Genomic DNA, 134786 nt, shown 5'->3' with positions numbered 1-134786 from the left:
CATTGTAGACTTCAGGAAGTCCAGGGGCGGCACGCACACCCCCATCCACATTAACGGGACGGAGGTGGAACGTGTTTCTAGCTTCAGGTTCCTGGGAGTCAACATCTCCGATGACCTCTCTTGGACCCACAATACCTCAACTCTGATCAAGAAGGCTCACCAGCGTCTCTTCTTCCTGAGGAGACTGAAGAAGGTCCATCTGTCTCCTCAGATCCTGGTGAACTTCTACCGCTGCACCATCGAGAGCATCCTTACCAACTGCATCACAGTATGGTATGGCAACTGCTCTGTCTCCGACCGGAAGGCATTGCAGAGGGTGGTGAAAATTGCCCAACGCATCACCGGTTCCTCGCTCCCCTCCATTGAGTCTGTCCAAAGCAAGCGTTATCTGCGGAGGGCGCTCAGCATCGCCAAGGACTGCTCTCACCCCAACCATGGACTGTTTACCCTCCTACCATCCGGGAGGCGCTACAGGTCTCTCCGTTGCCGAACCAGCAGGTCCAGGAACAGCTTCTTCCCGGCGGCTGTCACTCTACTCAACAACGTACCTCGGTGACTGCCAATCACCCCCCCACCCCCCGGACACTTATTATCACTTATTATTATTTATTTAAATCATTTGCTATGTCGCTCTTCCAGGGAGATGCTAAATGCATTTCGTTGTCTCTGTACTGTACACTGACAATGACAATTAAAATTGAATCTGAATCTGAATCTGAATATTGAATGGCGGTGCAGGCTCGAAGGGCCGAATGGCCTACTCCTGCACCTAATTTCTATGTTTCTATGTATTAAACAAAAAAACCTTACAGACCACAGATCAGTGCAGCATAGGAACAGGCCCTTTGGCCCACTATGTCTGTGCTGATTAGGATGCCAATTTAAAATGTACATATGCCTGCATGGGATTTATATCCTTGAAAAGGATATAAGAGGAAGACGACTGAATTTTATTGCCTTCCCTCACAGTGGGAAACATTGATTCCGCTGTGGGGGATGTTCATGTTAAATTATATCGTGTATTGTGTGCTTTTTATTCATATGGCTGTATGGTAATTCAAATCTCACTGTACCATGTGATAATAAATCTCTCTCTCTCTCTCTGAAGTCCCTGCCATTTCACATTTCCGTCTAAATGCCTCGAGCATTGCTATTGTATCCACTTTCACTGCTTTTCCCGGCAGCATGCTTCATGCACCTGCTATGTGTAACAAAATAAATGCCTTTTAATTCTCCTCTAACCTTTCCCCCTCTCACCTTCAAGCTATGCCCTCAAGTACTTGGCTTTTCCACCCTGGAATAAATAAACTCTGACACTTTCTACCCCTCAGCCTCTGTCCAGAGAAAACAATCCAAGTTTGTCCAACCTCTCCTTATCGCAAATACTCTCTAATCCAGGCAACTGAACCATCCTACCAACAACTGGAGAGCAGTCCTGAACTACTATCTACCTCATTGGTGACCCTAGATCAATCTTTGATAGAAATTTACTGGCTTTATCTTGCACTAAATTTTATTCCCTTTATCATGTATCTGTATACTGTGGATTGCTCGATTGTAATCATGTATTGGAATTCTCTGCCTCAGAGGGCGGCTGTTTCTCTGGATGCTTTTAAGAGAGGGTTAGATAGAGCTTTTTGGGATAGCAGAGATAAGGGCTATGGAGAGAAGGCAGGAACGGGGTACTGATTGTGGATGATCTGCCATGATTACATTGAATTGCGCTGCCGGCTCGAAGGGCCGAATGGCCTACTCCTGCACCTATTGTCTATTGTCGTTCCGCTGACTGGTTAGCACACAACATAAGCTTTTCATTGCACCTCAGCACACATGACAATAAACTAAATTAAACTATAATCACAGTGTTGCACCCACGCCAAAGCCTTCAGATCCTTCCAATGATATGAGCAGACTGCACTCAAATACTCCAAATATTGCCCAATCAGTTTTATACAAAGTGACTTCCCGACTTTTATACTCAACACTTGACCAATAAATAAAGGCACGCCATCACATTCTTTACCACCCCATCCACTCGTGTTACCATTTTCAGGAGGGCATAGACTTGCACCCAAAGATCTCTCTGTACATTAGTGCTCCTACGGAATCAGCCTTGCATTTTGCTTTAAGTTTTGCTTTAAAAAATACTGACCCTAATAAAACATCATGTCTAAATTGTTGGATAAATCATTGAAAATTTGAATAAAACCGCATTAATTAAAAAAATTAAAAATACTGATGCTGGAATCGGAATCAAAATATTCACGTTACTAAAAGTAGTGACACAGGGGAAATAGGCCTTTAAAAATAAACTGCCAACTAATTGCAGGCCAACAGAGAATTCAAGAGACACGGGAACTGTAGACGCAAAACACCAAGTGCTGGAGGCACTCAGCCAGTCAGGCAACATTTGTGAGGAAGTGAACAGGTGATATTTTAGATCTGGAGACCTCCTCCGACTGATTGTAATAGGGGGAGAAAGCTGGAAAGGAGAGATGGTGACGAGACAAAGTCTGGCCAGTGATGGACACAAAAAGCTGGAGTAACTCAGCGGATCAGGCAATCCATTCCTTTTCCCCAAAGATGCTGCCTGACCCACTGAGCTACACAATCTTTTTGTGTCTATCTTCCATGTGTATCAACATCTGCAGTTCCTTCTTACAGACGTGATTGATGGATACAGGTCAGGTTGGCTTGATTTGCAGATGGGTGGAGTCAATCACGAGAATGTGTTTACCTAGACCTAGAGAATAAGTGGAATGTGTTTGTTGCTACCTTAAGTTCAATTCAATTCAACTTTAATGTAATTGCACAAATACTGAGTATGGGTACAACGAAATGCAGTTTTGCGTCAGTCCGTAGTAGTGCAATATAGAAATTTAAAAAAAAAAAAAGAGGATACAGAATAATAAAAAATACAGAAAAATACAGAATAATTAAACAATGGGGACGGAGGCACGAGTTCAGCAATGCGACGGTATGATTGTAGAAGCTGTTCCTCATCCTACTGGTACGAGACCTGAGGCTCCTGTACCGCCTCCCTGATGGGAGGAGGGCAAACAGTCCATGGTTGGGGTGGGAGGGGTCTTTAATGATCTTCCCAGCTCGTTTCAGACACCGTTTTCGGTGGAGGGCATCCATGGCAGGGAGCGGGGCACCGATGATGTGCTGCGCGGTTTTCACCACCCGTTGTAGTGCCTTCCTGTCCGCAACAGTGCAGCTGCTGTACCATACATATGGCAAGTACATATATTTTTTAAATAAAATCCTGCCATTAATTATCTATCACTAATTGCCACTGTGAATAGTCAGCCACTCGGGAAAACCAGAATAATAAGGAAGAAAGGAAAAGACAAATATGTTGGAGTTGCATGAAGGATGGGAAAAGAATGTGAGACTGGACCCATCGAATGAATAGCTTGTTTCATTTCTATAAGTACTAACTAAGTAGCAATATGTGATGGGCAGGAGGACCACGTTTGACTGGGAAATCCTGCTATCAGATCATAAAATAAATGAGTCTTGCCACAGTAATTACACTAAGTGGCATTGCATTCAGTTTATTATTTACAACCTAATTGATTCTCTACGTTTAACCAAGAGTGATGAATTTAGGCAGCTGCATGAATTCAAGTCCAAGGTCTCTCAGAGGCACGGGCCCCGAGAGAAAATATTGCTGACATTTAAAATATTACATACAAAACACAATAATTGTTACAAATTTTATTGGCAATGTTGAGACTTTGAATGAGTCATACACGGATGTGAAGTCTTTGTTTTGCATGACAAGCAGGCAGTCTGGAAGAATAGGACTCAAGTCACATTGAGAATTTATGGGAGACACAAAAGGCAGTGCTGGTGCTTTACATATACAGAAATTAATCTCACAGATGAATGGTGACATAATTTTAGTTTTAGTTTGGAGATACAAAGCGGAAACAGGTCCGCTGGCCAACCGAGTCCACCCCGACCAGCAAACACCACGTACACAAAACTATCCGACACACTAGGAACAATTGACAATTTTTTTAACCAAAGCCAATTAACCTACTAGCCTGTATGTCTTTAGAGTGTGGGAGGTAACCCATTGTAGAGAACATGCCAACTCCGTACAGACAAGCACCCATAATCATGATCAAACCCGGGGTCCTGGCGCTGTAAGGCAGCAACACAACCGCTGGTCCATGGTGCTGCCCCCAACGTCTATCTACTGGTTATCTTTTTTGGGGAAGGCCGAGAGCAGACAGGTCAGTGTGGGAATGGGGAGCAGAGTTGAAGTATCAAGTAGCCATTGTGAACAGAGAACAGGTAGTCTTCAATATGGTCCTGATACTGAACATCTTTGTCTTCACAGATGCTGCTGGGCCTGCTGAGTTCTTCCAGCAGTTTACCTTTTAAATACCTCCCACAACTATCTCAACTACACTTCTTCCCACCCTGCTTCCTGCTAAGACTCGTCCCTCTACTCCCAATCCCTCCGTCTACGCCGCATCTGTGCCCAAGATGAGGTGTTCCATACCAGGACATGCGAGATGTCCTAATTCTTTAGGGGGCGGGGGTTCCCCTCTTCCATCATAGATGAGGCCTTCACACGCGTCTCCTCAGTACCCCGCAGCTCTGCCCTTGCTCCCCCTCTTCCTAGTCGCAACAGGGACAGTCCCCCTAGTCCTTACCTTTCACCCCATCAGCCGTCGCATACAACACGTAACTCTCCGACATTTTCGCCACCTCCAACGGGATCCCACCACTAGATACCCAACTCTACACCCATTTCCGCCTTCCGCAGAGACCATTCTATCCGCAACTCCCTGGGTAACTCATCCCTTCCCACTCAAACCCCAGGTACCTTCCCCTGCAACCACAGGAGATGTAACACCTAACCCAATATCTCCTCCTTCGACTCTGTCCAGAGACCCCGACAGTCCTTTCAGGTTAGGCAGAGGTTCACTTGCACCTCTTCCAACCTCATCTACTATATGCGTCGCTCAAGATGTGGACTCTTATACATTGGTGAGACCAAACGTAGACTGGACGATCATTTCGCTGAACACCGTCACTCAGTCCGTCTGGACCTACCTGATCTCCCAGTTGCTAAATACTTTAACTCTCTTTCCCTTTCCCACACTGACCTTTCTGTCCTGGGCCTCCTCTAATGTCAGAGTGAGAAACAGCATCTCATATTTCACTTGGGCAGCTTACAACCCAGTGGTATGAATATTGATTTCTCCAACTTCAAGTATCCCCTGCATTCCCTCTCTCTCTCCATCCCTCTCCCACCCAAGTCGCACCAGGTTCTCGTTCTCGCCTAACAAACAGCTAACCCTCACCTGTTTCTTTATCATCATTACTTTTTAGCTTTCATCTTTTTTGCATCCAATTCATCATCTCTCCTTTGCCTTTCCCATGACTTTTACTCTGAAGAAGGCTCTGGACCCGAAACGTTACCTATTTCTTTTCTCCAGGGATGCTGCCTGTCCTGCTGATTCTTACTCCAGCTTTTTGTGTCTAGCAGGGAATAAAATACAGGTTCAGTGATTTTAATTACATAGTTTACTTCAACATTTTGGATGTAGACAAATAATGTTGTAGAATTACATATTTACAAAGGCAGTGCACCTCCACTGACAAGACTCCTTTAAATATTCAAATGTGTGTGGGTGGTTTGAAGAGTTCTGAGCATACCCCGGACACATTTAATAACAATATTAAGTAACTGTTCCCTGATATACAAGCACCCCAAATATTGACAGCACAAATATATATTTAGCTCAGTGTTAAGCGATTGCATGGCCTTTCAATTCATTCCTTAATAATAATAATAATAATTTTTATTTATAGGCGCCTTTCAAGAGTCTCAAGGACACCTTACAAAAATTGAGCATGTAGAGGAAAAACATGTAAGGGGAATGAAATAAATAGTAGAGACATGACTAGTACACAAAGTAAAGACAGAATTCAATACAAAACACAGTATGAGGCAATTAATGCACAGATGAAAAGGGACGGGGACGTGGGGCTAAGGATAGGCAGAGGTGAAGAGATGGGTCTTGAGGCGGGACTGGAAGATGGTGAGGGACACGGAATTGCGGATCAGTTGGGGGAGGGAGTTCCAGAGCCTGGGAGCTGCCCTGGAGAAGGCTCTGTCCCCAAAACTGCGGAGGTTGGACTTGTGGATGGAGAGGAGACCGGCTGATGTGGATCTGAGGGACCGTGAGGGTTGGTAGGGGGAGAGGAGGTCAGTGAGATATGGGGGGGCCAGATGGTGGAGGGCTTTGTAGGTGAGGACCAGGATTTTGTAGGTGATCCGGTGGGAGATGGGAAGCCAGTGAAGTTGTTTGAGGACTGGAGTGATGTGATGCCAGGATTTGGTGTGGGTGATGAGTCGGGCGGCTGCGTTCTGGACCAGTTGGAGTCGGTTGATGTAGGTGGAGCTGATGCCAAGGAGAAGTGAGTTGCAATAGTCCAGTCGGGAGGAGATGAAGGCATGGATGAGTCTTTCAGCAGCGGGCGGTGTGAGAGAGGGTCTGAGTTTGGCGATGTTGCGGAGATGAAAGAAGGAGGTTTTAATGACATGGCGGATGTGAGGCTCAAGGGAGAGGGTGGAATCAAAGATCACGCCAAGGTTGCGGGCCTGGGGAGATGGGGAGACAGTGGTGCCGTCGATGGTGAGAGTGGGGTTATTGATTTTGCTGAGTGTGGCTTTGGAGCCTATGAGGAGGAATTCTGTCTTATCGCTGTTGAGTTTGAGGAAATTATGTTGCATCCAGGTTTTTATAGCTGACAAACAGGAGTTGATATGGGAGAGGGGGGGGGGGTTGTGGGGGGATTTGGTGCCAAGGTAAATCTGGGTGTCATCAGTGTAACAGTGGATGTCCAGATTGAAGTGGCGGAGTATCTGACCAAGGGGGAGGATGTAGATGATGAAGAGGAGGGGGCCGAGTACGGAGCCTTGGGGAACGCCTTGAGTGACTGCGGCTGTAGCAGATGTGTGGTTGTGGAGAGAGATGAAGTGGGATCTGTTGGAAAGGTAGGAACGGAGCCAGCTGAGTGCAGACCCTTCAATGCCGAGGTATTTGAGTCTGGTGAGCAGGATGTTATGGTTCACTGTATCGAAGGCTGCGCTCAGGTCGAGGAGGATGAGGATGTTGAGGGAACCAGTGTCAGCAGAGGTGAGGAGGTCGTTGAGGACTTTGAGGAGAGCAGTTTCTGTGCTATGGATGGGGCGAAAGCCAGATTGGAGGGGTTCAAGTAGGTTATACGCAAGGAGGTGGGAATGAAGTTGCGACGCAACGATACGCTCCAGGGTTTTTGAAAGAAAGGGGAGGTTTGAGATTGGGCGGTAGTTAATGAGAGAGGAGGGATCAAGACCAGGTTTCTTTAAGATTGGTGTAACGGCAGCAGTTTTGAAAGCGGAGGGGACAATTCCTTGGGACAATGAGGAGTTGAAGAGATTAGTGAGGTAGGGGCAGAGAACGGGGAGGCAGGACTTCAACAGGGGAGTGGGGAGAGGGTCGAGGGAGCAGGTAGTGGGTTTGGAAGAGCTGATGAGTTTGGAGATTTCAATAGGGGTGACCAGGTCAAACTGGGAGAGGAAGCAGTGTGGAGGAGGGGTAAGGAGGTCAGTGGAGATGTTGAAAGGAGGGGCCTTGGTAGGTGGTGGAGTAGATGCTGGGGAGTCGGGTACAGGGGATAAAGATTGATAGATGGTGCTGATTTTATCAGCGAAAAAGTGGAGGAATGAGTTGCAGAGATCTGGAGTAGAGGTAGGGAGAGTGTTGGCTCGAGGCTTGAGGAGGGTGCCCACTGTGGAGAAGAGGGTTCTGTGGTTTAGGCAGGGATTCCTTGATCTCATCCTGTAAGTTCCAATGTGGGCCGATTAATAAACCTTCATCTATTGTTATGCCATGCGTGATTCACAACAGTGTAAAACCAGATTGAAATCCAGCACTGAGTGTGCGACAATGTCATGGATGTTAATTGTGAACACGCTTTTTTAAAAGACTGTTTCTTGTTTACATTAATATCTGCATCAACCTAACCCTTGATTAAAATTGACAGAGAATCCCCAACCAAAAGCCAAATTCTTGCACAATTAAAAGCAGAAAAGATTTATGTAAAAAAAGAGTAAACACAATCTATTTCTATTATTGGTAATGCTTTAGTGACTACTCATTCTTTATTGGTGGTTTTTGAATTTCAATTAATCATGGTTACTGTTGCTTATTAAATTCCCATTTCCATCCATCATCATAATGATTTACTGTATTTTTTTGTCACATAAAAATATGTAGATCAACAATAAAATCCTTCCAGTTGTTACAGAATTCACAGTGAATTTGACGACAGGTGGTAATCTTTTTATTTTACTTCGGAGTCACGTGAGTGACTACGTGAAGAACCCCGCCAGGACGCATGCGTGTCATATCGCTACACGCATTGCAACGAGTCACAGCAGGGGGAACGACGTTCCCCTTAGCGGCAGAATTTGAAAGCCGGGAACAGCAGGTAAGGAGACTGCGTTCCTTCCACTTACCTTACAGGTGGAGGCATGGACCAGATCCACGAAGGCTGCGAAAAAGCTGGCGGGGGAGAACCGCGGAGTTGCGGGCAGCCAGCAGCAGCAGCCAACGGCACGCCAATCTCCCGTAATGGGAACAGCTATGCCCGACTTCGTTCCCGCACCGGCCACGGCCGGGCGGTAGAGCGAAGCAAAAAACTAACAGAGTCGTTGACTCCGATGAGTCCGACTCTGAATAGCCGCGAGCGGCCAGTACCCGTGAGCATTGGGGCCGGTTGGAGCGGCTTCAGGAGCAGCCGCGAGCGGCCAGTGCCTGTGAGCATTGGAGCCGGTTGGAGCGGCTGGGAGCGGGGAACTAGAGCAGCCGCGAGCGGCCAGTGCCCGTGAGCATTGGAGCCGGTTGGAACGGCTGCAGGAACTGGAGCAGCCACGAGCGGCCAGTGGCCGTGAGCATTGGGGCCGGTTGGAGCGGCTTCAGGAGCAGCCGCGAGCGGCCAGTGCCCGAGAGCATTGGAGCCGGTTAAAGCGGCTGCAGGAACTGGAGCAGCCTCGAGTGGCCAGTGCCCGAGAGCATTGGAGCCAGTTGGAGCGGCTGTTGGAGCAAATACTCCAAAGTGACAGGCTCCGGGAGATGGAGATTAGTCACAGTGGGCAGCTAGTAAGTCCTACAGCAGTACCTCTTGTAGGGCTGCATAGTGTTTCTCCCTCATCAGAGGGGAGTACAGGGGGTCAATTCTGGGCTGACCCTGAAGAGGGATGTGCAGAACATGGGGTTGGATGGCTGCCCTAGTGCGCATGGGGTGCAAGAAAACCTATTGGATATAGTGTCCCAGTTTATTCAACCCGACCAAACTGGCCAATACCTGGAACCTAAAATGGCTGCAAGTATCGACTACTTGTCATTCAACCAGCTATAAAGACAGGCATTATTGGACACCATAGCAAGACACTTACCACCAGGGAACTGCAAATCACTGAATGTTCCCAGTGTCAACCAGTGTATTTGAAAACATGTCGGAGCCTCAATCAGAGCCAGGGACTTGAAACTACAGAAAGTTCTGAAAGTCCTAACGCGGGAATTACGGTTTTCGCCCGCACAATAAACGAAAAAGACATGACACAAGATCACCAGGATGCACTGGCTTTATTTTGCAACTACCAATATGAGTAAAACAGCATTAGGAAGAGTGTCATCCAACCGGCTTTAGACCCTAATTTGCAGGCCTATGCAAACCTGGAACCTCCAAACCACCAATATTACTATTTGGAGGCAACTTATCAAAACAGGCAAAAGAACTTGACGAAGAGGGTAAAACCCTGGGGCTCATTAAAGCAACGTCTAAAAACTACTTCGGCCAGAAACAGCACCCCTACGCACCACCAGTTGGCCAAGACAAACTGGTGAAAGCACAAAGGCCAGGAACACGCAACATCGGTCTTTTTTAGGCCATGGCCCAGACCGGCCTTCCTGGGAAATGCGCTAACCCTCAACACCGACCCAACTACAGATCCAGACACCGGCGCCTCAACGTCCACGGAGGATGCCGAAAAAGTAACAAACCTACCAATAGTAACCATGGAGGTGGGTGGGTCTGGTTCCTTACGAGGTTGGTGGGAGATTACAATTCTATCTGGATGCATGGAATAAATTAACTACCGATACTTATATTTTCAGAAGTATAGGGTTATACCATAGAATTTATACAAAAACATAACCCTCCAGTTCAGCATGTACCGAACCGAATGTTCGTGCTTACAGGCAAAGAAAAATCAAAAGCGCATGCTGAACTACAGTGGCCTTATAAAAAGGAGTAATGGAGGAAACCCAACACAAATCACAGGAATTCGTGTCCAAAATCTTTATCATAAATGGTGGTTGCCGCATCATCATAGATTTTACTAATTTGAATACTTTCGTACTATATATTCATTACTAGATGGAAACTTTTGTTACTGCTATGCAATTGATTTCCCAAGGTTACTACATGGCAAGCATCGATTTAAAAGATGCTTACTATACAGTACCCATTAGAGGTGACCACAGATGTTATTTAACACAATGGATCATCTGGGGTTCACCCTTAACTCAGTTCACATGTCAGTGACTTTGCCGAAAGAAAAGGTTACAGCCTTAATGGAGGCTTGCAGCAAAATCATTGACATCACAAAACCATCCATCAGACTGGTAGCAAGAATATTTGGTAATAGTGGCTGCGTTTCCAGCCACACAAATTGGACCTTTACATTATCAAAAATTACAGAGGGCAAAATACGAGCACTCAAAAATTATGGTGGTCATTTTGACAGACCAATGAAGCTACCAACAAAGGCCATAATGGAACTAAAATGGTGGAAAGATAACATTAGGCATTGTTCCAATCCAAACATTATCAGCAACCCGTCAATGGTACTACAAACTGATGCCAGTGCACTTGGTTGGGGTGCTACCAATTCCATCTCCAGCTGTGGGGGAGATGGAATGCACAGGAGGCATCATTATTACAAACACTGGGCATAAACTACCTGGGAATGTTAAGTGCATTCCATGGCTTTAAGTCATATTGTTCTGGGTTATATCACCAGCATGTTAGACTACAAATTGACAACACCACCGTGGTAGCATATATCAACCATATGGGTGGAAACAAATCAACATCAATTTGGCAATAGTGTATCCAGCGAGATTTTGGATATCAGCTACCTACTTACCAGGTAAACTAAATTTAGTGGCAGACACTAGGTCACGCAAATTCAATGAAAACACTGAATGGATGTTGGATAAAAATGTATTTGTTGAAATTACAGCACGGTATGGAACACCAGATATCGACCTATTCGCATCCAGGCTCACACCAGTTATCGAATTATGTTCATGGGAACCAGAACCTGGGGCAGCGGCAACAGATACATTTTCGCTGCATTGGGGGATATTGTTTATTTATGCATTCCCTCCTTTCTGCCTCATCAGTCGGGTATTAAGGAAAATACAGCAAGACTCCGCATCTGGTATTTTGATAGTATCCGATTGGCCTACTCAACCATGGGTCCCGGTGATACTCGACGGTATTAGAACCATGCATCACCATCCATCATAGACCTAATTTACTGGTTCATCCCGCAACAAGGGGTAGTTACCCATGTCATAATTATATAAACCTATTAATTTGTAGAGTTTGAAAGCACCTCTACTACACCTGGGACTGACGGACCGAACAGTGGATATTATTTCAGCGGCCCACAGACAGTCCACCAAAAAACAGTACTTGGTGTCATCAAGAAATGGGGAAAGTACTGTCACAACAACATCACCCACAGATCTATGAACATCCCGTCTGTTCTGGAATTCCTGGCAAGCCTCCATTACGATGAGAGGCTCAGTCATAGTGCCATCAACTGTGCCAGAGGTGCTCTGTCAACATACCTGTGGCAAGGAACAGAGCGGCATTCTGTTGGGACACACCCTGGTAACCAAACTCATGAGGGGCATTTTTAATGTTAATCCCCCAAGAACCAGGTACAGGTGCACAACCTTTTATCCGAAAGCCGGGTAACTGCCGGGATCGAGGCGCAAACTCGCGACCTTGGGGCCACGAGCCGAGCACTCCACCACTGAGCCACATGTTAAAATCTACGCTAAATCCGACCAGACACTGCTCGGATTTCGGGATTTTTCGGTTTTCCGAACGGAAGGTTTTTAGCGTAGATTTTAACATGTGGCTCAGTGGTGGAGTGCTCGGCTCGTGGCCCCAAGGTCGCGAGTTTGCGCCTCGATCCCGGCAGTTACCCGGTCAGGGCCGGCCTTTAGCCGATAGGACCTATTTCTCCCAATTGGGCCCCGCGCCTAAGGGGGCCCCGCGCTAGAGTAATCAAATCAATTGGAGCAAAGATCTTATAGCGCGCAAGATGGTCCACTCCTGCGAAATACAATGAACTGACGCGTAGTCCGCACCGGAGCGTAACCTCCGTTATTTCAGTAACCCCGACCCGACTTCAGTTATGCCTCTCGCAGCGTTGCGGGGGAACAGTTTAGGTGTTGTTAAATGTTTTAAATGTTTTTTATCACTTCCTTTTTAAACGGCACATGCCTTGTACTTTTTAAACGGCACATACTGCAGATGCTGATTAAACCGAAGACAGACACAAAAGGCTGGAGTAAATCAGCGGATCAGGCTGCATCTCTGATGAGGAATAGGGTGATTTCACGAAAGGTCACTGGAGCGTAGATCTGCACCCACGTGACCGAAAATTTTAACTGGAGTACATGCGTCACTTCCGGTACATGTTAGTGAATGGGAAAACACGCACATTCACACCCGTTAAAAACATCGAAAACGGCCCGTTTTTGAGCTGCAATTAACTGTGCCAGTCGGGGTGACCGTGAGGAACAGCTACCTAAATTTACAGTCCAAAAAAAAGATAGAAACTAAGGTAAATTCAAGAGGGAGCTGAAGGTGTCAAAACGGCGGAAGTGCTAGCGGACATTTGCCGTGGAGATTTAAAGATCGAAAATATCGGGAATTATCGCGTTTGCTCGCTGCATTTCATCAAAAGTAAGGCATTATTGACTTTTTATCTTTATTCATTTGTTATATGACAAGTATTAAAAGTTAAAAATCCGTCAGTAAAATTGCAAAATCGCCCATGGTTCTCAGGTGGGTTTTAACATGCAAAATGAAAACGCTTCTGAAGCTCCATTTACCATTTAAATAATCGTAAACTATCAATGCGTTTGGAAATAAATTGATAAATGGGATAATTGTCAGCTGTTAGTTGGACAAAAGCAGGACATTTTATTATTTGCCAAAATATATTTCTCAATGTTTCTTGTTTAAAGCCTGCACATTCACCCAAACTACTTATTTATTTATTTATCATCTAATAACAGACAAGCATGCAGCATGGAATGATGTCAACAATCCTGATTGGGCACCCACTGTGAGCAGGATAGACAATGTGCACAAGAACGCCATCAACTTGCAGAGCTATAGATGCTTGAGCTGCAACCAAATCTGCTTTAATACTCTCTTCTTGTTGCACGTGCATGGCGTTCCCATTCCTTAGCTTGCATCTCAATAAAATTTATTTCAAAACGCATTGATAGTTTACGATTATTTAAATGGTAAATGGAGCTTCAGAAGCGTTTTCATTTTGCATGTTAAAACCCACCTGAGAACCATGGACGATTTTGCAATTTTACTGACGGATTTTTAACTTTTAATACTTTTCATATAACAAATGAATAAAGATAAAAAGTCAATAATGCCACTTTTGATGAAATGCAGCGAGCAAACGCGATAATTCACGATATTTTCGATCTTTAAATCTCCACGGCAAATGTCCGCTACCAACTTCCGCTGTTTTGACACCTTCAGCTCCCTCTTGAATTTACCTTAGTTTCTATCTTTTTTTTGGACTGTAAATTTAGGTAGCTGTGCCTCACGGTCACTGCGACTGGCACAGTTAATTGCAGCTCAAAAACGGGCCGTTTTCGATGTTTTTAACGGGTGCGAAAGTGCGTGTTTTCCCATTCACTAACATGTACCGGAAGTGAAGCATGTACTCCAGTTAAAATTTTCGGTCATGTGGGTGCGGATCTACGCTCCAGTGACCTTTCGTGAAATCACCCTATACGTGATAATAGAAGGAAATAGGTGATATTTCGGGTCGACTTTTTCCAATAGCTGCCATGAGGGGAGAAGCGCCGGCACCAAGAGCGAGCGAAAACGTGGACAGACGGACGAAAGCAACGTTCATAGAGCGGCGTTGGTAGACATTTCGGGTCGAGACCCTTCTTCAGACTGATAGTCAAGGGAAAGGGAAACGGGAGATATCGGCATACCTTCCATTCACTTGTCCTTAGCTCTTGCTCCTCTTTCCCCTGAGTCAGTCAGAAGAGGGGTCTCGACCCGAAATGTCACCTACAAAGATCTTTGGTCACCTATTCCGACCTATGATCGTTGCTTTTGTCTGTTCTGTCCGTGCGTTCGTTCGCTCTTAGTGCCGGCGTTTCTCCCCTCAGACTCCGCCAAACAAACACACACACAGCATGTCCGGCAGATCGCTGCGGGCCGAGAGAGAGTAGAGAGGTAGAGGGGTAGAAAGGGGTAGATGGGGAGGGGGGTGTGAGGGGGAATGGAGAAGGGGGAGGTGCCCTCACGCTCCCGAGGCAGCTCTCCCGTCCCTCTAGTCGCCGTGCTTCACGCACACAGCCCCGGCTCCCGCCCTCCCCCCTCTCCAGGAAGACGCGGTAAACAATACACGGAGGGCCGGGCCGCGGGTTGCAGCAACGTTTACAAACCTCGGACTCAGCTCACGCCCGGACCCAGGCATCCGTTCCCGCCGCTGGACCTCTCCCTCCCTCCCTTCCTTCCCTTCCCTCCCTTCCCTTCTTCTCTCCCATCTCTCCTTCTCCCCTCAGACTCCGCCAAACAAACACACACACACAGCATGTCCGGCAGATCCTTCCTCTCTCTTTTCCCTTCTCTCCCCTCCCTTTGCCGAAACCCTTCCTCAGACTGATAGGGGGGACTGATAGGGCAGTCTGAGGAAGGGTTTCGGCCCGAAGCGTTACCTATTTCCTTCGCTCCATAGATGCTGCTGCACCCGCGGCGTTTCTCCAGCATTTTTGTGAATCCGTAGACCTAGTTCAGTGAGCGTCCACCAAGGGTCACCCGGAGAGGTGACCGCAGAACCTCTCCGGGCGACCCTCGGTGGACGCTCACTGTACTAGGTCTAGGGATTCCTACTCTCCCGGCAATATACCCTCCCTTTTTTCCAGGACCGAAAATGTCCGATTTTCAGAGCTTTTCGGTTTCCGGAATTTCGGATAAAAGGTTATGCACCTGTATTCCCAAATATGGGATGAGAGCATTGTACTGACCATGTTAATAAACTGGTCTCCCGCTACAGCTCTGTCCCTACAGAAACTGACTATGAAAACAGTCATGCAGATGGCCTTGGTCACGGCACAAAGGGTCCAGTCGCAACAGAAACTAAGGCTGGACATGACTATTTCCTCTGGAAATTTAACTTTTCACATCAATGAATTAGTCAAACAGAACAGACAGGGGTCAGCAGGCCTAAAAACAGAATTCAGGGCCTACCCGACAGATGATCGTCTCTGTATTGTAACACACTTACTATTATATATGGAGTATACTAAGATTATCAGAGGCAAAGAAATGTCACTTTTAATCAGCTACAAACAGCCACTCAAAAAAGTGACAGTCCAGACCATCTCTAGATGGCTAAAACAGGTCCTAATAAAGGCTGGAGTAGACACTAGCATTTTAAAATCTCACTCCACCAGGGCTGCAGCTACATCGGCAGCTATGAAGTTGGATGTTCCTATGGACCAAATCCTCAAGACAGCAGGATGGTCAACGGAGAAAACTTTCCAACGATTTTATAACAAACCAGTCATTGAACCTGGAACATTTGCAGAAACAATTTTAAGTTCTGTAATATAATTTTACCCCATAAATAGGGACTATAATTTGGTGTTAATATATTTATCGTTGGGTTTTCAATATCGTATTGATGTCTAATGATGTTAACACTATTCTCCCCATAATCAAGGCAGATGTGATGCATGGACTCGTTTCCACGGCATGAAATCACAGAGCTTTAAAATCTTCACGTAGTCACTTACGTGACTCCGAAGTAAAATAGTAAGATTAAATGAGAACTTACCAGTTTGAAGTTTGATCGTTATTTTATGAGGAGTAACGTTGAGGGATTACGTGCCCTCCGCTCCCACCCTTCATCATATACTCAACTGGTGTCTCTTCTCTAATCTTACTATGTTTAGTCATTACAGTTATCTGTGATTTCACACCGTTGCTTTGAAGAATGACACGCATGCGTCCTGGCGGGGTTCTTCACGTAATCCCTCAACGTTACTCCTCATAAAATAAAGATCAAACTTCAAACTGGTAAGTTCTCGTTTAATCTTTTTATTTCTTGCCTTTTTTGGGGCATTTTTTGAGTATTCTAGTCCATGCTATAGCTCAAGCAAACAAGATTCTTCACAGAACAATGTAACATAAGATGGTTGTTGAACTCACTATATCAGTCAATCATTTGTAGGTGGGGCAGAATTTGTTGCAGAGCATTTCAAATTCAAGCCTTTTTACTCAGCTTTGATATGTTTATTTCCAAAGTCTATTTAAAGTTAAATATAAAACAACTGCAATACTTGTTGGATGGAAAGGATTTGTCGAGATTTCAGGTTTAGACCCTGCATCAGAAATGAGAGTGGAGAGGGAAGATAAAGAGGTATTGGGGGGGACTGATCAAGAATCTGTCAATCACTGCTCTAAAAATACCCAGTGACTTGGCCTCCACAGCAGTCGGTGGCAATTAATTTTCAGATTCACCACCTCTGACTAAAGAAATTGCTTCTCATCTCCATTCTGAAGGTACATCTGTTTATACCGGTTCTAGACCCTCTCATTACTGGAAACATATTTTCCACGTCCACTCTTTCAAGGCTTTCTTTATCCGGTAGGTTTAAACAAGATTCCCCCCTCATCCACCTACATGATGGCCTCAGACAGTGTTGTTCACATAGATATCAATTGGAGAGTACCACCAATTCAAGAGTCCCAACCCAAAAATTCCACCCATCCTTTTTCTCCAGAGATGCAGCCTGACCCATTGATTTACTCCAGCAATTTGTGTATAACTTTGAAGTTGGATTTATCATTTAGAGCACCATCTGGTGGAAATGACTAACAATTTATAAACAGTTAAAAAAAAAAACCCCCCCGCAGTCCAGAATTCTTAATTTTAAAAAAATCAATTGGTGGCTGGAAAGTCTCTCCCTCCAACCCCCCCCCCCAATTTTTTTGTTTTCCAAAATAAATGTTATGCAAAATGCACAAGTTACAAAATGTTAAAAGTAATTTCATTTTATTGGATGTACTGGTTACATTTCTACAATTGTTTTAACATTTGCTGACTATGGGCAGGAACATGCCTAACCGAAACAGGAAAGAACAATGGCCTACTCCTGCACCTATTATCTATGTATCTATGTAACAGTGATATAAGAATAAAATATGTCAAACGTCCTATTTTTGTTTAATGTTGCTCTGAAGAATTAGACTCTTCATAAATTAATGTGAGGATTACAAACTCTTTTCCTCTTCCTCATTAGTAGAATGTATTTGTGTAATATTCAACAAAACATGAATCTTACCTATCGGGATGCATCGCAGCATGGTTTGGGAACAGTTCCATCCAAGACCGCAAGAAATCGCAGAGAATTCTGGACGCAGCCCAGACTATCACACAAACCAACCTCCAGGGCCGGCCTTAAGCCAATTGGACCAATTGCTCCCAATTGGGCCCCGCGCCTAAAGGGGCCCCGAGCTAATTTTCTGTATTTCGTACGGAATTAATACAAATACGGAAATACGAATTCGCGTTGTTGAATATGGATTTTTTTAAAAAACTACCATGGATAATCATTACGAGTCACACGCTGCACTGGTCACGAGGCGAAAATGATTTGTTAACTTCCACTGTTAGTAGTTATTAACAGCCAGTCATTAACACCAAAGATTATAGAGCAGAGCAAGATAGACCACTCCTCCGAAATCCAATGGACTGACGTGTAGTACGTAACGGAACGTCATGGCCACCATTTGTTTATGCCAAACGCGACATCTTTGGTAGCGGGGACGGACTCCAGTTATACAATCTGCTCTTACATCAGGTCGCAGGGAAAACCAGATATACTAAAGGCTCCTCTAGTATCTTTGGGGGAAGAGGACGTTTCCTCCACTCCTGAGTTGATCCAGGACTGATTCTCGGTCCCCCCGATACCAGATGAAGGCGGTCGGCGGGAGAGCCTCAAGCGTCTGCCCACTGTCGGCGCTCCCGAGGCAGCGGGCAATGCTCCTCTAGTATCTTTGGTGTAATCCGTTCCAAAGATCGATCCGCTCTATCATCTTTGGTGTAATCAGTGTTGTAGGGAACAGTGTTTTATAGGGTACACAAAATTGCTGGGGAAACTCAGCGGGTGCAGCAGCATCTATGGAGCGAAGGAAATAGGCGACGTTTCGGGCCGAAACCCTTCTTCAGACTGGGAGTGTCGATGTGAGGTCCTGTTGGTGCCGGCGCATCGCGACCAGGGTGGATCTCAGTGCCCGGTTGGAGAATTGCTGGGTATGCCGGTGGATAGCCAGTCAGTACCGATGGTCCGGTTGGGGTCCGAACTGGGAGGTAGGGAACTGGAGCTGGAAGCCGTGGGGTATGAGATGATGGCGCAGGCAGGACCCGAGGAAGCAAATGTGGCTGTGGTATCGAGTCTGGGTAAGGGTATGGTCGTATAGTTGGAGGGCAGGGGGGATCACAGAAGGTGTGCAGTTAGAGAGGAGGTTGTGAAACTGTCTCCGGAGAGAGGAGGAGAACTTCTTCAAAGTAGGCATACCTTGAAGAGATATCGCAGTGGAGTAGACAAAGTGTTCAAAAGGGAACTGCAGATGCTGGAATATCGAAGGTACACAAAATTGCTGGGGAAACTCAGCGGGTGCAGCAGCATCTATGGAGCGAAGGAAATAGGCGACGTTTCGGGCCGAAACCCTTTGTTTTATAGCATCGATCACTTCACATATTTAGTTAATATTATTGTCAATTTTATTAATATTATTGTAAATTGCAGCTCAATAAAATGGCGTCATGTCATACCCATGTCATACTACGCTTTTTTCAGAGTGGCGCATCTTGCTCTGCTCTATAATCTTTGATTAACACGTAGTTATACAATGTGTCATCAATACATCGATCCACATTCCTCAGTAAATGTAATTGTGTTTTGACCAAGTATTAATGACGCCGCGTTCCTTTGAATAAAATTCACGGGACTCATATTTCATATTATATGCTAAATAATAGGGCTGACAGACCTTGGCTGGGATCCTGGGGTTCACCAAAATTGTTCCCAATTGGGCCCCGCACTGGACCTCCTAAGGCCGGCCCTGCCAACCTCCCTTCCATTGACTCCATTTACACCTCACGCTGCCTTGGCAAGGCCACCAGTATAATCAAGGACGACTTTCACCCCAGTTGTTCCCTCTTCACCCCCCTCACATCAGGCTGAAATGTGAAAACACTCACCTCCAGATTCAGGGGGATTCTTCCCAGCTGTTATCAGATGACTGAAGCAACCTACCAACAGCTAGAGAGCAGTCCTGAGCTACTATCTACCTCAATGGAGATCATCAGACTATCCTGAATTGAATTTTGCCTTGCACTATTCCCTTTTACCATGTATCTGTACACTGCAGATAGAAACATAGATGACTCGATTATAATCCTGTATCATCTTTCCGCTGACTGGCTAGCATGCAACAAAAGCTTTACCTTGGTGCACATAACAATAAACTAAATTAAAAAAAACGAAACTATACTTCATATACCGTGTCATTTTGACGGTATGTTACAATTGGAAGTACAACAAAGGCACACAAAACACCAGAGTAATCAAATTTCAGGTTTTCTGCAGATTCTCTACGTCTGTATAAAGAAAAATACATGAGAACACAAAATTTCACTATGGAGATAGTAAATGAAGTCTTGCAAGAATTGCAACAGGTTGTCTTTCATTTACTAACAGTAACAGTGAAGATCAGCTCTGCATTCAACCTTTATGCCAAGAGAGCAAAGGCAGCCACTGGGAACAGCACATATGAAGGATTTCTATCGTACCTGTAACATGCTTAAAACAATATACTTGGATTCGGACAGTGTTTGTCAACAGAAGTTAGTGAGTTTTTAGACAAAACGCTGGCTAAAAATAGAACGATTAAATATGTTAAACGATATAGGATTGACATTTCCCTTCAAGAGAAACCCCCCCCCCCATATCCTGAACAAAAAAAAAAGCACATTTATAACCACTGCTTATCTCAGTTAATTCAATTAAGTAAAATAATCCATAGAATCCAATCCTTTTCCTTTCAGAGATCATGCATCTCTTGAAGCTATTTCATATTTCAATGGATGAAAATTATTTTGTGCTAATACATAGTGGTATTCTCTGCCTCAGTGGGCGGTGGAGGCTGGTTCTCTGGATGCTTTCAAGAGAGAGCTAGATAGGGCTCTTAAAGATAGCGGAGTCAGGGGATATGGGGAGAAGGCAGGAACGGAGTACTGATTGGGGATGATCAGCCATGATCACATTGAATGGCCGAAGGGCCGAATGGCCTACTCCTGCACCCATTGTCTATTGCCTGGTTGTATCAGGAAATAACAATTTCAGAGCATGGAACAGTAGACAAGCATCTGATTCATTACATAGATTTTCAAAGTGAGTTGGAATAAATAAGGAACCCAGGGAGAAACCTTCAAAAATAAGGAACTAGAATTATACACGTTCCCTTTCAAAGATCCAGCTCTGGAATAATGCTTCAAATACAGCACTTGTTCATTAGTCCTGCAAGATGCAACTCCTTACACACACACATCCAAGTACCATGTAAGTGTGATGTAGACTTCTGCCACCACTAACCTATTAGGCATTGAATTAAAGACCCCTACCATCTGTTGGTTAAAAGAATAGTAAGATTAAACGAGAACTTACCAGTTTGAAGTTTGATCTTTATTTTATGAGGAGGAACGTTGAGGGACTACGTGAAGAACCCCGCCTACGGCGCATGCGTGTCATTCTTCAAAGCAGCGGTGTGAGGTCACAGATAGAAAATAATGACCTAAGATAGTAAGATTATTAAAGAGATACCAGTTTAAGATATGACCATATAAGGGTGGGAGCGGAGGGCACGTAGTCCCTCAACGTTCCTCCTCATAAAATAAAGATCAAACTTCAAACTGGTAAGTTCTCGTTTAATCTTACTATTTTACTTCGGAGTCACGTGAGTGACTTCGTGAAGACTTCAAAGCTCTGTGACCTCATGCCGTGGAACGAGTCCAATTTTCACAACTGCCTTGGTAGTTTGGGAGAAATTGTTACTGGTATTTAAAAAAAAAACACAATGATACCAACATTTTTAAGCAAAAATTGTAAATAATATTGATTAAATCAATTTATAAACCTTATAAGCTTCAGGTGTAAATTAAATAGAACTCAAAATTTTTCCCCGAAAACGTTTCTTCTTTCCTAACTGGTTTGTTGTAATATGTGCGAAACGTTTTCTCTGATGACCATCCTGCAGTTCTGAGGATATTGTCCATCGGTACCTGCAGGCGATTAGCTGCTGATGTAGATGCAGCCCTGGTGGAGTGAGATTTGAATACATTAGTGTCCACTCCTGCCTGAACTAAGCAATATCTCAGCCACCGTGAAATGGTCTGAGTCGAGACTTTATGGTATGGCTTCTTATGGCTAATTAAAAGAGCCTTTTCATTGCCTCTGATAGCCTTCGTTCTGTCCATATATAACATGATGAGTTTTACTACACAGAGACGTTCATCCTGTGGATAGGCTATGAACTCTATCACCTGACCCGCTGATCCTGGTCTATTGTGCTTAATAAGGCCCTGGATCATGAAAATCAGCCTTCCTGTCGCCTCCGTCAAGTTATCCAATCTTAACTTCTGTAATGACTGGACCCTTTGCGCTGTGACCAGCGCCATAAGCATAACCATTTTCATAGTTAGATAGTTTAGCGGTAATGCCGTAGCCGGTGACCAATTCCGTAACATTTTTTAGGACTACGCTTACATCCCAGATTTGGCTATATCTAGCCCTTGGTGGGTTAGTGTTAAAGATGCCTCGTAGCAGTTTTATTACTAGAGGATGTGAGCCGACACCCTGTCTTTCTGTGCCTTCCCATAAATAACTGGACAAGGCACTCTCTGTGCTGCTGTGATCATGTCCACAGTTCTATCAGATAAACCCATATGCCGAAATGGTTCCTTCAGAGTCTACAACCCAATAAATTTAGATAATTATGGCAAGGATGGCTGTCCCCAGTCACCGGATGCACCAGCAACTGAGGACTATGTTTTAAAGTAATATATGGTGTAAGCACCAAATCCTGCAGCACCGAGAACCATGGTTGGGTAGGCCAATCAGGTACTATGAGAATCCCAGATGCCGAGTCTAGCTGAATTTTCCGTAGTACCCGATTGATGAGGCAGAAAGGAGGAAATGCATAAATGAACCATTTCCCCCCAGTGCAAAGAGAATGCATCTGTAGCTTCTGCCTCAGGATCTGGTTCCCATGATATATACCTAGGTAACTGATGATTTAACCTGGATGCAAAAAGATCAATATCCGGCCTTCCGTACTTTGCTGTGATATCAGCAAATATCTTTCTGTCTAACATCCATTCCGTATTTTCATTAAATTTTCGTGACCTGGCGTCTGCCACTGAATTAAGTATCCCTGGTAGATACGTAGCCGATAACCAAATATTCCTTTGGATACACCATTCCCAAATATGGTTTGCCAATTCATCACAGGATATTGATATATTTCCACCCATATGATTTATATATGCCACCACCGTGGTATTGTCTATCTGCAATCTAACATGCTGGTTAATCATTCCCGAGCAATAAGATTTTAAACCATAAAAAGCACTCAACATTTCTAAGTAATTTATACCCTTTGTGGTAAGTAGGTTAGTTTCCTGTATATTCCATCTCCCTCCAGAGCTCGAGATGGTATCCGTTGCTCCCCAACCCAGTGCACTGGCATCTGTTTGTAATACCACAGATGGGTTTGGAATAACTATTGGGTTGGAGCTATATATAACATTTTGTTCCCACCATTGTAGTTCTTTTATAGCTCTAATTGTTAGCTCCCCGTAAATTTTGGTAATGCAATCGTCCAAATTGAATGGCAGGAAACGTGGCTATAATTTTCCCAATAATCCTGGCTACCCGTCTAATGGATGGTTTAACGGTATTAATAAGCTCTGTGCAATCCTTTTGGAACTCAGTGGCTTTCCCTATAGGTAAAGTCACTAACATATCAAGTGTGTTAATAGTGAACCCCAAGTAATCAATATTAGTTGCAGGTGTTAATCTTGACTTAATTGGATGGATAATGAATCCCAGCTGTTCCATCAATTTTCTTGTGGCAACCACTGCTCTACTAGCCAATTCATAAGTTTTCCCCACAATCAAGATATCCATTTTAAAATGAGCATATTGTACAAACTTATTAAGTGTTGATAAATCAATAATTATCCGGCAACCCCCATCTTTCTTATGTCTAATGAATATATTTGAGACAAATTCCTGTTGTTCATGTTTGGTTTTTTCAATTACTCCTTTCGTGAACAACCTTTGTATTTCAATTTTTGCTTTAGCTCTGTCTAATTTGGTAAGCATATAAGTTCTGTCCGGTGTATGTTGTACTGGAGGTTCTTGTATGTGTATAAACTCTATAAGATATCCCTTAATACTGCTAAGGATATACCTATCCACAGTTAACTTACACCATGCTTCCAAATGAAATTGCAACCTCCCTCCAAGTTCTGTGCTCCTTATTAATTTTTGAGGCACAGACCCACCTACCTCCATGGTTATCGGTGGTGTTACTTTCTTGGTCTTAACCGAGGTTGCGGAGGGCCTTGAGGTTGAAAGTGGGGTAAATGTTGAAGTGGAGGCTTCCGCATTTTCCATTGTGGGCGTCCCGGGCCAACCCCTAAAAAAGGACGCTGTTGCTGGTTTCCTCTGGCCTCTCTCCAATTTTTCGTACTATACATACTAGTACTTGCTTTTTTAGTCGTCCCATAAGGATGATACCGTTTTCCGACATATCCTTTGGTCGCTTTTATTAGGCCCAACGTTTTGGCCTCTTCCTCCAAATCTTTGACCTGTTTTGATAGGTCACCCCCAAACAACAAATTTTGAGGTTTTATGGCTTTCTGTTTGCACAGGATTGCAAATTTTGGGTCTAACGTTGGCTGAATAGCCCCTTTCCTGATGTTGTTCAGTTCAAATTGAACATTGCAAAACAGTGCTAAATCGTCTTTCATGTCATTGGACATATCCACATTTTCCAGCGTACGGGCCAAAGCTGTTATACCCGCCGAGAGTCCTTTACTAGCATTCTGTATTTTTATATCCAGACTCCGAATATCCTGCCCCATGTGTCTCCAAATGCTTCGGTTCACCTTGGGTACATTCAGAGCCGCACAATTTCGCGGAGGTAAATGTCTTGCCCATACCTCAGCTAAGGTATCAGTTTTGAGGTGATGGGTCGTCATATAATCAATGCTGGCCGCCATCCTGGCCTCTAGGTCTTTTCCAGTTTCTTCTTGCTGGAAATATGTGTGCACCATGTCCAGCAACTGTGTTCCCTCATCCTCCATATGGGAACGTGGCTCTGACTCTTGTTCAGAGTCCGAGTCAGGCAGCCCTTGAACACCCTCTTCAGATGAGGATGATATGTCCAGCAGCCTTTTCTGGCCATGCTCTGAGGGACTTACACCTGTATGTGTGCGGCTTTTATCCAATTTCTGGAGCCTGACACTATGGAGATGTTCCTCCCACAACCGCTCCAGCCGACTTTCGTGCTCTCCCGCACTAGTCGCTCGCGGGTGTTTCTTTTTAGCCCACCGCTCCTGCCGACTTTCGTGCCCTCGGGCACTAGTCGCACGCGGTTTAAATCGCAACTCGTCGCCATGCCTACCGGCTCTGGTTGCTCCCGGCCGCTGCAAACGCCGTTTTTCGCCGTCCCGGTACTCCTCCAAACAGATAGATGACGGCCCCACATGCTGCAGCCACTCGTACTGTTTTCCGAGCTCTGCAGATGCGATCGCTGCCGGCTGCTCTATGCCCTGCAGCTGGTCATCATCACTGCTATACAAGTAAGTATTTACCGGCGATTTTTCGGGCTCACTTTCCCAGCGGTTCGTTTTGCGGTTCGCCTTCCCGCCCGGTCTAGAATTAGTTTTTCCCGGCGCGGGGTTTGAATCTGGCACAGCTGGCTCAACGCAAACTGCCTGTGCCGTCGGCTGCTGCTGCGGGTCCCCGGCACCTTTACCGCCGACATCCTGCAGCTTCTTCACAGCCTTTCTGCGTCCTCTATCCATTCCTAAAAAACGGTGAAAATGCAGAATCACTTACCTGCCGTCGACCGGCTTGTTAACTCTCCCGTTCAAGGGGACGTTCTCCCCAGGTCCGACACGTTCAATGCGTGTATGCGATATGACACGCATGCGCCGTAGGCGGGGTTCTTCACGAAGTCACTCACGTGACTCCGAAGTAAAATCTCTACAAGTTCTACGTATTATTTATTTAATAAATTATATTAAAACTGTACCCCACGCCCCTCATTTTACCCTCCTAAATTAATCCTTATCATATCTTCAATTAAGCATATTCAATTACTTCTATTACTTGGCCTCCTCGATTTCAAAGACAATTATTTTTCATTATCCAATCTTAGCTCGAGGCTACAATTTTCTAGTTGTGCAATCATCTTCATAAATCTCTTCCTCACTTCCTCCAGCACAGTCAGATCTTTCCTCCAATGCAATGATCAGAGCTGTAAGAAATACTTAGCCTATGGAATAAATTCAAGTGTGTAGAAAGGAACTGCAGATGCTGGTCTATTCCGAAGTTATACAAAATGCTGGAGTGACTTGGCTCAGACAGCATCTGTGGAGAAAAAGGAGGGTGGCGATTCGGGTCAGGATCCTTCCTCGAACAAAATCTAGTGTTAGGTAAAACATAACCTGTCAGTTTCTATATTGTTTGCCATCATAGATGTAGTTAACCCACTTGTAGACCTGTCTTGCTATCTTTAAAGGTCTTTGCATATACACTTCAAGGTTTCTATGCCCCTTCATATCCTTCCATTTATTATTTATTCCCTTGTTTTGTTGCACATTTATAAATGGATTATCCCCATTTCATTGGATTAAATGTCGTTTGTGTTTTTCTGTCCAGCTGCCCAAGCCATCTATTCCTGCCTAAAACGTAACTTTCCTCATCACTCTCACCAGTTAGCCATATTTTGTATCACGTGCAAACTCTTATGAAGCCCCCCCCCCCCGATAAAGTCATATGTCCAAGTTAGTTAACATAAAGCAAAGGCTGCGTGTTCGGAGCCCTGTAGCATTCTAACGGTAATAGTCTTTCGAGTCAGAAAGAAACCCCATGTACTTTGCATTCTGCTGCTGTGCCAATTTTTAACCCATTTTGCCATTGTCCCTTGGATCTCACAGGCGTTGTATTTGATTAGTCTGTCGCACGAGACCATGTGAAAAGACTTGCTAAAATCCAATGAGTAATTCAAATGACTTTCCCACAACAACTTGATTTCCCAGGAATCTAAAGTACATCTTCCTATTCCATTTTTTCCAGAAGTGCATCATCTACACTGCTTTTTATTTTCTCTATCTGGCACGCACCTAGTTCATACGTTCTAGGAACAGAATGAGGCTACTCGGCCCATCAAGTCTATTCCGCCATTCAATCATGGCTTATCTATCTTTCCCTCTCAACCCCATTCTCTTGCCTTCATTCCATAACCCCGGCCACCCTTGCTAATCAAGAATCTCTGAATGCACTGTCTGGAACTGAAGTGAGACCATTACATGAATGTCTCTTCCAGAAAACGTTCAAACTTGTCAATGAACCATGACACATTTTTCTGTACTCAACCTCCACAGCTCAGAGTTTAAGCTCTTTTAACTGCATCTGCCAGGACAATGACTATTGCACAGATCATGTCATACCCCCATTTAATAAATTGGCAGGCAAGCAGGGCACTGAGTTGGGCTATAACCAATTCATGTCAACCTTATAGCCACTCTTAACCAGGGATCCAAGTTGACAGCATCACCTTTCAAATTAATGACATACATCTCATTTATAGATACACAGGGAAATTGGGCCATTCTCATACGATTACATTTTGTGCAAAAGTGAGCATATTGCACAATGCCTTTGCTTGCAGCAAGTTGGCAAGACATTTTAATGGAGACACAAGAAACAACAGACGCTGGAATCTTGAGTGAAACACAAAGTGCTGGGGTAACACAGCAGGTCAGGCATCATCACTGGAGGACTTGGGACAGTCATCTATCCATGCCCTCCAGAATGCCGCCTGACCCGCTGAGTTACTTTGTGTTTTACTCAAGTCATTTAATACATGCATCTCATGTATTTAAAGCCTGAACCTTTCATGTTAGCATAGATCACATGCACCCTAACTCTGGCAAAACATGTACCTGCTCAGAATACATAACATAATGAAAGCCCTGCATGAATTTAAATATTGTGGAAATTGTGGGTTCTGCACCACTCTAATGGGACAGTTCATTTGACCCTCTCCCCAACCCCAAGCCCCCATCTCAATCATTCCCAGAGCTCAGCCATAGCCATTTCTGCAGCAAATACCGTGAACTGAACCAAACACATGCCCGGACTGGAGTAACAAACTACAGTAACTAGGTGTGTATACATGCATATTGAAAAATAAACAATTATAAAGGCAGGATTTACCAGCATGATTTAAACTGTTATCCAAAATAAATGTTATTCTACTTCAAGCTGCATCTACCTTCCCTCCAGTAATGAATTTACACTTATCTGCAAATTAGTGCAATTATGTAAAAACAATATTTCTATCATCTTGTGTAAGAAGGAACTGCAGATGCTGGTTTAAACTGTAGACACAAAACGCTGGAGTAACTCAGCAGGACAGGCAGCATTTCTGGAGAGAAGGAATGGGTGACGTTTCGGGTTGAGACCCTTCTTCAGATTGGTTAGGGATAAGGGTTACGAGAGATATAGACGGTGATGTGGAGAGATAAAGAACAATGAATGAAAGATATGCAAAGACTCCACCCCCTACTCCGATTTAGCCGTCTAGGCCCCATCTGCACCCATATTAGAACATCCTAGATGTCCTCATTCTTTAGGGAACTGGGGTTCCCCTCTCCCATCATAGATAAGGCCCTCACTCGTGTCTCCTTGGTACCCCGCAGCTCTGACCTTGCTTCCCTTCCCCCGTCACGACAGAGTCCGCCTAGTCCTTACCTTCCACCCCATCAGTCGTCACATACAACACATAATCCTCTGAAATTTCCGCCACCTCCAACGGGATCCCACCACTAGCCATTTTCCCATCTCCACCTTCAGCAGAGACCGTTCCCTCCACAACCCCCTGGTTAACTCATCCCTTCCCACCCAAACCACCCCCTCCCCAGGTACATTCCCCTGCAACCACAGAAGATGCAACACCTGTCACTATACCTCCACCCTCGACTCTGTCCAAACAGTCCTTTTAGGTTAGGCAGAGGTTCACTTGCACCTCCTGCAACTTCATCTACTGTATTAGTTGTTCAAGATGTGGACTCTTGTACATCAGCGAGACCAAACGCAGACTGGGCGATCGTCTCGCGGAACACCTTCGCTCAGCCCACGCGAACCAACCTGATCTCTCGGTTGTGGACACTTTAATTGTCCTTCCCATTCCTACAAACCTTTCTGTCGTAGGTCTCCTCTATTGTCAGTGAGGCTAAACGCAAATTGGAAGAACAGCATATTTTCTTTCGCTTGGGCAGCTTGCAGCCGTGGTATGAATATTGATTTCTCTCACTTCAGGTAGCCCCGGCATCCCTCCCCCACCCTTCGCACTCTCATTTTCACCCTCCAAACAGCTTACAATAGTGTTTCCTTCATCATCGTAACTTTTTTGCATATCTTTCATTCATTGCGCTTTATCTCTCCACATCACATCTATATCTCTCGTTTCTCTTCCCCATACCAGTCTGAAGAAGGTTCTCGACCCGAAATGTCACCCATTCCTTCTCTCCAGAGATGCTGCCTATTCCACTGAGTTACTCCAGCTTTTATTTCCATCATCTTGTTGGTCTGTCCATAACTTGGGCCCAGTATTTTTTTTTCATTTAAGTTCATTCAGCATTTAGGTATGGTCTTTAAGTATAATAGCTGAAATTAAATTGTTCATTTTCATCAATAAATTAGAGAACTGCTATTTTAAAATTTGCAGACGATAAAACATGCAACGGCAGTCAAAAGAATTTAAATCGAAGTTATAGACAGATTCATAACAAAACAAAAATTTGCAAGAATCTAATTGCAGCTAAAAAAAAGCACAAATTTTACAGAATCCTCCCCTATAGAGGAGAAAGACAGACATGTTCCAACTCCATATTGTCCACATGGATGCAAATTAAAGTAATATACTATTCTTTGTTATTAACACACATCAGACCAAGTTTACACATCAAGTTCTTGTCAGAACAAAACTTTAATTTACAAACTTGTTTAAAATACATTGGTTCAGGAATTTTAAAGGTGGATAGCTTGCCTCAAAGACTTAAAATAATTACACATCAGTTAATTCTTTAAAAAAAAAAGATTTCTGTGGAAGGAAGTGCACAAAACCAATCGATTCCAATCTCATGAGATACCAATCACTGAGTCCTACAATAATATTTTATATCAAGATTCATTTTTTTGAGCTAAAATTACGTATGTATAATTAAAAATACTTCATCAACAGAGATCTCTCTCTAAACATGAAAATGTACAAGTAGTTTTACTGCCAAAGTGAAAAATAAACAGCATGAAGGTTGTACTCATGACAAGCTGTGATATTTAATGTATGAATGGATCAATTTAAAGCTCTTGTGGTATTATTGATGGAATAATTAACTCTAATACAACAAAAATATTATAAGTTTTGCCATCCCATTGAAGTCACAATGAATGATTGGGGTCACCCTATCCGTTCAGATTTAGGGCTCAAATGCTGTACGAATATACTATTTGGAATGTTACTTGTATTTGATGATGAAATGAAGATCTAAATTTGTTTAAAATGTATTGATGTTTTTTCCCCTTTGAGAAGGATTTGGAACTATAAACACATCGGATAAAAGTATAAATATCAACAACTCACTTTCAATGAACTAATTCATTCTGAAGATTAATAACAGCACAGCACCACCATAAAACAAGTTCAATTCTCAACTGATTTACCTGCGTTTGACTGTTTAAGCCAATTGAATAGAACAATTACAATTTAAGATTTCTACATTGCTACTGATGTGGAATTTCCTTTTAAATACAAGGATAATTTCACCCTAGATGCCATTGAAATATTTTGTGAACACTGTATTGCAAGATAAACAATAACCAGATTTTTTAAAAACTCTAGCGTTGAAACCATTTTACACCCATACCACTCAGAAAATGAATGTGTTTAGGCACAGATATGCAAATAATTCTCAGTTACCCGTGTATGCCAAAGCCCATGGTAAGAGTATGCAAAAGACTCGCACACTACAAAGATGAACGCAGTCACAAAGAAAATTGGGTTGGCAAGAGAAGAATGAGAAAATAAGCACTGTTGCATTCAATTTGAAAGAGCATCACTAAATCTTGGCAGATTATCCTTGAGCCTGGCTTCCTTCCTATGCTTTCAATGGGTCTAAATAAAAGACAGCAGGACAGCATTTACAAATGTTAAATGGCACACAATATATACATATTGTATGTGCAGCCATGTTTGCTTATTCTGCCAAATATGTCAAAAATTTGTGCAAAGAGAATACTCATTCTGTAGTAAAATGTCTGTTAAAAATGTCAAGAGTTGATAAAATATCCCAGCCGAGGTCAGTGCTGTTTGCTGTTGGTTTCTTCTTCAGATGTGCCAGCTGTCCCATTATGGTTGTTAGTTAAACCTGATCCAAGACCATATAAATGTCCACAGTACTTTGTATCATCAATGTTGTCTTCAAAAAATAACTGAAAAATAAAGTACAAGCAATTAGGATGCGCATGTAACAACCACCAATACAAGGGATTTATAATGAAGTACTGTACGTCTCCACTGGGTTGGTATTGCTCAGGAACAATGGCATTGTGCAAACCACCTTGCAGAACTCATTAGCCTTGCCCCAGAAAGCAAGGTCAGCTAATAGGCTTAACATTATACCAAATCAGCACACTGCTTTTAACTTGCAAGGGGTATCAGAAGGTAGACGTAAAAAGTTGGAGTAACTCAGCGGGATAGGCAGCGTCTCTGGAGAGAACGTTTCGGGTCAAGACCCCTCTTCAGAAATCAGGTATCCGAAATTAGGTCAAACCTTGGGTATACTAGTATAGTTTAGTTTAGAGATACAGCGCGAAAACAGGCCCTTCGGCCCACAGAGTCCACGTCGACCAACGCTATCCTACACGTACAAGGACACTTTACAATTATGCTTTGCCAATCAGCTTACAAACCTGTACATCTTTGGAGTGGGGGAGGAATAAGGAGATCCCAGAGAAAACCCACACAGGTCACGGGGAGAACGTACAAACCGTGTACAGACAAGCACCTGTAGTCAGGATCAAAACCGGGTCTCTGGCGCTGTGCGGCAGCAACTTTACTGCTGTGCCACCGTAGAGCCCTAGAATTATCAGGTCTCTCACTTAGATCCAAATTAAATATTTAGCAGAACAACTTGATGATCTTAAAAAACAAAATAACATGCACTGTAACTCCTGAGTTTCGTTGAAATCAGTCCAATTTGTTTGTCCAAACACATTTGCTAAATTGCTGAGATCAAACTATTAACAAGAGTTCCAAATAAACACAACAGCTAATAGACATGACCCTTGAAGTCAGTGCTTGTTCAATCATCATTTATAAAAAAGAATCTGTCCCAACATAGTTACATATAGATGGTTTTACATCGTGCCCTCCATAATGTTTGGGCCAAAGACCCATCATTTATTTATTTGCCTCTGTACTCCATAATTTTGAGATTTGTAATAGGAAAAAAAATCACATGCGGTTAAAGTATACATTGGCAGATTTTATTAAAGGCCATTTTTTATACATTTTGGCTTCACTATGTAGAAATTAAAGCCGTGTTTATACATAGTCCCCCCATTTCAGGGCACCATAATGTTTTGGGCACGTGGCTTCACAGGCATTTGTAATTGCTCAGGTGTGTTTAAATGCCTCCTTAATGCAGGTATAAGAGAGCTCTCAGCACCTAGTCTTTCCACCAGTCTTCCCATCACCGTTGGAGACTTTTATTGCTGTTTATCAAAATGAGGACCAAAGTTGTGCCAATGACAGTCAAAGAAGCCATTATGAGATTGAGACACAAGAATAAATGTGTTGGAGACATCAGCCAAACCTTAGGCTTACCAAAAACTGTTTGGGACATCATTAAGAAGAGAGCACTGGTGAGCTTACTAATCGCTAAAGGACTGGGAGGCCAAGGAAGACCTCCACCACTGATGACAGAAGAATTTTCCCAAAAATAAAGAAAAATCCCCAAACACCTATCCGACAGATCAGAAACACTCTTCAGGAGTCAGGTGTGGATTTGTGGTTGACCACTGCCCACAGAAGACTTCAGGAACAGAGATACAGAGGCTGCACTGCAGGATGCAAACCACTGGTTAGCTGCAAAAATGGATGGCCAGGTAACAGTTTGCCAAGTACTTAAAAGAGCAACCACAGTTCTGGAAAAATATCTCGTGGACGGATGAGACGAAGATTAACTTATATCAGAGTGATGGCAAGAGCAAAGTATGGAGGAGAGAAGGAACTGCCCAAGATCCAAAACATACCACCTCATCTGTGAAACACGGTGGTGGGGGTGTTATGGCCTGGGCATGAATGACTGCTGAAGGTACTGGCTCACTTATCTTTATTGATGATACAACTGCTGATGGTAGTAGCACAATCATTCTGAAATGTATAGACACATCCTATCAGCTCAAGTTCAAACAAATGCCTCAAAACTCATTGGCTGACAGCTCACTCTATAGCAAGACAATGATCCCAAATTGTACTTCCGGTGGTGCTGGTGCCAGCAGCCTCCACCTTCAGCCCGGTATCTTTTTGTTTTTTGTTTTTTTAGTTATGTTAAAGTGTGTTTTTTATGTTTTTTTAAATGTCTTTATGTGGGGGAAGAGGGCACGGTAAGGGGGATACCGTCCTTCAGTCGCTTCCTGGAGAGGACGCGACTATTATTCGAGTCGCGTCCTCACCCCCCCAGCGGCCTACCTACTGGATTGGCACGGCCTTTCCTGCTGGGATCGATCAGAGCTCCAGCAGCGGCGGGACAGCGCTGAAACATCGCGGGGCTGGCGATGCCGTCTGGAGCCCGGAGTGCTGGACCTGCTGCACCGACATCATGGAGCTGTGGTTCGCGGAGCTCCCAACGCGGGCGGCGCTGATCAACAACGCGGGGTCCTGCGACTCCGCCCGGCTCGGCCTGCGGACTCGGGAGCTGAGGACTCCGGCTGCGGGAGGCGGCTGATCAGGATGTCCGGGCCGCTGAGGAGGATGTTCACCGTCGGGGATCGGCGTCGGCATTCCACCAGCCCGGCATGAGGGCCTGAACATCGGGCTGCCCGGTGCGGCGACTGCGGGTACTCGGAAGGCCCAGACCACGGATGAACATCTGGGAAGATCGGAGGGGAGGCTGGCTGGACTATGGTGCCTTCCTCACCTTGGTGCCACTGTGTTATGTTGTGTCGTGGACTTTCTGTGTTTGTGCTTTTCTTTTTTTAATTCAATTTTATTTTTAATATGTTTTATTATTTATTATTTATTTATTTTTATGATACTGCCTGTAAGGAAAATTCATTTTGTTGTCTCTAATTGAGACAATGACAATAAATTTGAATACAATACAATAAAACATACTGCAAAAGCAACAAAGGAATTTTTCAAAGCTAAAAAATTGTCAATTCTTGAGTGGCCAAGTCAATCACCTGATCTGAACACAATTAAGCATGCCTCTTATATGCTGAAGAGAAAACTGAAGGGGACTAGCCCCCAAATCAAGCATAAGCAAAAGATGGCAGAGCATCACCAGAGAAGACACCCAGCAACTGGTGATGTCCAGGAATCACAGACTTCAAGCAGTCATTGCATGCAAAGGATATGCAACAAAATACCAAACATGGCTACTTTCAGTCACATTACATTGCTGTGTCCCAAACATTATGGTGCCCTGAAGTGGGGGGACTATGTATAAACACTGCTGTAATTTCTACATGGTGAAATGGCCTTTATTAAAATCTGGCAATATGCACTTTAACCACATGTGATATTTTTAATTTTACAAATCTCAAATTGTGGAAGCAAATAAATAAATGATGGGTCTTTGTCCCAAACATTATGGAGGGCATTGTATATGATCCTGGTAGTCCCAATTCCCTTTCATCTATCCATATTTAGTTTTGCTGTCAGATCCTATTGCACTCCCTTTTGAATACCACAATGAAACCTGCCTTCAAAACTAGCATGACATTGGTAGCGTAGAAGATTGTTCATATTTCATTTTGGTAACTAGGTGAGGGGGAAGAATAAAAAAGGAAAAAAAAAAAATCACACTGAAACCTTCTGAATAATGAAGGGCAAAATACACAAATCTACTCTCTCACTATCTAAGAGAACATTAAGGATGTGCGCTTGATATTGGATACAATATTCGGGAATTCTAGCCACGAAATTGGAAAAAACAGAAAAAATATTTTAAAAGTGGGGACATTTTTTTAAATCTTAAATCTTCAACCTGTGGATATTTTTTCTTGACATGTAGAAGTTTGAACAATCTTTACAGAAGATTCTCATAATGGAAGTCCATTCATACCTCCCTCATTCTGAAGAAAGCCATGCCCGTCAGAAGGGAGTCTGAGCCTGCCTGGTGCTGTCGTCCAATTCGCTCCAGCTCAAGCTGTTCAGCAACTTCTTGGAGACCACCCTGTGGAGAAATCCATTATAAAATGGCTGCAGAATTCAGACTGAATGCCTCAGAAGCAATTCAACAACTTTGGCTTAGAAAACAGTTCACACAGGTGGAAACAGATGTTATCAGTCAACCTGAACCATCCACCAATAACTAGAGAGCAGTCCTGAGCTACTCTCTACATCATTGGAAACCCTCGGACTATCTTTGATCGGACTTATCTTGCACAAACTGTTTTTCCCTTTGTCATGTATATCTGTACCCCCGTGGACTGGCTCGATTTAATGGCATCTATTGTCTTATCCGCTGACTGGTGTGCACACAACAAATGCTTTCACTAACCACCTCTGTATACATGACAATAAACTAAACGAAACAGTCCTACAAATGATTTTGTTCAAAAGGAACTGCAGATGCTGAATATCGAAGGTACACAAAATTGCTGGGGAAACTCAGCGTGTGCAGCAGCAATTATAGGAGCGAAGGAAATAGGCGACGTTTCGGGCCGAAACCCTTCTTCAGACGGGTTTCGGCCCGAAACGTCGCCTCTTTCCTTCGCTCCATCGATGCTGCCTGCACCAGCTGAGTTTCCCCAGCAATTTTTGTGTACCTACAATTATTTTCCTGGCCTGGTGCAACAAACTAGGAGGCGGGGGAAGATCTTTGCAATAGTAACTGACTCATGATTTTAATGTAAAAATGGGAAGAGCATTCTTGCACCTGAAAATACGCGAAACCACTGCGAAATCTATCGCTATGCACAACGAGATTGGTCTTAAACAGGATTGGTCTGAAACAAGATTGGTCTTAAACGGTCTTATTGTATGTGGCAAATCTTTAACAATTTAGAAATCTTAAGAAATGGTCAAGAAATTTAGCTGATGGAAATAACATCAGCCAAATTATCCATCTCATTGTGACATACAAACATGTACAATATAGACACTAATCTTATTTTGAAAACCTACACATGCTTAATGACTAGATCCCCGAGAATTGTTGAATGTAACAGCCAACACAACCAGAAAACATGCAATTTATGTGCAGCTTCAAACGAATACCTTCATGAATTGGAGATTTAAGAGACTGCAGTTGTTGGAATCTTAAACAAAAAAAAAAAAAAAGCTGCTGGAGGAACAAGCAGCTTCTGTGGAGTGAAATGGACATGTGACATTTTGGGTCAGGACCCTTCAGACATAGACCATCCATTTCCCACCACCAGTGCTGCTTGACCAGCTGAGTACCTCCAGTTGTTTGATCTTTACCTTCAGGTTTTTGCAGCTCTTCATCAGATACTTCACATCATAGATTGCTGGAAAGAACAAATGGAGGATGTCAAAGAATTCTTGCTCCTCTTCAGGTAGTCGGGAGTGGGTTAGAAGTTTAATCAAGTAGCCAAAGTCATAACCACTGCAGCAAACACAATTTTTAGATGTAATGAAACAATCAGAACATAATTCAAATTTAATAACAGTCCTTTTCCTTACAACAAGGACAGGGATACTGAGTTGGATGATCAGCCATGATCATATTGAATGGCGGTGCAGGCTCGAAGGGCCGAATGGCCTACTCCTGCACCTAATTTCTATGTTTCTATGTAACAAAATGAAAAGTTTAAAAATTTTATACATATTTGTTCACAAAACAATCATAATAATTATCTTTATGTTATCGTTCAATGAAGTTGATTGAAAGACGCCGAATGAAAACAGGCTCTTCAGCGCACACCGACCACCTGCTTACACTAGTTCCCACGTTCGCACCCACTCCCTACACTGGCAGTAATTTACAGAGGCCAATTAACCTGTAAACCTGCACGTTTGGGATGTAGGAGAAAAATAAGGCATCCAGAGGAAATCGACTGTCACAGGGAGAACGGCAAACTCCACAGACACAGCATCCACGGTCTGGATCGAATTTGGGTCTCTGGTGCTGTGAGGCAGCAGCTCCAACAGCTTTGACATTGGGTCGCCCTCAGAGATCTGCGATGCAAGGTTCACTTTACTGGCTCCTCGACATTTTCTCCAAAAGCAATGCATAAACCCATAGCCGAAGAGAGGGTCATGGCTACTATTGCTTTTCTTCAAATATCAAATAACAAGTTAGAAAAGCAGGATGCATTCAAGGAGCAACCAATCTTGACTCAGTGCTTCAAACAAAGCAATTTGTGTCCCTATTTGGCCTGATAGTTGCTATCTTAGCCTGCTACGTAGCCTCAGACCCATTCCAATCTACAAGGTAACAGTAGCTTGCTGACTGGCCATGGTTGATGCAGTTATTTTAAAAAGGTTTCATAATAAAAGATATTCAATCATCAAAATAGATAAGAATTTAAAACTAAGAACAAAAATTAATAGTGTAAAGTGCAAATAAATTATTGAAAGCACTAAAGTAAAATGTCAAGCAGTTTACTTCTTTCAGGAGGACAATTGACTTCACAAACAAATGAAAGGGGTGGTAAGAGTGTGGGTGCGGATGACTATTCTTACGCTAGCCTTTCCTGATGGAAAGCAGAGGCCTCATCAGTGGTGGAGATGGATCAAAGGCGTATCCGGACCCTCGCAAATGATGCACGTTCCACCATAAGCTCAAAAAAAAGAGCTGGCAGGCAAATATGCTGGCATCGCCAAACAGGAGTCAAGGCACAAACACCTGATAGCTGACAAGACCCAGACAATTCAAGCCATCATGATATAGGAAGCACAGGAGAAAGTGCAACAAGAATTTGCAAGTGAGCAACAGGAACTGCAACGGCACATGGCCTGCAAGTTCATTATTGGACCGAGTTTTAATTAGCTTAGCTCAGATGGGGGCAGCATAGGGAATGCTGCAATTGGCTGAATCAAATTGTAGATTCCCAGACAGAGAGACAAGTTCTACACAGATTCTGTTTTAACTGCATGGCGCCCAACCCAGGCAACTATTTGTGAGCTAGCCACAGACGCAGATCTACAAACTTATATTACAACTGCTATTCCTACAGCCCTTATCATGTATCTGTACGCTGTAAATGGTTCGATTGTAATCATGTATTGTCTTTCTGCTGACTGGATAGCATGCAACAAAAGCTTTTCACTGTACCTCGGAACACGTGACAATACACTAAACTGGTGTTTCCAAACAGTTATCAATATATGACATTAGGATGTCATGGAGTCTCAATGCATAAACTGCTTGCTTTGATATGAAAATTGTCTTTTTCTTATGAATCGATCGAAGGAATTTAGTATATTTATGAAAACTTTTATACAAGCACAAACAAAAAGGCATAACTGTGTAAAAGCAAACATGGGGTTAACTTCTAATCATTTTTCTTATCCTCATAAAATATAGCAAAGTTTCAAGCCAGATTAAGTGTGGTGAATTATCTTAAATTATATTATATTAATTATATTAAAGGCACAACACGATGGGGGGGTCACATGTTGAATTCTAGCTGAGCATTGTCAGAAGATAGACTGGGGGGGGGGGGGGCACCGAAAGAGTGAAATAATCACTCCAATATACAAATCCAATATCCCATCTTAACTTTAATTATTAACACCAACCTGTGAAACGAAAGCCACTTAACATTATCGCAAAGCACAACCCCAGATGTCATAAGCAGCTCTGCAAAGTAAGAGGTTTCAATGCCTTCTTCTTCATGTTTTTTGAATTGGAGCCCAGAAGTTCTCAGCAAATCTATCGAGTCTTGAGAGTACATATCCTCCCTTTAAAACAAAAGGGTGTTTTTAAATTGTGTTCTTTCCCTCCTATTGCGAGCATGTAAAATTATCATTGGCATTTGATGTAACAAATCGGCAAAGCTCAATGGAAATGCAAGTTTGTTCCCCAAATAAAATAACTTACCCCTTTAAGGTCACAAGATTAAAGAAAAAAAAATCATTAACAAAAGTAATGCATTATAGACAAGAATTTTGAAGCTGGATCACTTTGAAACAAATGAAACGCAATCCAGTTAAAGTCCACATGGGTACTCGCAATGATTCAGAAGTTGACCTGGTCTATAAGTAATTACACAGATCAACATGGCACCACGTAAGTTACATCTGTCACATGTTAATTAGCCTCAACTATGGCAGTGCTCAGATGCTGCAATTCAATTACCAAGGGGAAGGGAGGATTGAAATATTGCTTCTGACCATTACCCCAGGATTGCAAGAATCTCTGGGATGGGACAAAAGAAGTAATGTCGCAGTAGCTTGTTGGATATTGGCCACGGAGAGCCTGCAGCAATAAAATCAATCCCCAGCAAAATGCTAAGCTTTCATGAGTGGGAGGTAAAGGTAGAAAATGCTGAGTTGGCAAAGTCAATGGCACTCACGTGAGGTTGAATTTAAAGTTGAACTGCCAGGTGGAGGTCCCAGGAGGATATTGGTTTTTCTCATTCATGAATGTCAAGCCTAGCTGGATGATTTTAAGCAAGTCCACGTTACATCGTAGGAGTTGATACTGGTAATCTACAGTGCTACGAAATTCTCCAATGGGTCTTACCACAACACCAGGAAACTCTGTGTCCTATGAAAACAAAACAAAAACAACATATTGAACCAAATACAAATTAGACCAAATACTGGAAATCTGAGGAAAAACAGAATGCCAAAAACACTTAGGTCGTAGCACATGTGGAAAGAGAAACAGAGTCAACATTTCAGGATATGCCCCTTCTGTGGTTTGGTGCTTAAGCAGTAAAGATGATCCAGAAAGGAGCATCAGCAGTGAACAGCATGGATAATGCTCAAACAATAAGAAAATGATTGTCAGCTACTCAGGAAGGCAAAAAAGTTAACTAGAAATGTCAGTTCCCTAAAGATGCTTAGAGTGTACGAAGGAACTGCAGATGTTGTTTTACACTGAACATAAGACACAAAACGCTGAAGTAACTCAGCAGGTCAGGCAGCATCTCCGGAGAAAAGGAATAGATGGCATTTCAGGTCGAGATCCTTCTTCAGACTCCAAATGTCACTAATTCCTTTTCTCCAGAGATGCAGCCTGAGCCACTGAGTTACTCCAGCACTTTATGTTTATTTTCCCTAAAGATGCTACCTATCCTGTTTAGCAGTTCCAGTGTTTTCTGTTTGTTTAAATTTCTCGCATCTACTGGCTGTGCACCTCGGACCCCTTCACTCTCGCCACAGAAAGACACTCAATTTTGCTCCAATTCTTCTACTTATATAAATGGTTCCACTTTGTTATTTTCTTAGTTAGTCTTTTGGCAGTGATTTTGTTGATTTAAAGCCTGCTACAACGATTTGAGCAAACATTTGAGACTAACAATGCAATTTAGAACTGTTGGAAATGCCATCTTTCAAGTGAAATGGGTCCCAGTCCACAATCTCATAAAATAATCCAGAGGGACCTTTCCCACTGTTCTGAACAAAATGTATTCCTCAGCCAATACCTGAAATTGAAAGATACAGCATGGAAACAGGCCCTTCTGTGCGAGTTCACATTGATCATCCATCATCGATTCACACAAATTCCACATTATCCCACTTTCTCATCCACTCTCTAAGGGCAATCTACCGAGGCTAATTAACCCACAAACACACAAGTCTTTGGGATGTGGGAGGAAACCCATGTGGTCAGAGAGAACGTGCAAACTCCACAGATAGCAGCTGAGGTCAGGGTCGAACTTTGAGGTGACCTCTACCAGCTGTGCCACTGTTTCATTCCCTAGGATTCTAAATTGGTTTCCTTTATACCCCATTTCCAGAAGGATATCAACAGTGAACTACATTCACATGGTTCAAAAAAACTTACCATAGCTATATAGTTGTATTTCTGAATAATTAGACGAATACGTCTCATCTCTTCTTCCAGGTTATTTGCCCATACCTCACGGATTATCTGACTGTGGTCTTCTTCTGCAGCTGGCATTTTGAATAGATTGCCAAAATGGGCTAACGTGGTCTGTAAAAAAAAGATGCAGTTTGAAACCAAACTCCAAATTTCCCTTTACATTTTTAAGATATTCTGGAACAATAGTTAATTAAAAAAAACAAACCACATAGCATATAGCGTGCTAGAGGACTCAATATTTTTACATGGCACCCTGCTTTAAACTTTTTCCCCACTTCAGATCGCTATTGTCTGTGGTTATTGTTATATTAACATTTAAAAGGCACCTTTCACAATTTCTGGACATCCCAAAGTGCTTTTCAGATAATTAAATAGTGTTGGAACACAGGGCAGATTTATAGTGTGGGAAATACAAGTCGGATTTACCAAATAACAGTGTAATGATCAGAGTAAATCTACAATATTTACTAGGAGACTGTCTTTATTAATCAACCAAAGGTCAACCCAATCCAGTACAATACACCATGTTACTGTGAAACTACTATTTAAATAGTTGTCTTTCCAAAGCCTTTTTGGTGATAGTTCATTCTCTTGGTGATAGAATTTTGCTTCATCACTTCCCTCATGCTATCCTTTCGAGCCCACAACCATCCTCCAGGTGATAGATATTTTGCTTCTGTCAGCGAAAAATGCAAAATCAATATTGGTTAGACATCAGAATTAACCCTTTTCCCTCCTCACTCTTATTGTCCATTGGGATCCTAAAGTCCTCCGAGAGAACAGGTGGTTTACTGAAGGCAAGACGTCGTCCAGAAACACGCCACTTCTGATAATGCATCACTTCCTGCACTAAACGCAAGTCCTGATTTATATGTGATTATACACACACACACACATACAAAGCTTGAATGAAGGCAAATGCATATTCCAGACTCAGACACGAAAGGGCCGCCCACGGGGCCACAGTTGATACAAAGTGTTCAAGAAACGGCTTGCATGTGCGTGGTCTAAAAGATGTTCCAAGATCTTCAATTGTATACAAAATAATGACCCATGCAAGCAAGGAGACATTTTAGCGCAGAACTAATCAAGTCCAGTAATTATGATTCCTGTTCCAATCATGTATTTTCTAAAGCAAATTTCTTGGTGGATCATCATGCATGTAAGCAAGCAAACAGTGATGCTGCAGGGTCTTTCCTTAAAACACAATGTTGCCATCCAGGATGTTAAGCTGATGCACGGTTAAGGGCAGGATCCGGAACAGCAGCAACATTAGGCCCAAATATAAAAGCAGTTGCTTCCAATGAATGAGCAGGGTTGCTGGCGAGCGAGCGTCCGGCCCATCCGCGCTGCCCACGGAGATAGGTGGGAATGTTTACGACGCCGGTCCATCGGCCGGTCCGCTCGGATCCGTCCTCGGGAGAACAATGCAGCGTGTTCCCTCCCCCCCCCGCTGGAAACAATGTAACCCCCACACGTCGCTTACCGGCTGATTCTCAGAGCGGGTGGAAGGGGCGCCGGCAGATTCTCTCGCTCATTCCCCGCGACTCCGGCAGCGTCCCGGTAATCAGCGGCGGCCACTACGCGCATGCGCGGGAAGGGCGGGGCCACGCCAGAGTAAACACGTCAATCATTCAGCAAAACACAAAGTGCTGGAGCAACTCAGAGACAAGGAGCAGCAGAAAAGTAGTAGGGAGGAACTGCAGATGCTGGTTTACACCGAAGAGAGACACAAACATGCTGGAGTAACTCAGTGGGACAGGCAGCATCTCTGAAGAGCAGGAATGGGTGACGTTTCGCGTCGAGACCCGAAACGTTGCCTATTTCCTTCGCTCCATAGATGCTGCTGCACCCGCTGAGTTTCTCCAGCATTTTTGTGTACCTTCTTCAGACTTGTCAGGGAAAAGGGAATCGAGGGGTATAGACAATGATGTGGAGAGATAAAGAACAATGAATGAAAGATATGCAAAAAAGTAACGGTGATAAAGGAACCTTAAATTCTCTAATTTTCTGCTGCTCCATGTTTGTTGGGTGAAAATAAGGAGCAACAGAAAAGTAGTAGGAAGGAACTGCAGATGCTGGTTTGATTGATTGATAGACTTTATTAATCCCCTTATTCAGGGGAAATTCTGATGTCCTTGCAGCACACTAATAAAAATACAACACAGTATTCATGAAGAAATTCAACACCAAAACATAAAAACATCCCCCCACAGTGATTCCCACTGTGGGGGAAGGCACAAAGTCCAGTCCCCATCCTCTTGTCCACCCATAGTCGGGCCTATTGAGGCCTCCACAGTCGCCGCCACGACGCCCGATGTTCTCGCCGGGTGATGGTACTCCGGCATCGGGAGAACCCCCAGCGGCTTGGGGTGCCAGGAACGGCCGCCTTCCCACCGGAGCCTGCGGCTTCCAAGCCAACAGACCACGCCAGACGGAGCTCCGCTCACTGGTGATCTCGGCGAGATGTAAGTTCAACGTCGCAGCTGGCCGCTCCGCAGAACCGCGGCTCCACGATGTTTTCCTCGGCGGTACCAAGCATACTGGAGTCCCAGCGCGGCGACCCAGGAAAGGCATCGCCCGCTCCACGACAGCGCTCCAGCGCTGCGCCGCCGCCAAAGCCGATGTTCTGCGCCGCCGCCAACGCCGACGTTCTGGCCAGGTCCCCTCAGGGAAACGTCGCTCCAGGACTCGCTGGTAGGCCGCGAGGACAGGTCGAAGACGCTGCTCGGAGGAAGGCAACCCCTCCAACCAGGTAGGGACTTAGAAAAGCAGTTTCTCCCTTCCCCCCCACCACCACCCACACATAAAAGATTTAGACCCCCTGACTGTACACTTAACAAACTAAAAATAATAAAAAAGAAGGGAAAAAAACGGACAGCTGCAGGACAGGCAGCCGTTCAAGACAGCGCCTCCTCCGTTTGCATCGAAGATAAGACACAAAAATGCTAGAGTAACAGGCAACATCTCTGGAGAAAAGTAGGATACCTTGAGGATGTATTTGGCAGTGGAGCTCTGAATTCACATTTCAGTCTTCTCTCTTTATACCCTTTTGACTCATTTTCATCCCTAGCAATTGCCCACCCATCTAGGAAACAATCCCCCCTCCCATCCTCACCTATATCCACTATCACTTGGAAGGCTTTGTCCTGCCCCACCTCTTTCCCAACTTTCTCCCCTCTACTACAATCAATCTGAAACAGGGTCCCGACCCAAAACATCACCTATCCATGTCCTCCAGTGATGCTGCTCTACCCGCTGACATATTCCAGCATTTTTAGTCAAGCATTGTGCTTGACTAACTAAGTAGGTCAGGCAGCATCTCTGACCAAGGATGTTTCGGGTCGTGACCCTTTTTCAGAAAATCATTCAGCAATGACAGTTCAGGTTAATCAAAATGATAGGTGGTAGACAAAAGTGCTGGAGAAACTCAACGGGTGCGGCAGCATCTATGGAGCGAAGGAAATAGGCAACGTTAAAATAATCAGTCTGAAGAAGGGTTTCGGCCCGAAACGTCACCTATTTCCTTCGCTCCATAGATGCTGCTGCACCCGCTGAGTTTCTCCAGCATTTTGTGTTCCTAACGTTAAAATAACATTGTTTTTAGTATTACCATTCAATATTACTCCATCTTGATAATTTGAACCATCAGTACAACAAATATGTAGCATAATTTTCACTGATAAAATAACATCTCTGTTGTAAGCCTCAATAAAACTGCTCTGCTTCAATTCCACCAATATAGATTCAGAGACTCCAACATTAGCTTCTCTTCCCGAAGGCATGTTCCTTGTGCTATGGTTTGAGGCACACCTGGAATTTGGATCATATGATATTTTGCAAATATGATTGCATTTGTATTATAACAGTTGGAATTGTCTTTGCTTGTGCCAAGAGACAGGTGACCACTCATGAGCAGTTGAGTAAGAGAGAATGAAAGCACAACAATGGGATCCTGAAATTAGCAGGAGGAGATACTGAAATAGGTAGAACTTTTATATCACCAATAGCTAATGACACTGATAATAGACAATAGGTGCATGAGTAGGCCATTTGGCCCTTCGAGCCAGCACCGCCATTCAATGTGATCATGGCTGATCATCCCCAATCAGTACCCCGTTTCTGCCTTCTCCCCATATCCCCTGACACCACTATTTTTAAGAGCCCTATCTAGTTCTCTCTTGAAAGCATCCACCGCCCTCTGAGGCAGAGAATTCCACAGACTCGCCACTCTCTGTGAGAAAAAGTGTTTCCTCGTCTCCGTTCCAAAAGGCTTACGCCTTATTCTTAAACTGTGGCCCCTGGTTCTGGACTCCCCCAACATCGGGAACATGTTTCCTTCCTCTAGTGTGTCCAAGCCCTTAACAATCTTATATTTGTTATATTGTACTGATTATTATGGTTTTGGATTTATCTTATAATCAAAAGCAGTACAATGCAATAATTGCAGCTGTTGATAATGGATAGAATACCCTGCTAGTTTTTCAATGATTAATTATACTCCTTTAATCTGCTAATATTAAAACAGAAACATTTAGAACCCCTCCCCCCCTCCTAAAACACTCAGATCCACCATTTATAACACTTTCAATAATAACAATCTTTCTCTTTATCTCCTTAGTGTTGACTAAAGCTTTGTGTATGCAAAAAATTCTGAACTAAAGCATTAGTCAATTTAAAACAATATAGAAAGTCAAAAAATTGTACATACAGAATTCACACATGTTGAAATCTTGAGCAAAAAACAGCGCTGGAGGGACTCAGCAGGCCAGGCAGCATCTGTGGAGGAAAAAGAACAGACAACGTTTCGGGTCACCACCTGGCCTGCTGAGTCCTCCAGTACTTTGTATTTTGCATTGTACAAACACTATTAATTTGATATGAATGTATACATAAAGTGAATTCATTATTATGGATCCAGAACAAAAGTTTGACTATTTTCAAACAATTATCGGTTCGGCGTAAGTTTATTTCTTCCTCATTTGACCCTCCTATATCACTGTACATCTAAAATCTCTACACCCTCTGTCTCAATAATCACCACCAAATCCACAAAACACACGTAACTGTAACCCTTCAGGCTGTCTTTACCCTGTAAAATTCTATCTCTTCCAAACTCATTCTGAATATCCTCCTTAACAAATTCCAAGTTTATAAAGCTTTGATTAGGTCACATTTGGAGTATTGTGTGCAGTTCCGGTCACCCCATTGCAGCAAGGATGTGGAGATTTTGGAGGCACGTAAAAGAGGTTTACCATTATGCTTCCTAGATTAGAGGAAATCATAAATTAATACCAATATCAGCTACAGGGAGAGGGTGGATAAACTAGGATTGTTTTATTTGCAGCGGGATAGACTGAGGGGCGACCTGATAGGAGTTATAATATTATAGAGGCAAATTCGGTAGACAGTGAAAATATGTTTTCCTATAGAGGAAATGAGAAATACCATTGGGCATATATTTAAAGCGATAGGGGGAATGTTTAAAGGAGTCAAGTCTTTCATTGTCATATGTACTGAAAATGGAACTATTAAATTCTCACTTGCCGCAGCATAACAGGTTTGTAAAAAACAGTACTCAGAACACAATAAACAAAAAAAAGTTCAATAAATTACAAAAAACATATTAGTGCAAAATGCCTGAATGCTTTTGTTTGTAGTTTTCAAAAGCCTGATGGATGTTGAGGAGCTGTTCCTGAACCTGAACTGGTTTTCAGACTTCTCTACCTTCCTGGCCAGGGTGATGTGAGTCCTTGATGATGATGGCTGACTTTTTGAGGCAGCACCTCCTATAGATCCCTTCCATGGTGGAGAGGTCAGTACCTGTGATGGACCAGGCATTGTCCACTACTTTTTGCAATCTCCTTAATTCTTAGGCAGTCGTGTTCTTATTGTCCAATGCAAAGTGGCGAGCCAGCGAGATCACCTCTCCCGTTGATCTCCTGTGGTAGTAGGCAAATTGTAGAGTGTTCTCAGGTTCTTGCTGAGGTAGGAGTTGATATGTGCCATAACCAACCTCTCAAAGCACTTCGTCACCACAGGCTTTAGTGCCACCGTTCAGTCACTGAGGCATGTCACCTTACTCTTCTTGGGCGCTGGTATTATTGATATCCTTCTAAAATAAGTGAAGTTTGTATTTAATCTATGAACCACTGTTGTATAATGTTAGTACCTCCACCAATGTAAAGCACTTTGTGCTATATAAATAAAAGTGATGACTTGACTTGACTTGAAAATAGGTGGGAATCTCAACCCTCAGTAATGAGAGGCTAAAGACCTCTGCAAAAACTATAGCCAGTTGGTCCGCGCCGGTTTTGAGAGTGTAACCAGGTACACCATCAGGTCCAGACGCTTTCTGAGGGTTCACCCACTTGAGGGATCTTCTAACATTGGCCTTGGAAACTGAGATTGCAATGCCAATGGGGGCAATGGGGTCCCGAGAAGTCACATCAGTGTGCTCCATTTCAAAGCGTGCTCAATTGCATTGAGCTTATCCGTGAGTGATGCCTTGCTGTCGTTTGAGCTGCCACCTGGTTTTGCTTTGTAGTAAGTGATGGTGTGTAAGCCCTGCCACAGCTGCCGAATGTCTGTCTCTTCCTTCAATTTAGAGCTTAGGTTTCTTCACTTTTTTGATGACCTTATCGAGGTCGTACCTGGAATTCCTGTATGAATCTGTGTCGCCAGACTTGAATGCCTGCGATCTGGTCCTCAGAAGATTTTCGGACCTCCTGGTTCATCTAAGTCTCCTGGTTTGCGAACACGCGAATGGTTTAGGAATACACTCCTCCACATATTTCCATATTCATTCAGATCCGCTGCTGTCCTTGAATATCACCCAGACTCCAAGCAATTCTGGAGACTTTTCTCTACCTCCCCATACCACCTTTATGCAGTCTTCACTGCTGGAGCTGCGCTCTTCAGTTGCTGCCTATATGCAGGAAGAAGAAACACCGGCAGATGGTCTGATTTCCTAAAACGAGGGCGAGGGATGGAGTGATAAGCAACTTCAATGGTGGAAAAGCAGTGGTTGAGAATGTTTGATCTTCTGGTGCTGCAGGACACCTGCTGGTGGTAGATTGGAAGTGACTTCTTCAACCTGGCTTTGTTGAAGTCCACAGCTATGATGGGAAAGGTGTCAAGGTACGCCATCTGGTGTTAGTTGCCGCTCCTCCAGTGCTAAACAAATGTGTGTCTGGGGCGGCATGTAGACGGCGGGTGTGTGTGGGATTTGTTTTACACAGAGAGTGAAAGGTGACTGAAATATGCTGCCAGGGGTGGTGGAAGCAATTATGATGGTAGCTTTTAAGAGGGTTTTAGAGGGCATATGATTATATAAGGAATGGGGGGGGGGGGGGGGGAATACTTCATTGTGTACCTGAACTCTTTCTCTGTAATTTGTAACATTATAATGCTGTAATATTATATTCTGCACTTGATATTTTTCTCTTTGTGCTTGCGTATGGTATGATTTAATTTGACTGGATGTTTCACTTTAGCTCGGTACACATAACAATAATAGACTAATACCGCTATGGATCATGTGCAGCTTTGTTTAATTTAGCATCATGTTTGGCACATACATCATAGGGCCGATGGGCCTAGTCCTGTTTGTCCTAGTCCTACCCTGGTCCTGTTCTTTTTCTCTCTGGTTGTCCTTGTCAATAACCCTAACTTCCACTTCAGCACAAATGTTGTACAACATCCCCTGGAAAACAGATAATGGACCATGAGCTTGTACCTTTCAACCATCACATATTTCAAGTGCTGCAGATCGAAGACCCTTTGTCAGAAATAAGTCCTCAACCTAAAATATTTTAATGAATAATTGAATGAAAGATACTTTATTATCACAGTAAAATTCTATTTTGCATACCAAATGCAAAGTATGCAAATAGTCGTATAGGGCGTCAAAGTTACAAAATGGTCATGGTAGTGCCAACGCCCTCCCCCCCATCCCTACGCTGGGACCTTCTTTGTTCTCGGCGTTCCTCCTATGCAGGGTCCCTCTTTACTCTCTCGATGGTGGTGTCCTCAACCGATCTCTGGCACTCACTGTGGGTCTTTGTTGTTTCTCTATCCATTGATGCAGCCCAACATGCTGAGTATTTTCAGCATTTTCTGATTTTATTTCAGATTTCCATATGAGGAAGGGTCTCGACCTGAAACGTCACCTATTCCTTTTCTCACGAGATGTTGCCTGACCCGCTGAGTTACTCCAGTGTTTCGTGTCCGTCTCCAACATTTGCAGTTGTTTTGATTTTCATATTTCCGATGCTGTCAGAACCAGCAATTTCCAATTTTTAGCTTGTTGCTGATTTTACTTCTTTGGGGGATCTGAGCATAGCTAGTCAGCATTATTATACATCTCTAAATTTCCTTCAAAAGGATGAACTACCTTTGTACAACTGCTACAGTGCTCTGGTGAAACATAGAAACAGAGAAAATAGGTGCAGGAGTAGGCCATCAATATGATCATGGCTGATCATCCAACTGGTGAAGGTAGTCCCAGTGCAAATGGAAAGGGAATTCCAGGATTTAGATCTAGTAATAATGAAGGACTGGCAATATGTATCCTGCCAAGTCAGCATATTGTGTGAGTTGCACAAAGAGAAATCTGAATGCGCCAACTTCATATGCACCAGCTACCCTGCCCTTCTTGATGGCAGAGCTTTTAGGTTTGGGAGGTGCTTTTGAGTATCGAGAGGGAGTAGCTGTAGAGCCTTCTGTAGATGGTACAAACTGCAAGCACTTTGAGATGGTGGTGGATGGAATGAATATTTAGGTGCTCAATAGGGTCACTGGATGTTATTGCAATTCTTGGGAGTTTTTGGTGCTGAACTCATCCGGGCAATTGGAGTGCATTCCATCTTGTGCCGAGAAGTTCCTGGAAAGCCGTGGGACATTGGGAGGTCACTTGCTGCAAGACATCTAGCATCTAATTTCTTGTAACTGGAATCTTCTCTAATAACTTCTAATAACTCTATATCTTCTCTAATAAAGTCCACAAAAGTCCAGGTAATATAGTAACTTGCCAGGTTTAAAATATCAAAATAGCAGAGCAATGGCTGTTTGAATTTATTCCTGATAAATGTTAAGTGACACATTTGGGAGGTCATTCACAATGAATATTAGCCCAAGGATAGATTGATGAACAGAGGGATCTTGATGTTCAAGTTCAAAGATCCCTGAAGGTGGCATCACTGGTAGATTGGGTGGTAAAGAAGATACATGTGATGGGACATAAAATATAAGAGCACATAAGTTATATAATAGCTTTAGATGACCACATCAGAATCCTCTGAACAATTTTGATAGTTCTTGTAAAGGATTGGTGTGGGGAGGCTGAAAAGGAGATTTGCCAAGGTGTTGGTGGGTGAAAGATCTAATTGAAGCTTTTGCTGTAGGATGAATATACTTTTCTTAGGAAGGAAGACGAGAAAAACACTGAAGATTCAAGAATCATTTAGAAGTGCAATAAATTAATATTGTAGAAAAGAATTATGTCTCATACGATCGTAAATTATTCTGGTTAAAAGTAAGAACCTTGGCTACTGTGGTGGAAATGTCAGTTCACTTCACTTTCATGAGAAGAATATTCTACCTTTGGCAAAATTGATTTGCTGGTGGATAAAAACAAAACTATTTAATGAACGATAATTCAGGTGTTGTGGAGAGAAGTTGCGTTCCTAGAAACAATTTTCCGTAACTCATCTGCACGTGTCATGAAACATGTGTTGATAAAAAAATGTTTATTTATTTAGTTTTTCTTACACATAAATTCGGTGCCAGCAAATTTTATTCAGTATATTGAATTTTTGAGTGGTGATTATGAATTCTGTAAGGGTGAATTTCCATTACACAAACAGCCGTAATGCAGGGTGTTGCATGTAGATGTTTCCACAGATTTTGAAACAATTGACATAATGAATTTCTCATATCCAATTTGTACCAGAAACACAGTACTGTGTTTGCAAGCCTGTTGTGCTGCTGCAAGTAAGAATTTCTTTGTTTCGCTTTTGACAATGACAATAAAATACTCTTGACTCTTGAAATAGGATGTTGATATTGATAAGTATTATTTCACGAGCCCAAAAGATTCACATATCGCACGCATGACAGGCACAAATAATCTAATGTAATATAATTCCTCTGATATGAGATAATTTAATATTTATGTCCATTCAGAGATTTAAATTTGGATTTTAAATTTAGACTGAGGGATTTCAGGTGAGACTTGAAACAAATTTGTGGTTGCTAAAGTTGAAGAGAATCCAAAAGTCATAATTCAAAAGATGTGCAGTTCAGCCGTCTCTGGTGCTCTTCCAATTTTCATATTTGAATCAGTATAATTAAATACAATGACCAGGTCATGAACACAACGGTGCTTGGTCTGCACAAACATATTGCTGCATTTCCTACATTACACTTCAAAACTATTTATTTTACTGTAAAATGCTTTAGTGTCTATGATTATGCCTTTTTTAATATTCCCTTCTAAACTCTTGTTTGTCCAAATTAAAATTCAGAATACTTTTCATGATTGACTGTTCTTTGTAGTGCCAATATTTGTTAATGCATTTCCCTGTAATGCTTGCGTCCTGCAGAGATGCATCTTTGTACATGCTAAAAAGTAACAACAATGGTAATAATAATGGTCAAGTGTTTCCTCACAAGCCTGTCATTAAGTTAATAATGCCAGCCTCTTTAAATAGTCAAAGTTTAGTGAAAATAAATATTGATGATGTCATCAAAATAGACTGTATAACTTGTTTACAAGGACAACCAGACATTTAAAAAAAATGATATATAATCAAGGACATTAAAAATTGTGATTAGCTAATTGGAAAAATTATGAGTTTGTTCTACCTGGGGAAAAGCCGATGAAAGTTTTCTATTTCTTCTAAAGCTCAAAACACATTTTTAATATTCCAAAATAGTGCCTGATTTGAATCTTTGATTTGATTTACACCGTGATTTGGAAGATGCATTATATTTTTCACTGAATCACATTAGGAAATTGAAGTCTTTGTCCAACCTTCACATTTCCAAAGTACTTTTGATGTTTAGCATTGCTTTGGTGATCATGGCTCAATATTTTAAGGAGAGTATCTGATACTAAATTTCAAAAATTGTATAGTTCAAGTGGACTTGCATAGTTTATAATCATTAATCTGCCGGTCCTGTCTGATTTATCCTTCCCTTTAAGCTTCACTACACTGGTACGTCCTTCAGAAGTTAAGCATTACGATGCATAGGATCCCTGGGGTGGCTTGATAGTTTAAAACGAGAACTGGCTTACGCATAAAAGAGTGGTGGAAGGGTATTCTTTTGGCTAGAGGTCTGTGACCAGTGGTGTTCCACAGGGAACAGTGCTGGTACCTCTGTTGTTTGTGATATATATAAGTAACTTGGACAAAAATATAGATGTGTTGGTTAATGGAATTGTGGACCTTGAAGGCTATAAAAGGATACAGCAGTCTATAGATTAGTTACAGGTATATGTGACAAATTGGCATATGGAGTTTAACCTGGGCAAGTGTGAGATGTTACAAAGATGTCAAATGTAAGGGGAAAGTATAGAGTAAATAGCAGAACCCTTAGCAGCATTGATGTACTCCTGAAAGTAGCAACACAATTGGATATAGTGGGATAGCAAATATATGATAAGTGCTAAGTGACATATTCACCTTTGCCTTCATTAGTCAGGGCATTGAGAATAAGAGCCAGGAGGTCATGTTGCAGCTTTACAGGACTTTGGTTAATCTGCATTTGGAGTCCTGTTTGCAGTTCTGGTCTCCTTATTATGGGAAAGAAGTGGAAACTATGGAGAGGGTGCAGAAATATTTTCCAGAATGTTGCCTGGATAAGAGGGTACTAACTATAAGGAGATGTTGGATGAACTTGAATTGTTTTCTCTGGAACGTCGGAGGCCGAGGGGAGTGCTGATAGACATTTTATACACATAACTGGAATCTAATCCAACCTCAACGATCTAAATACAAAGAAATATCAACATAGTGTAAGTGAATTAACACGTTTAAGCTCCATTTTAATTATAGCAAAGCTATATCCTCAAGGGCGCTGACCTGAAACCCTGCCTATCCATTTTCCCCACAGATGCTGCATGACACACAGTTACTCCAGCACTGTGTTTTACTCAAGATTTCAGCATCTGTAGTTCCTTGGTTCTCCAATAAAATTCATCAATCAGTTTATCCAGTTGCATTTTCCTCTCCAAAGCTTTCAATGTATTTTTGCCTCAAGCATGGTGCTAAAACAGAAGGCAGCACTCCAGACAAGGTTCCACTGAAGGATAACTTGTGATAAAGTTTCTTTAGTTTTCCAGAGATATTCTATAGAACCAGTCATTTGTATAAAGATACCCATTTACTAATGTGCCTCCGGTCATTTAGTGCCTATTTACTTTTGCGAAGATATTGTCGTATCACTTTGCATTTCAGACATTTACATCTTTTATTTCAGATTTCAAAGTTATTGCAATATATTGCTAATGAGTTTTTAAAATATATAAAACTGCCTATCAATCCCTGAGCAAAATATAAACATCGAGAAAAACTCGGCAGGCCTTATGGAGGGAAATGGACAGAAGACATTGCGGATTGGGCCCTTCTTCAAATTCCAGTCTTCTGTCCCATATATTCTCACATATGCTGCCTGGACCATTAAATTCCTCCAGTAGTTTGTTTCTGCTCACAGCTTCTGCATCTACAATCTCTTGTGATATCCACCCCTGCATTCCAAGTTTACAACGTCAAACAACCGCTTCAACCCAAAATATCAACTAATTTTCTTTCCACAAAAGGCTGTGGAGCTTAAGTTAATGGATATTTTTAAGGCAGATATAGATAGATTCTTGATTAGTCATGGGTTAAGAGGGAAAGAAAGATCAGCCATGATTGAATGGCAGAGTAGACTTGATGGGCTCTGCATGGCCTAATTCTACTCCTATACTTATGAAATGCTGCCCAAAGGTGCTGCCTGCACTGCTGAATTCTGCCAGCATTTTTATTTTCATTCATCAAAAGCTTTAAATTTTCCTCGATGGACCATTCTTATTTCTACTGATGGTCTGGGCAATACGCAGAAGATTGTACACTAGCCATCTTTCCCTCCAACCTCCACCCAGTCACAGGGACTGATTCAAAAACTGCCAAATTCCTACTAAAAAACAACTTTTATTTCAGATTTTCCATGTGGAAATAAGATTTTAGAGTAAACTTTAGGTCACTGAGACTCCCAGCCCTAGGGGATGACAATTTTTATTTGGTTATGTGCCACACTCAAGTTCTCTCACACACACACAGGAGGCTCCCTTTGCTCCCACCTGACTGCGCTTACCCTCCGCCATCTTGCCGTCCAGACACCCCACCACGTGACCAACAGCCCGCTCCCTCCCACATCATGGAGCGGGCCTGCCGCTCGCTGATTGGGCGGCTGTCGGTCACATGACGGGTACCCCTCCCTCATTCAATGACGTCACGGGCTATAGGATTCAAAGATCCTATATAAAGCTCCGCTCCATGATCTGTGTCACTCACTAAAGATCTTATAGCGTCGCTCCACGATCTGTGTCACTCGCCATCCAACCGCCGCAGACGTAGACGAAAGATACTAGAGGAGCTGGAGAGAGACAGCGGGACAACAACAACGGCGACATAGAGACGGAGAGATAACCGAGACAACAGCGAGAGAGGAGGTGAGGGAGAGGGGACCAGGGGGTGGGGTCAGTGTGGGGTGGGGTCAGTGTGGGGGGGGGGGGTGGTCAGTGTGTGTGTGTGGGGGAGACCAGTGTGTGTGGGGTGGGGGGGGGCAGTGTGTGGGGGGGATGGGGGCCAGTGTGTGGGGGGGATGGGGGCCAGTGGGGGTGGGGGCCAGTGGGGGGGGGGATGGGGGCCAGTGTGTGGGGGGGATGGGGGCCAATGGGGGCCAGTGTGTGGGGGGGATGGGGGCCAATGGGGGGGGGGGGATGGGGGCCAGTGTGTGGGGGGGATGGGGGCCAATGTGTGGGGGGGGTGGGGGCCAGTGTGTGGGGGGGATGGGGGCCAGTGTGTGGGGGGGGGGGATGGGGGCCAGTGTGTGGGGGGGGGGGATGGGGGCCAGTGTGGGGGGGGATGAGGGCCAGTGTGTGGGGGGGATGGGGAATGGGGGCCAGTGTGTGGGGGGATGGGGAATGGGGGCCAGTGTGTGTGTGGGATGGGGAATGGGGGCCAGTGTGTGTGTGTGGGGGGGGGTTAGTGTGTGTGTGTGGGGGGGGGGGGGGATGGGTGGGGGGGGGGGGGGGGGGATGGGGGCCAGTGGGGGGGTGGGGGCCAGTGTGTGTGGGGGAGGATGAGGGCCAGTGTGTGCTCACCTCAGTCTTAAATGGCCTGCCCTTTATTCTAAGACTGTGGTCCCTGTTTCTGGACTCGCCCAACTTTGGGAACATTTTTCCTGCATCTAGCTTGTCCAGTCCTTTTATAATTTTATTATGTCTGCTGTATGATCCTGTTGTGACTAGCACAATTAATACACGGCCGACATCTTGTAAGAAGTGTTTATTCCAACAACCAACAAAAACTACTAGAGGGTCACTTGTCATCAGTCACGAGGCACAGGCACACCTCCAGCTTGTACTCCTGGCCTCAAGAGGACACTGGCATCTACACATGGAAAACGAGTACAAATGTTTCAAAATGGCACTAGAATTTACATCATATCTCCACATTCAACTTTGGGGTCACAAATTCATGTACTACAATCTATTTCCAAAGCACCACAGTGCTCTTTATACTACAAACTAAAAAATAATTGCCTAACTATTTGACATAACAAGTCGAGTTGGGGGTATTGACGATCGCCCACTTCTCGTGCTAGTCGTATTTCCGACTCATTCTGTGTTGCATTTATGTTTGTGTGTGTGTGTGGCTTGGCACGCACGCTTCAAGCAGGTTCCCCCACCACATTACCTTGTGATGCGGGCTGTGATTGCTCTCTTGAGTCTGTGAGGCTTGCTCCGTCTGAGAGAGGGGCTTCTCCGTCATGCTGACTCTCCGTCTCGTCTGGGAGACTTGCTCCGTCTGGGAGAGGGGCTTCTCCGTCATGCTGACTCTCCGTCTCGTCTGGGAGAGTTTTCATGCTCCTTTGCTGCATGTTGCCAGGGCATGGTTCAGCTGCTTTGTGCGCAGGTCTATGTCCTTCCTGATTCTGTGGTGCTCAGTACTGCTCGGTGTCAAAATGTAGCTCCGAGGGGCCAGGTTTACTCGTGCCATCTGGCCACGTTGCCACTCGGTTGGTTTGGCACGAAACCCGTTGTTGTCGCGACAGCGCCCTCGGCGCTTGCCTTCTCATTGAAGTATGCTGCCTGTCTTTCTGCTCTCTCCGCAGTATGCTGCCTGTAACACTGCTCTCTCCGCAGCGTTCCTGGCCACAGCGTGGACGTGTGGGTTGTCGGAGTGAGATGGGGTTGTCTCAATAACACTGTTCTCTTCTCTCCACAGAGCTCCTGGCCACATCATGGACGATGTGGGTGTGAGGTGAGGGTCAGTGTTGGTGTGGGGTCAGTGCAGTAACACTTCTCTCCTATCTCTGCAGCGCTCCTGGCCAGAGCATGGACAACGTGGACGTGTGTGTGGGGGTGAGATGGGGTTGACTTAGTTACACTTCTCTCTTCTCTCTGCAGAGCTCCTGGCCACAGCATGGACAACGTGGACATGTTCCAGCCTCAGGGCAAGAAGCGTAGATTGCAGGATCACAACACTGAGGTGAGTGGCTGATGATGCTGGCCAAACCGCTTGATGTTCACCTCCACACACTGCTTGTACAGAGACCATTTGCTGCTGGGTAACAGGTGAGTCTGCGGTCGAATGGAGGTGTGTTGAAGAGCAGCCTGAATTGATGTGGCTGCCACTCAGAGCTGGGATACCTGATCAAGACACTGTCACCTGCACCCAATCTCTGTCTCTGCCGCATCTGTCCCCAATATGATGCTGGCCTCTGGCATCCAACATGTGGCTTCCCCCGCTGTCATTAGTGGATCCCTCGCTTGTGTCTCCTCTGTGGGTATTGCAAGGCTCAGCGCTGGGACCCCAGTTATTTACACTATAAACCATTTGCACAGGTTGGGTGAGTGCGCAGATGCATGGCGGATGCAGTAAAATGTGGATAAATGTGAGGTTATCCACTTTGCTGGCAAGAACAGGAAGGCAGATTATTATCTAAATGGAGTCCAGTTGGGAAAAGGGGAAGTACAATGAGATCTGGGGGTCCTTGTTCATCAGTCACTGAAAGTAAGCATGCAGGCAGTGAAGAAAGCCAATGAGTTGGCCTTCATAACAAGAAGAGTATAGGAGCAAATAGGTTCTTCTGCAGTTGTGCAGGGCCCTAGTGAGGTCTCACCTGGAGTATTGTGTGCAATCTTTGTCTCCAAATTTGAGGAAGGACATTCTTGCTATTGAGATAGGTTCACGAGGTTAATTCCTGGGATGGCGGGACTGTCATATGCTGAAAGAATGGGTCGACTGGGCTTGTATTCACTGGAATTTAGAAGGATGAGAGGATCTTATGGAAACATATAAAATTCACGGGATTGGAAGGCTAGAAAGATGTTCCCGATGTTGGGGGAGTCCAAAAACCAAGGCCACTGTTTAGAATAAGGGGTCGGCATTTAGAACTGCGATGAGGAAACACTTTTTCATCCTGAGAGTTGTGAATCTGTGGAATTCTCTGCCTCGGAAGACAGTGGAGGCCAATTCACTGGATGTTTTCAAGAGAGAGTTAGATGCAACTCTTAAGGCTAAAGGAATCAAGGGATATGGGGAGAAAGCAGGAACTGGGTACTGATTGTGGATGATCAGCCATGATCATATTGCATGGCAGTGCTGGGTGGAAGTGCCGAATAGCTACTTCTGCACCTGTTGTCTATGTCTCCTTGGACTGGAGGCCATGAATGTGTTCGTTGGTGGCTGAGCTGAGGTGTGTCTGGAGGGTGGTAGAATGAAGTGGCCGTGGTGAATGAGGCAGCTGGTGATGGTCGGGTCCGGGGTGGGACTCTGCCTGGTTCTGTTCTGAGCAAGGATCGTTGTCCTTGGGAGTGTTTAATTGTGAACTGTACCAACAGAACAATGAAATTCTAACTTGCTGCAGCTTTATAGGCCTGCAAAAGAAATGCACATAATACGTGCAAAAAAACCCCCAAAGTGCTGAGTACAAGCAAAGAAAGGGTTGGTGGAAGATGATAGTTAGAGGTTGGTGCTACATAGTGTTGAACCGGGTGAATGTTGGGAAGAAGCTGTTTTTGCACCAGATGGACATGGTTTTCAGGCTGCTGATCCTAGGCATGAGATGAGAGCGGGGCCAGCCTGGTGTGGGTCTTTAATATTGGCTGCTTTTTGGAGGCTGTGCTTCATGTGGAGTGGCATTAGAAGTTCAACAGAGTATTAGTCTTCCAAGGAAGTGGTGGTGTCAGTGAACTTTGTGGCTGCATCTATGGCGAATATAGCATGATCTATGCTGTTAACAGTTACAGTAACTGTTAACAGTTCCTTCCTGTTCTTGCCACCAACGGCAACATCGCAGTTCTAAACTGCGCGAAGTATAAGGAATAAAGTGGACGAGCTTGAAGCTCAGTTAGAAACTGGCAAGTATGATGTTGTGGGAATTACTGAGACATGGCTGCAAGAGGGCCAGGGCTGGGAACTGAATATTCAAGGATATACCTCCTATCGAAAAGACAGACAGGTGGGCAGAGGGGGTGGGGTTGCCCTGTTGGTGAGGAATGAAATTCGGTCCCTTGCAAGGGGTGACATTGAAACAGGAGATGTGGAGTCAGTATGGATTGAGCTAAGGAATTGTATGGGTAAAAAGACCCTAATGGGACTAATCTACAGGCCCCTGAACAGTAGCCTGGACATAGGGCGCAAGTTGAATCGGGAGTTAAAATTGGCATGTAGCAAAAGTAATGCTGTGGTTGTTATGGGAGATTTCAACATGCAGGTAGACTGGGAAAATCAGGTTGGTTCTGAACCCCAAGAAAGGGACTTTGTAGAGTGCCTTTGTGATGGGTTCTTTGAACAGCTTGTATTGGAGCCTACCAGGGAGAAGGCAATTCTGGATTTGGTGTTATGTAATGAACCGGATTTGATAAAGGACCTCGAGGTTAATGCGCCATTAGGAGGAAGTGACCATAACATGGTTAGGTTTCAGCCCGAAACGTCGCCTATTTCCTTCGCTCCATAGATGCTGCTGCACCCGCTGAGTTCCTCCAGCAATTTTGTGTACCTTTAGGTTTAATCTACAATTGAAGAGGGAGAAGAGTAGATCGGAGGTGTCAGTGTTGCAGTTGAATAAAGGGGACTGGAAAGATAACTAGGAATAATACAGGTGGTGCAGGATCAGTTCATTCCTAGGAGGAAGAAAGATTCCAAGGGGATGAAGTTTAATGCAGATAAATGTGAGGTTATCCACTTTTGTAGCAAAAACAGGAAGGCAGATTACTATCTAAATGGCGTCAAGTTGGGAAAAGGGGAAGTACAACGGGATCTGGGGGTCCTTGTACATTAGTCTATGAAAGTAAGCATGCCGGTAGAGCAGGCAGTGAAGAAAGCGAATGGCATGTTGGCCTTTATAACAAGAGGAATCGAATATAGGAGCAAAGAGGTCCTTCTGCAGTTGTATAGAGCCCGAGTGAGACCACACCTGGAGTATTGTGTGCAGTTTTGGTCCCCTAATTTGAGGAAGGACATTCTTGCTATTGAGGGAGTGCAGCGTAGGTTTACAAGGTTAATTCCCGGGATGGCGGGACTGTCATATGCTGAGAGAATGGAGCAGCTGGACTTGTACACTCTGGAGTTTAGAAGGATGAGAGGGTATCTCATTGAAACATATAAGATTGTTAAGGGCTTGGACACGCTAGAGGCAGGAAACATGTTCCCGATGTTGGGGGAGTCCAGAACCAGGGTCCACAGTTTAAGAATAAGGGGTAAGCCATTTAGAACGGAGACGAGGAAACACTTTTTCTCACAGAGAGTGGTGTCTGTGGAATTCTCTGCCTCTGAGGGCGGTGGAGGCAGGTTCTCTGGATGCTTTCAAGAGAGAGCTGGATAGGGCTCTTAAAAATAGCGGAGTCGGGGGATATGGGGTGAAGGCAGCAACGGGGTACTGATTGGGAATGATCAGCCATGATCACATTGAATGTCGGTGCTGGCTCGAAGGACTCCTGCACCTATTGTCTATTGTCTATAGTACAAATGTGATTTTGTTCTTTACTTGATGATTTCCAGCAGCTCTGGGAAAGGGTGATTGTCATTGAAGTTCATTCCATACCTTGGTGCTTCATGGCAGGTCAAGCTGGAAAGTTTTACATAGTGTCTGCATGCATAATGTCGCTGAAACTTGTGTCCACTTTTGCATCAATTGTTATTTCTTTCCTTTGGTACCACAGAATATCAACGTGGCTGCAGTGAATAATAAGAGCATGTCCCTGCAGCGCTCACGGCTTCCACAGCTGTCTCTGAGGCGAATACAGATGCCAGCTGCAGTGGCCAGCACTAACGTGAGTCCCTCATTACCTGTCCGTTTGGTGATGGCAGTAAACTTCATGTGGAGAGGTCGGAATGTTAAATGTGTGAGGAGTAAACGATGATCAGGAAAGGGGAGGGTGTTGGAGGGGGGAAGAGAACTGGAGTGGCCATTCACTGGGTGTTGTCCAATGTTGATGATGCTGTGTGTGTTCATGTGCTTCTTCTCTCTGTCCTTCAGCCGGCTGGGGCAGTGAAGAAGGCAGGCTGCAGCACTGTCCCGCCGAGCTCCTCCAGGGGCCGGTTGACACAGAGCACACCTGGCAAGGCAAAGAAGAGTAAGTATGGAGCTCTGTCTGCTCTCAGACGTCCGTTCATGCAGGGGTCATAGAAACATAGAAAATAGGTGCAGGAGTAGGCCATTCGGCCCTTCGAGCCTGCACCGCCATTCGATATGATCATGGCTGATCATCCAACTCGGTATCCTGTACCTGCCTTCTCTCCATAACCCCTGATCCCTTTAGCCACAAGTGCCACATCTAACTCCCGTTTAAATATAGCCAACGAACTGGCCTCAACTACCTTCTGTGGCAGAGAGTTCCAGAGATTCACCACTCTGTGTGAAAAATGTTTTTCTCATCTCGGTCCTAAAGGATTTCCCCTTTATCCTGAAACTGTGACCCCTTGTCCTGGACTTCCCCAACATCGGGAACAATCTTCCTGCATCTAGCCTGTCCAACCCCTTAAGAATTTTGTACGTTTCTATAAGATCCCCCATCAATCTTCTAAATTCTAGCGAGTACAAGCCGCGTCTATCCAGTCTTTCTTCATATGAAAGTCCTGACATCCCAGGAATCAGTCTGGTGAACCTTCTCTGTACTCCCTCTATGGCAAGAATGCCTTTTCTCAGATTTGGAGACCAAAACTGTACGCAATACTCCAGGTGTGGTCTCACCAAGACCCTGTACAACTGCAGTAGAACCTCCCTGCTCCTATACTCAAATCCTTTTGCTATGAATGCTAACATACCATTCACTTTCATCACTGCCTGCTGCACCTATGCCTACTTTCAATGACTGGTGTACCATGGCACCCAGGTCTCGTTGCATCTCCCCTTTTCCTAATCGGCCACCATTTAGATAATGGTGGCCAATAAATGGGTCATTTATCTATCGCTCTTGTGTTGACAAAACCTCCATGAGTTGCATGTTGCCAGTCTGTGAAGATGCTGTTGCAATATAACGTGGTTCACATACAATATTTCCTTTGACAGTGAGGCTGGCAAAGGGCAAGGTACAGACCCTGGGCTGCTTCCTGTGGCACAGTGGGCTGGTCCGTGGCTACACCTTACTCTAACGCATCACCCATCACTGGCAACGTGCAGTACTAGCTGTGATGCAGGACTCCAAAGCTGTTGCGTGGTGCTCGCCACACTGCTTCAGTGACCACACCAACTCAGCGGCTTAGCCATGAACCATAAAATCTTCCACCCACCCTTGCCCTCTGCTTCTCCCTAAATGGCTATCACCCTCCTGTCTTCTGAGAATCCTCTATCAAGTTCTCTCATCCAACAGCAAGCCCCTTCAACGCTGCTCCCTTGAGGCAGCCTTATCTCTTAGTTTCCACCAGCCCATTGTGGCTAAGCGATGGATCTCGTTTAGCCTTCCTTTTTGTTTCACCTTCCATCACAGTGAGGATTGTGGAGGAGTCACTGTGGTGGATGTTCATGTTAAAATGTGTTTTGTGTGTACTGTTGCTTTTTATTGGTATGACTGTATGGCAAATTCCTCGTATGTTGCAAATCATACTTGGCTAATAAGAGTGATTATTATGATGATAAGGAATGTGAAGACCTGGGCTGGTGCTGGGTGAGTTTGGAGATAGTGACCAGACTGATTCTGGTTCCAGGTGGAATTGCATGTGTTGTTGGGCCTGATACCTGTGCCGCCGTCTTGCCCATTACTGGCCACATGTTATAGTTTGAAGTTGTGCTACAGTTCAGAGCAGTCACAATAGACAACAGGTGCGGGAGTAGGCCATTCGGCCCTTCGAACCAGCACCACCATTCAATGTGATCATGGCTGATCATCCCCAATCGATTTGATGATTTAATTTATTATCATTGTCTTCAATGAAGAGACAATAAAATTATTTTTCCCTTAGTCATACAAAAAAAAAAAAACAAAAAAAAAACCACAGAACACAGTAGTCCACAACACAAACATCCCCACAGAAGCACCAAAGTTCCCCCCTGTGAGGAGGAACCAAAGTCCAGTCAACCACCTCACCGTTGTTCCCCAATGTTCACTCGTGGTCGGGGCCTCCCGAACACCCCGTCGCCACTATGGGCGGCCGGATGTTCAGGCCCTCTCGTCGGCCACTTTCCACCGGAGTCCACGGCTCCCGATGTCCACAGGCCGTGCTGGGCGGAGATTCGCGCTGGCGACCCCCGGCAGAGGGTCCCAGGACTCCGCGATGTTAAAGTCAGAGGCGCCCGTGTTGGGAGCTTCGCACCCACAGCTCCGCGATGTTGGAGCAGCGGCCCAGCACTCCGGAGCTCAAAGCGGCGATCCCAGGGAGGCCTCTCCCGCTCCGCGATGTTTCCAGCGCCTCGCCGTCGCTGCTGAAGCTCTGGTCCGGTCCCGGCAGGAAAGGCTGTGCCAATCCAGTTGGTAGACCACGAGGTGTTGGGGGGAGGGGGAGGGGGAGGGTGAGGACGCGACTCGGATAATAGCTGCATCCTCGCCAGGAAGCGACCGAAGGACGGTTTCCCCCTTGCCCTACCCGCTTCCCCCCCCCCCCCCCCCCACATAAAATACCGAAAAAAACACACTCTAATCATAACAAAATAAAAAAAGACAGCCAGACCGTGGTCGGAGGCAGCTAGCAACGGCTGCCTTCTCCCCATATCCCCTGACTCCTCTGTCACGTTGGCCTGTACTTGAAGCTCTGGCCTGATCACGGACACTGGGCCTGCTCTGCTGTGCTTCTAGTTATGCAACATGTGGACGAGCGGTTCAGAATTGCTTTCGAAACCACTGATTACTTTCCACAGCTCGTGTGGCAGCGGTAGCTAAAGATGCAGCTCCCAGCACTGCTGCCCAGGGTGGTGAGTATGTCTGCTGTCTTTCATTTTAGATTACTGGGAATGCTGGAAATGCTTTTAGATGGGAGTGCCACGTGAGGTCTACATGGTGGTATCTTCACCGGGCCAAGTGGAGCAGGACTGGGAGAATGCTTTGTTGCTGCAGAGATTGAGGTTGGTCTTGTGCTCTCTGAGTTTCTGCTGAAGGTAAACATTAGCATGCAGGCAAAAATGGGTAAGCAATTTGAGGTTTTGCATGTGGGGGCAATTGGTGATCTGCTTGGGATGGAGATAGAATGAGACATTAGTGCAAGTTTTATTGCAGAGCATGGTTCACAGTTATCCATTGCTGGCAGTTGTATGAAGATCTTTTATAAAAGTTTCACCAGTCAAATACACTGCGATGATTGTGTGTTTGGTGATGGGCGTGAGGTGTGCGTCGGCAGTTCCACAATCAGTGAAGTATGCTCCTTCCGCAGCTGTGGCCAAGAGGCGACCGGCCTGGGATGTGAAAGGGAAGCTGGAAGACACGCAGAAACTCCTGTCGGAATGCGCGGGCAAGCTGCAGGTCGCGGAGCTGCAGAGGAAACGGCTTCAAGAGAGTGCAGACGTGCTGGGCATAGGCTTGTCTCATGCCGCATCCCGAGTCAAAGAACTAGAAGACAAACTGCGGTTAGTATTCTGCTGATCATCTACAATCAGTACCCCGTTCCCGTCTTCTCCCCATATCTCCTGACATTGCTATCTTTAATAATAATAATAATAAATTTTATTTATGGGCGCCTTTCAAGAGTCTCAAGGACACCTTACAAAAATTTAGCAGGTAGAGGAAAAACATGTAAGGGGAATGAAATAAATAGTAGAGACATGACTAGTACACAAAGTAGACAGAATTCAATTCAAAACACAATATGAGGCAATTAATGCACAGATGAAAATGGAGGGGGACATGGGGCTAAGGATAGGCAGAGGTGAAGAGATGGGTCTTGAGGCGGGACTGGAAGATGGTGAGGGACACGGAATTGCGGATCAGTTGGGGGAGGGAGTTCCTGAGCCTGGGAGCTGCCCTGGAGAAGGCTCTGTCCCCAAAACTGCGGAGGTTGGACTTGTGGATGGAGAGGAGACCGGCTGATGTGGATCGGAGGGACCGTGAGGGTTGGTATCTTTAAAAGCTCTATCTGACCCTCTCTTGAAAACATCCAGAGAATTGGCCTCCACCGCCCTCTGAGACAGAGAATTCCACAGATTCACAACTGTGTGAAAAATGTTTTCCTCATCTCAGTTCTGAATGGCTTACCCCTTATTCTTAAACTATGTTTCTATGTGGCCCCTGGTTCTGGACTCCCCCAACATTGGGAACATGTTTCCCCGCCTCTAGCGTGGCCAATCCCTTAATAATCTTATGTTTCAATACGATCCCCTCTCATCCGTTTCCATTCCAGAGTGTACAAGCCCAGCCGCTCCATTCTAACAACATATGACAGTCCCACCATCCCGAGAATTAACCTGATGAACCTGCAGTCTCACCTCCCTCAATAGCAAGAATGTCCTTCCTCCAGTTTGGAGACCAAAACTGCACACAATACTCCAGGTGTGGTCTAACTAGGGCCCTGTACAATTGCAGAAGGACCCTTTGCTCCTATACTCATCTCCCCTTGTTATGAAGGCCAACAATATTGGCTTTCTTCACTGCCTGCTGTACCTGCATGCTTACTTTCATTGACTGATGAACGAGGACACCCAGATCTCGTTGTACTTCCCCATTTCCCAACTTGACACCATTCTGATAATAATCTGCCTTCCTGTTCTTGCCACCAAAGTGGATAACCTCACATTTATCCACATTAGACTGCGTCTGGCATGCATCCGCCCATTCACCCAACCTGTCCAAGTCGCCCTGCATCCTCATAACATCCTCCTCACAGTTCACACTGCCACCCAGCTTTGTGTCATCTGCAAATTTGCTAATGTTACTTAAGGATAATGGCATTGTTGAGATGGGTGCATGGATATGCGGGGAGTGGAGGGATATGGATTGTGTGCAGGCTGAGGAGATTAGTTTAACTTGGCATCATGTTGGGGATGAACATTGTGGTCCGAAGGGCCTGTTGCTATACTGTACTTTTCTATGTTCATTTAGACCGGCATCTGCAACTCTAGACAGGCAGGGAATGGAGGGGTATAGATTGTATGCAGGTACATGAGATTAGTTGCCATCAGGGTCAGTACACACGGCCCCACTAACCACTGTTGGGCCGCTTCCATCTACGAGTTGTGCCGTTGGTGAGCATGTTTGTCTGCATCTTGTGAAGCTGAGCCTTTACACATCCCAATCACCAGGGGATGAAGATAATTTTGGAATCACTTCCTTCCATGCATTCAATTAATACCACTTTATTACCACGGGTACAGTGACAGTCTTTGTGTTTAATTGTCCCCCTCCATTGGTGATGAAATGTGCAGAGTTTTGTTCTGCTCCTTACCTGATCATTGCCCGCGTCTGTTTAGGACAGCGGAGTGTCAGCTGCAGAGCAGGGAATCGGAGCTGGGTCAGCTTCGACATGACAACACTGCCCTGCAGACGGTGTTGCCGCTCCGGGAAGCTCAAATCAGCAGCTTAACTACTGAAGTGAAAGAACTCTCCGCCACTCTGGAAGACACCAAGGTGAAGCCGCACTTCTGAATGTTATTATTATAGCCCAGTAAAAGTCTGATTTGGGGAAGCTGAAACGTGTCCCGCAGAATCACTTGGCTGGGCACTATCTAGTCTGGGCTCACATATCCTACACCAGACCTGAGGCATGGTAGAGGTGGGTGTGACGTGTGGGTGAGTGGAGAATGCAGAAAGCTTTGTGGACCAGTGAGAGAGGGTTGAAATGTCCAGGGATAGAGGTGGGCTGTCCAGTGGCTATTTCAGAACACATCCAGAGCAAGTTCACAGGGATGGGTTCTTGGGTAAATTAGCTTTGGTAAAATAAATTGTCCCAAGTGTGCAGGGTAGTGTTAGTGTACGGGGTAATTGCTGGCCAGCATAGACATGTTGGGCCGAAGGGCCTGTTTCCACACTATCTCAAGTTCAAGTGAGTTTATTGTCATGTGTCCCTGTATAGGACAATTAAATTCTTGCTTTGCTTAAGCACACAGAAAATAGTAGGCATTTACTACAAAACAGATAAATGTGTCCATATACCATGATATAAATATATACACACATGAATAAATAAACTGATAAAGTGCAAATAGCAGAAAGTGGTTATTAATAATCAGAGTTTTGTCCGAGCCAGGTTTAATAGCCTGATGGCTGTGGGGAAGTAGCTATTCCTGAACCTGGTTGTTGCAGTCTTCAGGCTCCTGTACCTTCTACCTGAAGGTAGCAGGGAGATGAGTGTGTGGCCAGGATGGTGTGGGTCTTTGATGATGCTGCCAGCCTTTTTGAGGCAGCGAAAATCTCTAAAGTTTACACCACGCCACTATTGCGGGATGTCCACGTGAAGTGTACGATGTGTCTCCTAGCGTGTGATGTATTCTGCTGACTGGCAATGCTTGCTTCCTCCAGAGTACACTGGTGTACACACAGCAGCAACTGGACCAGAAGGCTGCCTGTGCGGATGAACAACAAAAGCTCATCGGCAGTCTGGAGGAGCAGCTTCAGCATATGGAGCAGGCACTGACAAACACTGAGCAGGAAAGACGCAGATTGCACAACGACGTGCAGGAGCTGAAGGTACCGTCGTGTTTAATCCTCCTGTATTGACAGTAATATTACCCAGTAACACATGGAGAGAAAATATAATAAACACACACACACACACACACACACACTGTGCAGGAGCTGAAGGTACGGTCGTGTTTAATCCTCATGTATTGACCCTGTAACATAACAGAGAAAATATCACGCACACAAGCGCTCCCCCCCCCCCCCCCCCCTCGTCGGCCCACATATAATAAAAACACACATGCACACGCTGAAGGTAACGTCAGCTCACCACTGTCGTATTTAATCCTCGTACTGACCCTGGAACATTAATAATAATATTAATAATAAATTTTATTTGCGGGCGCCTTTCAAAGTCTCAAGGACACCTTACAGAGATTAACAAGAGAGAAAAAACATATAGTCGGAGTAAAATAAATAATAAGAACATCACCAGTACACAAATTAAAGACAGAAATCGCTCCAAAAACAAAAAATCAAAAATACAATGTAAAGAGAGAGCAGCGGCAGCTAAAGCGCGCCAGCGTCCACTCTCCTTTCCGACAGCCATCTTGAACACAGACTAACATATTAACTTGCACACAAAAAAAAATCATCCCCCCACAATGATTGCCACTGTGGGGGAAGGCACAATGTCCAGTCCCCATCTCCAGTTCTCCCAAAGTCAGGCCTATTGTGGCCACTGCTATTGCCTCTACGGAGGCCCGATGTTCCTGGCCGGGTGGTGTTGCCCCGACGTCGGGAGAGTCCTTTCAGCGGCTGGGCCACCTGGAACGGCCGCTTCGTAACTGGGGACCGTGGCTCCCAAAGCCGGCAAGGCCGCGCCGGTTTGGAGCTCCCAGGCTCCCGATGTTGGAGTCGACGCCGCCCGTTGAACGTGAGGTGTTGAACACGGTGGTCACAGCTCACCGGAGCTCCAGCGCGGCGACCCAGGCAAGGCATCGCCCGCTCCGCTCCGCAATAGCGCTCCAGCAATAGTGCTGCCACCGAAGCCGAGGTGCTGGGCGGTCCCCGACAGGAAACGGCGCTCCACGCCCGCTGGTAGGCCACAAGGACGGGTCGATGGGGCAGCCCGGAGAAAAAGCTGCCTCACCAACCAGGTAGGAACCTAGAAATATTATTACCCCTTACCCCCCACATTAAAAGTAACAATACACAGAGAGAAAATATAATAAACACATTCGATTAATTTTCAGCCCCAATACTCGTGCAAACAAAGCCTAAAGGCCTTGGTGAAGTCAAAGACAGTTCATCAGTTAATTTAGTGTTGAAGGGCCGGATAGTTATTGGGAAGAAGCTATTCTGCATTGTGAATCTTCTCAACCTTCTTGTGGCATTGCTGAAGTTTCTGTATGATTGCACCAGTGTGCGGGGTTCAGGCCAGGTGGTCGGAGATGTACGTGCCCAGGCAGCGATGAAGTTGTTCACTCCACCACCAACCTGTCCATGGATCCTCTGTTTTTTCCTGTCAACAATCTCCTTGTTCTTGCGCAGGATTGTTCTGCCAACATTCAACCCATTTTCAATCTTCCTCCTATTGTCTTCATTGATAGTTTAGTTTGTTATTATTGTGATCACGTGTACTGATGTCCAGTGAAAATCTTTGTCATCCAGTCCACAAAAAGACTACGAGATTACAATTGAGCCGTCTACAATGTACAGATACAGGATAAAGGGAATAACGTTCAGTTCAAGACAAAGTTCAATTCTCCCTCCTTCCCCTCCCACTTCCCAGTTCTCCCACAAGTCCTACTGTCTCCGCCTACTTCCTTTCTCTTCCCCCCGCCCCCGACATCAGTCTGAAGAAGAGTCTCGACCCGAAACGTCGCTAATTCCTTCTCTCCATTTATGCTGCCTCACCCGCTGAGTTTCTCCAGCATTTTTTGGTCGACCTTCGATTTTTCCAGCATCTGTAGTTCTTTCTTAAACAACGTCCAATTCAAGATAGTTCAAAGATCTCCAATGAGGTAGATGGGAGGTCAGGTCAGGGTGGAAACTGTCCCTGAATCTGGAGCCGACTCATTGGTAATGGGAGAGGGTTGTGAGAGGCTCTATATGTGGGCACCAGAGCTCCCGGCACAGCAGCCTGTAATGGATTCCATCGTCCTGCAGCCAACCATCTCTCAACTGGCCATTCACTTGCCCCTGGTGTTTGTCCAGTGCTGTGTACAGCCAGTGACGTTCTCCTTGGCTCTTGGTCCCGGTGTTTGCTCTGTGCTGTCTGCAGCCAGTGACGTTCTCCCTGCCTTGCCTCTTACAGGGGAATATCCGTGTTATCTGCCGTGTTCGCCCGCTTCTGGACGGGGAGAGGCACAATGATATGATGCACATTCAGTTCCTGCCCAGTGATGAGAAGGTGATCACCCTAACAAAGGAGCAGGAGGTAAGTCATGCATTTCACACATCAGTCTGCTCATAGAGTGACAACAGGCCCTTCAGCCCAGCCTACCCCCACTGACCATGTTGTTCCTTGCCTCAACTACCCTCTCCTGGAGCTCATTCCATACACGTGTGGGGAAAACGTTGCCGCTTGGGTTCCTGTTCAATCTTTCCCCTCACTTCAAACCCATGTCCTCAGCTTCTTCATTCCCTTACTCTGGAATTTAGAAGCTTGAGAGGGGATCTCATTGAAACATATAAGATTGTTAAGGGGTTGGATATGCTAGAGGCAGGAAACGTGTTCCCAATGTTGGGGGAGTCAAGAACCAGGGTCACACACTTTAAGAATAAGGGGTAAGCCATTTAGAACGGAGACGAGGAAACATTTTTTTACCCAGAGAGTTGTGAGTTTGTGGAATTCTCTGCCTCAGAGGGCGGTGGAGGTCGGTTCTCTGAATGCATTCAAGAGAGAGTTCGATAGCTCTTAAAGATAGTGGAGTCAAGGGATATGGGGAGAAGGCAGGAACAGGATACTTATTTCACATTGAATGGCTCGAAGGGCCAAATGGCCTACTCCTGCACCTATTGTCTAACCCTGGGTAAAAGACTACCTGATCTATTCTTCTCATGATCTTGTACACCTCTATAAGATCACCCCTCATCCTCCTACATTCTCTAACCTGTCCAACCTCCCTCTATACCCCACTCCCTCAAGTGCATACATCCTCAAATCCTCTACAGCCTTTCCAGCTTAACGACATCTTTCTTAATGGCAGACTGACCAAAACTGAACAAATGACTTTCCTAACAGTGGCCTCACCAGCATCTTGTTCAGTAATGTGCAGGGGTGCCACGAAGACTCAGGCTTTTGTTGAAAGGCCACAGAGACAGCAAAGGGTCGCCGCTGACTGGTGGTAGTGTTCAGTGTTATAGTGGGACAGGGCTCGTCCACACTGTGCATGCTCCTGACTCCATTAACTGGTGGTGAGGTGGTGTCTAGGGGAGTTCTGGTGACGCGCGGCTCTACAACTGGCTTCGTGGTCTCCTGTGGTGGTCAGGCTGAGGAAGGAGTCGGTCTCAGTTGTTCCCACAATGGCTGCATGCTCCTGTGGTGGTCAGGCTGATGGAGAAGTCATTCTCAGTTGCTCCCACACTGTCTGCATGGTCTCAATAGACAATAGATGCAGGAGTAGGCCATTCGGCCCTTTGAGCCAGCACCGCCATTCAATGGCGTCTCCTGTGGTGGTCAGGCTGAGGGAGGAGTCGGTCTCAGTTGTTCCCAACATGTAAACGTGGTGTATAAAGTGTAATGGGATTGGATCAAGACCTCGTGCTGAGCCTGCCCGAGCTGATGACGTAATTCAATGTTAAGCTGCAAACTGAACTTTCCTCAAATTATTTCTAAAGTCTCACACTGGGAACAACCAGAAAGAGGTGGTGAAACACAACTTTAGTTTTGACCACGTTTTGCAACCAGTGGCAAAGCAGGAAAAAGTATTTGAAGACATCTCTCAACTGGTGCAGGTAAGTCTGGTGTACACATCACTGATTAACTTGCTCTGTGTGGATCCCCCTGCTACACCTGTTCAAGGCTTCTGTCTAATATTGCTCGGTGTCTGCAGACACCCTTCCACAGTGTAAGAAGGAACTGCAGGTTCTCTCTCTCCCTATCTTTCGCCCCCCCCACTCGTAATAAGGGCAGAGTCCCCCTAGTCCTCACGTTTCACCCCACTAGCCGTCACGTAAAACAAATAGTCCTCCATCATTTTTGCCACCTCCAACATGACCCCACCACTCGCCACATCTTCCCATCTCACCCCCCCCCCCCCAGTCCGTTTTCCGCAAAGACCGCTCCCTCCGTAACTCCCTGGCTAATTCTTCCCTTCCCTCCCGCGCTACCCCCTCCCGGGTACTTTCCCTTGCAACCGCAAGAGATGCTACACTTGTCGCTTTACCTCCCCCCTCGACTCCATTCAAGCAGTCGTTCCAGGCGCGAGAGGTTCATGTGCATCTCCTCCAACCTCATCTATTGCATCCGCTGCTCCAGATGTCAGCTGATCTACATCGGTGAGACCGAGCGTAGGCATGGCGATCGTTTCGCCGAACACGTCCGCTCGGTTCGCATTAACCAACCTGATCTCCCGGTGGCTCAGCACTTCAATTCCCCCTCCCATTCCAAAGCTGACCTCTCTGTCCTGGGCCACCTCCATGGCCAGAGTGAGCACCACCGGAAATTGGAGGAGCAACACCTCGTATTCCGCTTGGGCAGTCTGCACCCTAGCAGCATAAACATTGAATTCCCCAATTTCCGGTGGCCCTTGCTGCTTCTCATCTCTCCCTCAGCCCTCGGGCCCCTCCTCTTCCTTTTTTCTTTCTTCGTCCCGTCCCCCCCCCATCCCTCCCCCACCCTACATCAGTTTGAAGGAAGGGTTTCGGCCCAAAATGTTGCCTTTTTCCTTCGCTCCATAGATGCTGCCTCACCCGCTGAGTTTCTCCATCACTTTTATCTACTGCAGAATGATGCTGGTTTAAACCCAAGAGAGACACAGAAAGCTGGATTAACTCAGCGGGAAGGGCTGCATCTCTGGAGAGAAGGAATGGGTGAAGTTTCAGCTCGAGACCCCTCTTCAGATGAAGAAGGGTCTCGATCTGAAACATCGCTCTTCCTTCTCCCGAGAGATGCTGCCTGACCCGCTGAGTTACTGTAGCATTTAGTGTCACCCACTGTGGATGGGCATGACAGTAACGTAGACACACCCTGGTCTATGAGCCCGTCCCATCATTGGTGAGGTGGGTGGGTAACGGATGCTGTCTTGTCACCACTGTGTTGGGATGGTTGACATGGGCATCAAAGAGGTTGTGGGCATTATGAATGGACGGACTCTCCTGTCGTGACGCTTGCCTGCCTTTCTCTCCCAGTCTGCCCTGGATGGCTACAACGTTTGTATCTTTGCCTACGGCCAAACGGGCAGTGGCAAGACCTACACCATGGAGGGGCCGGACGAGCTGACGTGTGACGCCAAGGGGATGATTCCACGCGCAGTCGATCAGATCTTCGTCACTGCGCGTAGACTCGAGACCATGGGATGGATGGTGAGTATCTGCAGTGTGGCCAGCAGGCAGGCAGGAGTCTAGACGCGAAACACTTCACAACTGGTGGGAGCCTTCTAGCTCTCCACCAACCCACTGTTCCTGTGTAAACGGACATCTCCATCTCTGTACCAACAGGTGGCCCTGAGATTGGTATCTGGCTAAGTGCAAGCTCTCACTGCTGTCAGGCCTGGAGTGGCCTGGTGCAGCTGTTACATGATGTCCCTGTCTGTCCTTCTGCCTTGGACACAGCCTTCCCACTAGTAACTTGTTCCAGGCACCACTGCCTGGCTGCACACACAAGCTGCACCTCACACAGAGCCCTGTGGGGCAGCCCTTGCCTCTGGGCTCCGGGCCCTGTGGCAGCCTCTGCCTCTGGGCCCTGTGGCAGCACTTTCTCTGTGCCCTGCAGCCCTGTTGCAGCACCTTCTCTGGGCCCTGTTGGAGCCTCTGGACCCTATGGCAGACCCTTCTCTGGGCCCTGTGGCATCCCATTTCTGGGCCTTGTTGCAGCCCCTTCTGTGGGCTCTGGGCCCTGTTGCAGCCCCTTCTCTGGGCCCTGTTGCAGCCTCTGGACCCTATGGCAGACCCTTCTCTGGACCCTGTGGCAGCCCTTTTCTGGGCCCTGTTGCAGCCCCTTCTGTGGGCTCTGGCTGCTGCCCTGTGGGTGCTACACCAGCACTGTTTCTTGTTGTCTGGTTATGAGTTAAATGTTCCTGGGCTTGCCTGGTAGCTCTGCTGTTCCCCTCAGCTCGCTCTGTTTTGGTTTCAGTACAAGTTCACCGCCAGCTTTCTGGAGATTTACAATGAAACCATCCGTGACCTGTTGGTAACTAAATCGCAGAAGGCCGTTGTGTACGAGATCAAGCAACGCGGTAACCAGAGCCGTCCGGAGCAGCTGTATGTCACCAACTTGAAGTACGTCACTGTCGGCACAGTGGAGGAGGTGGGTACCCGCCCCTAGTAACGTTACTGCCCACAGGTCCATGGGAACAGGCCCATTTTCGACTGTTCCTCATTTCCCACCCCCCCCTCCATCCCCCTCACTAAATACAGTGCCATTTATAAAACAATACCATGCTTTATCCTGCACCCCCCACACTCACACACTCTCACACACGTACACAAACCTATCCATGTTCTCCACAGATGCAGCCTGACCCGCTGAGTTACTCCAGCACTGCGTCTTCTATTTTGGTCAGTATTGGTTTGAGCTGCTCGGTTTGGACTGAGTGCTTGTGCTCTCCCCACAGGTCAACAAGTTGATTGCCACGGCCAAGTCAAACCGCTCGGTGGCAAAAACAGCAATCAATCATAAATCATCAAGAAGCCACAGTGTCTTCCAGCTGCAAATAGATGGGAGTAACACTGCCAAAGGCCTGACGTGTAGATGTGAGTAATTGCACCATTGTGAGGGGCTGGCACCGACGTGAAGGGCACCCCAGCCCAGTGTGGCTGCCGTCCTGTCTGTGTTTGGCCGGGGTCCTGTGAGCTAACAGTCTCACCTGGCTGAGCCACTGTGGGTGACACAAAGCTGGGTGCAGTGTGAACTGTGAGGAAGATGCTATGAGAATGCAGGGTGACTTGGACAGGTTGGGGGAGTGGGCAGATGCATGGCAGATGAAGTTTAATGCGGATAAATGTGAGGTTATCCACTTTGGTAGCAAAAACAGGAAGGCAGATTATTATCTAAATGGCGTCAAGTTGGGAAAAGGGGAAGTACAACGGGATCTGGGGGTCCTTGTTCATCAGTCTTTGAAAGTAAGCATGCAGGCACAGCAGGCAGTGAAGAAACCGAATGGCATGTTGGCCTTTATAACAAGAGGAATCAAATATAGGAGCAAAGAGGTCCTTTTGCTCCTATATTTGATTCCTCTAGTGAGACCACACCTGGAGTATTGTGTGCAGTTTTGGTCCCCTAATTTGAGGAAGGACATTCTTGCTATTGAGGGAGTGCAGCGTAGGTTTACAAGGTTAATTCCCGGGATGACTGGACTGTCATATGCGGCTGGGCTTTTACACTCTGGAGTTTAGAAGGATGAGAGGGTATCTCATTGAAACATATAAGATTGTTAAGGGTTTGGACACGGTAGAGGCAGGAAACATGTTCCCGATGTTGGGAGAGTCCAGAACCACGGTCCACAGTTTAAGAATAAGGAGTAAGCCATTTAGAACGGAGAAGAGGAAACTCTTTTTCTCAGAGATTTGAGTCTGTGGAATTCTACGCCTCAGAGGACAGTGGAGGCCGGTTTTCTGGATGCTTTTAAGCGAGAGCTAGATAGGGCTCTTAAAAATAGCGGAGTCAGGGGATATGGGGAGAAGGCAGGAACGGGGTACTGATTGGGGATGATCAGCCATGATCACATTGAATGGCGGTGCTGGCTCGAGGGGCCGAATGGCCTACTCCTGCACCTATTGTCTAACTGTCAAATCTAGCTGAGCCACTGTGGCTGGCATGAGCTGACAGTCCCACCTGGCCGAGCTACTGTGGCTGTCGTGGGCTGACTGTCACAGGCAGAGATTGACCCACTGTGGGTGCTGTGAGCTAACTGTCTCGAGCAGTCGCCCTGCTACACGAGGGTCCTGTGGAGCAATTTACTAATGCCCCCGTCATTGCATTTGTTTAGCAACCCTGTGCCTGGTGGACCTGGCGGGCAGCGAGCGCCTGGATAAATCTTGTTCGACCGGGGAACGTCTGAGGGAGGCTCAGGCCATCAACACCAGCCTGTCCTGGCTCGGACTCGTCATTCAGTCACTGTCCAACAAGGTGAGGTCCAGCACACCAGTGGGACGGGCCTGTGCTCACACCTTGTGCTACTGCTGGGCGGCTTGTGTGTGGCGTTTACCCATGTGTGCAGGCTGTACCCTGTGCTGGGGTGTGGAGTTACACACTGCTGGACTGCACTGTGCCAGTATGTGGGTGAGGTGTCTAACGGGACTCTGTGGGCAGGGGACGGTAGTGTCAACAGATCTGCGTGTGGGAGCATGGCTGGGCAGGCTGCTCTGTACCAGCTGCTCCATGCGGATTGCCGAGATGCTCACCGTGTTCCTGGCCCGGGGGGGGGCTGTGTGTGACGGACCCCTGTGGGTCTGTGAGAGGGACGCTGTGTGTGATGGACCTCGGTGTGGGGGGGGACTCTGTGTGTGACGGACCCCTGTGGTCGTCAGTGTGGGGGAGACCCTGTGTGACTGACCCTTCTCTCTCCCTTCTCTCTTCCAGGAAGCTCACATCCCTTACCGCAATAGTAAGCTGACCCTCCTATTACAGAACAGCTTAGGAGGAAATTCGAAGACGTGAGTAGTCCTCGCCTCCTCCGCTGTAACTTGTGCCCTGGGACGCTGTCTCGTTTGTAACTGACACGTCTGTCCCACTGTCTCGTTTGTAACTGACACGTCTGTCCCACTGTCTCGTTTGTAACTGACACGTCTGTCCCGCTGTCTCGTTTGTAACTGACACGTCTGTCCCGCTGTCTCGTTTGTAACTGACACGTCTGTCCCACTGTCTCGTTTGTAACTGACACGTCTGGCCCGCAGGTTGATGTTTGTCAACGTGTCACCGCTGGAAGAAGACTTCCATGAATCCCTCAACACCTTGCGGTTTGCCAGTCAGGTAAGCAGAGTGTGACAATGTGTGGTTGCAGGGGTGGCATTGAGCTGTACCAGGGCTGCAACATGGCTGTGTGTGGCCACTGGCTGCTGTGTGTGTGGCCACTGGCTGCTGTGTGTGTGTGTGTGTGTGGCCACTGGCTGCTGTGTGTGTGGCCACTGGCTGCTGTGTGTGTGTGTGTGTGTGTGTGTGTGTGTGTGTGTGGTCACTGGCTGCTGTGTGTGTGGCCACAGTCTGCTGTGTGTGTGTGGCCACTGGCTGCTGTGTGTGTGTGTGTGTGGCCACTGGCTGCTGTGTGTGTGGCCACTGGCGGCTGTGTGTGTGGCCACTGGCTGCTGTGTGTGTGTGTGTGTGGCCACTGGCTGCTGTGTGTGTGTGTGTGGTCACTGGCTGCTGTGTGTGTGGCCACTGTCTGCTGTGTGTGTGTGGCCACTGGCTGCTGTGTGTGTGGCCACTGTCTGCTGTGTGTGTGTGTGTGTGTGTGTGTGGCCACTGGCTGCTGTGTGTGTGTGTGTGTGGCCACTGGCGGCTGTGTGTGTGGCCACTGTCTGCTGTGTGTGTGTGTGTGTGTGTGGCCACTGGCGGCTGTGTGTGTGGCCACTGTCTGCTGTGTGTGTGTGTGTGTGTGTGTGGGGCCACTGGCTGCTGTGTGTGTGTGTAGCCACTGGCTGCTGTGTGTGTGGCCACTGGCTGCTGTGTGTGTGTGTGTGTGGCCACTGGCTGCTGTGTGTGTGTGTGGCCACTGGCTGCTGTGTGTGTGTGGCCACTAGCGGCTGTGTGTGTGGCCACTAGCGGCTGTGTGTGTGGCCACTGTCTGCTGTGTGTGTGTGTGTGGCCACTGGCTGCTGTGTGTGTGTGGCCACTGTCTGCTGTGTGTGTGTGGCCACTGTCTGCTGTGTGTGTGTGGCCACTGGCTGCTGTGTGTGTGTGTGTGTGGCCACTGGCTGCTGTGTGTGTGGCCACTGTCTGCTGTGTGTGTGTGTGTGTGTGTGTGGCCACTGGCTGCTGTGTGTGTGTGTAGCCACTGGCTGCTGTGTGTGTGGCCACTGGCTGCTGTGTGTGTGGCCACTGGCTGCTGTGTGTGTGTGTGTGTGGCCACTGGCTGCTGTGTGTGTGTGTGGCCACTGGCTGCTGTGTGTGTGTGGCCACTAGCGGCTGTGTGTGTGGCCACTAGCGGCTGTGTGTGTGGCCACTGTCTGCTGTGTGTGTGTGTGTGGCCACTGGCTGCTGTGTGTGTGTGGCCACTGGCTGCTGTGTGTGTGTGGCCACTGGCTGCTGTGTGTGTGTGTGTGGCCACTGGCTGCTGTGTGTGGCCACTGGCTGCTGTATGTGTGGCCACTGGCTGATGTATGTGTGGCCACTGGCTGCTGTGTGTGTGGCCACTGGCTGCTGTGTGTGTGTGGCCACTGGCTGCTGTGTGTGTGTGTGTGGCCACTGGCTGCTGTATGTGTGGCCACTGGCTGCTGTGTGTGTGTGGCCACTGGCTGCTGTGTGTGTGTGGCCACTGGCTGCTGTATGTGTGGCCACTGGCTGCTGTATGTGTGGCCACTGGCTGCTGTGTGTGTGTGGCCACTGTCTGCTGTGTGTGTGTGGCCACTGTCTGCTGTGTGTGTGTGGCCACTGGCTGCTGTATGTGTGGCCACTGGCTGCTGTATGTGTGGCCACTGGCTGCTGTATGTGTGGCCACTGGCTGCTGTGTATGTGTGGCCACTGGCTGCTGTGTGTGTGTGGCCACTGTCTGCTGTGTGTGTGTGGCCCCTGTCTGCTGTGTGTGTGTGGCCACTGTCTGCTGTGTGTGTGTGGCCACTGGCTGCTGTGTGTGTGTGTGTGGCCACTGGCTGCTGTATGTGTGGCCACTGGCTGCTGTGTGTGTGGCCACTAGCGGCTGTGTATGTGGCCACTAGCGGCTGTGTGACTCCTACTATCTATCTCTGATCTCAGTGTTGGTGCAGCAAGGGTACAGGCGGGTTACTGACTTAACTACTCTCTGCCCTTGTCCAGGTGAACGAGTGTAATATCGGGACTGCACAAATGAATCGTAAACGTGTCCTGTGAGGGGGAGAGGAGCCGTTCTGTGTCCAGCTGGGCTGCTGAACCAGTCTCGTTTTTATATGTGTTTGTATCTATCGCTTTAATCTGTTTTATTTTTTAATCTAATAAAGTGTTATTATTTTTGCTACCCTACGGCCAGTGGTTTTCCTGTTGTTGCTCCCTACTGTTCTTGCTCCCTCAGCTCGTGTGTGTGTGTGTGTATGTATGTGTCATAATCATAAGCCATTCACTCATTGATTAATTAATTTGACATACTAAACAGCAAAATTAGACTGCATATAATCATTTATTTTCCCATTCTTTTGGTTTTGATTTCATAGGTGGGTATGTCATGAATGGCTTATTTATTTTAAAAATAACAATGCATTTTTATTTGTTTTTATCAGTACACGCGATGTACGAAAGAAAACGCTACAAACTCACAATAATAATCATGTTTTGGACCGGTCTCCATTTTGGAGAACATTGTTACTTCAGTACAGTTGGGTATTCAAAGTATTCTTCTCCGGAGTCTTGCTCAAAGTTGAACTCTTTCAAACTTATGCATGCACAGTAATCTGCAGTTCACTCTCTGGCAATAACGAGATGACAACGTGCTGAAAGTTCCCAGTAATCATCAATCATACTGTCATAGTTTGACTGTACCAAGGGTGAGCAGCGGGGGAAATGGGTGCTCGCGTTTAGGGTTAACAATTATTGCAACCATAGTCGCGGGCTTCTTTAAAAATGCACGTAAAATCTGATAAGATTGAGCATTAATGCACGTGTTCCTGTGCAAGCAATTGAAACGGGCAAACTGTACAGGAAGGAACTGCAGGTGATGGTTTGAACCGAAGGTAGACACAAAATGCTGGAGTAACTCAGCGAGATGGGCGGCATCTCTGGAGAGAAGGAATGGGTCGAGAACCTTCTTGAGATGTTGCCAATTTTGAAAGTTCTATTACAAGTTGAGCCTAGTGGATTCATAAAATGATTGCTACAGAAAATAACATCTCATCACCCCCCCCCCCCCCCCCTCGCACTCAATGTCTGAGTCTGGACAGTTCCTACTCTCAGCCGCCTCGCTTACCCCTCCCTGGCAGTGGTCCGAGCACGGCACCGGCCACATCACACGGTCCCTCCTCCATCACCATCCCACCCCCAGGATCAGTGACGGGGCAGGTACCGGTACCTCCGACTGCGACAAGCTGCCTGATAAATGGTCAGTCTCCCGCACGTTCCCACCGCCCTCTGTAACCGGATTGGGGACAATGAAGTCGGAGGAAATCTCCGAGGCTGGCATTGAGCGGACCTGTCTGGAGTCCGACCAGAGGACACATTCGGAAAAGACCCTGCCCTTTTCCGTACCCATGGTCCCCGCCCCATGGGTGCGGAGTCTCCCCTACTCCCTCAGCCGGTGGGGCAGCACATCCCTCATCTGGGCTTGCAGCCTCAACGGAGAGCCCAGGCAGGAGACCCACCCCCACGCTCAAGTCTCCCCCTTCAGGCTGCCCCTGGTCATCCTGTAAGCCAGGGGACATGTTCTCTGGGGAACAGCTCCTCAGGTGGTCCCTGTACTACAGAGGCATCCTCAGCTCAGAGGAAGCGTGTCCTAGGTACTCCACCTCAACAGGGGGTGAAGGCCCCCCCACTTCTGGATTTCATAGCCATAGTCCGTATCGGAGGTCCCATGCCTCCTCCTCTTCCGGCCACGAGTGTGCTGTGGTACAGTGAGCTCCATTGCAGAAGCCTCTGCCTCTGCACTACCGTCTACCTGCTCACCCTCTCCAGCTTCCCGTTTGACCTTAGGGTCCTTAAGCTTCCCTGGGCTAGGTTTGGATGCGTGCATGAGTTTATCTACCGCCAGGGGTCCCGCTTGGAGGTGTTTCTTCTTTTTCTTAGCTTTCCTCCCCTTCTGACGTTCCTATCCCTCATCCGCTCCACTAGGGGCGCTGCATCGATGGCAGCCTGTCTTTTATGTCTTTTTTTAATTTTAGTCAGTTTTAAAAGTATGTTTTGGGGATTCTTTAGCTTTTCTATGTGTGGGTGGGGGGGGGGGGTAGGGTAAGGGGAAACCGTTTCACAGTCACTTCCTGGCGAGGACGCGACTATTCTCCGAGTTCTGTCCTCGCGGCCTACCACCTGGATTGGAGCGGCCTTTCCTGCCGGGGACCCGGACCAGAGCTTCAGCAGTGGCGGCGCAGCGCTGGATTCACCGCCTACCTGGATCGCCGTTTGAAGTTCCGGAGTGTTGGGCCGCTGCTCCAACATCGCGGAGCTGTGGTTCGTATTCTGGAGTATGGTGTACAATTTTGGTCGCCTAATTATAGGAAGGATGTCAACAGAATAGAGAGAGTACAGAGGCGATTTACTAGAATGTTGCCTGGGTTTCAGCAACTAAGTTACAGAGAAAGGTTGAACAAGTTAGGTCTTTATTCTTTGGAGCGCAGAAGGTTAAGGGGGGACTTGATAGAGGTCTTTAAAATGATGAGAGGGATAGACAGAGTTGACGTCGATAAGCTTTTCCCATTGAGAGTAGGGACGGTTCAAACAAGAGGACATGACTTGAGAATTAAGGGACAGAAGTTTAGGGGTAATACGAGGGGGAACTTCTTTACTCTGAGAGTGGTAGCTGTGTGGAATGAGCTTCCAGTGGAAGTGGTGGAGGCAGGTTCAATTTTATCATTTAAAAATAAATTGGATAGGTATATGGATGGGAAAGGAATGGAGGGTTATGGTCTGAATGCAGGTAGATGGGACTAGGGGAAAATAAGTGTTCGGCACGGACTTGAAGGGCCGAGATGGCCTGTTTCCGTGCTGTAATTGTTATATGGTTAAACTGTTGTACTGGTTTGATGATCCTGGACTGCGGCATATATACTTTTAAGCGCCACGTGTATATATACAGTTGGCACAGGGAATGGACGTGGAGGGGAGGTTCAATGGGGAATTGGATGGTTTTTCCTATAGCATGTTCTGGAATTGCGATGTCATGCTAGTAATGAAGTGGGACATTTTTGCAGGAATTGTCCCAGAACCTGGGCTGCCAGCTCTACCACAGTGGCCCAGGAAAGCACTGCTGGCCCATCTGGGCCATCCAGATCTAACACAGTGGCCCGGAAAGGCAATGCTCCCTTGCTCCCTTACCCCCTCCCCCCCCACCCCACCCCCTGTACCTGTGGCAGTGGATGCCGATAATGTGCGTGGATACAAGATACATTTATTTTTCACATGTACCAATTGGTACGGTGAAATGTGTGGTCGCCATACAAATAATAAAGAGCACAGAACATCCCCGCTCAGCGGGGTCAAAATTGAGGGAAGGCTCCAAACATTCTGTCATCCTCCTCTGTTGTCCTCCCGTGGTCGGGGGACTCCCGAACCCCCCGCTGTCACCGGTATGGGCGGCCCGATGTTCAGGCACGCTCGCCAGGGTGATGGAAGTCCGACGTCGGGACTGGAGGACATCCTCAGCAGCTTGGACATCCGAAACAGCCACCTCCTACTGGAGTCCGCGGCTCCCGAAGTCCACTGGCCGAGCTGGGCGGAGATTCACCTAGACCTACTGGATCTCCCGGTTGCTAATCATTTTAACTTTCACATTCCCATACTGGCCCTTTCCGTACTGGGCCCCCTCCATTGCAAACTGGAGGAACAGCACCTCTTATTCTGCTTGGGTGGTGCACAACCCAACGGTAAGAGATTGAAAATTTCAATTTTAGATAGCTAATCATACCGCCACCACACCTGCACTCCACCTAATCTTCCTGTTACATCACAATTTGCAACTCTACTATCCTTTCGTGTCACACCTTGTGTTTGCATCTCTGCCCTTTGCCCAAACATCTACCTGTCAATCCCACTCCCCACTGGTCTCCACCTACTACTTGCCAGGCTTCATTTCATCCTGTCCTTCCACTCTTCCAACTTTCTTTTACCACCTCCTCACATTCTGAAGAAGAGTCCTGGCCCAAAAAAGTCCTCTATCCATGTTCTCCAGAAATACTGCATGATCTCGCTGAGTTACTCCAGCACTTTGTGTCCTTTTTGAAACATTTACGTCTGTAAAAGGGGTTAGGCCAATTCTAGAGCTACTTCTCCACTCTCAAATCCTAAACTCTGATTTAATCAATGTTCGAGATTTCTCCTTCCAATTTTTTTCTGATTATATCTGAACATACAAATTAGGGGGATTAGGCCACCTATCTCTTGATCCTGTGTAGGAAGGAACTACAGATGCTGGTTTAAACTGAAGATAGACACAAAAAAAGAGTAACTCAAAGGGTCAGACAGCATCTCTGGAGAAAAGGAATCGGTGATGTTTCGCGTCGAGACCCTTTTTCAGACTTGGTCATGCAACAAGATTAAGGATGAACTAATGGGAACCTCAATACTGTATTCTCATGTTCCCCTGTAAACCTTCAAGCCTTACTTATAAAAATCTGCTTCCACTAACCTTTGAGGAAGATTTCCCGGAATTCATGACTCAGACGGAGAATTCTCATGTCTTAAATGGCAAACCTCTTATTTTTTAAACAGTGTCAGTCTATAAACCAACTTCAAGGGCACTAACATTAATTACTATTTAGATAAATGATAATTACAATTTCTCAAAATTCAGATGTTAATTCGGGGATAGTTTGCAGAACTTTAGAAAAATATTCACAATATCTATTTGTAATATTTCAAATACGACTGAGGTGAAGCGATTTTCAAGTTATGAATAAAATCCAGAGATGATAAAGGTGCTAAATGTATTTCCATTTTAATGACCAAACAATGTAAATTACAGTTAATGTAAGTGAACAGCAGCACATTTTAAAACCGTATTTATATTTATTAATAATTTATATTCACCAACTATTAATCGGGCAGGTTGTTGCTCTGATGATTTACCCACAGTTTGGTAGGTTGGGCCTCGGAGCAGTGCCCATGGGCTTGGTTTGGGGCATTCAAATGTTGAACCACCACAATGCTGATGTGTGATGCTTGGTCCTCACTAGTGAGGAGCATGGAATTGCTTGCATGGGTTTCTTCATTTTGTCCTGATTTGGCATGCTCAGTCGCCCCTCCTTTTATTGAGACAGCCATTGCAAGTTTTCATGTCAATATACTGGAAGAAAGGGTGTATTAAAAACCCTAACCCCCCCCCCAATTATAAAAAATAATGATTATCCTACGTAGCATTGTGGTGATGATCCTACCCTGATCTTTGCTGCCATTCCTTGACAGTCTACAAAACTGATCCACAGACACCAATTTCTCTCTTCAATCACAGATGTTTCAATACACAGTGACCTATGAATTGAAAAATCTTGGATCTCCAAAGTTTCCAACAGTTGGACAAGGCACCATTGAGCTGATGAGCTGCTAGGCTGAAGTTGGACTTCTCACAGATCTCATTTAGGTTTCAGTAATCTGATCGATTGAAACCAAAAAATAACTATCAACTGGAATTTAGGAAACGTAGTTTACAGGATTCACATCTGGTGCCTCAGCATCACGGACACCGTAATCACAGCATGACAAGTTATAAGTGGTTGCAATTCTATCAGAGTAAGATGGTTGCAGACTCCAGCCACATTTCACACCCCGAGCACTTATTCTTGGCAGACTCTTAAGTGTCATGAAAGGTATTATTCTGTCAAAGGGTGAGGCTGACACCCACTGAGTTTCTCCTAGATGCTGCCTCACCCGCTGTGTTTCACCAGCATTTTTGTCTACCTGCGATTTTTCCAGCATCTGCAGTTTTTTCTTAAACATTCCGTCAAAGGGAATGTCTTTTGGTTGAGACGTTAAACGCAGACATTCTCAAATGTTCAAGTTCTATGGCATCATCTGAAGAATCAGGGTGCCCTCCAGAGTGTTCTGAACACCATTTATCTCTCAACCCATATTGCCATTCTTGACATCTTGCCACAAGACAATTGAGTTTCAGTGGCTACATCTGAGGAATTTAACTTACTGTAAAGAACAAAGTCACCCTGAAGTTTTGAGGTTTCACCAAGACAATTTCTATTACAATTATGGACAAGGAAATTTGTGATGAATAAATGTAGAAAGATGCCACAACATGATACGTTTAAAATAGGTGCAACTTTGCTTTTGTGGCCCGAGCCAATTAATCTCTGATATATTAATCCTCTAAACATAAACTAGTTAGGTGACACTCAAATTCAACAGATAGATTTCAACATGTAAACTGACAGCCACAATTCACTAATATCTCATGCACAACTGATTTATTAAGACAGCCTAATTAAATAAATACTACATGTAGTGGCTTAAAATAAATATGCAAATTACTCATGCCTGAATAAATCACAATTGACCAAAATTAATTAGTAAATTAAAAAAAAAACAACAAATTCATTGTTACTGAGGGAGCATTCTAAAGCTTTTAATATTTAAAAAAAATGCCAAAAAGGTCATGAAACAATTATTTGCACTTTTTAAAACAGGAGATACTCAAGTAAAGGTTCTCAAAAGGCACAAAATACCTAAATAGCGGTCAATACATTATAATGCTCCAGGTTTTTAAATTTAATTATGAGAAAAGTACATCATTGGAAACCACTGACATTACTTGAGATTACTAAATACCTAAGAGAATCTTATGTATTTCTCTACTCTGATGGCTGTCAATTGCATAAAATTGCAAATACATTTAAACTCTACCTAATAATTGCATTTTGCGATTAGGACACGGTTGTTCATAGTTTAAGTGTTAAACTGACTTTAAGATGGTAAAGGATTGCTGCTAAATATGCAAAATAATAGAACTCATTGTAATTCTCACCCACATCTAGGTTTTGGTGGAAATTAGTCTTATGACACAAGTTTTATAGATGTCAGAAATATATTTTCCCTGGGCTTATACCAAAACAACTTAAGGAATTAAATCGACCCTTGCATTTATAAATCACATCTTCCACTGAGAATTTTTTAAATGCACAGTACATTTTTCAAACAACAAGCCATTGTGTTTAAGCACAAGGTGTATTGATTGATTGAAAGGTACAGCATGGAAACAGGTCCTTCAGCCCACTGAGTCCACACTTTATTGCACTTTTCCATCAATTTACTACTTACAGCAGCCAATTAACAAATGTGGGAGGAAGCTGCAGCTCACAGGGAAAACGTGCAAACGCTTCGCAGGCAGCACCCAAGGTCTGAACTGCATTAGAGTCTCTTGTGCTATGAGAAAGCAGGTCTACCAGCTGCACCACTTTCCATGGAGTTGGAGTGGTATGTAGCAGATTCACAAATGAGGAGCATCGATTTCACTGTTGTGAATTTCTTTGGAAAGTTTGGGAGACAGTGATTACAAAAAAAAGTGCATAAAATTGCATTTAGTTAAATGACCAGCCAGTGATGACTGGCAAAATCAGAAATAAACGTGGTAGACTATTTCCACAAACATTTTCTGAATTATTTTACGATTTACATATAGTGTAAGCCAATATACATTTAATTCTGTATAAAGATCTGTAATGAAAAATAACTTATTGCTATTATACAGCTACAAATTTTAGTTCCATGAAAAGTCAATCTGGTAGGAATTATGAGAAACATTAAGTTTTCTTTCATGCATAGAAAAACTAAAACAAAGTTTGTGAAAATTTGGACAGAAAGATCATATGCTGGAGATTATGACACAAATATCTTAGTGCATTCTTATAATAGTGGCGTTTTTTTTAATAGAGAAAAGCTATTTACTTTTTATGCAGAGGTAAGCTACTTACCTTTTCCCTGCTCTCTGTTAAATCCCATCTCTCAACAAAAAACATGTTTTAAGTGTTACAAAAGGCATCCTAAAGGAATCCACACCAGCGACTGAATTTTTGGCAGACAATTCATGCAAACTTTTTATGTCATGGAAAGTTAGTTAAATGAGTCATTGCGCAGCTGTGTTCAAGCTGGTCTGGATTTGAGAAATTTGAAGAACTGGAAGTAGAAGCCGGAATGCATCCTGGATGTATGTTGCACTATTGGAGGCCTGTAAGAGAAGTTTGAACATTTTACAAAATACTGAAAGCAAGGCGTTCCTTTGGTCAGAAGAACAATTATTCACAAGCAGACTAGCACAGATGAACTTTGCAATTTTGTCTCCTTACACATGCTGCAAGATGAATTTTACTAAAGTAGATGATGCAAAGGTCTGAGCTTTAACCGAACATAATGAAACCACACATTTGTCTGTTTATTGAAAGCCCATAAAGGTTGTAGAGAAACAGAGAGATGTAACATTCATTGAAAAAGTCGTTATTAAAAAGTTGGGTATCCGAGAACAGCACGACATGCATTCTACAGAGGCCAAGGACCCAAAATGTTAACTGTTTGTCTCCCTATATGTGATGCCTGACCTGCTGAGTATTTCTGGCATTTCCTATTTTATGTATAGAAGTGTAGCAAAGATTTACCACAGTGATATCGAATATGCCAAGTTTCTACGATGAGAAACTGAGCAGATCGAGCCCGAGCTTTCTTCAGTTTAGATGAATGAGATACGATTATTATTGAAACAATATTTCTTAAACATAACAATTACATATTTCTCTTGTACATAAATATTCTTAAAGAATTTGACTGGGTAAATGTGGAGTTTCCATTCCTAGAACATTTGAATCGCCCGTCAGTGTTAAAATAAGGGTTGGCCATTCAGGACCAAACTGGACTAGAAATTTCTAATCGTGGTATTAGTGTAGGAAAAAAATGCTTTGAAGTATTTAAAAAAAAAAGAATTGCAGAGCAGACACGAGAGCCTGAACGGCCTGCTCCTGCTTCTATTTCTTACATTGCATTCTTACATAGTGCAAAAACATCTATCCTATGGAGTACAGCTGCTCCTCGACCTACGATGGGGTTACGTTCCGATAAACCCATCGTAAATCTAAAATCTCGTGTCAAAAACGCATTTAATACACTGCGATTACGCGACCAGAAGTGACGTGCGGCTCGCTGCCGTTGCCGAGTGTTTGCCGATCGTAAAGTCGAAACATCGTAAATCGGGGAGCACTGGAGTTGGAAATGTGATGGGATAGATAACTTTTTTGATTAACCCTCATCTTTTTGTGGCATGCCTTTAAAATAAATTGGATAAAGTTGCAAATGTCCTTCCTGGTATCCGATATACATGCTATCTCAGAAGCTTATTGTAGAAATCTAATTTATTTATAATCTGCCGCACATGTTGTAGTGATCTATAATAGAAACAAACTAAATCAGTCTTGACATCTTGCAAAACTTCGCATCTATATTTGCTAAATTTGGCTAAATCTTCAAAAGCTTCACTCCAAAGCAGACTTTGGTGAAGGCAAATGTTTGTAGGTGATTGTTTGAACTCCGAATAATGGGAGCGATGGAGTTTACCAACAGCCATCTGGCACATGTGACAATTAAATGTATCTTGAATCTTGAGCTTCTCCAGGTATCGGCCAATAAATGGCCATGCTTGCTGCAAAACCTTGTTTAACCAGTCTGCACGTTCGAGATCTTGGATCAATGTTTTTTTAAAGTCTAATGACTTCTATTATTTGCAGTATGATTTCCAAAACAACACAGATCACATGACCAGTAAAGCTACTATCCAAACAGGCACTGTGGTAAAATTTGCAGCCAACAGTTTGTCCGGCAAGGTTTCCTCTAAAACAGACTGATGGTTCTGAATATTGTTTTTTAAATGACTTCTATTAATAGTGTACATTTCAATTAAATGTTCACATAACTAAGATCTTGTATTTTTGTAGCGATGTGCATGTCATTTGAGTTTTCTTTTCGGCATGATTTTTAAAAAAAGTTAACGTTACTACCAAGAAATCCAATTTGCACACACAGTAAAGGCTCATAAGCAGGCATGAATAAATGATCAAGTTCTCTGTTTTTTGGTGGTGTTTAGGGGATAAATGTTAGTCAGAGCATGCCTTCTTCAAATAATGCTATGGAATATTTTATCTCCAGATATATTAGCTGGGTAGCATATTAATTTAACTTCTGATCTAAAATACATAGAAAAACATCCAACAGGATACATTCAAACTTTTTTTAATCCACAATCATTTGATTGTGTACAGTTTTGGTCTCCAAATCTGAGGAAGGACATTATTGCCATAGAGGGAGTGCAGAGAAGGTTCACCACTGATTCCTGGGATGTCAGGAATTTCATATGAAGAAAGACTGGATAGACTCGGCTTATACTCGCTAAAATTTAGGAGATTGAGGGGGGGGGGGATCTTATAGAAACTTACAAAATTCTTAAGGGGTTGGACAGGCTAGATGCAGGAAGATTGTTCCCGATGTTGGGGAAGTCCAGGACAAGGGGTCACAGCTTAAGGGTAAGGGGGAAATCCTTTAAGACCGAGATGAGAAAAACATTTTTCACACAGAGTGGTGAATCTCTGGAACTCTCTGCCACAGAAGGTAGTTGAGGCCAGTTCATTGGCTATATTTAAGAGGGAGTTAGATGTGGCGCTTGTGGCTAAAGGGATCACGGGGTATGGAGAGAAGGCAGGTACGGGATACTGAGTTGGATGATCAGCCATGATCATATTGAATTGCGGTGCAGGCTCGAAGGGCCGAATGGCCTACTCCTGCACCTATTTTCTATGTATCTATGTTTCTATGATTGAGGCAATAGTAGTAAAGTTCAATCAACCATGTGCAAAGGCAGAATAATTTTGGTTTACATTAGAAATTTAATTACTGTAGTTCCTTTATAAGCAAAGCTCATATATTGAATTAAATTTACCTCCAAAAATACTCCAGTAATTAATGGATTAAGAATGTCAACTTTCTCTTTAGCCTGTAAAGAAAATAGAAGATATTTTACATTTATATACAAAGATAAACATTTCCATAATTTTATATATTTTTAATAACTAGACATTAGTAAAGAAACTTAAATTAATTGAATTTTGGAATTATAAACACATATTCTGTGGTTTTGTGCAAAAAAGCAGACAAACTTCTAGTACTTTCACCTTAGGATTTTCTTCCATCCGGAAAAAGGTGGCTTTACAAATCAGATCAACTACTGAAATATCCCAAATAAATAAGCTGCTTGAGGTCATGGAATGTAATGCAAAGTCACATGGAAGTCAATAGTGGTAATTTACATTATAGCACCCGTTTCTTCAACAGTTTTTTTTATAAAGTTCTGCAAAAGGTGATGTTTCTTCTTACCCCTATTATTGTTAAACAAGTAGTAAACTGTTTCGAAAGAGTAGCCATTTCCTTACACAAGACGACAGTCAATCTGTGGAGAAAAACTGAAATTAGGAAAAATGTTCCACAACAAAGTGTTAAAGCTTTGTAGTCTATTTTCTTCCTCCATCTAATATTTTGTTAATCTGTATTATTCATTGGGGGCGAGGGAAAAGCGTAGGAGTAATTCAATAAGTGTAGGAAGGAACTGCAGATGCTGGTTTAAACCAAAGATAGACACAAAAAGCTGGAGTAACTCAGTAGGACAGGCAGCATCTCTGGAGAGAAGGAATGGGTAACCTGAAGAAGGGTCTCGATCCGAAACATCACCCATTCCTTCTCTCCAGAGATGCTGCCTCTCCTGCTGAGTTACTCCAGCTTTGTGTGTCTATCTTCAGAGTAATTCAATAAATTAGGTGTTTCCGGGGATTGGAAATTATATGTTGCATTAATTTGCGTGCACTGAGAACTTGGAATTTTGCAGCAACTGAGAGTTCTAAATTATTAGACACTGTCCAGGTAGCCAGAATAATATCACATATCGCCTCAGAAAACATCTATTCATTCAGAAAACAGAGCTGCGGTAAAAATCACAGCCTTTAAGTATCAAGTTCAATGCATGCTACAGTCTAAAAATACTTTCTAAAATGGAATTGCCAGAACCAGAGATCTGACTTCGCCGTCCCATTTTGTTAAAGTCACCAAAAAAAAGACCAATTAAGGCATTTTAATGATTAATTAGGCCATTTAAAATATCACTGACCATTTTCATTAGATTTATACGGTGAAAATGGGTCTTGCTTGGCATGAGTGCCTCATATTATGCTTTTGGAAACAATTGTTTGGGAGCACGTAAAACGTTTTGTCAATTTAAAAACAAGCATCTTATCATCCAAAGCCAAGTTCGTTTGTTAGGTGTATGAATCGTCAAGCTATATTATTCTTCCTCACACCGTAATAGAACTTGCGCCAAATTAGGATTCAGGTTGTCATTAGTTTTCTTTTAAAGTGCACGTGTTTCTATTTATACCAGCAAGCAACCATTAAAATTCTGCAGCAATCTACTTCTGCATATTTTGGAAAAGTTTAAAATGTCATACTTAGACAGAGTTTTGGCACGATCCAATGCCCCCACGTCTTGGTTCTGGCTGTGAAGAATTAGTACTGCCACTTTATGGAACTGTTCAATGGATCGAGCAGTGAGCTCAGCCAAACTTCTTACAGCTGATGTATGGATATTCTGTGAGGCATACAGACAGAAATGATATCCCTGTGCTTAATTAAGTCATATAAACAAGACAAAGCAAACCAAAAGATTTTATTGAAAACTATATGGCAGATCCTGAGATTTAATTGGAGACTTTTATCTTCCCTTTTACAATATGCTTCAGGATAGAAAAAAAACAAAAAGAAAATCACAAAAATAGGGTTTAAGGCACATAATTATTTGTGGTTTAATATTGATGCATTTTGGGGCACTTATGCTTAAAGCTTTAAAGAGTGTGTAGTTTCATTACCGCAACTGAAACTTTGTGATCTTTATTCAAGCCATCACATGGAGACTTCTCATCTTGGTCTTTTTTCTCTTGTTCTTCTGATATAATTTCTATTTGAGACCTTACTTCAATTATGCATTCATTCGCGTTCTTTCTCACCTGAAAGAAATGTGATTTTTTAAATTATTCAGAACAAAACTTCACTAAAGATTCAACATGAAGCAAATTAGGATGCTCGGAATATGTTGTGCTTACATTAATGAACCAAAGATGTCATGGTGCCGAACATGGAAAGTATTTCGCTTGACTTAATCGGATATGACAAAAAAATGGATTATTTTCCTGAAGATTAAATAATGGGTGAGGTTCTCAGAGGATATTATTACTATTTATTCCGTGGATAAAAACCTGATCACTCAGAAACCTGGAAAAGTTATTTGTGACGTCTTGAGGACAGTCCATATTTCAGTCGATTAAGTTCTTGATTCCCCCAAATGTATGAATAAATCTATTGGATCTGATCAGGTATATCCAAGAACACTGTGGGAAGCTCAGGAAGAAATTCCAGGAACCCTGGCTGAGATATACAAATCATCAATACATACGGGCAAGGTGCTGGACGGTGGCTAACACTTGTCTCTATTTAAGGTGGATTACAAAGACAAACCTCGGAACCATAGAACAGCAAGTCCAACATCTGAGATAAGCAAGTTACTGGAGAGGACTCCGAGGAATAAGCTATACATATTTGGAAAAACAAAGGTTGATTAGATATAGTCAGCATGGGTTTGTGGTTGGGAGATAACCTCTTCAGTTTAGTTTAGAGATACAGCGCGGAAACAGGTCCTTCGGCCCACCGGGTCCGCGCCAACCAGCGATTCCCGCACATTAACACTATCCTAAGACGTACAGGTTTGTAGGTTAATTGGCTTGGTAAATGTAAAAATTATCCTTAGCGGGTGTAGAATAGTGTTAATGTGCAGGGATCGCTGGTCGGCACGGACCCGGTGGGCCGAAGGGCCTGTTTCCGCGCTGTATCTCTAAACAAAACTAAACTGCTGCCATGACCTCTCATGAATTTGATTGACTTTTTTTTTTTTAAAGTAACCAAGAAGGTTGATAAGGGCAGGGTGCCGACATGCATTATATGGACTTCAGCAAGGCTTTTGATAAGATTCCGCATGGCAAGCTGCTCTGGAAGGTTAGATTGTATGGGTTCCAGGGAGAGCTAGTTAACTGGATGTAGAATTTACTTAATGGTGGGAAACAAAGATTGGTGGTGGAAGTGGAAGATAGTTTTTCAGACTTGAAGAGTGGTGTGCCTTGGGGTTTGGTGCTGGGCCCAATGCCGTTTGTGGCTTATGTCAATGGTTTGGATGAGAATGTGCAAGGCACAAATAGTAAGTTTGCAAGATTTAAATTAACAGAAAATTGGGACAGGTGCAAGGATACGAAACATTTAGAGGGACATAGCCTAAAAACAGGAAAATGGGACTAGTTTATATAGGGCATCTTGGTCAGCATGATGAATTGGGCCAAAGGGCTCGTTACTGTACTGTACGACTGATTCTAAATGGTTGTTTTTTTCTTCAGTTCATTACCAGATTAAAACCATTTCAATAACAGAAACCCTTTTGTGCAAATATTTACAATAAGTGGAAGACACTTTACAGTAAGTGAATTGTTTCCCCCCATAAAAGAACTGAATCGGTCAGAAAATACACTTACTTTGCCTATTTTATCAGATGTTACAGCTAAATGCAGCTCTGATAACAACTCAGACATTTCTTCCACAAATCTAGACCCATCATCTCCTGCAAAACATATCAAAGTAACCTTAAGTTGTGTAAAACATTTTTTTCAGGATGACATTGGCAAAGCTTATTTATTGTTCCTTTCTATCTGCTCTGAAGGCACCTAGAGTCAATACATGAAGTGGCTTTAAAAATATGGTAATGAATGCTGGATCAGATGGACATATAACAATTACAGCACGGAAACAGGCCATCTCGGCCCTACAAGTCCGTGCCGAACACTTATTTTCCCCTAGTCCCATCTACCTGCACTCAGACCATAACCCTCCATTCCTTTCCCATCCATATACCTATCCAATTTATATTTAAATGATAAAATTGAACCTGCCTCCACCACTTCCACTGGAAGCTCATTCCACACAACTACCACTCTCTGAGTAAAGAGACATAGTTGGACCTTCCTAGGTTAGATTTAGTACTGTCACTTGTACTGAAGAGCATTGATAAGCTTTTTTGTAAGTTGTCCAAACAGGTCAGATGTACCATAAATAGATATCCAAGCTCAGATACAATAGAGTGAAGGGGAAACTAGAGCAGAATATAGTTCCCAGCATTGTAGCACATTAGCAGAGTACAATGTGCTCTATGGGGTAGAGGCAAAGCCCACCTTCTTGAAAGGCAGGTCAACCAGTTGAATTTATGATATCCAGTAGCATTCAATGTCCTTTTTCTTGTTGCCAGTTCATAAAAATAGTGAATTGCCATATGTTATGTGCTCACAATTTCTGGACAAGCCCTGTACCACAACCAGTTTCACCCTCAAAGCCAAAAAATTACCAGGTAAGCATGCTAGTTTGCTGAGAGAAGCAAGGGTGAAGTTGAAGAGACTAAGGCATAATCTTTTAGTCCTCCTTGAAGGAATAATACCAGAAACACTGGTGAATTACAAATATTACAAAATGATGGGATACACAAACCTGATACAAGAGGTCAGTTAGTGATAGGAAATTCTCACATTCCCACTGGGAGGAGAATTGGTTAGTAAGAACGTCCAGTTGTCCAGAGAAATGGCTGTCTAATCCAGCCATCTAGTTATTTGATGGAGGTGACAGAGTTCATGAAATTAATGTAAATGTCGTAGAAATAAATTTCCATAAGGATAACAAGACTACACTGCAAGGTTATTCAAAAACCCGACAATTGAGATTAAGCCAATAGTTTGGGTAATGTTGGCAAGGCAATGAAAACAGGAACTTTTCCAGAACAGTTGTATTTTTTTGACAAAAGACCAGCCAGTAATAATACAAGAGTTAGTTTTTCTTTTCTTGTAAATAAAAGGTTGTACATAGTACCAAGCTTGCAGTAAATAGTGACTGAGATTGTGGGACAGTGAAGTGGGCACAAAGATGATGAACATGGCATTCATGTGTAAAGAGATGGTTGTGGGAAGAACAACATGGAGAGGCAGTGCAACCCAAATGTTGCTGTTTATGAAATTTACAAATTATTTTAAAAGGAGGTATAGCAAGTTAATAAGATCGTTAAACCAGGCCATGGGACAGCTAATTCTGCAGACAGAGAACTGAATATAAAAGATAGCAAGAAATGTATGCCAAACTTTTATACATTTCTGCTGAATGACACATAATTTCAAACTAATGATAAAGATCATAAAGAGTCTGGGGAAAACTACACACAATCAATAAAAAAACCTGACTGCCCACCAAACACCTTTTGTTGTACCTTCACTCTCCACTTCTTCCTCATCATCAAATTCAAACGAAGAAAACGCTTCTGTAATTGTTTCCAACTCCTCCTTCAGCTTTTCAACTTCTTCTCCAGACAGAGAATTAATCACTGATTTAACCTACAGAAAGTAACAAACGTCCCTTACATGAATAGCTAAAGAATGCAGTTAGCATTAGGCATGCTAAGTCAAAGTGTATATTTTAATGAAATTGACACAAGTACATAGAGCACATTAAAACAAACATGAAGAGGATTATTAAATAAGACTCCAATACATTTTCAATATTAGCATAACCTATGAACTTAATGATGGCAAAATAATGTGGCATTTCTGGGTCATCTAATAAAGTACCATCCTGAATAGGTGATCTGCATTCAAATTCAAAAACAAATCTGGCAATAACACAAAAAAAATAAAATATTTTTGCTTATTTACCTTTACTTCACTTTCATTTGACAAAATCTCCAATGCTTCCAGATGGGACAGACCTTGAAACTCATCGAACAAAATTCCATAATTAGCCTTCTTTTCTGCAGCTGTTGAACATTCATCAGCTGTTTGATATTGTTGCTGTTGTTGTTCTTCTCTTTCTTTCGCTTCCCGCAGAACCTGCATAAAATAAAATTATAATTATAAAATCAATATAAAGCAGTATAATCTCCAGGACCGCCTCCTGTATAGGAAAGTGGAGTATGAGACAATGCTTACTTAGGTGTGGTGTGCCTCAGGCATCGGGGCTGGGCCCATTGCTGTTTGTGGTTTATTCCCTCTTGTTTTAACCCTCTTTTCCCAGTGCCCCACATAGATGCTCATCCATTTCTCCCGTTATCCCACCCACCCTTTCCCCTGCTCCTTTCCACGCGTATCCCTTCCTCCAGCTTCACACTTCATGCCTCATCTTTCGTCTTCTTTTCATCTCTGGCCTTCATCCACTCATCTGCCTATCAAACCCCGTTTGTATTCAATTTATTGTCATTGTCTCAATTAGAGACAACGAAATGAATTTCCCGTACAGGCAGTATCATAAAAATAAATAAATAATAAATAATAAAACATATTAAAAATATAATTGAATTTAAAAAAAGCACAAACACAGAAAGTCCACGACACAACATAACATAAATGGCACCAAGGTGAGGAAGGCACCATAGTCCAGCCAGCCTCCCCTCAGTTCTTCCCAGATGTTCATCCGTGGTCTGGGCCTTCCGGGCACCCGCAGTCGCCGCCCTGGGTGGCCCGATGTCCAGGCCCTCACGCCGGGCTGGTGGAACGCCGACGCCGAACCCCGACGGTGAACATCCTCCTCCTCAGCGGCCCGTCACCCATCACTCACATAGGTTTGTCAAGCCCCGGTCTCTTACAGAATCTGACCCCACCCCTCATCACAATCAGTCAGAATAAGGGTCCCAACCCAAAAAGGCACCTATCCATCTCCTTCAAAGATGCTGCCTGACCCACTCAGTTATTCCAGCACTGTCTTTTTCATCTGTGGTTCCGTGCATCTCTATAAAGATGGCAGATTGCATTAAAGTGCCATGGCTGAATTAGTCAATTATTGTTCTATTTTTAATATTAATCTGCCCTCTGATATGTTTAGTTTCGTTTAGAGATACAGCACGAAACAGGCCCCTTCGGCCCACACCGACCAGCGATCCCTGCACATTAACACTATCTTACACCCACTAGGGACAATTTTTACATTTACCAAGCCAATTAACCTACAAACCTGTACTTCTTTGGAATGTGGGAGGAAATCAAAGATCTCTGAGAAAACCCACGCAGGTCACAGGGAGAATGTACAAACTCCTTACAGACAGCACCCGTAATCGGGGTTGAGCCCGGGTCTCCAGTGCTGCATTCGCTGTAAAGCAGCAACTCTACCACTGTGCTACTGTGACTATTCTGGCACTTAATAAAAAAAGATTAAACAATAAGTGCAGGAGTAGGCCATTTGGCCCTTCGAGCCAGCACCGCCATTCAATGTGATCATGGCTGAGTTGGATTATCAGCCATGATCATATTGAATGGCGGTGCAGGCTCGAAGGGCCGAATGGCCTACTCCTGCACCTATTTTTTATGTTCCTATGTGATCATCCCCAATCAGTACCATGTTCCTGCCTTCTCCCCATATTCAATTCAATTCAATTCAATTCAACTTTAATGTCATTGCACAAATACTGAGTATGGGTACAACGAAATGCAGTTTTGCGTCAGTCCGTAGTAGTAGTGCATATAGAAATTTAAAAAAAAGAAGATACAGAATAATCAAAAATACAGAATAATTAAACAATGTGGACGGAGGGACTGGAGAAATCTATCGGCGGGACTCCGAGTTCAGCAATGTGATTGTATAATTGTAGAAGCTGTTCCTCATCCTGCTGGTACGAGACCTGAGGCTCCTGTACCGTCTCCCTGATGGGAGGAGGGCAAACAGTCCATGGTTAGGGTGGGAGGGGTCTTTAATGATCTTCCCAGCCCGTCTCAGACACCGATTTCGGTGGAGGGCATCCATGGCAGGGAGCGGGGCACCGATGATGTGCTGCGCGGTTTTCACCATCCGTTGTAGTGCCTTCCTGTCCGCAACCTGTCCATATCCCCTGACTGCTATTTTTAAGAGCCCTATCTAGCTCTCTTGAAAGCATCCAGAGAACCTGCCTCCACCACCCTGAGATTAATTATTTTCATTTAGTCACTGCAAAAAAATTGAGCATGTACCTGGGATAATGTGGTTGTTCTATACATTAGGCCTCGTGTTTTCTTGAATCCAGGATCTCCTTCTGCGATAACGTCCATGGTTTTTTTACCAATGAACTCAAGAGCATCCAAACCACCACTTAGTACAGTTTTTCCCTGAAAATAAAGTTAGCAATATTTACATCATATCATCCAAGTATGTAGATTAACTTTTAATTAAACACATTCAATAAATTTAAGAGGACAGTGTTGTAGTAACTCAGCGGGTCAGGCAGCATCTCTGGAGAACATGGATAGGTGACATTTCAGGTCAGCATCTGCAGTTCCTTGTTTCTTTAATGAATCTAATGTCAGTTCAGTTGGGTTTTTAAAACTCTCTCTAATCTAATTAAAATATGAAATTAATTATTTTAGTGGATTTATCATTGCATTTAGCCTCACTCTGCCATTGGAGGAGACCTAGGACAGAAAGGTCAGTGTGGGAATTGAAGGCGAATTAAAGCGTTTAGCAACGGGGAGGTAAGATAGGTCCAGGAGGACTGAACGAAGGTGTTCAACGAAACGATCGCCCAGTCTACGTTTGGTCTCGCAGACGTACAAGAGTCCACATCTTTAACAACCGATACAGTAGCTGAGGTTGGAGGAGGTGCAAGTGAACCTCTGAAAGGACTGTTGGGGTCCCTGGACAGAGTTGGGGGAGAATGTATAGGGACAGGTGTGGCATCTCCAGCAGTTGCAGGGAAAGGTATCTGGGGAGGGGGTTGTTTGGGTGGAAAGGGACAAGTTAACCAGGGAACTGCGAAGGAAAAGGTCTCTGCGGAAGACAGAAAGAGGTGGAGATACGAAGATATGACTAGTGGTGCGATCCTGTTGGAGGTGGCGAAAACATCAGAGGATTATGTGTTGTATGTGATGGCTGATGGGGTGAAAGGTAAGGACTAGGGGTAAGGACTATCTTTAAGAAAAGGTTTGTCTGAAATATAAACATATCTTGCTACTTATTTTAGCACGAGGTTAGACAATAGAGTAGACCATTCGGCCCTTCGAGCCGGCACCGCCATTCAACGTCATCATGGCTGATCATCCACAATCAGTACCCTGTTCCTGCATTCTCTCCATATCCCTTAACTCCGCTAGCCATAGAGCTCTGTCTAACTCTCTCTTGAAAGCATCCAGAGAACCAGCCTCCACCGGCCTCTGAGGCAGAGAATTCCACAGACTCATAACTCTGTGTGAAAATAAAGGTTCCATAAATAATTACTCAAAAACTGCCTAACAAATGACTCCACTAGTATTTGGATTGCTTTATAGGCACTGTTTGGAAAAATGACATATGTGAAGGGGGTAGTCCATTTAGGACTGAGATGAGGAAAAACGTTTCCACCCAGAGAGTTGTGAATCTGTGGAATTCTCTCCCACACAAGCCAATGGAGGCTAATTCACTGGATGTTTTCAAGAGAGTGTTAGATATCAGAGAGTTAGATAACAGAATCAAGGGATATGTGAAGAAAGCAGGAACAGGATACAGATTTTAGATGATCAGCCATGATCATATTGAATGGCGGTGCTGGCGCAAGGGGCCTACTCCTGCACCTATTTTCTATGTTTCTATGACCCATACTCACCGTGCTTTGTACTGCACTTGTTATGGTAGAAAACACCCCAAACGCTCCACTGGTTGGGGAGGAGGTTCCACTTTCAGTTTTAGGGCCTTCTTCAGAGTTTTCTGGAAAGCAAACAGTACTGCAGAAATTAAAATGATTTACTCAAATCAAGTTGAGCACATATCATGTTATAACACCAATACAACGAAGCGCAGATCCTTAATTACTTGCATTTACATGGTCCTCTTTGCTTAATTACTTCAAAGTGGAAACCTAACAAGGTGGCATTCTTGTGCAGCTGGTAAAGTAACAGTCTCACAGGGCAGTGACCCAGCTCACACCCGAACTGTGGTGATGTTTGTATGGAGCTTGTATGTTGTCCAAGTGACTGTATTGGCTTCCCCACGGATGCTCACTTCCTTCCACATTCCCAACTTTATGGTCGGTAGTTTAATTGGCTACTGTAAATTGTCTCTGGTGTGTAGGTAGGCGAGTGACAGAATTTGCAGAAAGTTGATGAGAATATGGGAAGAATGAAATGGAATTATGTAAGATGGGTTCAATGGTGCTTCATGACTGGCATGGACCCATGTCTGTGGTGAGTGACTGCCTGACCATCCTTGCAGATGCGAGATGGCTCACTGTTGTCAACAGTGCTTAGCAAGCTCTGGGAAGAAAGCCTTATCTGCCAGCAGCAAAAAGTCCCAGTAAATACATCCACTTGCAAGCTTGAAGCCTTAGCATGTAGCATCTAGTCCTCTCAATGACTATATCACTGGCCTGGTTAGTTCAGATTTGCTGGTTATTCACTAGGCTTCTCCAGTTGTCAGTGAGAATGCTTAATTTCTTGAGATCTTGCACCTTAAAAGAGGGGCTTTATAATGTTTCATAAGTAATGTATAGTAAAAACAGGTAGAACTGAGGATTTTGTAGCCCAAAAAGCATGGTGTCATTTGCATCATTATCCTTCGTCATGTCCTCTATTTTAATCATTAACGGACATTAACGTTTCATAATTTGGAACGCCATTTTCAAGTGATCACCTTTGTCCCCTTCAGACAGTCTTGTTTCTGCTGAAACCTCCGTAGGGCTGGGAATCCCAAGAGAGGACTCGGCTTTTTCAATCACGTGGGAAATTCCATGACCTACAGTAGTAACAAAAGAGGTTAAAAGGTTATTAAGTTTAAAAACAAACTAATTAGTTTCAGTCCAAGGAGAGCAGAGATTACCTCAGCTTTTACCAACTCAACATTGGCAAACAACTTGCTGCGAAAATCAGCAATCACAGTCACATTTTGAAAGCGTATCTTGCTTTAGAGCTGGCAACCAAGTTACTGTGAGGATCCTACTCTGTTTTGCTGGATGAATTTAACATTCTTAATGTCTGTAACTTCTACAGAAGGATTTCAGATGACAAACCTAACGATCAGTAATCCATTTTCCGGCTGCACCTGTCCTGCTCTCTTATTTCCTACTGCCATATTAAAAGAAGCAACTAAAAGCAAGTCTTTCAAAACGAATTCAATATATTTAGCATGAATGCAATGAAGAGCTGTCAGGTATTGCACTGTTTCAGGACCCTCCCGACTGGAATTTAAGATTCAATAAGCAATATCAAGATCTGAAACAATTATAAAATAAAGACATCTTTAAATCCGAACCTTTCTCACCCCCCCCACCAAAAAAATCTGAAACCAACTCAAAAAGATTATTCAAAAACGAATTTTGTGAACATGCTGTCAATCTACGATTAACTGAGATAGCTTGGCAATATTCCAGTCTCCACCTGACTATCATCATGCACTTTTTGTAAGGTGATCACTCCATCCACAATAAGCATTATTAAACTTTTAACATCAAGGTGTTTCGCGATCAGCATGCCATAATCAGACACAATGTCCCATGAACAAATTCATGCTGGCTATACCTAATCAGTTTGTGTCAATCCAAGTACTAGTAGATTTCATCCCTCAGAATCCCCTCCAGTAACTTACCCAAGCTCACTGGTTTGACATTCCCAGACATCTACTTGCTACCCATCTTAAATAATGGCATAACAGTTGCCACCTTCCAGGTCACAATTTCATCCGAAGCTTTCCACAAAATCCAAGGATGTACTTGGTCAGGCCCTGGAGACTTATCCACCATAACGTGGATTAAGACAGCCAATACAACCTTTTTGGTAGTTCATGAATGATCTAAGACGTCACAACTCATTTGCCTACAATCCTTAGCTTCCATCATTTAAATTTTCATTTTAAATTGGAAATATTCATTGGAAAGCAGTGACAGGAGTGGTCAAAGTCAGCATGGATTTACGAAGGGAAGCATGTTTGATTAATCTTCTGGAATTTTTTTGGGAATGTAACAAGTAGAATGGATAAGGGAGAGCCAGTGGATGTGGTGTATCTGGACTTTCAAAAAGCCTTTGACAAGGTCCCACACAAGAGATCAGTGCACAAAATTAGACTACATGGTATTGGGGGTAGAGTATTGACATGGATAGAGAACTGGTTGGCAGACAGGAAGCAAAGAGTAGGAATTAATGGGTCCTTTTCGGAATGGCAGGCAGTGACTCAAGACTCTGTGCTGGAACCCCAGATATATACAATATATATTAACGATTTAGACGATGGAATTAAATGTGACATCTCCAAGTTTGCGGATGACATAAAGCTGGGTGGCAGTGTGAGCTGCGATAAGAATGCTATGAGGCTGCAGGGCGACTTGGATAGGTTGGGTGAGTGGGCAAATGCAGTATAACATGGATAAATGTGAGATTATCCACTTTGATGGCAAGAACAGGAAGGCAGATTATTATCTGAATTATATCAGATTAGGAAAAGGGGAGGTGCAACAAGACCTGCTTGTACATCAGTTACGGAAAGTAGACACGCAGGTACAGCAGGCAGTGAAGAAAGCTAATGGCATGTTGGCCTGCATTGCGAGAGAATTTGAGTTTAGGAGCAAGGAGGTCCTACTGCAGTTGTACAGGGCCCTGGTGATACCGCAGCTGATTTTGGTCTCCTAATTTGAGGAAGGACATTATTGCTATTGAGAGAGTGCAGCGTAGGTTCACCAGGTTAATTCCCAGGATGGCGGGACTGATGTATGATGAAAAAAATGGGTCGACTGCGCTTGTATTCACTGAAATTTAGAAGGATGAGAGGAGATCTTATAGAAATGTATAACATTCTTAAAGGATTGGACAGGCTAGATGCATGAAAAATGTTCCTGATGTTGGACGAGTCCAGAACCAGGGGTCACAGTTTAAGAATAAGGCATAGGCCATTTAGGACTGAGATGAGAAAAAACTTTTTCAGCCAGTGAGTTGCGAATCTGTGGAATTCTCTGCCATGGAAGGCAGTGGGGGCCAATTCACTGGATGTTGTCAAGAGAGTTAGATTTAGCTCTTTGGGCTAAATGAATCAAGAGATATGGGGAAAAAGGCAGGAACAGGGTATTGATTTTAGATGATCAGCCATCATCATGATCCTATTTTTCTATGTTTCTATTAAAGGGAATCAAATATGGGGTTAATGAAGCAAAGTGATTTTTTTTTTACCTCAGTTTTCGGCAAGAACCAAAAGACTTAAGGGCCTGTCCCACCAGCATTCGATTGCATGGGTCTAGCGCGACCAAACGTGGTCGTTTGAGGCGTTTAGCAGCATGGGGCCGGTCCCAATTTGAACCGCGGAGGCGTATGGAGTTGTGCGGGGCTGGTCCCGACATCATACTCACTAATCAGCTGGGCAGGAGCCAGGCTGACTGAATTTGGACGTCGCACGGTGTCAGGCGGTGACGTTATCACGCAACGGCACGCCGAGCGGTGACGTCATCGCGCAATGCCACGTGCTAGGCCTACGCCGTCAAGACGCTGCGTACAACGTCAAGATGCTGCGTATGCCCATCGAGACGCCCTCAATGCACCTGCGGGCCGTCAGGCCGTTGGCGCGCGGGGTTTTCAGACTGCAAGATTTTTGGAGCCCCGCGCAATGTCGAGACCAGCCCCACCCAACTCCAAACGTCTCCACACTTGGAAGTGGGACCGGCCCCGCGAGGCCGTACGCCTCAAGCAACCACGTTTGGTCGCGTTAGACACATGCAATCGCATGCTGGTGGGACAGGCCCTTTACTCTTGCTTCTACTCAATAAGTAAGCAAATGCAGTTCCAAAATCTAGACGAAGAAAATGCAATCCAACAAGAAACATTTAAATAGTTTATATTTTAGAAATCCTGGTAGTATCACTGCTTCTGTATTCTTACCTCAGAGAAAAACTGGGAAGCTTCGATATGATGTATTAATAAAGTAGAAATAAATATCAGCCATTGTGACAGATGGTTTGCACTGCAGAAAGGGGAAAGACGTAGTGTTTGGGGATGGGGATCTCGCTCACTTTTATCTCTCTCTCCTTTTCCTTCACCCCTCAGCCAAATTCTGCTACCAGAGTGCTTCCTACGCCTCAGGTTAATGGAAGCAGTACTCACCCAAAATCCCAGAGCTCAGCAAGGGGGAAATCGGTCAGAAAGCCAACACTTGTAAGAGAATGCAAAGATATGGTAAGAACTTGTCCCTACATTAAGAACCAGAGGAGAGAGTTTTAAAGTCAAGAACCAGAGGACGTAAGTTTAAGGTGAAGGGGGGGGGAAGGGAGAAGAAGATTTAACAGGAACCCGAGGGGTAGCTTTTTCACACAAAGGGTGGTGGGTGTATGGAACGAGCTGCTGGAGTAGGTACTTGAGGCACATTTAGGAACGTTTAGATAGGAAAAAATAAGATAGGTTTAGAGAGAGATTTGGTCCAAACGCAGCCCGGTGGGACTAGTATAGATGTGAAATGTTGGTCAGTGGGGACTAGTATAGATGTGAAATGTTGGTCAGTGTGCGCAGGTTGTCAAAGGGCCTGTCCCCACGTTGTATGACTATTGGGGAAAAGGTCAATTGAACAGAAGCTATGCCTGACATCCAGGCACCATTTTACGTCACTATGCTCCCAGCTGATGCCATCTCTCATGGTCTTGGAGAACTTGCAGACGTACATAGACGAGTAAATTTGAAAAAATTCTAGAAAAATCAACATTCACAAGATTTTGCAGGAATTATATTTCTAAACGACAGCAATAAACTCACCAACAGATGCAACTGTGGCTGTTGCTGTAGTAAGCAGTGACTTCCCCCAATTGCCCCAGTAGCCCCAACTTCCTGCCTCCTGATCAGAGACAACCTTTGGCTGCAAAACAGGTCATGATCAGTATGGTTACATGCCAACCACATTTCTCACTTGCACAATCATCTTTTGGACAAGAACATAAATTCCTGCCAATGCGATCAAGGGCAACACAGAAACACTTAATCAAGGTTAAATAATCACTTGTACAAGAACATCTAATATTGCCTACCTTGTCATCAAGCTCCGAGGGTTGCTGTTCAGTTATCCCAGGAGTGGATCCTTTTGATTCTGGTCTCTTTCTTGTCATACTGATGGAATTCTTGCCTTTACTTTCATTAATTTGAAGTTTCCTTTCTGCAGACTCGTGGTCCTCAGTTTGGGAATTGTCTGTAGTGTTTGTCTCATGTTCAGACTTGGAGTGCTGCAATGATACATCATTTTTATTGCTTTCCCCTCCGTTGGCTGCAACACTTAAACTTTCTTCTGAAATTAAAGATTCTTTATCCTCGGGTACCTCCGTAGTTTCAGTTTCCTCCATCTTTGATATATCTGCGAGTGAACACCAAAATTAGTTTGTGATAACATAAAGGGATAAGCCATATAATCGCAAACCTGCTCCATCATTCAGTAAGATCAATCCTCAATGTCTTAAATGATACTGTGCTGGCCTATCCAAATATCCCTTACCGTCTTTAGTGCCCCAGGTCCTATCAATCTCAGTTTGTAATGTACCCACTGATTGTGCAGAATGGAGACACGCTATCTCTGGAATGGAGAAGTCTGAAAGGTTCACAAATCCTGTGAAGAGATTTCACACAACTCAGTTCCTTATGGCATTTTCCAACTTGAAACAAGCCCACAGGCAAGACTGTACATCAGGAGAAGCATCTGTCCAGGACTGAGAAATATTTATGCTTCTATAAAGTCACCTCATTTTTCCAAATTCCAGCAAACACATGCCCATTTCACTCACTCTCTCAAACAACCGACCTCATCCCAGGAACCAACTGGGGAAACTAGCATTGCCTCTCCTCCAAATTCATTTTGGATGTTTTGGATCAAGACCTTTCTTCAGACTGACCAAAACTGTACATGGTTATGAGGAGTTATAGTTATGAGACACTTCGGACTAGGTCATTTTTTATTTATATGGAAATAAAGGGAGAAATTGCTATGAATTTGAAATGAAATTAGTATATTTTATAGTTCAGGAGCTATTCCTGGTAATCTGCTCAAAACACAACACTCAAACTGGACAGAGTGGATGTGGAGAGGATGTTTCCACTAGTGGGAGAGTCTAGGATCAGTGGGCACAGCCTCAAAGGCCTGTCCCACTTGGCCGTCATTTGCGCGTGATTTAAGCGACATCATTTACACGTCATGACGCACGACGCGCATGTCGTGACATGCACGTGATGCGCGCATGGTGCATGATGACATAGGCAGTGACGCGCGGCTGCGAGCGGCGTCGCAGGATTTTGTGATGTACAAAATCTTCGCGCCCCATCTGTGTGACGCGCAAATGACAGCCAAGTGGGACAGGCCCTTAACAATAAAAGAATGTATCTTTGGAAAGGAGATGAGGAGGAATTTCTTTCGTCAGAGGGCGGTGAATCTGTGGAATTCATTGCAGACAGTTGTGAAGGCCAAGTTATTCGGTATTTTTAAGACAGATTCCTGATTAATAAGGGTGTCAAGGATTACGGAGCGAAGACAGGAGAATGGGGTTCAGGGGGAAAGATAGATCAGCCATGATTGAATGGTGGAGTAGACTCGATGTGCTGAATAGCCTACTTCTGCTCCTATGACTTGCGAACTTAGGAATAACCCACTAAAATACCGTGGCACATATTTTGATGAGCTTCCCACATCACTGCAGACATTTTCCCGCTTGATTGTTCGCAACTTTGTGACTTCCATACAATGTCTCAACATTGTTATACCTGTTTGCTGCCATTTTGTCTCGACCATAACCAATGCTGCACTCCTACGTGGGAACAGCAGCGTGGGTATTTTGTTTTGCATTTACACAGTGAACTTGCCACAAAAACTAAATCACACCATCAATGTTTATTTCTTCATTTCAATGGAGGGGAATGGCTGCATGGGATTGTTAAATCGGAATCAATTTAGATTCTGCTGCAAATTATTCCAGCAACTTTTAAGTATTTCGTGGTTAGTCTTATTAAGTTCAAAATTAATTATTTTTAAATGGTCTTTTATATAAATCATGGAGTCACATAAAAGAGATGACACAAAGGTACACAATAATGCTGGAGAAACTCAGCGGGTGCAGCAGCATCTATGGAGCGAAGGAAATAGGCAACGTTTCGGGCCGAAACCCTTCTTCAGTCTGAATTTTTGTGTACCTTCGATTATCCAGCATCTGCAGTTCCTTCTTAAACAAAGAGATGACACATGTAGGCCTTTAGCCGAGCGAAAGAGATAATCTAATTCCACCTTCCAGTACTCAAGCTACAGCCTTGCAGGCCATGACCCTTAATGTACTTATATATACTATCTGAAGAAGGGTTCTGATCCAAAACGTTAGCCATCCTTTTTCTCTGATACTGCCTGACCTGCTGAGTTACTCCAGCACTTTGTGTCATAAGATCGTAAGTGATGTCTATATCCAAGTGTTGTTTAATTGTGATGAAGTTTCTGCCTCCGCCAATCTTTCAAGCACTGAATTCAAGACCTCACTGTGCTCCAAATAATAAAAACTCATTCCCTACTCCCCATCTGTCAACTTTAAATCTGTACCACTACCCTTTGGCCATTCCAAGGTAAATAGATCCTTGCTTTTATACTCTATTCAAAGCCTTTAAAATGTTATACAACTCATTTAAACCTCCCTCCCCAGGCTACTCTGCGGCAAAGTAAACAAGTCTCTTTATTCTTTGCCAATGCTAACATTTTCCAGTTCTGGTAACAGCCTTGTTCTGTGCACCTTCTCCATAGCAGTCATATCTGGTGTGGGAACAGTGAGCAGATGCCATGCAGAACCAAACCTGCAACCCAATTAATGTTGCAAACAATTCCAGTATAACCTTTCTGCTCTTATATTCGATGCTTTGCCAAATAAAGGAAAGCATTCTGTCATTTTTCTTCAAACCTCTTCATGAACCCGCTCTTTAAAGATCTGCTGACATATACTGTAAGGTTTAGTTGACTGTCAGGTGTACCGAGGTACAGTGAAAGGCCTTTTATTGCTTGCCAACCAGTCAGTGGAAAGACCGTACATGGTTACAAATCGTCATCCAGTGTACAAATACATAAGGGAATGACGCTTAGTGCAAGATAAAGGTCGTCAGAGGCTCTCCATTGAGGTAGATAGTAGTTCAGGACCACTCTCTAGTTGTTAATAGGACAGTTCAGTTGCCTAATAACAGCTGGGAAGAAAAAGTCCTGAATCTGGAGATGTGCATTTTCACACTACTGTACCTCTTGCCCGATGACTGGGGTGAGACTCGTCCTTGATTATGCTGGTGGCCTTGCCGAGGCAGTTTGATGTATAAATGGAATTAATGGAAGGGAGATTTGTTTGTGTGACGGTCTGGGATGCATCCACAAATCGCTGCAATTTCTTGCGGTCTTGGATGGAGCCGTTCACAAAACATGCTGTGATGCATCCCGATAAAATATTTTCAACGGTCCTCCCCTTTCCTTCACACAACCCAATATCCTCCCATTTACTGGATATTTCCTTGCCTTGCTACATCTCTCTAAATCTATTGCATCATTTCTTTTGGCATGAATTTGATATTTTTCTTTCCAAATGTGTCTTTCTACAGTTGGAAATGAGAACCACAAGATCATTTTTTTCCCTATCATTTTCTTTTTCTATAGTCAAGTCCAAATCATTAATATATAATCACAAAATGTAAGGGACCAAATGCTGGAACCATGGAACCCCTATACAAGCTCACAAAAGCAGCTGTTACACTTTTGACCTGTCTACCACTTAGGTCTGTCAGAAAACCCTTTGTAAACCCTTAAGCTATATCCAATGCATTAGTTCCACAATTCTCTAAATATAAATTTTCATAAAACACCATGTTAACTATCACCAATTCTGAATGGATTTTTAAACGGTTTCTTAGAATGGGGGCCAAGAATTAAAAATATATAGCATTGAAACAGGCCATATGGCCCACCGAGCCCATGCTGACCACCCGTTTACACTAGTTCTATGTTTTCCCACTTTCTCATCCCTTCACCCAAGGGGAAATTTACAGAGGCCAATTAATATATAATCTGCATGTCTTTGGGACACAAGAGGAACGTGCAAACTCCACACAGCCAGCACTCAAGGTTGGGATCAAACTTGGGTCTCTAACACTGTGAGGCAGCAGATCTACCAGCTGCACCTCTGTGCCACCAACTTTATCCACCACAGTTAAATTTACTAGCCTCTTGTTAGGAAAAAAAAGAGGAGAACACAGTAAATGTTTATGACAAGGTGGAAACCAAGACAGACTGGTCAGGCAGCATCTGAGGAGGGAGATAAAGAGAGCAGGCTGGCTGGTTGTGTTACCAAACCAGAAAAGCTGGTTATCTGAGATTGTTGAATTTAATGAGGAATCACAAGGTTTGTAACATTCCCAATTGCTAGGTAAACCCTGCTTGGTGTTGCCATGAAAAAGAACAATGGCATCAATGCTAAAAGAGATCAATATTAAGATGTGTCACAGGCAGTGGGAACCTGGCGTAAATCCTTCCTCTCCGATGGTGCTCTCGCAACAATGAATCACCCACAGCCGAGAAGTGAGGCTGCTTTTGATGATTATTGGGTGGAGTGGGGCCAGAAAGATAGTTGCTATCGCTGGGATGAGAGGTTCAGGGTAACTAACCCTGGTCAATGGAGTGTGGACCATCACAGGGGATGGTGGCATTTGTTCCATGTTAGATACACTGCCCAGATCCTACAGTCTCTTTCATCATCCATACTGCATGTGATCGAAGTTGCCATCATCGCCTCTCTATGTTTGACTGCACAAGATCTCCTCGGCCCAGAGATTTCTCTTTGGCAATCTTATCGGAGAAACCACAGCAGCATAATCAAGGAGAAGTCACATCCTGGCCACTCCTTCTCCCATTGGGCAAAAAGTATAGAGGTGTGAAAACGCACACCTCCAGGTTTAGGGACAGTTTCTTCCCAGCTGTTCTCAGGCGACTGAACCATCCTACCATAACTAGAGAGCAGTCCTAAACTACAATCTACCTCATTGGAGACCATTAGACTATCTTTGTTCAGAATTTACTGGCTTTACCTTGCACTAAACGTTATTCCCTTTATCATGTGTGAATGGCTCGATTGTATCATGTATTGTCTTTCCACTGACTGGCTAGCACGCAACAAAAGCTTTTCACTGTGCCTTGGTACACGCAACAATAAACTAAACACTGCTGAGTTTATCATGGACAAATGGAGCAGGTGCACACATTCAGACAGCAGAAGGACTATACATGATTACAATCGAGCCATCCACCGTGCAAGATAAAGTTCCCCCATATTGAGTGGTCACTCTGCTCACCCTAGCCTGCCCATCTGCAACCCTCACAAGCAGCCTCTTCATACCGAGCTGTGGGTAATTTTAGAGAACACCAATGGAGGGTGGTGGTTTTGCAGAATACATACCCCATATTGTCGTCTTTTTTTAATTTTTTTTTAATTTTAAGTACAGACTGAAGGACAATAACATTATAGCAAATCAACCCTTTACAGGCTAGTACTAATTGGGGCACCACTGTTACAGAACTTGAAACAGTACTTGAGGAAATGATTCCGGGCAGCACACATTTTTTAGCTTGTCACATGCACCGACGTACAGTGAAAAGCTTGTTGTTGCATATTATCTAGTCAGTGGAAAAACTAAACACGATTACAATCAAGCCATCCAGTGTGCAGATACAGGGAATAATGTATATTGGAAATTATAGTCCAGGAATGTCCGATTAAAGATAGTCCAAGGGTCTCCAATGTGGCAGATGGTAGGTCAGGACTGCTCTCTAGTTAATAGGATGGTTCAGTTGCCTGATGACATCTGGGTAGAAACTTTCCCTGTATCTGGAGGTGGGATAACCCATCAACAAAATCCAGTCTGAAGAAGGGTTTCGGCCCGAAACGTCGCCTATTTCCTTCGCTCCATAGATGCTGCTGCACCCGCTGTGTTTCCCCAGCAATTTTGTGTACCAACAAAATCCAGCAGTTTGTTCTATCTTCTACTTTACAACATTTCATTTTTCAACAAAATTACTTAATCTGTGCATAACTGTGTTGGCAAAATGCACATTTCTTGATGGTTTGCAAGATGTATTAAAATTCAAGATTATACTATTCTTAATTTTTTGTTAATTCCTTGACTGTCCAGAATGTGTTAAACCTCGCTGCAGAAGGTACTAAATTACAATCGAGCCATCCACAGTGCAAGGCAACGTTCCCACATCTTGAGTGATGAGTGATGCAATTCCTTCCTTCGCTCCTGTCCCGCTGAGTTACTCCAACATTTTGTGTCTATCCTAGACACTAAACTAATATGCGTATTAAGCTTGCATTGTTTGTTAAAGCAAAGGAGACTGCAGATGCTAGAATCTGAAACGCAGCGGGTCTGTGGAGGTAAAAGGGCAAGCTTTGGCCTTCACAGATGCTGCCGGACCCTCGGAGATGAGTTGCATTCTCGGTTCTTGTTGTTGAAGGGTTTATTATTCTGACTGCCTCACCTTACTCCCAGGTGCTGTGACCCTCAGTCCCTAACATCTGGCTTTAGAAACATAGAAACATAGAAATTAGGTGCAGGAGTAGGCCATTCGGCCCTTCGAGCCTGCACCGCCATTCAATATGATCATGGCTGATCATCCAACTCAGTATCCTGTACCCGCCTTCTCTCCATACCCTCTGATCCCCTTAGCCACAAGGGCCACATCTAACTCCCTCTTAAATATAGCCAATGAACTGGCCTCGACTACCCTCTGTGGCAGAGAGTTCCAGAGATTCACCACTCTCTGTGTGAAAAAAGTTCTTCTCATCTCGGTTTTAAAGGATTTCCCCCTTATCCTTAAGCTGTGACCCCTTGTCTTGGACTTCCCCAACATCGGGAGCAATCCTGACTGACTTTTAGACTGACTTTAAGGCACGGCAGCCACTGCACCAAACTATAATAACAAACTAAAAAAGATAGCAGGAGTAACTCAACGAGGCAGCCAGCATCTCTGGATACAAGGAATAGGTGAGGTCTTAGAAGGCGAGAACCTGCTTCAGACTATTGGTTGTGAAGTGAGCGAGACCTCCTGGGACGGTGGAAGGTGCAGCAGAAATAGAGGTTTACGGTACCCGTCAGTCTAACGCGACACTGACTTAACTTTCACCGGTCCCCTCGCCTCCATCCCACTCAGCACTTCATGGGTCGCGGTCACATCCCACCCAGCACTTCATGGGTCGCGGTCACATCCCACCCAGCACTTCATGGGTCGCGGTCACATCCCACAACTCACCCCCAACGCGTCCCTTCAATCCTCACCGCCACGTCGCTGAACTTCCACCGGGGCTGTGATAAGCGGCCTGACGGCCACTGCGCATGCTCCAAGGGAGGCTCAGGGACAGGGGCCACTGCGCATGCTCCAAGGGAGACCCAGGCGTTTGTTACTGCGCATGCTCCAATGGAGGCCTCCGGTATTCACTGCGCATGCTCTAAAGGAGATCACCAGGCCAATTGTTACTGCGCATGCTCCAACAGAGGCCTCCGGTATTCACTGCGCATGCTCTAAAGGAGATCACCAGGCCAATTGTTAATGCGCATGCTCCTAGAGAAAGTGATCCCCTCATTTTTTGTGCATCTTTTGTTGCATGCAAGACGTTATGGGGATAGCAATGTTCACCTGTAATTTGACTAGGACATATTGTATGAAGGTATTTAATGTAAGCCAACGTGCATATTTGATAAGGTAGGTGAGTTATAATAATGTAAAATTCAGCGTTTATGCCTGGCCGCAGCGCTCCCCTGCGGTGAGGTGGGGACATGACAGGTCCCTGGTTGCGGCGCCCCCCGCGGCTGGGCGGTGAACAGCGCGTCTCACTGCCCTCTGGTTGCAGCGCCCCCTGCGGCCAGGCGGTGAACAGCGCCCCTCATGCCCTCTGGTTGCACCGCCCCCCGCGGCCAGGCGGTGAACAGCGCCCCTCACTGCCCTCTGGTTGCAGCGCTCCCTGCGGCTGGGCGGTGAACAGTGCCTCTCACTTCCCTCTGGTTGCAGAGCCCCCTGCGGCTGGGCGGTGAACAGCGCCTTTCTGCTCTCTGATGGCGTAGTGGAGGGTGAGTGCGCATGTGCCGTCTGTTGGTCTCGTCGAGGCGAAGAGCAGAATGGAGTTTAAGGTCAGTGAGCGGCCGGATTAAACCGATGGCGAGTTTTATTTCTTGGGCATTTCACAACCCAGCGGCATTGCTACTGATTTCTTTAACTTCAAGTAACCCATGACTGAAGAAGGGTCCCGACACGAAACGTCACCCACTCCCGAGATGCTGCCTGTCCCGCTGAGTTACTCCAGCATTTTGTGTCTTATCTTCGTAACCCTTCGTATTCCCTCTCTCTCCGTCCCTCCTCATCCTAATTCTCCGACTAGTTTCGCTGTCCTCTTGATTCATTTTGCTGTTTGTATACCTCGTTGTCAACTTCCCCATAGACAACTGAACCATTCTACATTTCCTTGACCAGGATCTGCAGTTCCTTCCTACCCATTTTGTCTGCAATGTTGGGCCGTGTGTTACTAGACTTTATTGTGGCAGGATATGGGCGCTGTGGTGTATTTGGAATTAGTATTCGGCTGTTTCCCCTTATTTCAATGAAAGTCATTTCAGAAAACTATTTTACTTCTAAGAGCTTGCAAATGCACTGACATATATCTGACTGATTGTATGTTTCATTCGTAAAAGGAAATAATTAAGAAATTAAGATTATGTTTCAGTTTCCATAGAAAGAAACAAAGACATTTTGGGGAACAGGTTTAGTGTGAATGAGATGAATGGAGGGCGGAGGGTGTATGGAACAAGCTGCCAGAGGAGGTAGTTGAGGCAGGGACTATCCCAACATTTAAGAAACAGTTAGACAAGTACATGGATAGGACAGGTTAGGAGGGATATGGGCCAAACGCAAGAGGGTGGGACAAGTGTAGCTGGGACATGTTGGCCGGTCTGGGCAAGTTGGGTTGAAGGGCCGGTAACCACACTATATATCACTCTATGACTATTAAAACACGTCAATAGAACATAGAACAGTACAGCTCAGGAACAGGCCCTTCGGCCCGCAATGTCTGTGCTGATGATGCCAAGATAAACTAATCTGCCTGCATGTGATCCATATCCCCCTCAGTCCCTGTATATTTATGTGCCTGTATAAATTCCTTTAAACCCGCTATCCTATCTGCTGCCATCACCACCCTTGGCAGCATGTACCAGGCACCCACCACCTTCAGTATAAAAAACTTGCCCTGCACTTCTCCTTTAAACTTTGCCCTACTCACCCTAAAGAAGGGTCTTGACCCAAAACATCGCCCATTCCTTCTCTACACACTCCAGTATTCTGTATCTTTCTTTACCCTAGAGCCATGCTCTCTAGTTTTTGACATTTCCATTCTGGGAAAAAGATCCTGACGGTTTACCATATCGATGCCTCTCATAATTTTATATACTTTTATCAGGTCGCCCGTTAATCTCCAGTGTTCCATGAAAAAAAAGTTGTCCCTTTGCCCCTCAGAACGTTCCTATCAAAACTTTCTCTTGGGGAAATTAGTGAAACTGAAAGCTGATAAATCCTTATGACCAGATAATTTGCAAGTCATTTTTGAAAGAGTGGATATGCTGGTTGTTTTTGACCACATTTCAATAAATTCTAGAATGGTTTCCACAGACTAGAAATTAACTAATTTTATTTATGAAAGATATGAGAAAATAGGAAACTACACCTCAATTAAATGGATACCAAATGTCAATGCAAATGCAGGAAATGCCAAAAGAAGTCATTTAAAATGTACTAGACCAAGTGGGGGGGAGAGAGAGAGGTGGGGGGAGAGGGGTGGGAGAGGAGGGGAGAGAGAGGGGGAAGGGGGGAGAGAGGGGAGAGAGAGAGGGGGGAGGCCCGGGTCGAGCCGATGGGGAGAGAGGGGGAGTTCCGGGCCGAAGGGGAGAGAGTGAGGGGGGAGAGGGAGGGGTGAGGGGGGGAAGAGAAGTGGGGGAAAGGGGGAGGGGAGATAGGGGGGGACGGGAGGGGGAGAGAGGAGGGGGGGTGGTGCGGAGAGGTGGGGGGGGGAGAGGTGGGAGGACCGTGGGAGGGAGAGGTTTTTCCCTGGTCGTTGTATCTTCGGTTTTGTTTGTTGTTTTGTTTGGCGTTGTGTGCGTCATCAGCCAAAGCCGCTCGCTTTTTATTTTCAAAGACATTTAAGATTCTTGAACATAGAAACATAGAAAATAGGTGCAAGAGTAGGCCATTCGGCCCTTCGAGCCTGCACCACCATTCAATATGATCATGGCTGATCATCCAACTCAGTATCCCGTACCTGACTTCTCTCCATAACCCCTGATCCCTTTAGCCACAAGGGCCACATCTAACTCCCTCTTAAATATAGCCAATGAACTGACCTCAACTACCTTCTGTGGCAGAGAATTCCAGAGATTCACCACTCTCTGTGTGAAAAATGTCTTTCTCATCTCGGTCCTAAAAGATTTCCCCCTTATCCTTAAACTGTGACCCCTTGTTCTGGACTTCCCCAACATCGGGAACAATCTTCCTGCATCTAGCCTGTCCAACCCCTTAAGAATTTTGTAAGTTCCTATAAGATCCCCCCTCAATCTTCTAAATTCTAGTGATATTTTTATTAATAACTGAACTCAAGTACAATAGGTGGAACAAAGGGAAAGATACAGCGTGCAGAATAAAGTTCCCAGCAGTGCAGGTGCTCCCCGAAATTTACGATGCTTCGACTTGCGATATTTCGACTTTATGATCGGCAAACGCTCGGAAACGGCAGCGAGCCGCACGTCACTTCCGGTCATGTGATCGTAATGTATTAAATGCGTTTTCGACTTGCGATATTTTTGGTTTACGATGGGTTTATCGGAACGTAACCCCAGCATAGGTCGAAGAGCGGATGTATAGCGCAACAGTTCCATTTGAAAAGAGATTTAAAAGAGTAGGGTAGACACAATAGGCTGGTGTAACTCAGCGGAACAGGCAGCATCTCTGGATAGAAGGAATGGGTGACGTTTCGGTTCAAGACCCTTCTTCAGAGTAGGTCCTTCTTTAGGACCAGTATGTAAAGAGTCGTCTTGCACCAGCTAGAATCCTGAAGACATACATGTTGGTAGCTTAATTAGCCACCGTAAATTGTGCGTAGTTGAGTAGTAGAATCTGGATAGAGTTGATGGGAATGTGGGGAGAATAAAATGAAACCAATTCATGTAAATGGGTAGATCTGATGGGCTGAGGACCTATGCCTTATGATAACCATATAACCATATAACAATTACAGCACGGAAACAGGCCATCTCGACCCTTCTAGTCCGTGCCGAACACGTATTCTCCCCTAATCCCATATACCTGCGCTCAGACCATAACCCTCCATTCCTTTCCCGTCCATATAACTATCCAATTTATTTTTAAATGATAAAAACGAACCTGCCTCCACCACCTTCACTGGAAGCTCATTCCACACAGCCACCACTCTCTGAGTAAAGAAGTTCCCCCTCATGTTACCCCTAAACTTCTGTCCCTTAATTCTCAAGTCATGTCCCCGTGTTTGAATCTTCCCTACTCTCAGTGGGAAAAGCTTATCCACGTCAACTCTGTCTATCCCTCTCATCATTTTAAAGACCTCTATCAAGTCCCCCCTTAACCTTCTGTGCTCCAAAGAATAAAGCCCTAACTTGTTTTTAAGATGATCTAAGAAGAAGGAGCTAGTGCAAGGGAAAAGAGCTAGTTATTGTCTTCAGGAAGCTTGGTGGAGTACATGTCCCAATCAGCATCAACGATGCAGAAGTAGAAATGGTTGAGAGCTACAAGTTCCTCTGTGTTAATATTACCCATGATCTGTCTTGGACAAAGCACACTGATTCGGATGCCAAGAAGTCACACCAACGCCTCTACTTCCTGAGGAGACAGGAAATTTAGCATAAATAGACAATAGGTGCAGGGGTAGGCCATTCGTCCCTTCGAGCCAGCACCGCCATTCAATGTGATCATGGCTGATCATCCCCAATCAGTACCCCGTTCCTGCCTTCTCCCCATATCCCCTGACTCCGCTATTTTTAAGAGCCCTATCTAGCTCTCTCTTGAAAGCATCCAGAGGACCTGCCTCCACCGCCCTCTGAGGCAGAGAATTCCACAGACTCACCACTCTCTGTGAGAAAAAGTGTTTGCTCGTCTCCGTTCTAAATGGCTTACTCCTTATTCTTAAACCGTGGCCCCTGGTTCTGGACTCCCCCAACATTGGGAACATGTTTCCTGCCTCTAGCGTGTCCAAGCCCTTAACAATCTTAGCCACAAAGATAGCCACAAAATGCTGGGGTAACTCAGTGGGTCAGGTGGCATCTCTGGAAATAATTGATAGGTGACGTTTCGGGTCGGGACCCTTATTTGGGAAATGTCTTTAGGAAATTTGGCATGTCTCCAGTGACTCTTCCAAACTTCTACAGGAGGACCATAGAAAGTATACTGTCGAGTTGCAAAGAGCTTGGTTTGGGAACAGTTTTATCCAATCTAAAGTAAAGTTATAAAGTATTCTGGTTTTCTCTATCTATTGTACTTGAGTTTGACTTGATTGTATTTATGTATGTATACCCGATCTGATTAGATAGTATACAAAACTAAGCTTTTCACTGTACCATGGTTCACATGACAATACTAAACCTATAGAATGGCAGAACAGGTTCGAAGGGCCTAATGGTGCATATCCTCTCTCTCTTTCTTTTGTTGTTGTTTTTAAGATCAACGGTTGCATCAAACAATTACATATGCTTTTTGATAATGCTTTCCAGATGGAAACCTTTCCTGTTTGACATGATGATCTTGTGGAAGCAAAATTATTAATTTATGAGTTTAAATTTCCATGTAACTTGACCACAAAATATAGTGTGGCGTTTTATTATGAAGGGAGCACACTTCTTTCTATCAGCTTCTTTCAGATCTGACATTAAGCCAGTTGGGTGTAAATGATTTGTTGACACAATTTCAAATATCATTAAGAGAATTAACTGCAATGTATTGGCAAATATTTATCTCACAAACTCAAATATATTATTGTGTCATTATCACTTATTAGTCTTCCTAACAGCTTGCTGTGTGAAAATTGACTCCAAGAAAACTGAGAAAAACTGCCAGGTCATAAAAGGTGCGGTGTAAATGTAAGTGTTTGAAATTTATAATTGAAATTACAATAGCTTGCCCAGTCTCCCAGTAGTTCCCTCAATTTTGTTGAGATCTCACAATTCGAATAAAAGGATATTTTCTGCTATATCTGCTAATGGTTAGTCTTTGTAATGGCTGATATTCCTATAACTAGATCTTTGGAATTGATTTTCCAAGCATCAGTTAAAAGTAATGGGAGTCTATTTGGGAATTGTGATTTGAGCTATATTGTTAGGTTTTAATGGACAGTATGCTTGTGTATCTTTCAGTAACCGCTTATATCGAGGCATCCATTTGTTGCTTTTGTTTATTTTAAATATAAAAACCATAGAAGTTAAAAACATGGATTAATCAATGATAAATCAAATACCGTTTCTATTTACACAACTTGATAAGTAAAATACATATTGCAACAAGAGAGAAATTAAAAATAAATTCATTTATATAACACCTTTCGCTAATACTTTCTCCATCGAACTTTATACCATATACATTTTTCTGAAGCTTAGTCACTAATGTAATATAGAAAACAATAATGAGATGGCCAGGTAATCTGTTTTGGTCGTGTTGGTTGAGGGATAAATCTTGGCCAAGCAATGGGAAGAATTACCTTGATGCTCTTCAAAACAATGCATTGAAACCTTTTGTTTTATCAGAGTGGGCAGAAGGGACCTTGATTCAGTGCTTAAGGCGAGATAGCAAAAAGTGGTGAGCACTGCTCAATCCATCACAGGTACTGAACTCCCACCATCGAAGGGATCTGCAGAAGTCGCTGCCTCGAAATGGCAGCCAGTGACCCACACCACCTTGGCCACATTCTCATTTCATGCTTGCCATCGGGAAGAAGGTATGGGAGGCTGTAAACTGTAACTTCTGGGTTCAGGAGCAGCTTCTTCCCAACATTCATCAGGCTATTAAACACTCCAACCTCAAATAAGCTCTGAACTACATAGACATGGGGGGCATTGTTTTTGTCTTTGCACTATAATTTTGTTAATATATACTGAACTTTTTATTTGTTCATTATGGTGTTTACCGAGTACTATATTTACGTATCTATTGTGCTGCTGAAAGTAGGAATTTTATTGTTCCATTTCGGGACATATGACAATAAAATACTATTGACTCGACACTCTTGACCCTTGAAATGTACACTTGGAATATGTGTAATGTTTCCATGAGTAACTAGTTTATTATTTTAGGGGCATTGGGAGAAGATAGCACTAATCTGCTAATTTTAACATGATGATAAAGCTTTGCAACATCTAAAGTGCTGTGTAAACATGGCCATGATTTTATTTGTCTTGCAAAAACAAAATTCACAGTTCCTTAAGAAATTATATAGATTATCAGTTTCCTATGAATGATAATCTGTGTTAATTACTAGAACTTACACTGTCCATATTAGCGATATGTTTATTTCCTTTGCACAATTGTACTTATATTTTTGATTTGGTCCAGTCATTTTAGCGCTGCTTCTTAAAACCATTGTAATATTGTGTTCTAATTTTATGAAATGCTGTTCTAATTTTTTTTTTTAATTGAAATCTCTCAAAATTATATACTGGCAAATGTTATTAATTGTGAGATAATCATTTCAGCCATGAACCTGTCCGTAACTCAGATTCATGGATTAAATGATGAGAGTAGCCAACTGTTTAATGGCGAGTGAGTTATCACTTTGTCATAATTTCTAAAGAAGTGCAATATTAATACTCCAATAGTATTTTATGATTTGTTAATGGAAACATTTGTGGCACTATTGATACTTGGCTCTTTGTAAGTTCATAAGTTATAGGAGAAGACTTAGGCCATTCGGCCCATCAAGTCTACTCCGCCATTCAATTATGGCTGATCTATCCTCTCTCAAACCCATTCTCCTGCCTTCTCCCCAGAACCCCTGACACCCGTACTAATCAACAATCTGTCAATCTCCGTTTTAAAAATATCCATTGACTTGGCCTCCACAGCCATCTGTGACAATGAATATTCCACAGCGCTTATGTATTTATAAATCTGTGTTTTTGTAATTGCAGGTTTTGAATTGATCTTGGACATACACACACCAATACCTGACAAAACTGTATGTGGTGATTGAAGTAATGGTATATGTGCTTGAGGACTTACATTGTGTTGCAGGGACCTGCAGTTCAACAGCAGCAACTATTGTAAATGTTGAAAATCTTAATCTTCTCCAATGAAGCATCCGGGTTTAACAGTGACTTTGCTATTTCATGGCTGCACGCTTGTTTGTGGATTGTACAACAGTGCAAATGACAGTTCTGTAAATGTGCAAAGGGGTGTGTCACATGCAGGATCTAATTTCTTTTCGAAACTACTAGCACATCGTGACCTCATAGTGAAAGAAGGAACAAGTGTGTTGATTGAATGCAATGTGAACAGTAGCCAGATTTACAACATCCTGTGGTACAACTCAAAGGGGAGTCTCCTCAAGGACAGCAGCATGACAGGTAATGTGAAGTTTAGATCACTCAATTATAATTTTTTGTCTACCCTTTCAGAGCAAATACACTAGAAATAGTTTATCAATTGAAGATGAACACATTGAATTATTTGAAAATTTGATGTTTCAATTTAAAAGCAAAACTTGTAATTTTATCATATAGTGAGTGAGGTGTCAGTTTTAATGAAGGCTATGTTTTCCATGATAAACAACCACTATCAAAGTTGGTATTTGCAAGTCATTTACAGTGGTCTGGAATCAACATGTACTATGTGAAATGCTGTCAATTTTCAAAGCAGATTTTGTGGGTGGGGAAGAGCGAGGTGCAAGATAAAACACATTACGTGGAGATTGGCAAAGGTAGATTAAATGAAAAGGACCATGAGCATTGACCACCAATGAGAGTTTTTCAGGAGATGGGGTGAGAAGGTACATAAGCGTAATAATGGGAAACAATGAGAGAGCAGTTTATCTGGTTGGAAAATTCGGTATTCATTCTCGAAGGTTGCAAAGTACCTGGACTGAAAACGAGTGGTTCTTCCAGTTTATGTTCAGGGCCCTCATTCTGGCAGTGAAGTTAAAAGTTAAAAGCATGCCTGCATTCGGAGCTGAAAATGACTTAATATGGATGGGACGCATCTTAAGCAGCTGAGCAGTGGAAATAGTGGAGGTTTTGTCTGCCAATTCAACTAGGATTTGAGAAAGTTGCCAGAGGATTGGTTAATTTCAGATGATAAGCAGCAGTTCCAAAAAAGAGGGCAGTGAAACGCGGCAGCAGCAGACTAATCATGAGGGGCTTGGAGCTGAGCAGCAGGGAACGCAGAGGAAATTTAATAGAATGTTAGACGAGGTCAGATAAGTCAATTATGTGAATAATTTGAGAAGCGGAGGCTTAAGCAAGACGATGGATTATTTGAAATGAATGGCTTTGATAGAATACTAAAGACGACATTTTTGAGGTAAGGTGTCAGTAACCAGGCGAGACAAGTTTAAGTCAATTGGCGAAACAATGAAAGGCAACAATGTGGGAATATAGATTTTCAGGTTGCAAATTGCATGTCAGGTTGCATTGCCCGAAAGGATTGTTAAAGTAGAGTTAGCAAGTGAAAAAAGGAATTCGATAAATATGTAAAGCAGAAAACAATGTAGGCTCAAGGAACTGCAAGAAAAATATTTCAGTTTAGTTTAGATACAGCATGTAAACATGCCCTTCAACCCACCGAGCCCGTGCCGACCAACGATCACCCATACACTAGTTCTATCCCACCCATAAGGTACAATTTACATAAACCTATTAACCTGCAAACCTGCACGTCTTTGGAATGTGGGAGGAAACCCTCCTGGTCATGGGGAGAATGTACAAACTCCGTACAGACAGCACCCATAGTCAGGATCGAATCCAGGTCTCTAACGCTGTAAGGCAGCAACTCTACCTCTGCGCCACTGTGTTGCCCTAAATGTAGGAGTATTTGTTGACGTGAAAAAGAGTGAGCAAGTGAGTGCGTTTAATTAGGTTGCTCTTTCAAGGGGCATATTGGAAAGAATACCTCATTGTTACAACATGATTCCTAAGCACTGTGAAAAAAGATAATGTATAAATGTATGTGTCACGTGCACCTATTGAAGACCAATTTCCTTTTCTTAATTCAACAGATGGAAAATGGCTAATTCTAGACAGTGGAGACCTGAACATCACCAGCGTTACGTTTGCCGATCGAGGCCGTTACACATGCATCGCAATACATCCTCACGGTACTTTAAACTACACAATCACGCTGCGTGTTATCTTCACCACGGGCGATATGGGCATTTATTATATGATAATTTGCCTCATTGCTTTTTCGATCATTATGATATTGAACATTACTCGCCTCTGCATGATGAGCAGTCACCTCAGGAAAACCGAAAAAGCAATCAACGACTTCTTCAAAATGGAAGGAGCGGAAAAATTACAGAAAGCATTTGAAATTGCAAAACGCATTCCCATCATCACATCAGCGAAGACACTCGAGCTGGCTAAAGTGACTCAGTTTAAGACCATGGAGTTTGCCAGATATGTAGAAGAACTTGCTCGGAGCATTCCTCTGCCACCTCTTATTCTGAATTGCAGAACCTTTGTGGAAGAAATCATCGAGGCTGTGAGGATGGATGATGCAGAGCCTGCAACAGATGAAGAAAACAAAGAGGGTCAAGCAGAGGGGTGCAGTGATGAGGTCTATACTATCGATTCTGAAATGAAACGCAGCTGTTCACCTGCGGGGGAATCCGATGACTCATTCATGCACGAGGAATGTCAAGAGATTGCTGTTCAAGTCTCCGTACACTCTCAATCAGAGAAACAGAGCATTGACAATTTATCTCAAGGAAGCAGCCAATTTGAGCAATGTGAGGAATTTTTGCCCAAGACGAAGACAAACAAACCCGATGGTGTTCTGTGTGAAAGTCACATATAAATTGCACAACTTTTCTTTGTTATGGATTCATTTTTAAGAGAAAAACAAAATAGCAGCAAAACATTTTTTTAAATCGTTGGCAATATTCAATTCGTATTTAACGTGTATAGTTTTCAGTATAACGGTCCTCATATACTTGTAGCTTTTGGCCACATGCAGTCATTGAAAAGTCCTCTGTCACATCTATCCACCAAATGGATGGTGTCAGTATAAATGGGTTTTTTTCTCTACATTCATATGCGTCTGTTGTTTGATAATCATACTCTATTTAATGGGCGTTAGGTGACTTTGTTACACTTATAGAAAGAGTAGAGTGGCAAGTTGACAAGATGATGTGCAATCTTGGAAATTCTGGCGTTTCGTTTGTAGTGATCAAAATCTACAACATGCCGGAAGTTTCGAATTGTTAGGGGGAAATGAATTTAAGATAACCTTAAGTTCAAATGCCAGAGCCCACCAAAAATTTCTTAATTGCACACTTGGGAAAAAGTTATATCTATGACTGGTCTATGATCAGTCATGATCACAATGAATGGCGGTGCTGGCTCGAAGGGCCGAATGGCCTCCTCCTGCACCTATTTTCTATGTTTCTATTTTCTATGATTGTTGAAAAGTCGCATGGAATTGTTGTAGTTTTGCTGCTCATAATTCCAAATATTTTGATCCAACAAAAAGGATTGAGCTAATCTCATTATTCCCTTATCATCCAGAAATGCATGTATTAAGATTAAGACTATTTCATTATGCATCAATATTCAAGGATTTTTCGTATTGACTGATAGAATCCATGAATCTAGCTGCATGTTTAAATGCTTAATCATTTCTAATATCTCTTAATCAAGGAAGAATTTTCAAACACTTTTATTGTCTCTTCGATCTACTGATTGTAGCATATTTTTGTAGCAACTATAATCAAAATGTCTTCTAGATATGTTTGCTCAACTATAAGAGTAGTTTTATTACAAGTTTGTATTAGATGCATTAATGGAATGTCATGTAGTGTTCTGGTTCAAAAGTGGTGCTTTAAATCGAACTCTCAGAAACTGCATTATATTGACTCATTTATACCTCAACTGTTCATTAGCTTTTTTTTCAATACGTCATTTTGACTGATTCAATCAGTTGTGCTTCAACTCTTTCTCGAGATGGTGAGAGATCTCCGGGCGTAAATGATGTTTTGTTGGCACGGAATAGAATGAGCAAATGTAGGCAGGCTCACATCTTTTCCCTCTTATTTCACCACAGTTATAATTAGCCATCATTTACAAATGAATATTTGGAAAATTAGCACGGTGGCATTTCTACTTTACCTAATTTCAAAATGTTAAAGCAAATATTTTTTACCTGTGTTGTAGATTGAGATGTAGTTGTGTTGTGATCTGTAATGTGGTTTAGCTTACAAATGAACCATAAGCTATTAGTAAATGGTGCTGTGATTGTTTTACCAGTTATGTTCTGATATTAAAAAACATAAACTGTTTAAATTTACAAAATACAATTGAGATTTGGATTCCTCTGCCATCCTTTCAACAGGTTAATATGATGTTTTTAGCACTTTGTTATATTTATGCAAACAAAACAAATGGTGTTTTCATATGGCATTGCTTCTTTGGTATAACTGTATGGCAAACCAAATTCCTCGTATGTTGCAAAATATACTTGGCTAATAAATTACGATTATGATTATCCTAGTTTATTTTCCATGCAGTAACATCTGGTGAACACCAGGGGGAAACCCCTGGCCATGGGTCTCATCCAGTTCCATTGATTTTTTGATGTTTGTAGTAGCATTTATAAACCAAGAATAAACTTGAAAAGACTTGCACCAACTTTAACTGGCTCCATCAAGGAAGAATTGAGTAAAAGAACCTCAGAAACAATGATGATTTTTCGTGCTGATCCATGTGTTGGTTTTTGAGTTTCTTTATAATGGCAATTAAGCACCCAAAACCTCAGTGGGGTTGACCGGTGAACCAAGGACCTGGTTTCTTACTCAATATCATAGTGTAAAAATCAACAATGTTGCACACAGCTATCCTTATTCTATGCCAGGTGCTCCACTGAATCTTCCAGGAGCCTTGTCAAGGAACGTACACCTACAACTACTTAAGACCATAAAACACAAGGAGCAGAATGAGGCCATTTGTCCCATTGATTCTGCTCCACCATTCGATAATAACTGATCTATTTTTCCCTCTCGATCCCCTACTCCCCACCACCTCTGGCGCCCTTACTCATCAAGAACCTGCCAATCTCCGCTTTAAAAATATCCAATGACTTGGCCTCCATCACCGTCTGTATCAATGAATTCCACTGTTTCACCACCAGTAGACTAACTAAATTCCTCCTCATCTCCATTCTACAATGTAAAATTTGACCATTTGAAATGCACAAAATTTAGCCCATTGTACTTGGTAGGCTCTGTATTGTGCTTCAGAAAAAATCGAATGGAAATAGCCCAGTGTAGCAACAGCACTCATCTCCCATTTTACATGTTTTATTCGGAGACACACATGATGGCCAATTATTTAGTGAGTAGTAGTAGTAAGGAAACAGCACTGTCCATGGGGAATGTGGAAGTATTGAAAGTAATGGAAGATGTTTATTATTTGAAGAACATAATATGTCCCTGCAGGATCTGATGTTTATTCCCCCGATGTGCATGAATGATTAGCTTGACTTTGAATCTAAACTTATCATTTACACCAACAAATAGATTCATAATCTGATAAGGTAAAGAAGTGAATCATTCTGCTCATTGTGTCCTTCATTGTTTTTTTGCAATAATTACATAGTCCTCCTCCTAACCAAACCAACAACATCAGAGTGAAAGCAAAGCATCCACAATACTGAGGGACAGCCTAAAAATAACTCCCAGTTAAGCTATTGCACCCAGTTGGAGCCTCCCTCCAGGGAAGTCAAGATTGCACCCACTGCAAGTATTCGAAGATTAGTACCAAGCATGGATCATGGCTGTCGCTACCTGGAAGCTACTCCACAGATCAGTGGGGTCACATCTCATGGTCAGTGTAGGGGGTGCTTTCTACGGGTGGAAGTTATCAAGGGTACAAAAGGAGGTGCTTCCTTACAGCGCCTGAGACCCAAGTTTAATCCTGACTACAGGTGCTGTCTGTACGGAGTTTGTACGTTCTCCCCTTGACCTGCGTGGGTTTTCTCTGGATGCTCCGAGTTTCCTCCTACACTCCAAAGATGTACAGGTTTATAGGTTAATTGGTTTCTCTAAATTGTTCCTTGTGTGTGTGGGATGATGTTGCTGTACGGGCGGAGTCGGTGGGCCGAAGGGCCTGTTTCCGCGCTGTATCACTAAACTAAAGGAACCTAAGCTGGCGCCTGCAGCATCATTGACAAAGAGGGAATGGGGTATATTGTGGGCTTTGGAGGGGAATCAGTGGTCAGAAGGAGCCCAAATGATTGCGGAAAGTCAAAGGAATTTTGTACACAATCCTTCAAATGTGTTCCTTTGGGATTGAAATGCAACGTTATCGGGAAATACAAGGAACTTCACACAGTCAGTCACGTTGCAGAATGAGCAGGAAATGCAGCAAAATGCGAATGTTAAATCCTCACCACCCAGCTCCGGTGATTATCGCTGTCTCCCAGAATTGCTTTTATTATCGTTAATTAGCTATCAAATGCGACAGATTTAAATCGAATTTTAATTAATTTTATGTTGATGTGCGACTGCTGCCTCTTATTTGCATAGTATTAAATACTTTTGACCGTTTTGCAGGTAATTATCAAATTTTCAGCATTATCTTGTTTTACAACTGCTGTTTACTTTCAAATTTGCGATTTGGGATAAATGCAACATTCTGCAATCCAATATATATTTGATTTGCTCGGATGCAAAAACCAACCATCAGTAGATTTTTTTTAAATTGACTGATAATAAATCCTCCACTTGATTATTTAATGTGCAGCCAGATTAATCTATATTAGCTCCTTCCCCATCACAGAAGACAAAGTCCAGCCAATTCAATGTGGCACATATAATATCCAAGGCAGAACTGTAGTGCAGTCATTTGAGCTGTAGTCATCAAGTCAAGTTCAGTTTACAATATGTGAGGTACGGCGACAATGAAAATCTTGCAGCAGCATCACTGGCACATAGACTCAGACAACACACATTACACACAAACAGATAAATTATGTCAAGTATAAGGAGGAACTGCAGATGCTGGTTTAAACCGAAGATTGACACAAAAAGCTGGAGTAACTCAGCGAGACAGGCAGCATCTCTGGAAAGAAGGAATGGGTGACGTTTTGGGTCTGAAGAAGGGTCTCGACCCGAAACGTCACACGTTCCTTCTCTCCAGAGATGCCGCCTGTCCCGCTACGTTACTCCAGCTTTTTAGATGCACATAGATACATAGAAAATAGGTTCAGGAGTAGGCCATTTGGCCTTTTGAGCCAGCACCACCATTCAATATGACCATGGCTGATCATCTACAATCAGCACCCCATTCCTGCCTTCTCCTCATATCCCTTGATTCCGCTAGCCCCAAGAGCTCTATTTAACTCTCTTTTGAATGCATCCAGTGAATCGGCCTCCACTGCCTTCTGAGGCGGAGAATCCCACAAATTCACAACTCCCTGGGTGTGTCTTTTGTGTCTAAAATTATGCCTAGATTCCGCAAGATAATGGCTGTGCCAAAAAAACAAAGAATCTAGTGCAAAACACAAGTACAAAGCAAGTCTATAATAGTGCAAAAGACAAGTAGAAAACAAGTGCATGATAGTGCAAGAGGTGGTTAGTAGTCCGTTTTCCAGGTAGGATAAGAGTTGTGCAGGTCCGTTCCAGAACCTGATAGTTTTAGGAAAGAATCTGTTCCTGAGCCTGACAGTGTGGCACTTCAGGTTTCTGTACCTCGTCTCTAGACTTAAGACTCCAGTGACCCGAGTTCAATCCTGAGCTCCAGTGCCGGCTGTGTAGAGTTTGCGTATTCTCTCTGCGATCACAAGGGCTTGCGCTGGGTGCTCTAGTTTCCTCCCAGCTCCCTAGGTCATGTGGGTTGGTTGGTGCAAATTGCCCTCAGTGCGGAGGTGAGGGGTAGAATCTCATGATGGTTGATGGAAATGTGGGGGAGAATAACAATTAGGGTAGGATTAATATAAATGGGTGGTTGGCGGTTGGAATAGATTCAGTGGGGTAAAGGGTCTCTTTCTGTGTTGTATGATTTTATGGCTGACTAAACAGCTGAGATCACCAGTTCCAGCAAAGCCTATGGGACCAGGCAGCATCCCAGCTGCAGTACTGGGGAGTTGTGCTCCAGAAATAACTGTGCCTCTAGCCAAGCTGTTCCACTAACAGTGGTAGATACTTAATAATGTGGGAAAATTGCCCGAGTATATGTTTATAAAAACCACAACAAATTGAATCTAAACCAAATGCTCGATCTCATGAGCAAAATGATGGATGCCTTTGCATACAGCAGTGTCAAGCAGTACGAAATAACCTACTCACTAAGGCTAGGTTTGGGTATGCTAAAAGCACTTATCACCAGACCTCGTCACAGCTGCCATTTTAACATGCACCAAAGAACTAGATTCCAGAGATGGGGTGAAAGTTGACTGGTTAGCTCACAACAAATGCTTTTCACTGTGCCTCGGTACACATGACAATGAACTAGACCCAAACTCAAAGTGACTGCTCTTGACCGTGAGGTACTGTAGCGTTTCAGTGGGCGTGTGGGCTGATGAAGGTGAGCATCAAAAGGTAAACACTAGCCATTGGAATAACACCTGGTACAAAGAAAGATCTTTGCAATTGCAGGAGGTCGGTTGTCCACGTCGCTTGCGGACAGTATCCTAGCCCCGATTATCTTCAGCAACTTCATCAATCCTGCCCCTGCTAAAAATTGTACAATATTAAGATGCCATTTGCAAATTGGCGAAGAAACGACCATGCCTGTTTTCAGCATGACCTCAGCAAGATTTAGGCATAAGCTGGTGGAACAGGAAGCATTGCTGGACAATGACCATCTCCAACTAGAAACCGTTAACTCTTAACATTGACATTTAATGACACAGTGGTGCCGCGGTAGAGTTTCTGCCTTACAGCACCAGAGACCGGGTTTGATCCTGACTACAGGTGCTGTCTGTACGGAGTTTGTATGTTTTCCCTGTGACCGTGTGGGGTTTCTCAGGGTGCTCTAGTTTCCTCCCATATTTCAAAGACGTACAGGTTTGTAGGTTAAATGGCTTCTGTAAATTGTCCCCAGAGTGCAGGACAGAACTAATGTACAGGTGATTGCTGGTCAGCGCTGACTTGGTGGACTGAAGGGCCTGTTTCCACGCTGTATCTCTAAATTAAATGAAAGAAAACTAAACTACCATTGCTGAGAGTCCCACCATCAATATCCTGGGAACCACCACTGACCAGAAACTCAACTGCACTAAGCACATGGATCCGGTGGCTACAAGTTCAGGACAGAGTCCAGGTATCCAGCAGTGTATGATTCACCCCCTGAGGCATTTTCATCATCAACAAGACATGCCAGGAGTGTGATTGTGTACTCTCAAACTCATATTAATTTCCTTCACAACAGGCACAGAGTGGTTGCAGTATGTGCTAGGTATAAAATGCACTGCAGCTACCTGCCCAGGTTACTCAAATAGTACCTCCCACACCCATGGCCCGCACCACCAGGAATGGCAAGGGGCCATGCATGGAAACACCACCACTTGCAATTTCCCCTCCAAATCATACACCACCGAAATATATTGCCAGTCTACATATTTTTTATTATTTTTACTTCCTGTCTGTGCTGTATATTGAATTTAGAAAGGACGTTACCGTATATCGCTATAATTTTTGGCCATCTTACTCACAGTCCTCCTCCCCTGAGGCAGCCCTGAGGATTTTTCCAATCGATGAAAAATAAAAAAGTTATGAGCGTTTAAAAAATCTTGAGATCTGCTGATTGGTCCTCTCGGCTGTCAATCACCATGATGAAGGTAATGCCCCTTCTGGGTGGGGGGGGGCAGGACTATAAAACCCCAGATGCCTGGACGTGAGTCAGTCACTCTGGAAAAATCGCGAGGGAGAGGCCACAAATCTGATTCTAAGCTGTGAATCAACTGAACTATGAGTCTGCAATGTACTTGCAATAAATTATTTGTTTGCCCATAATGACAATGCCATGAGTTGTTTGGCCTGCCCTGTCCATGCTTGAAACTGAAATGCAAAATTGGAAATGAAATGACAATACCATGAGTCGTTTGGCCTGCCCTGCCCGTGCTTGAAACTGCAATGCAAAATTGGAAATGAAATGACAATGCCATGAGTTGTTTGGCCTGCCCTGCCCGTGCTTGAAACCGCAATGCAAAATTGGAAATGAAATGACAATGCCATGAGTTGTTTGGCCTGAAATGGATTGACTTGACTTGAAATGGACTGACTTGACTTGTCTTGAAATGGATTGAAATGGATTGTTGGCCCTGCACTCACTGTGCTTGACTTGACCCACAACAACCATGCTAGTGCTCCAGAACGCCCCCACCCACTGGCCAGCTATATTGGAATTGGTGCAGAGGTGGAATATTGCGTTGGGGGACCAGCCCTCCCGTGTGAAGCTGGGACCCAATGGGTCCCACTTAGTCTAGTATATACTGTAAGTAAACGGAGTTGAGATACAGGAAACCTTTGCAATAACGGACCTCTTTATAAAATACTTTGTTTATAGCGGACCAAGGCTCCCGTTGCACCGTTCCGCAAGTTGCCCAACAAGCTGGTACCATGTGATGTACTTCCGGTTGCAGAGCAGAGAGAGCGGGCAGCATGAAGGTGGAGTGAGTACTGTGTGTGGGGCCGGCAGCTCTGAAGGTCCCTGGCCTGTGAATTCCTGCTTGTTTCACCTCCATCCGCCCAAAGACACATTTACTCCCTCCTGACCTCGGATTGAATTTTATCCTCCTCACTCAGTTATAGCGTGCAATCGGCAATAACGGACACTATCCCGCCCCCCACGGTCCGTTATTGTCAGGGTTTACTGTGCTGATAAAATAAGTCGGGCAAAAGGTAATCTTTCTCCCAACAGAAAGATTAATGAGTAGGAAATGCCATTTATAATAAATGCTATTTCAGTGTTGGCGAGAGTGTGGATTAAACGAGCTGAGGGAATCCAACAAAAACTGATCAAGCAGGACTGCAATATTCTGAAATCCAACCATTTACGACATTTGAGATTTATTTTGTAGGATCAAAGGCTAGCGGTTATTCACATACCTCCAAATATCTTCACGGTTACAAAGAAAAAAGAAAGCAGCAAAAATGTATGAAGAAAGAATAGACCGTCTGGGCGAATATTCACTGGGATTTAGAAAAATGTTCTCCATGTTGGGGGAGTCCAGAACCAGGGGCCACAGTTTGAGAATAAGGGGTTGGCCATTTAGGCCTGAGATAAGGAAAAACTTTTTCAACCAAAGAGTTGTGAAACTGTGGAATTCTCTGCCACAGAAGGCAATGGAGGCCAATTCACTGGATGTATTCAAGAGAGAGTTAGATATATTTCTTAGGGCTAACGGAATCAAGGGATATGGGGAGAAAGCAAGAACAGGGTACTGATTCTAGATGATCAGCCATGATCATATTGAATGGCGGTGCTGGCTCAAAGTGCCAAATGACCTACTCCTGCACCTATTTTCTATGTTTCTTTGTTTATAATATCTGCCAGTTGGTTTCAGTAGAAAAACCTAAGATTTGTTTTTGGTATCTAAATTCAAGGTATAGGAGGCATGTGGAAATTCCTTATGGTCATTGATGCCAGGGTGGCACAATGCCAGTAAAGTTACTGATTCATTGCTCATAGATTCATTCATGGTAGCAGCCATCATTTAACTTTCTTATATTTACGTATTAGATGGAGAAAACGTGTATGGAGACGCAAGGAACTACAGATGCCTGAACCTTGAGCAAAAGGTGTCATGGGTTATGGGGAGAAGGCAGGAGAATGGGATTAGGAGTGGGAGATAGATCAGCCATGATTGAATGGCAGAGTAAACTTGAGGGGCTGAATGGCCTAATTCTACTCCTATCACTTATGACCTTATGACCAATACACATGGAGCTGGAGGAACTGCACACGTCAGGCAGCTTTCGTGGAGGTAATGGACAGGTGACGTTTCGAGTTAGGACCCATCTTCAGACTGAAAGCCCACCTGACAAATGGTGTCACAAATGCAACCTTTTGTTCCTGCATGATTTAGCGTCACAGCCAGCCAGACTATATCTTAAATTTGATTATTTACTCGTGTAAATGGTCTGTGAAGATCTAGAAGGAAATAGGATCTCTGTACAGTGTTTAGAAGAGACCTGCCAACTATGTTCATGCAATTCTTAATCCACTAGCGTTGGCAGCATTGAAAACTGCCGTAAATTAATTTCAAGCACTAAGTGACTAATGTGACATCTTTGCAACTCTGCACATGAAAACAGGATACCACTAGTTGGAAAATCATCCGGTCATTTATCATATCATTGCTGTCACATTCATGTGAGGGAAAAATGGATCCCAAATACAAAAGGTGGACAAAAATGCTGGAGAAACTCAGCGGTGAGGCAGCATCTATGGAGCGAAGGAAATAGACAACGTTTCGGGTCGAAACCCTTCTTCAGACTGATGTGAGGGTGGGGGCGTGGGGGGGGAGAAAAAAGGAAGAGGTGGAGCCAGTGAGCTGAGGGAGAGCTGAGAAGGGGAGGAGAAAGTAGGGACTAACTGAAATTAGAGAAGTCAATGTTCATACCGCTGGGTATGATACAAATCTATATTACTAAAAGTCTGATCTTGCATGCTTTTGGCCCACTGTGCTGCGATTTCCGAGAGAACGCCACCACCAACGGCCGTCATTTTTGGCCACCACGCTCATAGTCCCCCTCCGCCTTCCGGGACCAGAGGATTTTTCCCATCAGAGAGATATTAATGTTTTTTAAAAATTCCCCATTCTCTCTGCTGCCCCCACTGGCGGCAGGGAGAGGGACTATAAAACCCAGAAGTATAGTGTCTCACTCAGTCTCTGCCAGACCCAGGAAGCGAGAGGGTCACGGCTCTCTGAGCTGTGAATAACACTGAACGCACGTCTACTCCACGGTGAATCCCCTCAATGCGGCTGTAAAGTAGCTGCAGCCCAATTGTTTGCCTCGCCTTTTTAAAAAGTTTGTGTTCACAAAGTGAATTTTGGTTGTCAGGTGGCTGCAGCCCAATTGTTTGCCTTGCCTTTTTAACAAGTTTGTGTTCACAAAATGAATTTTGGTTGTCAGGTGGCTGCAGCCCAATTGTTTGCCTTGGCTTGGCTTTTAAAATTGTTGCAACAGTTGGATGCCAGCCCAAGAATCCATTCGGCCCACAGTGTCTATACTAGCCCTCTGGAAACCAGTACCTTCGGCCCGCAACACGCATACTAGCGCAACAGACAGCCCCCCCCCCCCCCCACTGGTGAGCAATATTGGAATTGGTGGAGAGGTGGAATATTGTGTTGGTGACCAGCCCTCCCGCGATGCTGGGACCCAACGGGTCCAACTTAGTCTAGTACAAACTATTTGATGTGATTATTTTTTGCTCTGTTTGATTTTCAAGTAATATAATGAATTGAATTTACGTGACACCTTTCACAGTATTAAAATTTCAGAAAGTGCTTTTAGCTATTGAATTCCCATTGAAATATAGGTACTATTGTAAAGTAGAAAGAGATATATACCAAGGGATATCATTACTTTCCCTTCATGTGGTACTTTCTGATTAAGATGTTCTTTCTGGTTGGTATTTTAGCAATCTACATGAATTCTCACAATTTATGTAGAATTCAATTTTTTTTAAATTATTTTTGTTTTAGTTTTAGTCATAGACTGTCATATGAGGACAGATTGAAAAGACTAGGCTTGTATTTACTGGAGTTTAGATGGATGAAGGGGGATCTTATAGAAACATATAAAATTATAAAAGGACTGGACAAGCTAGATGCAGGATAAATGTTCCCAATGTTGGGCGAGTCCAGAACCAGGGGCCACAGTCTTAGAATAAATGGGAAGCCATTTAAGACTGAGGTGAGAAAAAACGTTTTCACCCGGAGAGTTGTGAATTTGTGGAATTACCTGCCACAGAGGGCAGTGGAGGCCAAGTCACTGGATGGATTTAAGAGAGAGTTAGATAGAGCTCTAGGGGCTAATGGAGTCAAGGGATATGGGGAGAAGGCAGGCACGGGTTATTGATTGGGGAAGATCAGCTATGATCACAATGAATGGCGGTGCTGGCTCGAAGGGCCGAATGGCCTCCTCCTGCACCTATTTTCTATGTTTCTATGTTTCTATGAGTCCAAAACCAGGGGCCACAGTCTTAGAATAAAGGGGAGGTCATTTAGGACTGAGGTGAGAAAAAATGTTTTCACCCAGAGAGTTGTGAATTTATTGAATTCCCTGCCACAGAGGGCAGTGGAGGCCAAGTCACTGGATGGATTTAAGAGAGAGTTAGATAGAGCTCTAGGGACTAGTGGAGTCAAGGGATATGGGGAGAAGGCAGGCACGGGTTATTGTTAGGGGACGATCAGCAATGATCACAATGAATGGCGATGCTGGCTCGAAGGGTCGAATGGCCTCCTCCTGCACCTATTTTCTGTTTCTATGTTTCTATACAACAAAGAGTAGCGGCCCCAGTACCGACCCTTGCGGAACTCCACTAGTCACTGGGAACCAACCAGAAAAAGTCCCCTTTATTGTCACTCCTTGTTGATAGCCAACCTGCTATGCATGCAAGTATCTGCTCTTTGATACCATGGGCCAATCTTCCTAAGCAGCCTAACACGTGGCACCTTACCAAAGGCCTTCTGAAAATCTAGGTAAATAACATCTACTGAATCTCCTTTGTCTGTCCTGTTATTTACTTCTTCAAAGGATTCCAGCAAATTTGTCAAGTAAGACCTCCCCTTCAAAGTACTCCGTAACCTCATCCTTTATAATGGATTCTAAAATCTTACCAACCACTGAATTCTGACTAACCGGCCTATAGTTCCCACTATTCTGCCTTGTTCCCTGTTTATGCAGCAGGGTAATATTGGCAATTTTCTAATCATCTGGGATCACTCCTGACTCTAGTAATTCCTGAAATATCACTTTCAATGCCTCCACAATCACCGAAGCCACCTCTTTCAAAACCCCAGGGTGCAGTCCATCCGGCCCAGGTAACTCATTAATGTCTTTGTGAAAATGAGGTCTAAATGACCTATTTTTATCAAAATCAAAGTGAACAGTTTTATAGATTACTAAACCAAGTGGGACCCGTTGGGTACCCGTCACATGGAAGGGCTGGTCCCCAAACGCAATATTCCACCACTCACCCATAGCCCCCAACTGCGCAGGCGCGGTTGACGGCTTCCCGTTGTGATGC

At 44.2% G+C, this 134786-nt stretch overlaps 4 protein-coding genes across 13 annotated transcripts; 2 read left to right on the top strand and 2 right to left on the bottom strand.

The window, feature by feature from the left end:
* Positions 1–29695: 29695 nt before the first annotated feature.
* cnot8 (CCR4-NOT transcription complex subunit 8) lies at positions 29696–54365 on the bottom strand. 4 transcript variants are annotated; one of them, XM_033029367.1, is made up of 7 exons: positions 54347–54365; positions 40949–41098; positions 39510–39703; positions 38734–38895; positions 36451–36595; positions 35090–35200; positions 29696–31229 (listed from the first exon to the last, which is right to left on the bottom strand). In XM_033029367.1, exons 2-7 carry the CDS (start codon positions 41063–41065, stop codon positions 31098–31100), a joined length of 861 nt encoding a protein of 286 aa, XP_032885258.1. In that variant the 5' UTR covers positions 41066–41098; positions 54347–54365; the 3' UTR covers positions 29696–31097. The 4 variants fall into 4 exon arrangements, with proteins under 4 accessions (XP_032885258.1, XP_032885259.1, XP_032885256.1 ...); XM_033029368.1 differs by lacking the exon at positions 54347–54365 and adding an exon at positions 45699–45760; XM_033029365.1 differs by lacking the exon at positions 54347–54365 and adding an exon at positions 42474–42574.
* Positions 54366–54540: 175 nt separating this feature from the next.
* Positions 54541–78561, top strand: LOC116978304 (carboxy-terminal kinesin 2-like). Of its 2 annotated transcripts, XM_033029360.1 has the most exons (17): positions 54602–54704; positions 56667–56748; positions 60426–60536; positions 60743–60839; positions 63557–63610; positions 64033–64258; positions 66095–66251; positions 67143–67310; positions 69562–69684; positions 71088–71204; positions 72600–72773; positions 73543–73716; positions 74024–74162; positions 75398–75537; positions 75991–76064; positions 76305–76380; positions 78379–78561. In XM_033029360.1, the coding sequence occupies exons 2-17, from the start codon at positions 56683–56685 to the stop codon at positions 78430–78432; spliced, it is 1950 nt and encodes a 649-aa protein (XP_032885251.1). In that variant the 5' UTR covers positions 54602–54704; positions 56667–56682; the 3' UTR covers positions 78433–78561. The 2 variants fall into 2 exon arrangements, with proteins under 2 accessions (XP_032885252.1, XP_032885251.1); XM_033029361.1 differs by lacking the exon at positions 63557–63610 and having other exon boundaries at positions 54541–54704; positions 64066–64258.
* A 4595-nt stretch (positions 78562–83156) lies between these two features.
* Positions 83157–111676, bottom strand: fam114a2 (family with sequence similarity 114 member A2). 2 transcript variants are annotated; one of them, XM_033029362.1, is made up of 14 exons: positions 111573–111676; positions 104309–104629; positions 104040–104139; positions 99952–100053; positions 98930–99030; positions 97326–97460; positions 95046–95219; positions 94604–94727; positions 92835–92920; positions 91128–91265; positions 90711–90850; positions 89590–89662; positions 89156–89209; positions 83157–86407 (listed from the first exon to the last, which is right to left on the bottom strand). In XM_033029362.1, exons 2-14 carry the CDS (start codon positions 104615–104617, stop codon positions 86306–86308), a joined length of 1638 nt encoding a protein of 545 aa, XP_032885253.1. In that variant the 5' UTR covers positions 104618–104629; positions 111573–111676; the 3' UTR covers positions 83157–86305. The 2 variants fall into 2 exon arrangements, with proteins under 2 accessions (XP_032885253.1, XP_032885254.1); XM_033029363.1 differs by having other exon boundaries at positions 104309–104628; positions 111600–111672.
* A 179-nt stretch (positions 111677–111855) lies between these two features.
* On the top strand, positions 111856–124075 carry LOC116978303 (microfibrillar-associated protein 3-like). Of its 5 annotated transcripts, none has more exons than XM_033029356.1 (4): positions 111857–112023; positions 117386–117467; positions 119508–119942; positions 121589–124075. In XM_033029356.1, the coding sequence occupies exons 3-4, from the start codon at positions 119669–119671 to the stop codon at positions 122386–122388; spliced, it is 1074 nt and encodes a 357-aa protein (XP_032885247.1). In that variant the 5' UTR covers positions 111857–112023; positions 117386–117467; positions 119508–119668; the 3' UTR covers positions 122389–124075. The 5 variants fall into 5 exon arrangements, with proteins under 5 accessions (XP_032885249.1, XP_032885247.1, XP_032885250.1 ...); XM_033029359.1 differs by lacking the exon at positions 111857–112023 and adding an exon at positions 112244–112448 and having other exon boundaries at positions 117398–117467; XM_033029355.1 differs by lacking the exon at positions 111857–112023 and adding an exon at positions 112252–112448.
* The last annotated feature ends 10711 nt before the right edge of the window (positions 124076–134786 follow it).

Source organism: Amblyraja radiata, chromosome 11 (genome assembly GCF_010909765.2).
Source record: "Amblyraja radiata isolate CabotCenter1 chromosome 11, sAmbRad1.1.pri, whole genome shotgun sequence".
Classification (NCBI taxonomy): Eukaryota; Metazoa; Chordata; class Chondrichthyes; order Rajiformes; family Rajidae; genus Amblyraja; species Amblyraja radiata.
This window is presented reverse-complemented; position numbering and strand designations above follow the sequence as displayed.

Bases quoted from the DNA above. Each gene is read 5' to 3' on its own strand.
- cnot8 (XM_033029367.1), bottom strand. From the start codon at position 41,065: ATGCCAGCTGCAGAAGAAGACCACAGTCAGATAATCCGTGAGGTATGG. The intron at 39,704-40,948 runs GTAAGTTTTTTT...TTGTTTTCATAG, and splicing joins AATACAACTATATAGCTATG to GACACAGAGTTTCCTGGTGT. The intron at 36,596-38,733 runs GTTGGTGTTAAT...TGTTTGCTGCAG, and splicing joins AAGTGGCTTTCGTTTCACAG to TGGTTATGACTTTGGCTACT.
- LOC116978304 (XM_033029360.1), top strand. From the start codon at position 56,683: ATGGACAACGTGGACATGTTCCAGCCTCAGGGCAAGAAGCGTAGATTG. The intron at 64,259-66,094 runs GTTAGTATTCTG...GCGTCTGTTTAG, and splicing joins GAACTAGAAGACAAACTGCG to GACAGCGGAGTGTCAGCTGC. The intron at 75,538-75,990 runs GTGAGGTCCAGC...TCTCTCTTCCAG, and splicing joins TTCAGTCACTGTCCAACAAG to GAAGCTCACATCCCTTACCG.
- fam114a2 (XM_033029362.1), bottom strand. From the start codon at position 104,617: ATGGAGGAAACTGAAACTACGGAGGTACCCGAGGATAAAGAATCTTTA. The intron at 104,140-104,308 runs GTAGGCAATATT...CCTGTTTTGCAG, and splicing joins CCTCGGAGCTTGATGACAAG to CCAAAGGTTGTCTCTGATCA. The intron at 90,851-91,127 runs GTAATGAAACTA...TATGCCTCACAG, and splicing joins ATCACAAAGTTTCAGTTGCG to AATATCCATACATCAGCTGT.
- LOC116978303 (XM_033029358.1), top strand. From the start codon at position 119,669: ATGAAGCATCCGGGTTTAACAGTGACTTTGCTATTTCATGGCTGCACG. The intron at 119,943-121,588 runs GTAATGTGAAGT...TTAATTCAACAG, and splicing joins CAAGGACAGCAGCATGACAG to ATGGAAAATGGCTAATTCTA.